Source organism: Octopus bimaculoides, chromosome 6, assembly GCF_046866305.1.
Source record: "Octopus bimaculoides isolate indiv1 chromosome 6, ASM4686630v1, whole genome shotgun sequence".
In the NCBI taxonomy this organism is placed as follows: domain Eukaryota; kingdom Metazoa; phylum Mollusca; class Cephalopoda; order Octopoda; family Octopodidae; genus Octopus; species Octopus bimaculoides.
Window position 1 is genome coordinate 46,932,193 of NC_142933.1, and position 144,179 is coordinate 47,076,371.

Sequence of the window (144,179 nt, forward strand, 5' to 3'; positions counted from 1 at the left end):
GCACAGCTCTCACTAACCATTCTTCTATCCCAAGTTTCCTCATTGACCACCAGATAAGGAATCGGGGGACCCTGTCAAAGGCTTTCTCCATGTCAACGAAAGCCAGGTACAGAGGTTTATCCTTAGCTAGGTATTTCTCCTGCAACTGTCTCACTAGAAATAAGGCATCAGTAGTGCTTTTACCTGGCACGAACCCAAACTGCATCTCATCTAAATTGATTCGCTCCCTAATTAGTTGGGCTATGACCCTCTCTGTAACTTTCATAACCTGATCTAACAGCTTGATGCTTCTGTAATTATTTGTATCTAAAGCATCACCTTTACCTTTGTAGCAGTTGACTATGATGCTGCTACACCAGTCATTGGGTATGACTCCTTCGTGTATCACCTGGTTCGTAATACGGGTGACTAGGCTATAGCCAACACTGCCAGATATTTTGAGCATCTCTGCAGTGATTCCTGAAGGGCCGGGGGCTTTCCCGGTCTTCATACTCTTAATTGCTTTATCTACCCTGGTACTATCAACTCGGATAGCTGGTCCCTCTATTGGGTCGACATACGGCAGGCTCTCTTTCTCCCATTCATTCTCTTTATTAACATATATGCATATATGTATATATATATATATATATATATATATATATATATATATATATATATATATATATATATATACATATACATATGTATATATAATATATATGCATATGTTTATATGTAATGTACATACATATATCATCATCATCATCATCATCATCATCATCATCATTTAGTGTCCGTTGTCCATGCTGGCATGGGTTGGATGGTTTGACCAGGGCTGGTAAGCTGAAGGGCTGCACCAGGCTCTTGTCTGATTTGGCATGGTTTCTACAGCTAGATGCTCTCTGGAAGAGTGCAATGGGAGTGGTTGGCCATACACACATGCACACACACACACATAGGGCCAGAAAGATCCAAAGCCACAAGCCAATATGGAAAAGGAGGATGTAGAAACTTAAGGATCCCTCAAATGGGCAGAGAGATGTCTGTAATGAAGCCTTTGATGAAGAGGAGGAAGAGATTGAAATATATGACATAAAGGATAACTAGAAGTTCCTATGGAACAATCTGCTAAGGGCAACAGACCAAATCAGTGGTTAGAGCAAAGTTTTGCCAGACCAAGAGTGACACGGTGGTAGAACAGTCCATAAAAGAGAAGTGATGGGTCTGGAAAGAGGTTAGCAAGAAAACAGACAGGACCCTACCCATTTCAGGCAGGTGGCTCTGTTTGACTTGTAGGAAAGGTGTAGGCAGGAACTCCATATGGTGTACCCAGTGTAAGCTCAGGACACACAAAAGGTGCAGTGGATTAATAGGAAGATTATCTGAGAAGGGAGTGTTCATATGTGGAAGATGCACAGGGTCCATAAAAACTATAGAGACTCAGGAAATTGATTCTCTCAAATCTCCTGGTGGCTCATTAGAGGGAGTAGATAATTTCTGCTACCTAGGAGACCAAATTAGGATGCATAGAGTATGTGATAGCTAGAATAAGAATAGGATGGAGGAAATTCAGAGAGCTGTTACCTCTGCTGACTATGAAAGGTTTCTTTCTCCGAGTGAAAGGAAGATTTTATGATGTATGTATATGGATGGCAATTCCACATAGTAGTGAGACATGGGCCTTGAATGCAGAGGACATGCGAAGGTTAGTGAGGAATGAGACTAGTATGCTCCACTGGATGTGTAATGAAAGTGTTCATGTCTGACAGAGTGCTAGTGTATTGGGAAAGAAGTTAGGAATTAGATGCTATGTTCAAGAGAGAAGACTGCATTGGTTTGGTCATGTGATGCAGATGGATGCGGATATCTCTGTAAAGAAGTGCTGTTCTCTCAAAGTAGATGGAACACATGGAAGTGAGAGAGCCAGGAAGATATGAGATGAAGTACTGAAGAATGACCTCAGGATGTTCACCTTTTGGGGAAGATGGCAAAGGATCAGGATGCCTGATGCTTTACTGTACTCAAGCAGACCTCTACTCCACAGCAGAAATGTTAAGTTTAGTCTCTCTGGTGGAGAGGACTGACCTCTAAGAGTCCTGTGCCGGTGCCATGTAAAAGTGCCTATATAGTGCCATATAAAAATAGTGGTGCAGTACCATGTAAAAACATCTGCACAGTGCCACATAAAAGCACTCAGCAGACTCTGTAACGTGGTTGGCATTAGGAAGGGCATCCAGCCATAGAAACCATGCCAAATCAGACTAGAGCCTGGTGCAGTTCTCCAGCTCTGGTCAATCCATCCAACCTATGTTAGCATGGACAACGGACATTAAATGATGATGATGATGATGATGATGATGATGATGATGATGATGATATATATATATATATATATATATATATATATATATATATATATACATATAATACACATACATATATATACATATATATACATATAATACACATACATATATATACATATAATACACATACATACATACATACAGCTGTATGTATGTATGTATATCATATATATATATATATATAATACACATATATACATATAGTTTATAGGTTAGAGGTTTTGCCTCATTTGGTTGAATAGGTATGATAGCACCAAGTTCACCAAGTTGTGAAGCATGGAGGATAAGGTAGAGGATGCCATGAGATAACAGTCTGAGGAAGTGAGTAGCAACAGTGGAGGTGCAACAATGAAGACGTGGAGGAGGATTTCTTCAGTGGAGTCACCCAACAAAAAGAGAGTGGAAGCCACAGGTCACTGAAGGACAAGGCTCAGAATCTAGTAAAGACCTGGTTGGAGACCAACTCCAAAGATCTACCGACAGATATTGCCTTCTTGAGTGAGCAAGTGTTGGTGGACTTGTTCATCAAGTTCAACACAGTCATCCCTTCCAGTGCTGCAGCTGAATGTTGCAAGGACAGCTTGAGTGCCAAGAGATTGTCCTTGTCTGATGAAAATTTTAGTATGCTAATTTTCATGAAGGGTAACTTGAATCTCATCAACAAAACGGAGGAGAAGAGGAAAAATTAAATTATGTATATATCATGTTTTTCGTTTTTTCATTTTTATTTTTTGAAGACCACTTTATCAGTAAACTTTTTTTAGTTTAAAACTAATATTGTGTTTCATTTGAGTATTTTTTATTTATTAAAAAAAAATTTTTTTTTTTACCCTTTTCTGACTCTAAAAGTCTTTAAGAACCTAAAGAGCCAAAACTATGAAGTCAGCCTTTTTTAGGCCCTTCGAAATTTAAAGCTATAAAATCAGCATTTTTTAACCCTAAGCAAAAAAACAAAAACAAAAAAAAACATAGTTTTGGGGTTCTAAAACCTTTGAAAAGGCCAAAAAAGCTGATTTTATAGTTTTGGCACTTTTTAACCCTTTAATATTTAAACCAGCCAAAACCCATTGTATCTAATTCCACTAAGAAATCTTTCAAAAAAATAAACAAATCACGTTAGTGAATTCTCATAACTTTGAGATAATACACTTTTTACTCTTTTACTTGTTTCAATCATTTGACTGTGGCCATGCTGGAGCACCACCTTTAGTCGAGCAAATCGACCCCAGGACTTATTCCTTGTAAGCTTAGTGCTTATTCTATCGGTTTCTTTTGCCGAACCACTAAGTTAAGAGGACGTAAACACACCAGCATCGGTTGTCAAACGATGTTGGGGTGACAAACACAGACGCACAAATATACATATATATATACGACAGGCTTCTTTCAGTTTCCGTCTACCAAATCTACTCACAAGGCTTTGGTCGGCCCAAGGCTATAGTAGAAGACACTTGCCCAAGGTGCCATGCAGTGAGACTGAACCCAGAACCATGTGGTTCGTAAGCAAGCTACTTACCACATAGCCACTCCTATGCCTGTGAGGGCTTTTCTTCCAGAAAGCACAGAACTGGAAGAAAAGCAAAATTAACTGAGGTGGATGTCAACAGACTTCTATAAAGTGAAAAAAATAAATGGAAGGAAAAAAGTTGGTAAATATTTCGGTGTAAACACAAATAGCTGTTTCGTGGTAGCAGGGCATGCTAGAAACAGTAGCCAAATCATTCCTTTCCTGGAAAAAGGAGCCGTTTACATGTGATTTTGATGTCACATTCGTTGAAAGCATGCAGAATAACCTGGAAAAGAAAAAAAAGACCACAAAACAAATCTACCTTTATGGAGAGAAAAATATCAATAGATGTGTGAGTGAGAAAGAAATGAGGAGGGAGGTTTGGGGATGTACTAGAAACAACAGCCAGATGTCCCTTAAATCACACATTTTCCTCTGAAATTATTAAAAATGTTTTTTTTTAACTGAAAATGTTTCTCTCATGGGTTTTAAGTGCATAGTTTATTTTTTATTCATATCTCCCTCCCTCTATCTCTCTATCTCTCTCTCTCTCTCTCTCTCTCTCTCTCTCCCTCCCTCTCTCTCTCTCTCTCTCTCTCTCTCTCTCTCTCTCTCTCTCTCCTGCTAAGTCACCATTATTTCCAAATAGTCATACTTGAAATTTCACAACATTTTTGCATGCTTTCCCTGACAAAAGCCCTCTGCTAAAACACTAGACTTTATTCCATGTTACAACAAACTAGTCAATATACAATTCTAATTGAATATTTTGCACTCAAAGTCATCTTGTTCTGAATGCTTTGAAGGGGATTTGTGAAGATATGTGAAAAGGAAGGAGTTAAAAACACAGCCTTGATTGACAACTGTTATGAAGCTGAAAGTCTGCACTAAATGTATTTGCTAATTGTGGCTTTATTTTTAACAAGTCTCAGCATACTATCATTTTATTTTGTTTCATTAATGTTCGTCTCTTGTAATTTTCTTTCTCTTCCTTCTCTTTCTTTTGTAACATGTTACTAGTGGTCTAGTGGTGTTGATATGCTTGTCACACTCAATCAAGCATGTGCACACACACACACGATTGTGTGTGTTTGTGTGTGTGTGCATGTATGTATGCAATTATGTATGTAAGTACAATTATGTATGTAAGGTATGTATGTAATACTTTGCTTGAAGGTTGAAGTTGGTTTCTAACAAAAAAACAAACATTCCATCACTGGAATTTGGATAACCAGCACTCTCAGAGATCGTATCTGAAAAGTTTATGTCAACCAGTTTCTTTCTCTTTACACATTGTTGTTTGCTTTATCTTGTATCTGAGAATTTAGGTTCTTCTTTGCTGAACGCTTCCTTTATGGGATCCACAATAATATTTTAAGGGTTCCTGAAAAAATTTTGCTTCAGATGAATGTATTGGTATGTATTGCAAGAAACAGCTAAGTTTCTTTCTCTGGCATTTTACATACACCCAGAACCATGCTAATATCTTAGAATTTCTCAGTTTTCTGTGAATCAATTTTGATAAAACTTTTCCCAGTTGGTTTGCACATTATGGCAACACCATTGTTATGTTTTCATTATTTTATGTAACGTAGACCAATTCTGGCATAGAAGAGTTGATGGTATTGACTGCATGGCAATGTTGGTGAAGGACAAGGTTGATTTTGTTGAACTTTTCTCTCCTGTCATTTGATTTGTTCCTTTTCTTTTCTGGTGGTTTCGAAGCTTTTGGTTCCGATGGTGATGAAACCACTTGTTACAATCTTGGGTTTATGTTTCAAATCATTTAGGCTCAATTCCAGTGGTTTTCGGTGTTACTTTGAGTTGGTCCTTGTATCTTCAAAGAGGACAACCCCATGGTCTTTTCCGTGAAGTGAACTCACTGAATAAGACTTGGTGTGGAATTCTTGACACTTCTATTCTCGCTATATGTCCTGACCATTGAAAATGGTGTTTCAAGATCAGTGACTCGATATTTACACATACAGTCACTCATATATTATCATCATCCTTACTTTTATCAGATCAAACTTGCTTGGATTCACATGACCTCCATCCTCTACCCATCTCTATCTTCCAGGCCATGTCACAGTTATTCTTCATAACGCTCAATGTCATTGGTTAACTGATAAACATGTCTCTTTGCAGGTCAGCCCATGCAATCATGATTGAGGTAAGGAATTCAAAGTCCTCTCTTCCCCTGTACAGCAACTTGAATAAGAGTGTCTTCAATTGTGGGCCCTGGTTGACCAAAGCTTTGTGTGCTGATTTGGAAAACAGAAACTGAAAAAAGAAGGAAGATGAGGAAGAGGAGGGGGAGGGGAGGGGGAGAAGGCTGCCACCACCACCACCACCACCATCATCATCATCATCATTTGAAGTCCACTTTTCATGCTGGCATGGGTAAGATGGTTTGATAGGATGCAATGTATCAGAAGACCACATCTACCATCAATATCTTATTCTTGGTGTTATTTTTACAGCTGGATGCCCTTCTGAACACCAACTATTTTACAGTATATTAGGTGCATTTTTATGGAACCAGCACAGAAGAGGTTGCCTTACCATCAGTAAGACTAAAGAGCCTTCTCTAACCCTGCATTGTCACTGTTTGAATCATTTACCAAACACTGTGTGTCTTCGGTGCTTTTTGTGGCAACAGCACTGTTGGGGTCACCTTGTAGCCTGCAAAATGAGAGAAGGCTCCTCATGATGAAAGGAACAGATTTATTGTGATGCAATGGTAATGGAGATAATAACAGAGGGAGTAGTGTTGAGAAGGGAGAAGAGGAGACAAAAGAGGGGGAGGAGAAGAATAATGCTATGGGTTAGCAGGAAGAAGAGGGAAGAGTTGACAATGTAGTAATAGTGCTGCGATGAGTTAAGTAGGTGACTGAGGAAGGGAAGAGAAGAGTAATGTCAGAGGCGAGTGTGAAGGAGAAGGTAGAGCAGACAATATGTAATAGTAATGACATGGGTTTAGCAGGTGGACCCAGTGATGGAATGGGTTGGTCCATCTAGCATACCAATGTAGATTGGCAATAGAAAAGAAGTGAAAAGTAGCATCAGAGGATAGGTGAAAGAGAGAGTTATATACATGTGTTTGTGTACGTACATACATACATAGGTATATACAAGCACACACGTGTACATACGTATGTACATACATACATACATTTTATACACACACACACACACACACACTCACACATACATATACATACAAAAGGAAGTGAGAGTCTTGAAGGTGACCCAAGGTCTGGACATCCTGCATCTGCCACCATCGAGCAAAATATTGATTATGTTCACCACATGGTAAGGGATAACAAGTGACTGATTATAAATCAAATAGTAAATACTATTAGCATATCCTGTAAGAGAGTTGATAATATTCTGCGCAATGAACTTGGTATGATGAACATTTCTACTTGGTGGGTACCATGTCTTCTGACACCTGATCAAAAGTGCACCAGGTTGATCATATCACAGGAAAATCTGATATAGTTTCAGGCAGATCCAGGTGGTTTCCTTGAATGTTTTCAAAGGTCAGGATGAGAGTTGTTGTCATCACTTTGAGCCAGAGACAAAGAACCAATCCATGCAGTGGAAACATCCCTCCTCACCTGTTCCAAAGAAGGCCAAGGCTTTCAGTGTTGCTTTGTGTTGGTCTTTGTATCTTCAAAGAGGACAACCCCATGGTTTTTTTTTTCTGAAGTGAACTCACTGAATAAGACTTAGTGTGGAAACCTTGACACTTCCATTCTCTTGTTCCAAAGAAGGCCAAGGTTGTTTTATCTGCAGGGAAAGTGATAGCCACAGGTTTTTGGGATGCAAAAGGCATTGTGTTAATTGACTATCTTCAAAAGGGCTGCACCATCAATGGAAAGTAATATGTCAACTTGCTATCATCATCATCATCATCATCGTTTAACGTCCGCTTTCCATGCTAGCATGGGTTGGACGATTTGACTGAGGACTGGTGAAACCGGATGGCAACACCAGGCTCCAGTCTGATTTGGCAGAGTTTCTACAGCTGGATGCCCTTCCTAACGCCAACCACTCAGAGAGTGTAGTGGGTGCTTTTACGTGTCACCCGCACGAAAACGGCCACGCTCGAAATGGTGTCTTTTATGTGCCACCCGCACAAGCCAGTCCAGGGGCACTGGCAACGATCTCGCTCGAAAATCCTACAGGAGCCAGTCAGGCGGTACTGGCAACGGCCACGCTCAAAATGGTGCATCTCATGTGCCACCCGCACAAGAACCAGTCCAGGGGCACTGGCAACGATCTTACTTGGCTTGCCGGGTCTTCTCACGCACAGCCCATTTCCAAAGGTCTCGGTCCGTAGTCATCGCCTCGGTGAGGCCCAATGTACGAAGGTCTTGCCTCACCACCTCAGCCCAGGTCTTCCTGGGCCTACCTCTTCCACGGGTTCCCTCAACTGTTAGGGTGTGGCACTTTTTCACGCAGCTATCCTCCTCCATTCTCACCACATGTCCATACCAGCGCAATCGTCTCTCTTGCACGCCACAACTGATGCTTCTAATGTTCAGCTTTTCTCTCAAGATACTTACACTCTGACGGGTATTCACATTGACATTACACATCCAACGGAGCATACTGGCTTCATTCCTTGCGAGCTTACTATGTCCTCAGCAGTTACAGCCCATGTTTCACTGCCATGTAGCATGGTTGTTCGTACGCATGCGTCATACAGTCTGCCTTTTACTCTGAGTGAGAGTCCCTTTGTCGCCAGCAGGGGTAAGAGCTCTCTAAACTTTGCCCAGGCTATTCTTATTCTAGCAGCTACACTTTCAGCGCACCCACCCCCACTACTAACTTGGTCGCCCAGATAGCGGAAGCTATCGACTACCTCTAGTTTTTCACCCTGGAATGAGATAGAAGTTGTTTCCTGTTTGTTTGCAGTCTTTATTGCACCTGAACATCTGCCACAAACAAAAACTAACTTGCTAGTATGGTAGTTACAAAAGGTTATCAAGACCAAATGCCCAAATATTCTTTAAATCTATTTCACATTTTAACAATTTAATTATTCCTCGTGTAATTAGTTCTTTTAATTTTATCTTTTACCTGTTATTTGTTTCAGTTATTAGACTGCAGCCTGGCTGGGACACTGCCTTGATAGGTTTTAGTGGAATGAATGAACTCCAATTCCATTTTTTTAAAACCTGATACTTATTTTATTGGTCTCTTTTGCTGGACCACTAAGTTACAGGGACATAAACACAGCAGCATGAATTGTCAAGCAATGGTAAGAGACAAACATAAACACAAACATACATGTGCACACACACACACACACACACACACACATGCATTATGGGCTCCTTTCTGTTTCTGCCAACCAAATCCACTCACAAAGCTTTGGAAGGCCTTAATAGAAGATGTTTGCCCAAGATGCCATGCAGTGGGACTGAACCCAGAACCATGTGGTTAGGAAGGAAACATCTTACCACACAGCCATGCCTAAAATTTAAACAAATTTAGCACACAGTGACTTTCTGCAAATGAATAAAGAGATGAGTTGTGAACAACATGGGGCTACTTTTTATATTTATAGTAGTCTCACATGTGTAACACAGTGAGTTGAAAACGTTAGATTAACTGAGATTATCCAAAGAGTTAGTTAACAAAAATTTACTCAAGGAGTATTTAAAACCTAAAACCAACAAGCAAGGGATAAAACTTCAAATGTAAGGAATAAAACAAATTTAATACAAGGTGACTTTCTGCAAATAAATAAAGAGAGTGTGTGTGTGTGGGGTGTGTGTGTGTGTGTGTGTGTGTGTGTGTGTGTGTGTGTGTGTGTGTGTGTGTGTGTGTGTGTGTGTGCCTTTGTGTTTGTTTGTCTCACACTATTGCTTGACAATTCATGCCGGTATGTTTATGTCCTTGTAACTTAGTGGTTCAGCAAAAGAGACCAAGAGAATAAGTACCAAGTTAAAAAAAAATTGTAGCATTTATTTATTCACATTGTTTTAAATTAATCCTACATTATCTCATAGCTTTAAGATTTTGATGATGTGATTGTTTATTTTTGGAATGATATTGTAGAGTAAATGTGAGAGATGCCAGCTCTGTCCAGTTTGAACATAAAACAAGTGGAGTATTTGGACTGAATATGGACAGTTTAAATGCTTAAGGGTTAATTTAAATAATGGGTATGTTTCTTGTAGACTCGTAGAAGATAGTAACATTGACATGAAGCAAAGCCTTTCTTAGACTCATGACTACTACATCACAACACACTTCGAAGGCTATGCATTTGCAATCCAAGAACAGGAGATTGCTACTAAATACCTAATCAATAAAAGAGACAGTAAAGCCCTTGAAGTTCCAAGATGCAACCGAAAATGTAAATTATATCATATTTCATGAAAGGCATAACACGTGTGATTAGCAGTTGCCCAAAAATGTCATCAAGGTAATACTTTGCTATGCAATATGACGTTGCAAAAACAATATATGATGCCATTTAGAAAAAAGACTGTGCTGGAATAAATATAGAAAAATCCCTCTGTTATTGAATATGTACACAAATACCTGCACAAGGAACACTGGTGAAACATTTCCATCAAAACATCTGTCAAGTGTAAGCATAACAGGCCAGATATTGTTTAGGACAGACAAGAAAATGTATGTACCAGCATAAAGATCAGCTGTACTACTTATGTGAACATCTCTTTGAAAATCAAAGAAAAAGAAGATAATTATGGACAGCTGCTTTGAAACCACCAGCTTCTATATCTGGATTACAAATTTACATTTATACCAATAATAATTGCAACACTTGGTTTTGTAAGTAAATGCCTAACTGTCAATCTGGATAAGCTTGGATTTTCAGAAAAAGAAATCAACCAACTGATTCGCACATTACAAATACAATCTGTAAGTGGAACAGTAAAACTATGCAAGATTTTTCTCGGGTTTAAAATGTGACATTGTTTTTGTTATCTACTTTCCAAAGATGGAGCTTTGTATCTTTGTTAGAAACCAGCTCCTTCTTCAGAGGAAGAATTTAAATGATCGAATACAGAAGACAAGACATACATGCATACATACATATACACAACAGATTTCCAAATTCCCAACATGGCATTGGTTGGCCTGGGCTAGAATAGAAGATACTTGCCCAAGGTGCCATGCAGTGGGACTGAACCTGAAACCATGTAGTTGTAAACCCTGTGCCTGTGTCTATATTTTCTAAAACTTTTGGTCAGTTAACCCTATTTGAGTTTTATCCCTTGATAGTCACTTTTAAACATCAGGAAGGAAGTTTTAATTTATGAATTGCATGTGTAATCTCAGTTTTTAAATTTCTGTATTTTATTTGCGAAACCCTACTGTACTTGTATTGAGAATGCAGAATTTTATTTAACACATATAATGTAGATGAGGAATTTTCCCTCAGCAATCTTAATAATTAGCAATACAAAACTGTTTCCCCAACACTGACTGCATTTTAAAGCCCATATCTTCACATATTGCATAACCTTTGTAAACAAAAGGCTTATTTGAACAGTGTTGCTTATTTCTGGTTCTTTGCATTACCATATCCAGGCTGTTTACTTTTAGATAGACTGGCAGATTATCATCTTATTTGGAAACATGTAGGAGCTGGCACCAAGAAGGGTGTCTGGCTGTAGAAATCTTTGCTCTAACACACTATCATCCAAACCATGTGGTTCTAGCAAAGCAGACGTTAAAACAATGATGATGTTGATGATGGTGGTGGTGATAGTGTGTGTGTGTGCACAGATGCACACAAGTGTGTGTAACCAGTTTGAATTATTTTTCCATATTAAACTTCATTCTACATCTCAGCTTTGATTCGTGTAGAAATATTTCAAACTAGAATAACTACTGGTATAAATAAAGTGAGAATCATTAAATACCTTAAAATGTCTCTCAATACACCAAATCAGAATGTGATGAATGTGTATTTATAATGTCCACTTAGTCACTGTTAATCACAGTTCTGCTCAATAAAATACCAGAGAAATGATAGACTTAATGACTGCTATTGGACAAATCGTTGGCATAACTGAATGTATAACGGAACAGTGTAAATGCCTGTCAAAGATATAACTTTCCGAATACACTATTTACATTTTTCTGAAAATTTAAGATTTTCTGTTAATTTTTAGTCTAATCAATAAAAGTTGTTATATTTCTAACTGCCTATCTCATCTAGATTGATTTTGTAGATTACCAATAACTTTTATATAGTAAATAATTACTATCAGGTTGTCAAGAAAGTTCTTGCAGTTTTTAACCTTTAAATTCAGATGCACATATCTCGGCTCAAACAGAACTTTATTAATCAAAATAAACACCATCAGAATCAACACACTTTTGCCAACGCGAAACAAGTTTATTTATGTCAGTAGCATAACAATCCTGCGTTCTGGTGGCGACAAAGTCGTTGAAGGCGTATTTTGCATCGTCCTGGTTTTTGAAGCATTTCTCACACAGGAAGATGCTTGAAAAAGTGGTAGCTGGTAGGCGAGAGGTCTGGTGAGTATGACGGACAAGGCAGAGTTTCATAGCCCAATTTGTTCAACTTCTGCAGGGTCAGTTGTGCAACGTGCAGCCGAATGTTGTCATGGAGAAGAATTGGTCCTTTTCTATTGACCAATGCTGGCTGTTGTTATCAGAGTTTCTTATGCATTTCATCGATTTACTGACAGTATTTCTCCGCCGTAATGGTTTCGTCTGGATTGGCCGCAGACCACCAAAAAGTCACTATGACCTTCTTTTGGTGCAACTTTGGCTTCGGGAAGTGCCGTGGAACTTCATTGGTATCCAACCACTGAGCTGAGCATCGCTGGTTGTCGTAAAGAATCCACTTTTCATTGCAAGTTACAATCCAGTCGAGAAACGGGTCATTCTTGTTGCGTAAAAGAAAGGAAGACAACACATCAAAGCAGTGTTTTTTTTGGTTGTTGTTCAATTTGTGCGGCACACATTTCTCAAGTATTTTTGTTTTCCCAATCTCTTTCAAGTGGTTGAAAATTGTCGTATACGTTACATCTAATTCAGAAGCAAGCTCTCAAACAGTTGTGCACGGATTGGCTTCGACTAAGGCACTTAGTTGATTGTTGTCAATATCCGATGGCTGACCACTATGCTTATTTTCTTCAAGACTCTCATCACCACTACATTTCTTATTTCTTTATTGCCCACAAGGGGCTAAACATAGAGGGGACAAACAAGGACAGACAATGGGTTTAAGTCGATTACATCAACCCCAGTGCGTAACTGGTACTTAATTTATTGACCCCGAAAGGATGAAAGGCAAAGTTGACACAGTTGATTAAATCAACCTCAACTCATTTCTGGTACACATTTTACCAATAAAAGGTTAACCCTTCCATTACTATATTTCTGTGGAAATATACTACCTTTGTTTCAATTAATTTTGAAACTTATGAAGAATTTAGTTAACCCTTTAGTATTCAAATATTTAAATTGTTTTGAATTTACCCTACATTACCTTGTAGTTTTGAAATTTTGATGATGTGACTGTTTATGTTTAAAATGACATTCTAGAGTAGGTGTGAGGCCAGATCTGACCAGTTTGAACATAAAGCAAAGTAAGTAGAATATTTTGACCAGATAAGACCCACACACAGCAGTAACTTCCGCCTACCAAATTCAATCACAAAGCTTTGGTCAGCCCGGGACTATAGCAGAAGACACTTGCCCAAGGTGCCACATGGTGGGACTGAACCCGAAACCATGTAGCTGGGAAGCAAGCCTCCTAACCGCACAGCCAAGCCCGCGCCTACTCCAAGACTAGTTTAAATAACTTTATCATTATGAAGCTGGTATTTGAAACACAAATTAACTTGAAATTTTGATGGAAATTTTTAATTAAAATCATTTTCAAAACAGGAAATTTGTATTAGAGAATTCAGAGCATTCACAGGTGGGTTGGTATCAAAAAGATTAAGTTGCCTAGGATGAAATAAATATTCAGACAGAGAAGAATCAAAGTAAATCCCATAAAGTATTAATCATGTGTTTTACAATTTCTATAGATTACTATTTCATTGTTATTCACATTAAGAATAACCTGTCTTAAATCAAGGTTACCTCATTATTTATCAACCATGAAATAGGTTTACATAAAATTCCATATCAAGATAATAGGCTACATTCTTTATCCTTCATTAAATATAAGTGGCATGGCTAAGAGGATATTACCTATTCAAAGGTTGATAAATAGTATTTCTGAACAGAATATTATATTTCCTTGGTCTGCCTTGCTGTGGTACTAGAACATCTAGGAAATCTATATTACACAAATGTATTTTTGAGTGGAAGTCTTATCACTCATTCATCAAACACCATGAAGTTGGAGTTGGACAGATTCTTTGAAAGCCCTTTGAGTGTTAAAGATCACTGAGGCTCTTTAAACATCATTTACATTATACTAACATGAGCAAAACTGGGAGTAAGAATATTACCCTTCTATCGATCATGTGCCTAAATAGGGAAGTAAAACATAAAAACATAAGGGGAATAAGAGGAAGAAGAATTACTTTTTATTCTTCTCTTTCTATTTTCTAAAGCTCTAGTTTTATGGTATTGTTTTTTTTTACCCAAGGATGTATGGTTTAAATTCTGTTAAATCCATGAGTGAATTTTTGGTTACCCATTTGAGTCAGGATACTGCAGAGTGACAAAAATCATTTTAGATATTCACTAAAAGATACAAATAGAAATTTTCCAATTTAGACCTACTACTTGATAGTCAAGCACCTCCTTTAAAACAAAACCTATACATTCTTTTGGTTCAATGTTAGCTTTCTTTGTCAAGGAGAATGGAATCACGAGCTAAACCTTTCACAAATCACAAACAATGATAGAGCTAAGACTTTATTTAAAACTCTATACAATTAATCTGATGGAAAATAAGCCAATACTGAACAGGATGCCAGACAGTCACAGAAAGGTCTATACACTAACTCTTACAAAAATACCAATTCTCCTAACTTCAGCTACAAACTCCACACAAACTTCAGTTTAAAAGTTAGTCTGCAGTTATGTACAATTCAAACCCACTTAAACATAAAAAAAAAAAAAAATGCCTTTCAGTTACTTTGGCTAAAGCTCACACTCTCTTATTCTTCCTTAAATCCTTTACTGTTACAATCACTTCCAATCCCACTTGTTAACAAACTTTCAAGAAAATATTACCAAGACTTTGCCAGTCTAACCATTGATTCAAAACTCCAAACTATTCCAAATTTTCCAAGAGCCAGAAACCTAACACTCCAAATTGGTTTACTGAGAATGGTGTTATAAGCAAGTCCCCACCACATACACAAAGTTAATTGTTGTTACTAATTTTCAATAATTTATTAGAGTTAAAGACCTGATAGTGTTATTCAATGCATATCCCCAAATTTCCCACCTTCTAATAACCATCATGGAAACATCAACAACCTCCAATATCCTTTTCTTTTCCTACCAAACCTACATCATTGTTATCAAAGTTAATATCTTTGTTATTTGTTTCACATCTTACACCATTTTCAATGTAAACATGTTCCTTTATCTTTACCTTTTTACTTGTTTTAGTCATTAGACTGCGGCAATGCTGGGGCATCACCTTGAAGAATTTCAGTTGAATGAATCAACCCCAATACTTCACACCAACACTGGTTGTCAAGTGGTGGGAGTGGGGACACAGATACAGACACACACACACATATTTTATTTATATGCATTTTGCTCCATTTATTGTTATTATTCATATCTACTCAAAATGCATCACTTTAACTTGGTATCTCTACCTATAAAATGGGTGTGATATCCTGGTTTTTTGAGTAATTTTTGCTACTCATGGTAACTATTAACATATTTACGTTGTCAAGGTTTTTTTAAACTGAGATAATATTAATATATACATAAACTTATATATATATATATATATATATATGGCAGGTTTCTATCAGTTTCTGTCTACCAATTCCAATCACAAGGCTTTGCTCAGCCCAAGACTATAATAGAAGACACCTGCCCAAGGTGCCATGAATCCAGAACTATATGGTGGGGACACAGAGCTATGCCTTTCACTATGTTTACCAGCTATCTTCACTGCTAATTTCAATAATTCCTTTTTCTCAACATAACCAAATCCAGATTTAAAATTATACCGTTGCACCAGGTGCATTAAAAATTCAGCTTAGGTATAACAGACATGCCACTATACTTACACTTGTAAGGAATTTCTCTCTTCCAAATTAATCCATTTCTTTGAGAGCCAATGTAACACTTGAAGAGCACATGCACACTAAGCTCTTTGAATATTCCAAACAATGACTAATTATGCTAAAGCTGTATCCAGATTAAATCTCTTTTTGAGAAACAGGTTTTATTTGACTTAGCTGCTTTATCATATTCAATACTCAAGTCACAACTTGAATATGAATTGCAATGTTATGTCTCAGGAGGATCGGTGTTTCCTTTATTATCCAATGAAAGCCTTAACAAATTGGGATATTGGTGGGTAAGTAAGATTGGAGTGGGTACTATAAAGCTGAAAACAATTAGGATTAGGATGATGATACAATATAAATTTAGATGGCAGTTCCACATTTTGAAATACTGACAAATCATTTCAATCCAAAACAAACCTCTAAAAAAAAAAGAGCAATAAAAGACTACAATAACATTCTCAAGATTCTAAATTATTCTGATTGATTTTATACATTATCTAAGAATGACTGAAACCAAAAATGTGTTGTTTATATTGATAAAGTTATATAAGGATCAAAATAAAAATAAATTTGTGTAAATACAGCAAACAGAAATATTTTATGAGCAAACCTTTGAAGAATTTTGCTAAAAGGTAGGGATTGGTGGAAATGGTGTTAATTAAATATTGTAAAGTATTTATTCTAGTACTACCGTTTCTCCCAAATAATATCCTGGAAATGAAAAGTAGCAAACTAATGAAATATTCGTGTGATTAGCACTCTGTCAGTGTACAAATATAAAGCTCTCTTATTAGCACCAATTTACAGTTAGATTAATGGAGCTAAATGCAAGTCTTTCCCAGGAAATAAGTACAGTATGAATGAAAAATTGTAAAATGTTAACTTTTAGGTCAGAAAACCAATACAATAATAGGGCAGTCTGTGTTAGAATATTTAAGATATGGCATATTCATCATCATCATCAATATCATTTAGCATCTGCTCTTCCATGGGTCAGACAGAATTTGTTGAGGTAAACTCTAGAGCCAGATGCCCTTCCAGTCACCAACCTGCACCTGTTACCATTTAAAGTAATACTTCCCTGTTACTTGTCATGTTTTTCACAGGTTGGAAATGCACATCACTTGTATGACAATAATGATCATTTACAACCATCATGTCATGTCATAAAAAGGATACCCACAAGTACATAACACACACACACAAATACCACAGACTTCTAGTTTCTGTCTGCCATATCCACTGATGACGCCTTGATAGCTAATTTCAGAGACAAATTTTTAAAGTTCCTTGTACTACATATGGTAGTATCCCCTGACCTATTATATTTCATGTGAAGGTGACTCTGAATAATACTTCTAAATAATACACTAACAGTTTAGTTAAATGCAGTCCTTTTCTTAGGCTTAGATTATTAAATTATGAGAGACAGAAAGAGGACAAGGCAATTAGTTTTTGTTGTTTGGATCTGTTGCTGGCTTACAATGAGTCATCTTAAATATTATAGTTATATGAAGTGAATGACAGAGTGAAAATGCTTCAACAGCACTGGAAGCAGTTTATTATCTGCATCAATATTTTAAAGAATCAAGTTTATCATAATCTAAAACAATAAAAAAAAAAAGAAATTATTGTTGGACAATTACTTGAAATGTAATTCAGTATTTGTCTCAACTTCTATTGGTTTTAGGACGGCAGAGAAAAGTGGTACCATGATGTACATAAACTGCTTGCTTATATCTTAACATGACCACAAACATCTTCAAACCAGTCTTAAAACAAGACTAGAATCATCCCTTTCAACAATCATTAGTATATTATTTCCTTTTTGTATTTGTATAAATGAAGATAACTATTACGATTTAATTTTTTCCACAAAAATGAAAATAATTTCATCATCATCAACATCATTTAACTCCCATCTTCCATGCTGGCATGAGTTGGACAGTTTGACAAGAGCTGGCAAGACAATTTGGAATGTTAAAATAATGCTTCATCTATTTTGCAATTATTCATATTTTATATAAATGTTTCAACCTCATAGCTCTCTATAGTGAAATTTTGAATTTTTAAATTATTGAATTATATTGGTGCAATTATAACCATCAGGCAAATTCAAAGTGTCCAATTCCAAAAGATCATGTTTGTTTGTAGTTACACTGCAGTTGTAGAAATATATTTTTTGCAAATAATTCACTTCTAAAACTAATGTTTTATATTTCTATAATGACACTATGACAACAAAGACATTTTGTTTGTTGAACTGAACATTTCCAAGTTATCTGGGCTGTGTAGTTAAGAAGCTTGCTTCCAAGTCATGTGGTTGGGTTCAGTCCTACTGTACAGTACCATGGGCTGATCAAAGCCTTGTGAGAATTGGCAGAAAGCAACTGAAAGAAGCCCATTGTTAGTGTGTGTGTATACATATACAAGCACAGGTGTGGTTGTGTGGTAAAAAGCTTACTTCCCAACCACATGGCTCCAGGTTCAGTCCCACAGTGCAAGTGTCTTCTACTGTAGCCTCGGGCCAACCAAAGCCTTGTGAGTGGATTTGGTAGACAGAAACTGAAAGAAGCCCATCGTGTATATATATATAAGTATATATTTGTGTGTGTGTCTGTGTTTGTCCCTCCACCATCGCTTGACAACTGATGTTGGTGTGTTTATGTCCCCGTAACTTAGCGGTTCAGCAAAAGAGACTGATAGAATAAGTAACAGGGTTACAAAGAATAAGTCCTGAGATTGATTTGCTTGACTAAAGGCGGTGCTCCAGCTTAGCGGCAGTCAAATAACGGAAACAAGTAAAAGAATAAATATATCTTCAATTAGAGGCTATGTCAACCTCATGAAAGGATGGTGTCATCCAAGGAAATACTAATATTTGGGGGGAATTGATTCCCTTAAAATAATAGGTATATATATAAATTAATAGTTATCGCCAAGCCAACATGGCAGTCCCAAAATTAGGACGAAAGCTGCCGTGAATTAGCTCCAAGAAGCCATCGCCTCTAGCTAGCTATGTGACACACGAAACCTGTGTCCTTTATAACCTTCGAACAGGGGAGGTCAGCAGTGTCACCCTGCTGGTTTGGCATCTGCAGACTAGTTTCAGGGTGTTGCCCCTTGTCAATGCAGAGCAGCCAAGCCCTAGCCAGGCGGCGCTGCTGACTATCCGTTCGAAAGTTATTTATCTAATTTCAGTGGAATCTATCCACTGGTTTTCAGAAATAGAGTTATTAATATTTCTAAGTCTCTCTAAAGGAGACTACGACAGCGCCGCCTGGCTAGGGCTTGGCTGCTCTGCATTGACAAGGGGCAACACCCTGAAACTAGTCTGCAGATGCCAAACCAGCAGGGTGACACTGCTGACCTCCCCTGTTCGAAGGAGACTACAGCAGCGCCGCCTGGCTAGGGCTTGGCTGCTCTGCATTGACAAGGGGCAACACCCTGAAACTAGTCTGCAGATGCCAAACCAGCAGGGTGACACTGCTGACCTCCCCTGTTCGAAGGTTATAAAGGACACAGGTTTCGTGTGTCACATAGCTAGCTAGAGGCGATGGCTTCTTGGAGCTAATTCACGGCAGCTTTCGTCCTAATTTTGGGACTGCCATGTTGGCTTGGCGATAACTATTAATTTCCAGTACCGCTGTCGTAGTCTCCTTTAGAGAGACTTAGAAATATTAATAACTCTATTTCTGAAAACCAGTGGATAGATTCCACTGAAATTAGATAAATAACTTTCGAACGGATAGTCAGCAGCGCCGCCTGGCTAGGGCTTGGCTGCTCTGCATTGACAAGGGGCAACACCCTGAAACTAGTCTGCAGATGCCAAACCAGCAGGGTGACACTGCTGACCTCCCCTGTTCGAAGGTTATAAAGGACACAGGTTTCGTGTGTCACATAGCTAGCTAGAAGCGATGGCTTCTTGGAGCTAATTCACGGCAGCTTTCGTCCTAATTTTGGGACTGCCATGTTGGCTTGGCGATAACTATTAATTTCCAGTACCGCTGTCGTAGTCTCCTTTAGAGAGACTTAGAAATATTAATAACTCTATATATATAAAACCATATAGTTAATATTCATATAAAAGAAGAAAAAAGAAAATGGAGATTGGGAAGTTAATAATTGCTTATTAACAACAACAAATCAATCATCCTTCCTTACAGCTGTTTCAATTAATACTCAGTGAATTAATTAAATATCAAATTCATATGCATTGAGCATATCTTCAGAAGGAAAAAAAATATACCCTTGGATGTTTTATATATGTATTTATGGATTCATTATAGCAGATTGAATAATACTGTTTATGATTTGTATTTGTATGTGTTTGGGAGAGGGGTTTGCAGGTTGGTTGGAAATAAGATAGAGTAGGTAAATAGAATTAGAGTAATAGATGAATAAATTAAATAGATGACAGAGGAAATTTCAATATAAATAAGGTAAGAATGTAATATATGTTTATAAGTTATAAATAAAGTTAAGAAAATTTGTATATATACAAGTACACATGCATATATATATAGACACACATACATTCATCTGTATGTTCATATATATACACATTTGTATGTGTGTGAATACATTAATACATAAGCACATTGACATCTACATCCATGTGGCTACATACGCTTTTGGGGGATGCTTGTGTGTATTATATGTAGATATATAATACTTAATTAATTCACTGAGTATTAATTGCAACAGCTGTAAGGAAGGATGATTGATTTGTTGTTGTTAATAATCAATTATTAACTTCCCAATCTCCATTTTCTTTTTTCTTCTATTATATATATATATATATATATATATATATAATCATGTATATGTGTACAACTGTCTAAATGTCAGGTGACAGTTGTAAACAAGCATCATCATACAAGCAAGACTCTGTTTCCAGTCTTCTGTGAAAATCAGGCCTAGCTATGGGTAAATACCTTTCTTGGAAATAAGTGAGGGTTGGCAACAAGGAAGGGCATCTGCCCTGTAGAAAATCTACCTCAGTAAGTTTTGTCTGAACCCACGCTAGCATGGAAAAGTGAGGGTTAAATGATGATGATTATGGCTCAACTATAACTCTCCTACAAGCTTAAAATTCGAAACTGCACTGATGAGAACTGTGAGGAGGGGACATGTATATCATTAGAATATTACTGAATAAATGCAAAATAATTTGAACATGAAATTAGAAATATTACATTTCCCTGCCAATATTTGTTTGCTATTCAAATTTATTTTTGAAGTTTTCTGAAAAAAATTAATTGTAAAAGTTATCACCAATCACATAAAAGAAGAGAATAATGAACCTGGATAAGCTTAATCAAGAAATAAATTAGTTGTATGTAATTTAACTGCTAGTTTGTCCTCTATAACTCATAATAGAACATCCCATGTATAAAATGATTTCTTTTGCCATTTTCCTAAAGTGTGAAGGAAAGGGTATTGCCCATGACCTTTGCAGATACTCCAAGACCAGTGAGATTGGTGCTGTTAATGTTGTTTAACTGTTGTAGGTCAACAACTGCAGGAATGACAAAAGCAGGTTAAGATTCCAGAAGCTGTGTTCTGCAGAGAAAGTACTGAGAATAGTAATTAGTGTAAGAGTGATGAGAGGTGAAAAGACAAATGGACTGGAAGCGCTCAGAGGCTAGCAATAGCAAAAACAGGGGACAAGTAAGTAGTGGACCAGACTCACTGGAGTATTAATTAGTTAAGTGGCTCTACTCTAGATGCAGTCCAGGACATGTGTGAGAAGTAGCAATACCATCCAATATATAGAAGCAGTACACCATTGTAGGCCTCACCTGTACCTTGTAGAGTGTCAGCCAGCAGCTGTTGGGGGCTAAAATATTTTATGGCCTTGATGGGCCAGTCTTAGGGATGCAGTCCTAGCTAAGCTAAGGATATACTTTTGCCAGAAGAGATTCTTGGTGACAGTGGGGTCCAACATTTGGAGTAACTGTAAAGGTTCTGTAGGGGTGTGGTGCAGTGGTGTTTTCTTGAACTTTTTTTCTTACAGTTAAAAGAAATAAGGTTGGCATTGCAACAATGAAGAAGTCTCTCAAGGTCTCCATTTATAGATTCAGTGCAGTTACAATATATGGCATCTGGTTGCTTGTGAATAATGCATAGGTGAAGAAAGTTTGAGAGGCATGAAAGCTTATGTCATCTGCATAAGAGTGAGCATTATTGGATGTGGCAGAAAACAAGTCACTGATATGCAAAAGAAAGAACTTGGGGTATAAAAGTGAAACCTAGTGATGAGAATAGTGCAGAAAGGGGTCTGTCAACACCTACTGCAATAGATAGGAAGGTTCAGATCCAAGACATGAGAGATGAGTAGCACCTATAGCTAAAAAGTTTTGATAAGAGATTTGTATGCCTAACACAGTTATAAAGGCTTTGCTGATGTTGAAAGTGACAATACTGCTTCCACAAATTTATATTTTGAAAATAGTGGAACCAGTTGTTATAAATGACCACAGTTTGTTAAAAAAAAGGTACTTACCTTTCTCTCATGTTTGTGATAGATGAGATGAATTGTTTGATCTAATATTATATAATAATAATTGGAACTGGTACCTGTTTCCCTACCATAGTTAAGTGAATTGAAGCAATGAGAGATAAAATATCCTACATAAAAACACAGCAATTTTGAATTAGTGACCCGTGAGCAGCAAGTTAAATACCTTATTCCCGAAGTTGTATTACTCTTACACTGCATGTTATCTACTGTGAAGGAATCAGAGTTAACATCAGCAGAATTTCAACTGAAAACAGAGGTAACAAAACCAGATTGCAGAAATCACTCAACATTTAGCACTGTAGTTAAAAATAGCACTATAAAACTCATCCAATGTTTTTTACACAGGAATGTTCTTAACCCTTTGCCTGTCCAAAGCATTGTCCATGCTTGTTTTCAGATTTTTAGTTAGCTCTTGTTTCAAACATCCTGAGTAATATAAAGTTTTCTTTTCATAAGTTCCAAGTTACTCTGGTGGTTGAGAAAATTGGGAATGTGTATCATATATGATGCACAGACAAAGGAAATATGACTGAATCTAGACTCTATTAATTCTTTGTAACATTCCTTGTCTACCATTACAAATAAAGTACTTCCATCTTATATCAAATAAAGAAAAGAACAAATATGTAAAAAATGTTCATTTTTATTGACAATGAGAAAAAAATAATTATGAATAATGATAAAATAAAAAAATATAAGTCCTATCTTTTCTTAAACCCATATTTTTTTCTTTCATAGAAAAGATCTGTCTTTGCACTTCCAAGATTCACAATTTTGGGGCAGCCATCTCTCTAGAAAAAGATAAATATTGAAAAAATACTGATTAAAAAAAAATCAGTAATATGATGATATGAAGAATACTTTTACACATGGAAGGCATCATTAAAAAAACATATCTAGCCTTTGTTTTCGTTGACACATTTAAAAAACAAAAGCTAGATATGTTTTTTCATCAAGACAAAAAACAATGAAAATATTTGACATCTTTAACAATGTGTCTATTTTGTCCACAAAAAGTTTCTACAGGGCAAGTTATAAGTGTGTGTGTGCATGTGAGTGTATGTGTCCATCTACGTGTGTGTTTATATCGCCTTGACCTGACATCTCGTGGTGGTTGTAAGCAAGTGTTGCCTTCAAGTGGTATCATTCATTTCCAGCTTTCTATGAAAACATGGAGAATGATGACCTCACTTGGAAACAGGTGAAGGTTAGCATCAAGAAGTGCATTAGGCTATAGAAAATCTGCCTAAACAAATTTTGTCTGATAGTCTTCCTGTCACCACCCCTTATGTGTTTTTCAAAGAAAGGATTTCTTTCTCCAAAAGTCTTCAAAAGTGCAGATTAATTGTTTGTAATGTCAATATCACCATCTACTTCTCTCAAACAGCAACAAGCAGTATGATGCTCCCTAGTTTGTTAATACTCTGTGTATAGGAATATAATATTGTGTGAGCATTACAATCATCATCATTTTAATGTCACTTTTTCATAATTGCATGGGCAAGAGTAAATTCGTTGAGTCAGATTTTCTATAGCCAGATGCCCTTTGTATCGCCAACCCACACCAGATTTCAAGTAAGGTAATATTCCCCCATTCCCAATGGTTGAATATATTTTCACAAAAGATTGGAAATGAAGGACACTGATTTATGACAGTGACACTTGTTTACAACTATTGTATAATATCATGACAAGGAGACATTGACATCACACATGTATATACACAATGGACTTTTTCAGCAACTCAAGGTTTTGGCCAGCCACACCAGAACTCTGTGCTACTTACAGAATGGGTGTACTGGGCAGTTGGCCAGGGACCTCTATGTATGCAGTGGTTTACTGTCAAAAAGTAAATATTATAGGACCTAGTGTTTTGATTTATCCAGGGTCCTATAAGGTTACTAAGATGGCCTTATCTGCACCTATAAATAAATTGATGAATTCAAAAGAAGAACAGCAAGCTATTTTTACTTGTAGAAAACCTAACACAGAACTAAAGTTTAACTTTAGTCTGAGGGTATATAGCCTAATGAGCTCATGATCATAATGTCATGGTTCAATTCCAAGACTAAGTAGCATGATGAGTTTTTGAGCAAGGCATTTCATTTCAAGGTGCTCAAGTTTACTCAGCTGAAAATGAGTATCAGCAATAACAGGAGTCTAACCTTGTGATGGAATGGCATCTTATTTAGTGAGGGGTCATGCATTCTCAGTCGCTTATAAAGCTTAAGAATTGAGATAAGCTCCAACCAAATAAGCTGGTCAGTTTGAGATAGACTTTAACTTCTTTTTATTGACATGATCTAATTAGGTGTAAGCGAACAATGCCTAGAGGTACAGAATGTTTGAATTTGTGGACTGATACTGCAGGACCTGATTAGGTAAACGGCTTACAACAAAAGGCAACAAGGTTGATGAAATACCATCAATATACTAAATAATTTATCATAGGTAATTAAATAATTGAACACGTCATTTTTAAGCAATTTAACTATCTAGCTCCATAACTCAGTAGAGTACTAGTGCTAATAGGTAAAATCTCATGAGATTTTCTTCATAAAAAAAGCAGTAATGATGCTCAAAGAGTAACCATCATCGTCAACATTTAACACCTGTTTTCCATGCTGACATACATTAGACGGCTTGGCACCAGTCTGTTTTGGCTTGGTTTCTATGGCTGGATGCCCTTCCTAATGCTAACCACTTTACAGTGTACTGGATGCTTTTTACGTGACACTAGCACCAGTGCTTTTTATGTGGCACCAGCGCCCACCCATACCAATGCTTTTTACATGACACCTTGGTTTTAGGATTTCAATTCTGTTGTGGTGGGTGGGTCTTCAGGAACAAAATGAATGTAAATATACAGAGTGAATGTGATGGACAGATTGGCTTCAAGGGAACTATAAAAAAACAAAAACAAAAAAAAAACGAGAAAATAGCAGAAACAACCAGATAATGCAAATTGGAGAATGACTATCTTACAAACTTGTTTGAATTCTTTTAGTTTATATAATAATAATATTTAAAACATTAAGTATAAAAATGTACTTACATCTTTTTCCATGATGGTACATTCTTTGCAGTAATAAGCGTCAGATACACCTGGTCCCCCACAAATGACACAACGTCCTTGATATGAACCATAATTGCATTCATCACAGATACGCACCAATGTGCATGGTCGAACATAAGAATCACATATTACACATTTACCATCACCTTAAATAAAAAAAAAAGAACTTTACATAAATTTAAGTTTTCACATTAAAGAAAGAATGTTTCTCAAAATAATAGAACAAAAGAAGCAAAAGAGAACCATGTAAATGACTTTAAGAGTTAAATCATTTTAAACTAGGACATCCAAAACGAGGAAAAAAATGAATTACATGGAAATGTCCTTTCATATGTTCTCTCATTCATAAGAAAAAGTCATTGCATAATAATAAAGCAAAAAAAAAGAGACCAGAGCGGTTCTCTCCCCTTGAGGGAAATTTCTCCCTCCCTTCTATTTCTTAGCAAACACTCTTTCTCTCCACCTCTAACTCTGAAAGTAACCATAGATGGCAGCACCAACAGTTGCCAGTCAAATTTCATTTTAAATTGTTATTTAACAATTAAAGAAAACTAATAACCATAATTCAAATATTCTAGCATCAATATTTTATGCCCACTTGAAAGGCAGCAAGCTGGCAGAATCGGTACCATGCCAGAAAACTGCTTAGTAGTGTTTCTTCCAAATTTACATTCTGAATTCAAATTCCGCTGAGGTTGACTTTGCCTTTCATCCTTTCGGGGTTGATAAAATATGTATCAGTTGAACACTGGGGTCGATGCAATCGACTTACACGTTCGCCTGAAATTGCTAGTTTTGTGCCAAAATTTGAAAACAATATTTTATGCTCACTTTTCCATGTTGGCATGGGTTGGATAGGTTGGTTGGTTTTAACACAATGTCTGTTCCACTTGTTGCAGTCTTTCATCATACCCTTTGTGAGGTTCAATCTTCTAAGATCAACCCTAATCACGTCTATTCAGATCTTTCTTCAGTTTTCCTTTTTTTTTTTTTTCGCAGGCTCCTCCAATCTGCATTATTTTACATTTTTTCACTCAACTATCATTCTTTATATACATTACCATTACACTCTTCTCTTTTGTAGACTATGGCAGAAGCCTCTGATGCTCAAATTTTCTCTCAGAAAACTTATGCTCTGTTGCTGATGCATACTGACATTACTCACCCAGCAAAGCATGCTTGCCTCATTTCTTACCAGCTTTCACGTATCTTCTATGCTCAGAGCATACCATGTCATGTACATCATACAGTCTGCCTTTGCTGAGAGAGAGAGAGAGAGAGAGAGAGAGAGAGACCCTATTTGTTGTCAACAGAGGTGAGAGCTTCCTGAACTTGTTCCATGTCATTCTTGCTCTTGCTACAATTCTTTTCAAATGCTACTGAAGCTATCAACTACTTCTAATGAGCCTGAATAACTGAAAGACATCATTTCTTGGTTGCTCTTACTGCTAGCTGTTCTTCTGTATCTTTTACATGAAATACACTATGCTGTCAGCCTGGTCATTTGAATATAAAACCAGCAGAATATTTGAGCTGGATACAGATGGTTTAAGTGTTAAAACTGTCTAACTTTAAATAACACTGTTCACGAATAACTACATATGTACATCCCTAAAAAATATTACATTATCTATAAATGTTAGGGTTTGTTCCAGCAACGTTTTCTGAAGCAATCAGATTTATGACATGAAGAGTTACCTCAGAAGTCTATTAGTTGTAATTCTTACAACCTAACTTGTTTTATTATCTGGCAGTCTGACTAATTTTTTGCTAAAAAGAAAGAAGCAATCTTTTCATGAAATTCTTAGAAAAATAGTTCACTCTTCTTTAGTGTAGAACAGTAAATGGTAGTGACTTGTCATAAGTTTACAGGCAACACACCAGCTTTGAAAAAAAAATTTTGCAATATTATATTACAAAAAACTTCTCTGTAGACTTTTATGTAAAACTAAAATACACACACACAAGTTAATGATGCGCCAATAACAGGATTATTCAAGAAGTTAAAATTCCAACACACCAGATGAAAATAACATTCATCATTGTAAGTGTAGAGACATCAACATTAAGTATGACTACATGATAAGAAATTTGTTATGCAACCACATGATTTTGGATTCAATACCATTCTATAGAACTTTGGGCAATTGTCTTCTACCATAGGTTCAGATCACTCAAAGCTTTGTGAGTGAAATTCAGTAATCTTAATCTATCATCCAATCTAACACCACCACCTAGCCCTTGGATGCCTTTAATAGAGTTCACTCTTGTTGCAAGCATTTGGGCCAGGCCCTCAGCCAGAGGATATCTTCCTCCCACTAATCTAAGACTTTGAAAAATGCCATGAGTACATTACTTTTTTTCCTTCTCACTATTGAAGAAAAAAAAAATTTTTTTTTCAAAATGTTAAACAAAGGGTTGACTAAATTTTTTAACTATGAACTATTGTTCTAGAGAATATTGATCAATTTGTGAATGTTATCAATAAATCAACAGATGGACAAGGACAGCTGTATAAAGAAGTGTTAATCTCTAACTGTAGAGGGAACCTGTGGAAAAGGTAGACCCAGAAGAGATGGGACGAGGTGGTGAAGCATAATCTTTGGATGTTGAGTCTCATGGAGGCAATGACAAGTGATCGAGACCTTTGGTGATTTACTGTGCTTGAGAAGACACATCAAGTCAAGTGAAACTGTAAATGTGGCCAGTGCTGGTGACAAATAAAAAGCACCCACTACACTCTGGGAAGGGCAGCCAGTCGTAGAAACCAAGTCAAACCAGACTGGAGCTGGGTACAGCTCTCTGGCTCACCAGTTCTAGTCAAATCATCTAACCCATGCCAGCATGGAAAGCAGACACTAAATGATGATGATGATAAAGAAAATTGGTGAATGTCAAAAGCTATAAGCTGTTCAGACAGGTTAAGATTAACTGGATTAGCCTTGAGTGAAAGGAATGATTTTAAGTATAGTACTGTTCTGGGAAATGGTTCATGCAGGATCTAGAGAATGAAACATGAAGTGGTAAGCAGAAAAATAAAGGTGGCATATAATCACTTACTTTACAGAAACAGAAACCCTTAGTCTGCTATGCCTTCCCTTTTTATTACAATCAAAATAGTCTCTATGATCCCAATTCTTCCCTACTCTTCCAGAAATTCAAATAAAAATTAGAAAGAATTTAAATTACTTACATTTTTCACAAAGTCTTCCAATAGCTGAAAACCAAATGAAAAAGGAATCAATTAGCATTTTTGTGCTGAGTTTAGTCCTTAGTCTTAAATATACAACACTTATATGGAATTTTAAGTAATTTAAGTATATGAAAAAGTTATGAGCATAATTTGATATGAGACCAAGACATAAATGCATTATAAGTATCATAATCAGTTTTTTTCAAATTATATCAGAAATTTTGAAAAGTAAATTAAAAACATCTCAACATTATTCATATTGGTGGCAGCACTAAAATAGGATAGTCAACGAATTATTTCAGTAACTTTGTCTAATCTAACTATTTGTATTTCTTATGACTGGTAAGACTGTCACTCAGTTAAACCTCACTACTTCGTCCCTGGATGCTTGTAATGCAGTCCAATAACGTATTGCAAACCTTCAGATCAAGTCACTGGTTTGAGAATTGTTTCCTACCTGTCTCAGAGGCTCTGAAAAGATCAAAGGTACTAACCTTCTCATCTGACAAAGCCATTCAAAATTCAGAGGCAGGGTATGACACAAATTCATAACTACCATTTTTCATATATTACACAATGAAAAAATGTACAAATGATGAATTGAATTCACATCCAACCCTCAACCAAATAATTTGCAGGAAGTTGTGTATTCAAGACAAGCTAAATTTATGTATTATAACATCTAAAAGATATTACTTAACCATAACCATTTAATAGTTTCATGTAAGATTTGTATGCAAGAGTATCCGAAGAGGTAGAGGTGTTTTTGAATTGAACACAAATTGCAAGCTTGCGATCATCTTTATGACCTAAGGACCACAACTAACTTTGCTTGCTGAACTCCAAGAAAGGCTACAGGGTCTTACATAGTCTTGATCATTATCCTGAAACAGCTATTTGCTTAGTTGACTCCTGCCTTCAATAAACTATAACCTTTCTCTTTCAACAAATATACATGGAAACCTAATTCCTTTTCCTATCTTCAACAAGGTATGTGCAATCCTACCAACTTCTGGTCTATCACCAACACATCCAACTCCTAAAGTGATTGAGACTCTTAACAGTGAATGCTTCTTTGTATCACTTTCTTCACTGAGTAAAAATAAGGTTCCAGTAGAGCTAGATCCATTATAAAACCTACAATATTTCAAATTAGTGTTCTCTTGCCATCGAAAGCTCTGATGAAATAAAAACGTTACTCTCCACAAAACAAAACTTTAAGTTGTGTGGGTATGAAAATCTTCAAGCAAAGCTGCCAACAGGCTCCATCAAAATCTCATTACAGAAGCTTTCCATTCAAGTAACTCTATCAGAGCAGTAGATGGAAGCTTTCTTTGACTTCTTATTTAGTGAGGATGTAAATTAACCCCCAAAATCCTATCTTCTCTACATTAATGATAATCACTGTTAACTCCAACCACACACAATCTTAAGCAGACAACAGATAGGTTCCCCTTCAACACATACTGTGTGTATGTAACCTTACTTCTCTCATCAGGTCTATTCTTATGATCTAGCTGAAACCTGCTCGAATATTTTACCTGTTTTATGTTTAAACTGGTCAAGGGCAGCCTTTCACACATACACTACAATAGCATTGTAAAAATAAACAATCAAATGATCAAAACCTTGAAGCTACGAGATAATGAATCATAAATTCAAAACAATGTGTATTAATTAGCATTATATTTGAGAGTAATGTGAATGCTAAAGTGTTAGTAACTCACTTTTTCTTCTCATTACTCCTACTAGACACTTTAACTAAAACATTTTAGTCAATCTTTTTCCCAGTGACCACACACTCCTAGAGTTTTCCTCCCTGTCTACTTATTCCCTCCAACTATTAATTTTCATACTGATCATAAACCTAACTCAGTAATTACTATTATCTAATCTATGAAGGCATAAAAAAGCTATTGGCAGTCTCCCCACCCACTGCCATAGATCCAACAAATACAAAAAAGTCAGCAATATATTGTTAAATAAAGAAAAGAAAAAGCATTCCATGTTTTCAAAATATTATTTTCTGAACAGACATTATAGAATGATGAATGTTGGATACATAATTTTGATGAATAAGCAATCCCTAGTATTAAGATGAAGACAATTATTTTCAAGTTTAAAAAAAAAAAATTTTTTTTTAGTTCCAGGACAGTCTTGACCAATGACGTTTCAGTAGTAACAACCCAGTATTTTTGTACAAATGCTTCCTTCTTTTTCTGAAGATGGTAGAATGTTATCTGGCTTATTTCTAGTAATTCAAGCAACTGTATCGAAGTGGCTTTGTTGGCAATTATGACCAAGGCGATACTTCTAACATAATCTCAGTTTCCAAAAGACAAATGTCCGAAACGTAAGTATTTCACTTCGCCAGTTTCTTCAGGAACTCTCGTATTAGACACAACCCTATTTTACAAGTATGTTTCATCACACACTTATTGAAGTATATTTTAAAGTAGTTTTGAAAGAGAATGTACGGTTCTGTACATGTAAATACAATGCTGACAGTATAATAGAATAAAGTATGAAACCATAAATAAACTATCTTGGCTGTGATGCTTTATCATCATCATCATCATCATCATCGTTTAACGTCCGCTTTCCATGCTAGCATGGGTTGGACGATTTGACTGAGGACTGGTGAAACCGGATGGCAACACCAGGCTCCAGTCTGATTTGGCAGAGTTTCTACAGCTGGATGCCCTTCCTAACGCCAACCACTCAGAGAGTGTAGTGGGTGCTTTTACGTGTCACCCGCACGAAAACGGCCACGCTCGAAATGGTGTCTTTTATGTGCCACCCGCACAAGCCAGTCCAGGGGCACTGGCAACGATCTCGCTCGAAAATCCTACAGGAGCCAGTCAGGCGGTACTGGCAACGGCCACGCTCAAAATGGTGCATCTCATGTGCCACCCACACAAGAACCAGTCCAGGGGCACTGGCAACGATCTTACTTGGCTTGCCGGGTCTTCTCACGCACAGCCCATTTCCAAAGGTCTCGGTCCGTAGTCATCGCCTCGGTGAGGCCCAATGTACGAAGGTCTTGCCTCACCACCTCAGCCCAGGTCTTCCTGGGCCTACCTCTTCCACGGGTTCCCTCAACTGTTAGGGTGTGGCACTTTTTCACGCAGCTATCCTCCTCCATTCTCACCACATGTCCATACCAGCGCAATCGTCTCTCTTGCACGCCACAACTGATGCTTCTAATGTTCAGCTTTTCTCTCAAGATACTTACACTCTGACGGGTATTCACATTGACATTACACATCCAACGGAGCATACTGGCTTCATTCCTTGCGAGCTTACGTATGTCCTCAGCAGTTACAGCCCATGTTTCACTGCCATGTAGCATGGTTGTTCGTACGCATGCGTCATACAGTCTGCCTTTTACTCTGAGTGAGAGTCCCTTTGTCGCCAGCAGGGGTAAGAGCTCTCTAAACTTTGCCCAGGCTATTCTTATTCTAGCAGCTACACTTTCAGCGCACCCACTCCCACTACTAACTTGGTCGCCCAGATAGCGGAAGCTATCGACTACCTCTAGTTTTTCACCCTGGAATGAGATAGAAGTTGTTTCCTGTTTGTTTGCAGTCTTTATTGCACCTGAACATCTGCCACAAACAAAAACTAACTTGCTAGTTAACCTGCCTTTGATGTTGCTGCACCTCTTATGTGTCCATAGCTTGCACCGGGTACATCTTATAGAGTTACTACCTACTCCTTTTCTACATACTGAGCAGGGCCATCTACCTGAAGGGGTTTGTGTTTTATCTACCTTCCTACTTATTAGGATTTTGGTTTTAGCTAGGTTGACTCTAAGGCCCTTCAATTCTAGACCTTGCTTCCACACCTGAAACTTCTCCTCTAGTTCTGATAGTGACTCCGCAATTAGGGCAAGGTCATCAGCATAGAGGAGCTCCCAGGGGCAACCTGTCTTGAACTCCTCTGTGATTGCCTGGAGGACTATGGTAAATAATAGGGGGCTGAGGACGGAACCTTGGTGGACCCCTACCTCTACCCGGAATTCATTGCTGTACTCATTTCCAACCCTCACCTTACTGGCCGCATCTCTGTACATGGCTCGCACAGCTCTCACTAGCCATTCTTCTATCCCAAGTTTCCTCATTGACCACCAGATAAGGGATCGGGGGACCCTGTCAAAGGCTTTCTCCATGTCAACGAAAGCCAGGTACAGAGGTTTATCCTTGGCTAGGTATTTCTCTTGCAACTGTCTCACTAGAAATAAGGCATCAGTAGTGCTTTTACCTGGCACGAACCCAAACTGCATCTCATCTAAATTGATTCGCTCCCTAATTAGTTGGGCTATGACCCTCTCTGTAACTTTCATAACCTGATCTAACAGCTTGATGCCTCTGTAATTATTTGTATCTAAAGCGTCCCCTTTACCTTTGTAGCAGTTGACTATGATGCTGCTACACCAGTCATAGGGTATGACTCCTTCGTGTATCACCTGGTTCGTAATACGGGTGACTAGGCTATAGCCAACACTGCCAGATATTTTGAGCATCTCTGCAGTGATTCCTGATGGGCCGGGGGCTTTCCCGGTCTTCATACTCTTAATTGCTTTATCTACCCTGGTACTATCAACTCGGATAGCTGGTCCCTCTATTGGGTCGACATAAGGCAGGCTCTCTTTCTCCCATTCATTCTCTTTATTAAGCAATCTATCGTAGTGGCATCTCCAGACCTCTTTCTTTGCATCCTCATTTAATGCAAGCGTACCATCATCCATGCGAACACATTTCTCTCCTACAACATCACTATTCTCTCTCCTACACTGTCTTGCAACCCGAAATACCTCGAGTCTTTGGTCCTCACGGCGCAGAACATTGGCAAATCTTTCCTTATCTGCTTCCCCTCTGGCTAAATAAACCTGTCGCCTAGCCTCCCTTCTGGCACATTGGTACAATTCCCTGCTACCACCGTTCTTCCAGTCCTTCCAAGCTTGTTTCTTTTGTCTAATAGCCCTGTCTACCTCCTTGTTCCACCACCACGTTACTCTGGGTTGGGAGGGGACCTTACACCACCCACAAATCTGGTCGGTGGCTTTCAACAGGTTGTCCCGCAGAAATCTCCAATTGTCTTCCACGTTGTATGATGCTATATCCCCTTCTATTTCGTTAAATGCTTCAAGTAACTTGTCTCTAAGTCTCTGTCCGTTTGCAGGGTCTTTAAGCTTCCACACCCTTCTTCTCCAAGCCTGTCTAATTCTGGGCACCCATTTTGCCTTGATCCCAAAGTCGCTAACTACTAATCTATGTTGTGGGGTACATTCTTCGCCAGGGTAGGTTTTGGCATTTATAAGCCGCCCTCTTTCCCTATTTCTGGCGAGGATGTAGTCGATTTGGCTAGAGTGTCTGCCGGAGCGGTAGGTGACTAGGTGACTGGCAGGTTTCCTGAAGTTGGTATTGCAGACCATAAGATTGGTTGCATCACAGAACTCCAGCAGTCTGGTTCCCTCCTCGTTGCGGGAACCGAAGCCATAGCCTCCATGTATGCCATGGAAGCCCCCAGCACGACGTCCGACATGACCGTTGAAGTCTCCAGCCACAAAGAGAAGGTCCCTGTCACTCGTCGACGAGGTAGTTTGCAAGAGGGTGTCATAGAATTGGTCTTTCAGACCATCTGGTAGCCCAGGTTGAGGTGCATAGGCTGAGATGACAGTAGCTAATCTATGATGAAGCACTAGTCTGATCTTAAGTACTCTGTCACTTACTCTAACGACCTCGATTACCTTATCCACCCATTTCTCCGCTAGAAGTATTCCTACGCCCCCGACCCCGTCAGTGTTCCCTGCCCAGAAAATCTTGTACCTGTGTTCTTTGCCTGTGAGGAACCTTGCAGAACCTCCTCTCCATCTTACTTCCTGGATGCAGCACATATCTACGCATCTCCGTTCAAGCATCTCAACAATTTCACCAGATCTACCTTTCAGCGTGCCGACGTTGAGAGTGCCAATCCTAACAGTATGGGTGTTGGGGGTGTGGGCCTGTAGCCTGGGAAGAGGAAAAGCAGTGTCGTGTACCTGAAAAGAAAACTTGCAATTGGAAGAATTCATAAGCAAAACATTACCTACAACCTGCAAACATTTCTCAACCTTAATGCGCTACCCAAAGGTAGGGGAGAGGATGGCCAAGGCCACTAGATGGGTTCCGGGAGACAGCCGAGGTTGACAGGATGACAAAGGGATGAACTTCCGGTGGAGGGGTGGGATGACAGAGGAATGAACTACCGGTGGAGGGGTGGGATGACAGAGGAATGAACTTCCGGTGGAGGGGGCGGGATGACAGAGAAATGAACTTCCGGTGGAGGGGTGGGATGACAGAGGAATGAACTTCCGGTGGAGGGGGTGGGATGACAGAGGAATGAACTTCCGGTGGAGGGGTGGGATGACAGAGGAATGAACTTCCTTTTGTTAAAGTAATTGACCACCAAGGTGACACTCCATCGCTATGGTTTTGTTGTCATCCACTCATTGCAAATAGGTGACAGGTGGATGAAAACTTAAAATGCCTGCCATCTTCTTTCATTAGGATAATTTAAAAAATGTTTCTTAAAGGTAACAGAGTTATTAAATAATGTAAGACACATCAGGTGTAGGTTATGTATAGTGGGGAAGAAAATATAATGAGATGACCAAACCTCTTTGTATAACTGCCAACATAGCATCAGCAATTTTTCATGTGTTTGTAGTGGATCTTGCAGGCATGAAGTGGATTCGATCCACCATAGCCAAATTTAAATTAACACTTCAACAGAACTTTTCTCACGGTGGAACAATGGTTTTTTTTCTGTGATGGCAGTTTTACATTTTCCAGATGCCTTAGCTAGGCCGAAATAATGTCTTCACCATTTGGCCTTTCTAACCTCACCTAGACCACAAAAAAGCTCGAATTAAGATAATAAAAACCACCAACTAAATTTATTGTTTTCAATGATATGTCTATCCTTCTGGATAGTTATAAAAGCAAGAACCCCAAGCAAAAATCAGTTAGTCGGCTTGTGACAATCGGTTAGTTAATGAATGACAACTTGAATCAGAGACAGTTACCATGAGTTAAGGAACAGAATGCTAGAATCATGACCACAAGCAAGGCAGCTACTAAAGACAATGGTCAAATGGAGAAATGAAATTTACTGTCAGCACCTATGAGACCCAACTTCCCACACTCTCTGACTTTCACTAACTAACTTTGTCTTCTCTGCACATTACCATATCTCTCACTATGAGTTACTACTACAATAAGAACACACAGGTCAAAATTAACTTTTTTACTTCACAGGTTCTAGGATTTTATCACCTGCCTGTCGAGGCAAGGTATATTCGATGTAAGGGTAAATAAATATTTTCTTTACAACTTCAATCACTATTCTTTCATCTTTACATAATGGAAATCAACGAAGAACCAATCCTTACAAACAGATTACGACGCCGACATCTCATTATTGTTTACTAATTAACCCAACTGTTACATGTTTATCAGAACGATACATTTTCGTTTCTTTACAATATTTTAGTATTAATAACAATTATTGTCGCCTTACGAACTTACGTTTACCTGGCGGAGGTAAAGAATACATACACCACCCGTTTTCAGTGTAACAAAAACTTTAACCCTAATCCTAACTCTAACCACCGAGTGTACGTATTCTTTACTTTCATCCGTTTACCTGGCTCCCTAGGGTACGGCATTATACACAAGGCAATTTTTGATACATTTGAAAATGGAAAAAAAAGAAGAAAAAAAGCGCCTCTTTTACACCGGCAAATGTAGTACTTAATTAGCCTGTTGTGTCCGGCAAATAATTTGAGGCCTTTAATTTTCAACTGTTTGGAAGATTAAGAGGGGTGAATTATAATACTTTTTAGGAATGACAATTTAAATGTTTTATTAACGAATCAAAACAAACTTAGCTATATATAATATTAAATTGTAATATTACCGGGAGACATTTGAATTGTAATATTGCAGTGGACAGCTGCCGGAAAAAAAGGCCCTTTGTTTAGTTGTACAAACAAATCATTCTATTGATGGCATAAAACAACGAGTTTTATGTATTTAATATAGTTTAAGCAGATAAAATAATTATCATAAAGAATTAGAGATAATTATCTATATGCCAATAAAAATAAACAATTCAGTTATTTGAACATTACATCTTTTGAATAATAGATTTGGCATTTATAATTGAACCGATAACTTCTTCCGGTAAATATGAGAAATGGAAACGCTGACAGAAATGTATGGCAACAGAATAAAAAAGAACTGCACTAAATACATTTATACCAATTCTTTAATGCTATAATAGAAGAATAAATATACATTTAATGCTACACAAGTCAAATTATATCAGTCTCATTTTATAAGAGTCATTGCCGACGAGGCAAAAAATTCAAAATACTAATTTTCACGAGTTTCTTAATTATTGTAATCATTTGTTGAGATATATACAGTACTTTATCATTAGTCTAACGTTCTATAGAATTTTACTTACCAACACCAGGTTGTTTTCGGCAAAAAATTAAATCTGGATGATGTTTCGCCATGAGGGTGAAACTATGGATGAGTAACTCCAAAATAAGGAATTGTTTACGTAGCAGTAACGAAAAGAAGAAAAACTTAGGTAACAAAATTCATTCATTTAATATTTTGCCAAAGATCACCAATTTTTTACAAATAGTTTTAGATTATAAACTTTATTTCATCAATGATTACGATTTCTCTGCCCACATAATAAAGAGTATAATTAATTTAAAACAATTAGCATACTTCCTTCTCTTTTATTCATAACTATAATTATAAAAAAGATAAAATACATTTTAAATTGTTAACTCGTATACGTTTTTGATGTTAATTATTAACTCAATAAAATTCTGTAGGGTATATTTTACCAAACCAAAATAATGCTGTAATGTTAAATATTAAATAACTTTCAGGAAGTGTATTATTTTCAGATCACAGTTTTTGTAATAACATCTATACTAAACTTCCGGAATCTGAAATCTCAGAAAATGGAAAAAGCTAAAGGTAAACCAGATCCAGGAGAAAAGGAATCAGTGCCAAAATTCGATGAAAATGAGGAAGTCACATTTAGTTCTTTGGTAAGAGACATTTACGACTACTTGATTTTTATTTACCAATACATTTCGTTTGAATTGAATGTAATATTAACATGTGTCGTAGTATCACCAATGCTTGTGTTCGAACACATGGTCTAAGCCGTATTGGAGAAAACAAACTAAAGAACACGCTTAAATATTTTCTCATAATATTTCCTTTTAATTAGAAACATTGATTCTAATTTTTTTTTATTAAATTAAATTCCTACATGATTCTTGTTTTATTTATTGTTAGACCTTTTGTCAATTAACTTGATTTGAGCGTTTTTCTTATGACATTTAATCATTGGGAAAGGCATAAATGTCACAACTTCCCTTTCATCTAATTTAAAGCCTCAAGTTATCTACGTATTAAAATTATTAGGCAGAAACGTTAGAGTGTCGGACACAATGCTTAGCTACATTCTTTATCTTTACATTCTGAGTTGAAATGCCACCGAGGTCGGCTTCGCTTTTTATCCTTTCGGGATCAATAAAATAAGCACCGGTTGAGCTCTGGGGTCGGTGTGATTGACTTAACTTCTCACCCTTAAATTGCTGGACATGGGCCAAAATTTGAAACCATTATTATTGCACTAATCACTTATATTTATTTCCAGGGTGTCGTCGATGTATTATGTGAAGCATGTGAACTTCTGAAATGGAAGCATCCAACCAAAATACAAAAAGAAGCAATACCTGTTGCATTAAAAGGTAGTAATATTCATTTCTGTAATTCCTGTGATTTTGCTTTTAATTCCAGTTAGAATCTCTGTCCACCAACATAGCAATTTTTGCTTACTTTATTTATCAAAATTGTTGATGCGACAACCAGTATAAGTTAACTTAATGAAGCCAGTTTTTACAGAATGTGACATCTCCTTCAGAGAATTTTCCTGAGCAAAGATGGAAAGCTACTTAAATTTCACTTCAAACATAGAAGGTTATAAGGTCCAGAGAGGCTGGGAATTACCTGACACACTGCAAAAAAAAAAAAGTCTGTTGTGATAATCATAATCCTCACCTTGAAAGCTTGGCTCTGGAAAATTTCATTAAAAAATAAGCATTTAACAAAATCTGTGATGGGTGGGGAGGAAAGGTCTTTCAGAAAAGCCAAAATCTTTGCTCAGTCACTAAGGCACCATGTAAAAGGCATTACTGTTGGTGCTGGTGTCACTTAAAAGGCACCGGTGATGGTGCCACATAAAAAGCACCCAGTACACTCTGTAAAGTGGTTACATTAAGGACGTCCAGCTGTAGAAACCAAGTCAAAACAGGCCATGGAACCTTGTGCAGCCCCTGGCCTTGCCAACTCCTATCAGACTGTCCAACCCATGCCAGCATGGAAATGATGATTGTTTTCAGCCCCCACACCCCAATGATCACAGTTTGCACACCTAAAATGTATCTCCTCATGGAAATTTCATTAAAAGATGCTATTTTAAGAAAACTGCAGGGTAACAAAATCATTGTGAGGAAAGGAGTGGGGCCACATTTTTGTAGTTATGCCACTGGTGTTCATCATCGTTTTAACATCCACTTTACCATGCTTGTGTGTGTTAGACAGAATTTGTTGTAGCAGTTTTCCTATGGCCAGATTCCCTTCTTGACACTAACCCTCACCTTTTTGCAAGTAAGGTAATATTTCTTATTTTCCCTTAGCTGAACATCTTGTGATGGAAGACTAGAAACAAATGATACAACTTGTATGATGGTGATATTTTCTTACAACTATCACTCATGTGTCAAGACAAGAAGACACAAACATGCACATACACACAGTTTCCATCTATCAATCCACTTACCAGGCTTTGATTGGCATGGGGCTATAGTAAAAGGCATTTGCCAAAGCATGCTGAACATTTTTGTAAACAAGTAAATATATCATTTTGTAAAAAAAATTTAGTTTTGTTTTGTATTCAAAAGTAAATATTGATTTCTTTCTTTTGCTCAGGAAAGGATGTCATTGGTTTGGCAGAAACTGGATCAGGAAAAACTGGAGCATTTGCAATACCTATTCTTCAAGCTCTCTTGGAAAACCCCCAGCGTTTATTTGGTCTAATTCTCACTCCAACTCGAGAGTTAGCTTTCCAGATATCTGAACAAATTGAGGCTTTAGGAGCTGCTATTAGTATCAAATGTGGTAAGAGATGTTCTAAATACAGTTAGTAATTATTGAAAAAGTTAAACTTTGACATTAGCAAAGGTAGTTTCTTAAAATGTATTCCCTAACAGTGATTCTTTTTTTATAACAAGAAGTCATCAATATTTTTTTTCCTCCATCTTGTTTGAAATTTAAAAAATTTGTTTAGTGCAAAAGACCTAAGATGACATATACATAAGTTGTTACTCTGTATATTATTGAATAATCACAAACCTATTTGACTTTATGGCTGGGTTATTTTCATAATTAATGTGGGTTTTACTAAAAACTTTTGGACTTCTGATTCATATTGATTTGTTTTTTTTTTCACAAAAGTTCATGACCTCAGATTTATAGGGAAAGTAAAAAATGAAGTTATAATGTTCATATCTTTCTCAAATATATTACAGTATCACAGGTTGAATGAAATAGTATTTAATGTTGTCTTTTTACAAATTAAGTTGTCACTTGGTTTAATCCCATCATTTGATCCTTGGGTACCTTTAGTGAAGTTTACTCTATTGCAACATTCATGTCTGATATCTCCTCTTACTAGTAACAGAGGCCCTGAAAAAAAACACAGGTACTACATTCCTTCTGACTAAGTGATAGAAATCTTTTGTGGAATTTAATCCCTTCGTTATATTATTTCTTCTGAAATATACTGCCTTTGTTTTAATTCATTTTGAAAATAAATAATGAGGAATTTTATAAAATTATTTAGTCGTTATGAAGCTGGTGTTTGGAATATAAATTAACAGGAAAGTTTGAAAGAAAGTTTTAGTTTCGATCACTTTCAAACAGGAAGTCTGTATCATAGAGCTAGGGGCAGCCTCAAGCAGGTTGGTATCAAAGGGTTAGTCACAGGTTGCACACTACTGTTCACTTCTTATTTTGCAGTATTTGTTGGTGCTGAATACTTTTATTTAATATTTGTAAAATTAATTGACTTTGGAATGACATCATCATCATTATTTAATGTGTTTTCCATACTGGCATGCATTGGACAGTTTGACCAGAGCTAACAAGCTGGGAAGCTGCACCAGGTTCCAGTCTGATTTGGCTTGGTCCCCATGGCTGGATGCCCTTTCTAATGCCAACCACTTTACAGTGTGCTGGGTGCTTTTAACATGCCACTGGCATGAGTGCTTTTACATGTCACCAACATGAGCTCTTTTACGTGCTACTGGCATGAGTGCTTTTTATGTGGCACTGGCACAGGACTCTTGCAGGCCAATCTTCTTCACCAGGGGATGCAGCTTTAACACTTCTGCTGTGGAGGACAGGTCTTCTTGAGTACAACATGCTACTGCAAACTAACTATCCAAACAAGTCATAAGCAAATAGTCAAGTGTCTTTAACCCAGCATGACATAATGGATCAAGAACTGTAAAACAAATAGCAAAGTTTAATCTGATAAATTGCTCTTCTTGCATCAACTCCTTTACAACTGATCATAACCTCATTTATCACTATTGCTAAAACTAGTTTACCAGCAGTCCCTTAACTAAAATAGATTAATATTTTTAGACATGAAAACATGTATTTCAACTCGTGTAAAAAAAAAAAAAAACCCAATTAATTGATAATACCTGTGCAATATCACAATGATTCGAGAAAGTTACCTGCAGATCTGCTTGTGCCATTGTGTAGTGTGAGGAAAATTTCAAATCAATAAATTTGATGTAATGAAGGGAAGAAAATGTTAGCTAAATGACTAGTATCATTTTAATCTGATTTTAGCAAGTATGATTGATAACTCCAGACTTTGTATCTTCTGTTGATTCTTCAATGTTTCCTTGTACTTCATTTGTTAGCTTGTTGAAAAGCTAAAGCTAAAATTTTTGCTGTCTTTTCAGCTGTGATTGTTGGAGGTGTTGATATGATGACTCAAGCATTAGTTCTGGCCAAAAAGCCTCATATAGTTATTGGTAAGTAGTTTTTCTGCTATTTTCAAACTGAATTACTGAAAGTTTTAAAGGCTACTGTAAGGTCTCTTTCAGAAAGATGGACTTGGAATGGTTAAAGTACACTTTTCAACCTTACAACAAGAGACTTCTTAAATACACAAAAACACTTCTATTTTGGTTACCATCCTATTAACCTGTAAGAAAGCGAAATAAACTCTTATAGAATGGTTCTTATCTTACCAGCCTTGTATGATGAAAGGCATTGTCAGTACTGGTAAAAGATTTAACATAATGAGACAGCCAAACAGAGACATTTTATCTTCACTCAACCAATTCTGTTATCCTACCACTCCCAAATAGAAATAATTGTTTCAAATATTGGCAGAAGGTCAGTGGGAGAGGGTTAGTCAATTACACTGATATCAATGCTTGTCTGGTACTTATTTTAACTGACCCTCAAAAAATGAAAATCAAAGATGGCCTTGGCAGCATTTGAATTCAGGATCTAAAAAGCTGGAAGAAAAACCACTAAGCATTTTGTCTAGCATAGTAAGGTTCCTACTAGCTTACTGCCTTGGGGCAGATGTGGGATGAAGTGGTGAGAAAGGATCTTCAGATGTTGGACTTCACAGAGGAGACAACAAAGGACTGAAACTTCTGGCAGTTTCCTGTGCTTAAGACACTTTTTATTCAAAGTTTTTTAATGGACACTGACAAATAAAAGCAAAAACTATTCTCTTATTGAATAAATAGTATATTCATATAAGTATGACTGTTATACTTACAAGCATATTTCTTCATTTAGTGAACTTAATTCTTGTCATATACAATTTCAGACTTCAATATTTGTTACTGTTTAAAATTAAGTTTAACATCTTCAGTTGGGTTACTTAATATCCAATTATTATTTTTTAATAGTGTCCGTTGTCATGTGGATATTAGGCTTGATTCAGTTTTTAAAATTTCAGTGAGTTTGCTCTACCTGAATTTGTATCATGAATCAGTGGATAGTATTCATTGATCCAGCAGAACTGTAAATGAAACTAGAGTAGCTAACAGCAGAATCCATTATGAAATGAAGAAGACCATGTGCTTCAAGGGATAGGTGGAAGTCACAGAAGAGATGTATTTACTTTGATGCTATAATTAGAAATAGAGGAGTGTCAGTGATTGTATATTGATTATGGTCGAGAGCTGGAATAAATTTTTAAAAACTTACCTCCACTAGCAACAAAGAATTTCACGATATGAAAAATTCAAACTATGATCACTGTGTTTTAAGATGGTATTGTATGTTATTGAAATATCTGTGAGGATCGGATCAGAACAAACATCTGTTAGATGTGCAAGCTGTTCAAGAAAGCTATTGAGCTTCATCAGCATTTTTTAATGCTAGCCAATAGTTGTTTTGAATTTCATCCTTTCAAAGTCAATAAAATAATGCCAGTAAGATGGTAAGTTCAATTCATCTATTATATTCCCTTCATTGATGTGTGGACTCACAAATCTTTATTGTGACATTACTGACATAGTTTGCCATTGCCTTCCTCCAAGATTCAGTGTCTCCTACAAGAGTAATTCAACTATATTCTATTCAGTGGGCTTCCACATAATTTCTGTTTACCAAACTCCACCCGAAAGGCACTGATAAGTTTAAAGTTATAGAATAGAAAATATCCTCATTCAAAATTCTGCACAACCGATTTTTTTTATTGTTGATTTGTTTTATTTTCAGCTACACCTGGGCGTTTAGTTGACCATTTTGAAAACACAAAAGGTTTCAATATGAAAGCTTTGAAACATTTGGTAAGTATAAAAGTAATTTTTATATTGCTGTATAAAACTTTGTGGTAACTTTCTCTGCTGTATATACCTCTCGTTGAAGTAGTTGTATGCTGTCAGCTTAATGTGACAGTCCCCTGAAGGGAATAATACTACTGTTGGTTAGACCTAGGAAGCTGTACCACTTCTTGTCGGCCTTGACACATTTTCTGTGTCCTTATGTTTACAAGGGGGAGACAAGCACCCCCCCCCCCCAGCTAAGCCTGCATCCAGAGACATGTTTCTGAGTCTTTGCTTGTTATTATATGTTTACAAGAGCTTGACAGGCATCTTCGACTAGCAGGTCATGCTACTCCAGACTGATGACGAGCAAGGACTTAGAAACCTGTCTCTGGATGCAGGCTTAGCTGGGTGGGGCTGCTTGTCTCTCCCTTGTAAACATAAGGACACAGGAAATGTGTCACGGCCAACAGGAAGCGGTGCAGCTTCCTAGGTCTAACCAACAGTAGTATTATTCCCTTCAGAGGACTGTCACATTAAGTTGACAGCATACAACTACTTCATCGTATCACTACTGCATAAATCTCTCTGAGAGATTTAAAAATGTATTATTTCCAAAACTGATTAGTTGTAAATTATTTTCTGTTTGCGAAGAATGAGCTTATTCCTTGGGATGCAGTTTTAACAATTAGGATAATAGTGTGAAGGGTTGCAGTGCAATAGTTATGTCAACACCAAGACAATGTATCTTTGACAAAAATGCATAACTTTTCTCACTCCAAACCAAGTAGTAGCAACAACAAATGCTCTACCCTACTCTTCACCTTATACATGATTGTATATATGTGGTTGTTTTTATGTATAAGTATGTAAATAGTGTCTGTGTATAATTTTTTTATGTATGTGAGGTTATTTATATTTCTGTAGCAAGAAAAGCTAGATACCAGCTATGCTTAACCAGAGGATAAGGCAAAAGTGAAAAGTTGTTAATGTTCTAAGACATAAATTACTGAAGCACAAGGTTTTCCAGATATCAAAGCAGAATGATTGGGAGAAGTGTATCCATAGTACTGTTGCCCTTTATTAATACTGTAAAGAAAGAAATGTGGACTTGCTATTACCAAAGAAGGAGGGCCTATCTCAAATAGATCCTACAAAGGGGCTATCCATTGAAGTTGATTGCAGTATGGTAGGCAGGGTGATGAAGAATATGAAGGTAGGAAAAGATTCAAAGATCAACTTAAGGATTAAGAAGGCTTTGGTTGCATCTGGGACACTGGAGAAATGAAGAACTTGAAACTAGCTTTGCTTCTGTGATGCTTGCATTATCACAGTCATCAGACACATGTACTCTATATCAATGATTCTTAAAGATATCTACATAAAGCATCAGTTGGAAATCTTTTACAGCTGACACATAAATGTTTGAAAAGGCAGATTGTCTCTATATAGCTCACCTCATCAAATACTATATGTGATGGGTTGGTCATGCCATCTGTTTTGATTTCAGGCTTTTAAAGTAATTAGTACGTGGAGAGAATTAGTTCCTGGTATGAAAAGATTTCATCAGATTACAAAAAACAAAAACATCTGCTTGAGTCCTTGAACATCAACATTGTTCATTGAAAAGATCTCACTCTGAACGGAAGCAAATGGCAGTCTATATCTAGGAACTGCAGTTTGAGAAAATTCGATTTACCCAGGATATTGAATTTGTTGAGTTTGTTCCTTAAACTTTGAAATGTCTTTTTATGTAAACATTGAAGTAAACTATTTACTACAGAAGTTTTATTTAGATATACCTTCTCATGTCTTTTAATATGAACATTTCATTTAGGTTATGGATGAAGCAGACAGAATTCTTAACATGGATTTTACAGATGACGTAAGTTTATTTATTTTTTATTGATACAAAGTTTGTGGTGAAAGTTGGTGTGCATCAGGGATCTGTGTTGTCATCATTGTTGTTTGCAATAGTGGTTGATGTGCAAGAGAGGGACTGCTAATGGAGATACAGTATGCAGATGACCTTGTTCTGATGAGTGAAACGATGGAGGGATTGAGGGAGAAGTTTTGGAAATGGAAGGAGGTGTTTGAAAGCAAGGGTTTGAAGGTAAACCTCGGGAAGACAAGGGTGATGGTGAGTGGGGTGGAAGAAGTGTTTGTGAGTAAGGTGGATCCATGTGGTGTATGTGGGAGGAGGGTAATGGCAAATGCAGTGTTGTGTACGATATATGAGAAAAGGATTCATGGTAGATGTATGAAAATGAAGAAGGTGGCCCCAAAACTGATAAGAGAGTCTGTTTGTGGAAGATGTGAGAAAGGAGCTGGAGGGCTGGCAAAGTCATGGAAACACTATGTAATGAGGAGGAGACTGAGAGGGTTTTGTTATTTGGGAGGTAGGGTGGATGTGAAGCAGCTATAACAGCAAGTGCGAGACTTGGCTGGGTGAAGTTCAGGGAATGTGGAGGGTTGTTATATGGGAAAAGGTTCTCATTGAAGACGAAAGGAAAGGTCTATAGGAGTTGTGTGAGAGCTGTAATGCTGAATGGGAGTGAGACATGGTGTTTGAGGAAGAGAGATGGCAATTTTGAGAAGGACTGAGAGAGCAATGGTGAGAGAAATGCGTGGCCTGAGGCTGTTTGATAAGAGGACTGAGGACTTGATGGGCATGCTAGGGTTGGAGGAATCAGTGGAACAGCTGGTAAGGGCAAATGGAGTGCAGTGGTATGGGCATGTGTTGAGGAGGGATGAGAAGCATGTTCTGAAGAGGGTGCTAGAGTTTGAGGTAAATGGACAGCGAAAGCAAGGTAGACTGAGGAAAATGTGGAGCAGATTGGGAGAGTTGACTTGAGAAGGGAGGACGGCCAAAACTGGTAAAGATGGTGTGAGAGCGGTTGCTATGGCATTGAGGTAGATCCGGCCACTCCCATTAACGGGGACAAAACCTGGATTCAAAATGATGGATGGATGTAATGCATAAAAAAAAATGAATCAATTAAGATGGTACATGTAATGAAACGAAAAAATTATTAGCATTAATGCTCATTTTTGTGGCTGAATGCAAATTCAGGAAGGTACTTCATAAAAATTGTCAATGAAATTGTAATTTTCTTAGGTTGACTATGTATTGCAATAATATCAATGATAAACTTATGAATACTTGAAATAGTCAAAAGAAGTCCACAAAGTCTTCTTTAAAATAAGCTCAACTCCTTTATTACCATTTTCTATGAGTAAGAACCAAATTAAATAAATATTTGCTACAACTAACCATGAAATACTTCTTTTATCAGATTGACAAAATATTGCAAGCTCTTCCTCGGGATCGAAAAACTTATCTTTACTCTGCAACAATGACCAAAAAGGTAAAACAAAAAGAAAAAAAGAAAAATTTTATTTGTTTGATATTATTTTCTTTAATTATATATAATTATGTTGAGTAATTTCCAGTTTGGTTAAATCTTACCACTGTTTAATTAATTAGAACATTAAAAGAATATATTTAAGTAATTAGAATTTGTTATATGCAATGGTTTTATCCTGAGATAGTATCTCTTTTAGATATACAGTGATAAATAACTTAGAAATGTATGAGTTCAGCAGCAGTGGTGGCACTGCTAGATATTCATTTCTGCTTCTTTGAACTTTGTCAATAACCAGTATCCACTGGCAGCTGCCTGCCAAAATAAAATCTGTCATTAATGATACAGTAAAACAATGACTGAAAAAAAATCATTGGGCTGAATAAAAGTTTGTTATATGCAACTGCAGTTAATTAGGTTTTCCCTTATGTATCACAGATTAATACAAATATGATAAACAAATACTATTTTAAGCAATGTGCTGCAGTTTAGTTGCTAGACTCATAGAATTAGAAAAAAAAGAAGGCCTTTTCAGTTTGCACTTAGTGCTTCATTTAGGTCAGCAATTTGCGAAACAGAAGATTATTTTTCCCAGGGTTAACATTGTTTTTAGAATTATCTCCATTCAGGAAATTAATGTATTAATGTAAATAGGTGCAGGCATGGCTGTGCAGTTAAGAAGCTCACTTTCCAGTCACATGGTTTTGGGTTGATGGAACTCATATTCATAAACAACATGAATTTTTTATCTCTCCGTAGGTTCACAAAACTTGATTTACAAGAGAAAACTCACAATATAATCAGACACCATGAATTGCATTTCGAAAAGTGATGATGTAACTCTTCAATGTTGTAAAACAAAGAATTGTCAGGATAAAACATTAGAGTTAACAACTGTCAAACTTGGTGCATAAGAAAATTGGACATTTCATTCTTCATGACCTGATATTATAGCATTGGGCTGACAAAGCCTTGTGAGTGGATTTAGTAGATGGTAACTGAAAGAAACAAGTTGAATACATATATATATATACATGTGTCTGTGTTTGTCCCCATCATCACTTGACAATTGGTGTTGGTGTCCCCTTAACTTGGCAGTTCAATAAAATAAGTATCAGCTTTAAAAAAAAAGAAGTACTGGGGTCAATAAGTTAAACTGAAATTCTTCAAGGTAGTGCACCATTATGGCCACAGTCTAATGATTGAAACAAGTAAAAGATAAATGAAATATATATTGGGTCATCCCATAAATAATGTGGTTTTTTTATACTACGTTTATTTTTCAAAATTAAGATAAACAAAGTTCTTTTTAAATCTAAAATATATTCTCCTTCATATTCTACAATGCTCTTCCATCTATCTGGTAGACTTGCAAGGCCCTTCTTCCAAAATTCACTTGACCATGATGAAAATTACTCCTCCAGTACAGTTCTGACCTCATCTACAGAATTCATATTTTTTCTATCCAAACGGTTTTGAAGACTGTGAAATATATGATAATCATATGGGGCAATGTCTGGCAAATATAGTGGGGGAGATCATTTCCCATTCAACCTGCTCTAGCTTTTGGAATATCCTTGCTGTATATGGCCGAGCATTATCCTGATGGAAGAACACCTTTGGTCGTTTTCCTTCTAGCACTGACTTGAATGACCAAATTCAAGATTCTCTGCTAGTTCTTCAACAGTTATGATGGGATTTTCTTCCACCAGGGTTTGCAGGACATTTTTGTCGAGCTCTATAGATCTTCCAAGGCGAGGCTCATCTTCTAGGCTGTAGTTGCTGGCTTGAAATTTCTGGAACCATCATGGATACTAGCTTATGCTTATTGTTCGATCTCCATATATTAATTACATTAATATTCCTCGCACTTTTCGTTGCGTTGTTGCCTTTATTGAACTCATAAAGCAAAATATGCCGAATATGCTCCTTTGTCACTTCCATTATAGCTTTGAAAAAATAACTGTTAAAATCGAACTGTACTCTTCAAAACTTGTAAGAATAAGGAAAAGGTAAAATTACTACCTGCTTTTATAGCAAGTTGATGCAGGTAGTTTACCCTGTCCCCCTCTGACTTTTAGTTCGTACAATTTATGGGATATATATGTGTGTGTGTGTGTATGTATGTATTTAAATGTGTGTGTGTGTGTGAGTAAGTTCATATTTCCCTTAGCTTTACGTGTGTTTCAAGTGTCTTTTCTTGAATTTTCACATTGACTTTTCTTTGTTTCAGGTTGCTAAACTTCAACGGGCATCTTTGAAAAATCCAGTGCGACTGGAAGTCTCAACCAAATATACAACAGTAGACAAACTCCAGCAATTCTATTTATTCATTCCAGCTAGATTTAAGGTACTTTTAAATTCACTCTCTTGATTTTACCCACCCACCCTTTCCAATCCTCTGCTCTTTTTCTCTGTTATATTCACATCTTCTACCTTGAGGGTATGCCCCCAACACTACACCACCACCATATTTTCTCTCTTTCTAGCTTGGGTAGCCATGTATCTCCTCTACTGGAAAACATCAGTTCCTTTTCCACTATCATACTTTAATCTCTTAACATCTGGCAAAAGCTATCTCCTTCAATATTACGTCCTTACTCAGAGGAGTTATTCTTGTCTTGCAAGTCAAAAGGACCTCACTAGTGCTGATGCCATAAAAAAAATCATCTAGTGCACACTGTAAAGTGTCTGGCATTAGGAAGGGCATCCACCCATAGAAATCATGCAAAAGCTAACGTTGGAACTTGCCACAGTCCTGCAGTTTGTCATCCTGTCAAACTATCCAACTCCACTCAGCATGGATGATGAATGTTAAATGATCATGATGAGGATGGTGAAGATATCATCTAAATCAAATGCGTGAATTAAAAAATCAGAAATACCGAGTGAGGTACTGATTTTTGGAAAGTCAACTTGTTTTGCTGAAATTAGACAGAATAATAATGGCTTGCTGTTTATAACGCCAATATTATTGTTTAGTTGACAAAATATCTGATTATTTACTAAGCTATATTTGAAATTTATTGAAATTAAGCTTAGCCATATCAATGTTCTATTGATTAACAATAGTGGAGTTACAGCAGGGAGAGAAATCTAAGAATGATTAAATCAATGCTCTTATAGTCAATATTTGTACGCTGTTCTTGTATTAAAAAAAAAAAGTAAAAATGTTGGTTTCCTTTATAATCATACATGATAACCAGATAGATTTAATAACTGTTTACATAAACCAAAGAGGATTCTACATGGTCATTCAACCTGCTAGAAATATCAGCCATTTCCTCATACATACTGTAAGGTTTTAAAAAAGGAGACATGCATCTAGGATAATGTAATGCCTCTTCTTGATTAGTACTGACCTAGGGCTAGACAACAACATCCTACATAATAATATATTTGTTATTTTAATGATTATCTCATTTCTTCAAATTTATATTAGTTTTGTTAAAAAAAAGAGCTTTCTTGCCTGCTGTTGATTATTCTTCAAAATATATATTTATTGCAGTGGAGACGCAATGGCCCAGTGGTTAGGGCAGCGGACTTGCGGTCATAGGATCGCGGTTTCGATTCCCAGACCGGGCATTGTGAGTGTTTATTGAGCGAAAACACCTAAAGCTCCACGAGGCTCCGGCAGGGTATGGTGGCGAACCCTGCTGTACTCTTTTACCACAACTTTCTCTCACTCTTACTTCCTGTTTCAGTTGTGCCTGTAATTCAAAGGGTTAGCCTTGTCACACTGTGTCATGCTGAATATCCCCGAGAACTACGTTAAGGGTATACATGTCTGTGGAGTGCTCAGCCACTTGCACGTTAATTTCACGAGCAGGCTGTTCCATTGATCGGATCAACTGGAACCCTCGACGTCGTAAGCGACGGAGTGCCAACAACAACAATATTTATTGCAAGCTGAATCTAATAATGCTGTGGACTAAGTCTTTAATAGTTTGTTCAACTAGATTTTAAAGACTTATGCTTAAAGCTTCTCCTGACTTCTTAACCAAATGAATTATCACACAAGCTAATTTCATTTTAAAAGAATTCAAAATTTTGTTTAAATTTTTCTCTAATGTTTCTTCATTCATTTAAAAATCTTTTCCAGGATGTTTACCTCACTTTTGTATTGAATGAACAATCAGGGAAGTCTTGTATCATTTTCTGTAATACCTGTTCTAGTACTCAACGTATTGCTCTGATGTTACGTAACCTTGGCATAAGTGCAATTCCTTTACATGGTCAACTTTCACAGGTGGGTTAAATTTTAACAATTATAATACCTTTATAACAGTGGCTAAGAAAAACTTAAATTATCCAACTTAAATGTTCTTTCATGCTAGTAAAGTTTTAGTTATTTTGATTTCAGTTTTTGGTCTTATTTGTAAGACTTCCTACTACAAATGAAATAATTTTCATTTAGAGTATCCTTTTAAGACTACAGGTTAGGCATAGCTGTGTTAAGAAGTTAATTTTGCAACTAGAAGGTTTTGAGTTCAATCCCACAGTGTGGTTCCTTCGTCAAATGTTTTCTTCCATAACTCTGGATTGACTTTGGTACTGACTGAAATTTCAGTAGACAGGAATTATGTGAGCCTGTTGGTTGGTTTGTTTCTGTTTTTAGGTGTTACACTTAAACTGTCATTTGGTTTAAAAACACTAGTTAGCCCTTAAATGCCTTTAGTGGAGTCCCACTGTTGCAAGTATTCATGATAAATTTCCAGTCAGGAATAATTTCCTCTTACAAGTCTCAGAGTCCCTGAAAAGTGTCATGAGCACTGTTCTTCCTCTTTTCACCAACCCATTAAAAAAAATTTATACAATATTATTCTGATTATAAACTTTCATGTGGAAAAGGTTGGAAAAAGCATCCAATTAGTAGACTGAGTTTATTAATATTCAAAATTGTTGTCTTTTATATACTTTCTATTAACATTTTAAGGTTTTAACTTTAATCTTTTTTAATTATTGATAATTTTTATATGCATTTTGCTTTTTTAAAAATATATTTTGATTTTCTTAACCAAAGGAAAAGAGACTTGGATCACTCAACAAATTTCGCAGCAAGTCTAATTCTGTTCTGCTTGCAACTGATGTTGCTAGTAGGTATGTTGCAATCAACTTTTCTTTCTACAGTATAAATATTTTTTCATATACATTTTTCCATGCATGCATTGATTGATTGATAAAGGTGAAATAACCAAATGAATATTTTGAATGATGCCTCTAATTATAAATTTATATTTTATTGAAAGTGTTTCATCCTAGAGTTAATTACTTACACCTAGACCTTTAGTTTTCTTCTAGCTGGTGAATCAATCTTAGGCTTTCTATAATTGTCTAGTATCTTATACAGGAGGAAGTTTACCTTCAGCTTTTTTAATGTTACAATAAGTAGAGTTAATCACTGGCTCTATGAACCTCCAGAGCTCATGGAACAATGAGCTTTTCTTTCATTTTGATATGATTTAGATTCTACAACAAATTCAATCATTTTTATTAAATTGTTTGTTAGGACAAATGTTTTCTAGAGTAGTTTCAGTGTGCCCTCCTCAAATGAACCTGAGATGAAGGTAACTGAACAAATGTTTAAAAGGCTCAACACCCCATATATGCCAAGCTTTTCTCTTCTTATCCATGTTCTTTTATGCTGTGTACAGTTGTGTAGCACTCCACACATATTCCACCAAGTTTGATTCATTTTGTTTGGGTTTCTCCAGAGATTTTGATGATCATTTTACTTGAAAGGAGCAAGTTGAGCTTATTTGATGCTTACTTTGCTGAAGTCAGTTCAGCAATTTGATACATTTTTGTTTTAAGCTAACCCTTCAGATAACAAATGTGTAGGCTATTTGATTTTCTGTTGGATTGACTGAAACAACCAACACTGAAATTGTTTTCTTTAATTTGCAACCTTTGAGTAAAATCAAGTTTTGCAGTTTAAATTCTCAGCTTTTGCTTATTTTATAAAATCTGTATTCTTTTTATAATTAATTTTTACCTGTTGGCATTTAGTGAAATTTAAATTCTGTAAAGGTTAAAATTATTAATATTTTTTAACCCTTTAGCATAGCCTCTCACACCTACTCTTAATGTCATTCTAAAAATAAGCAACCTCATTATCGGTTCCTATTAATTTACTCTCTTAAAAACGTATGAGCTACTGTATTTTTAGTGAAAATATATTGTAATTAACTTTTCTCTTTCCTTCTCTTTGTTAGAATTGAATTGGTAGCAGGATAAAAAATAAAATATCTAACTTTTATAATGTAAACTAAATATGTATGTAATCTTTGGCAAATATACTTTTTTAATGAACATTACTATAATCATGCAATAGATGAGTGTTATTTTTCTTTTCTGATGCGTCAGCTCCTTAGGTTAAATAAAACTTCTGTTTTCCTTTAGTTGGGAAATATGAGTTTCACCAAGATGACTCTTTAGTATAATGATGATGGTAGATAAAGCACCAGTTTTTCTAAGTCACGTCAGATTTTTATGTAGCTTCGACTGACAAATTCCCTACACTTTCTGTTTTTGTTTATTTCTTCATCTTCAACACATTTATATAATTAATATCCTGAAGTCTACATAAACAGTTCTGCTAAACCCCTATAACCCAATCCAAATTAGAAATATGAGAACCAATAATGCTAAATGTAAGTAATCCATTCTTTCCTACATTGATAATAGAAATAAGCATGTATTCTTTTGTATTTGCCAGAGGTCTTGACATTCCCCATGTGGACATAGTAATTAATTTTGATATCCCAATGCGTTCTAAAGATTATATTCACCGTGTTGGACGAACTGCTCGAGCTGGACGATCAGGCAAATCCATAACTTTTGTAACACAGTGAGTATTTCTAATGTATGATTCAATGAATATGAAAATATACTGTAAGAAAGATAATAAAATTTGTATAACTCAAGTGTAATAATAACAATAATAATAATATTAAAATTAGATCGTCTAATTTATATTACTTCTTTTGTTAGACTAGAAGTTCTTTACCTATAATAAAACAATGATTACTGTCATAAAATATTGACAGTCATGGTCACAACTGTCAGTCAAATAGATTTGAATATTTTGTAAAATGTAGCTCCCCCCACAACAAAAACTTGCTCTGCCCCATCCTCTTCTCTCAATCCTTAGCCCTCACCTGTTAGCATGAAGCCTCTCTCCTCAAGTTTTGTAGGCTTGCAAGCTGCATAATCATCTCACTAGTGTTGGTGGCTCAAGAAAGCACCCAATACTCACTGTAAAGTGGGTGGTATTAGAAAGGGTATCCATAGGAAGCATGCCAAAGCAGACATTGGAGCATGATGCAATCCTTGGACCCATCAGATCCTGCAAAAACCACCCAACCATGACTTCTGAGGACATGGACTTTAAATCATGAAGATGGTGATGATGTTTTAGAGATAAAATCGATCAAAGATATGGTTTGACAGAAGCTGGTAGGTGGAGAACTGGAGCCTGATGCAGCTCTCTAGCTTGCCAGCATGGAAAACAAATGTTAAATGATGATGAATCTAGACATAAAGTTATAGTGATTATTTCTAGTGCCATGTAAAAAAAAGTAAGTGTATTTCAAGTTTAAAAATCATGAAATAATGAATAAGCTTATTTTTTAATATTTGGTATGCTCAAAGAATTTTATGCTTTGTAACAAGTATTGTAGAAATATCTTCAAAGTTGTTATTTCCTCAGTTAAAGCAACCCTAAAATTTATGGCAAGTAGCTCCTGGCCTGGTATTCTTATTGAATTTAGTCTGAACCGTAGGAGATTAGAAATCATAATCTGGATTTTGTCATAGTTGTCAACCACTGTAAAATTTCATTGATTCAACAGAAGTACAATTACTTTGTCATTTTAGATATGATGTGGAACTATACCAGAGAATTGAACATTTGATTGGAAAGAAACTTCCATTATTTAAAGTTGAAGAAGAGGAAGTAATGTTATTGACTGAGCGGGTTTCAGAAGCACAACGTTTAGCAAAGCTAGTGAGTATACTTACAATCATTAACACTACTTGGTTCTATAGAACATCATTTGTAATACTTATAAGTGTAACTAAGAGATTGGATTGAACAAATATACTTTGTTGCATTATACTACAATTGTTTCCTCTTCACTTTACCAGCAGATACTTTTTTTGCATTTATATGTGTTTATAAAGCAAACTACAAGGTTTATACCCAATTGAAAATATATACACACACACATATTTTTTTATACCAACCTAGGATGTATATTCTGTATAATTCAGCAAGATGCAGTTGCAGAAGCTAATCATCTCACCAGTTAGATTTTTTTTTGAACAGATTGAAATTAGTGGTAAACATAAGTATATAGTCTGAGATGTGAAAGAACCGTTTTATTTATATAAAAATAAACAAAAACTATTAAATTCAACTTTCATCTGTTTCTTGAATATCAAAATTTTCATCACCTCACTGCAAATTGGTGACTGACACAATTCTTTTAACACAAATAAATAAATAAATAAAAAAATTTTCACCTTTTTTTAATGGCTAAAATAGGTCTTCTATGATGTAATTTGATAATTATGTAGGGTTTTATTTTATATGGTCATATATTATAGAGACAAAAATAATTTTTTCCCAAATTATTCCAGGAACTGTCAGAAAGTTTTAATAAGAAACGAAAACATAAAGATGATGAAGAAGTAGAAGCATATTCTGGACCAAAAAAGAAGTTTAAGAAGAAGAAAAAACATTAACTGTAGTATGTTGAAAATAAAAACTTCATGTTTTGTATCATCTTTCTTGATTTTTCATTTCTTTCCATTTTAAGTACAAGCATTTATGACAAAAATTCAATGTAAGTAAGCTAACTCTTGGGGCACTCAATGTTGTCAAAGGAAATAAGTAATCTGTAGCAACCTGATCAAAAGATACATTGTACTATGCATGGTTAATAAATATGTGGTTACACTAACACTGCCATACCTCACATTCATTGACCAGTTGAAGGCTTTCCTTTGACACCCTAGTTTGATGCAGATGAAGTATGTTAGTTATTCCAGCAGTGTAGAGAGAAAATATAACAAACATAAACATTGAATTTAGACAAGAATGTAGCATGGCTGTAATTGTATATCACTAAGGTAAGTATTAGCAGTGAGTTCAGACAAGTTAGTATGCTTGTAAATGTGTATCAGGGCTTCATTCTCATCTTGTCCAGTTCATTATAGTTCAATGTACCATAACAGGGGTTTGAGATCAGCTGTCCATGAGGATATCATCGTCATTTAATGTCTAGTCCCCATTCTGGTGTGAGTTGAACAGTTTAAGATGGAGCTGTCCAAACTACAACTGTCTGTTGTGGCATGGTTTCTACAGCTGGATGCCCTTCTTAATACCAACCACTTAACAGTGTGTGCTGGGTGCTTTTTACAGTCACTGTTACAGGTGCTCTTATGTAGCACTGGCATGAGTGCTTTTTAAGTGGCACCAGCCAATGACCTAGTTCTCATCTGTTGAAAACTTGGAGAGGAAATTCCAAATGTGGAAGCAAAGTCTCAAATCTAGAGGCTATGAAGTAAATCTAGCAATAATGAAAGTTTTAGTTTGCACAAAAGATGGGATTCTTCTGCCAATTGGGAGGTGGCCACCTCAGATGAATAGAAAAAGAGTATGCGGAAACTTTCGTATTATATGTAAAGTATAGGTGCATAAATTGTAGTGATATCACAAGCAAACTGACAGAGAGAGACTTTCTTTTATCTAGGTAGTCTACTTAGTAGTGGAAGTAGGTGTTCTGAAAGTATAATAGCCAGTATAAGAACAGAGGAAAAAGTTCAGAGTGCTATTACAACTGGCAACAAAAAAATTCTGTCATCAAGTTTAGGGTGGATTGCATGACACTTATGTACTAAATGTGATATTGCATGATAGCAAAACATAGGTATTGATTATAGAGGATATGAAAAGAATGGAGATCAAAATGCTCTGCTGGGTGCATAATGTTAGTGTGCATGAATGAGTTGTATACAATCGGCCTTTCACTTTGAGAGAAAGGCCTCTTGTTACCAATAGAGGTAATAACTCTCTGAACTTTTTCCAGCTGCTTCTTATTCAAGAGACTGCTTTCAGAGCATCCTTCGCCACTGCCAATTAGGTTACATAGGAAATAGGAGCTATCTGCTACCTGTTGTGATCCTTCTGGGCATTTGAGAAAATCTATTTCCCATGTGTCCACAAGGTCTCATTTCTCTGATACGCTTCATGCCTCTGGTCCTCAATCAGTAGAACGTTGGTAACCCTCTTACTTTTTACTTCTCTTCCTAACCTGTTGTGTCTCTTCTAATTACTTGATATAATTCTCTGTTGCCGCCATTCTTCTAATCTTTTGCAAGCCTTTCTCTTTGTTTTTATGGCTGTCAACCTCACTGTTCCACCACTACATCATCCTTGGTCTTCAATAAACTTCACACCATCCACAGACATGATCTGTAGCCCTCAGTAGATTGTTTCATAGAAACATCCAGTCGTCTTCTATGTTATACAGGATTTGTCCATCTGCAGAAAGCCTTTGATAAACTTATTTGCATTGCGATCGTGTGGTTACAAAGGAAATTAATGGTTTGTGAGGGTTGTACAAGCTATTCATGAAGGAGCAGTCAGCAAAGGTGAGAATCAGCAGTGAGTTCAGTGATAAATTTAGTGTGATGGTAGGGGTACATCAAGTCTCAGTTTCCAGCTCCCTCCTATTTATGATAGTTCTTGAAGTACTAACAGAAGAATTTAAGACTTGCTACCCTTGGGAACTCATGTATGCTGACAACTTAGCTCTTGTAGCTGAATTAGTAGAATTGAAGTTGATACTTCAGAAACGGAAGCACAATTTGGAATTCGAAGGCTTTATGGTAAACTTTGCAAAAACAAAAGTTTTAGTAAGTTGATAGGACAGATATTAGAAAAATAGGTGCAGATGTGGTTGTGTGGTAAGAAACTTGCTTTCTAACCACACGGTTCTGGATTCAGTTCCACTGGGTGGCACCTTGGGCAAGTGTCTTTTACTATAATCTTGGGTTAACCAAAGCCTTTTGAGTGGATTTGGTAGACGGAAACTGGAAGAAGCCTGTTGTATATATATATATGTGTATGTGTCTGTCCCCCATCACTGCTTGACAACTGATGCTGGTGTGTTTATGTCCCTGTAACTTAGTGGTTCAGCAAAAGAGACTAATAGATTAAGTACTAGGCTTCGCAAAAAAATTAAGTACTGGGATCAATTCATTTGACTAAAAATTCTTCAAGGTGTTGCCACAGCATGGCCACAGTCTGATGACTGAAACATAGAAGGTAGATGTGTAACTACAATGCATTACGGAAAATATTTTTCACATAATAAACAACAAAATTAAATTAGAGTTTACAAATTATTTCACAATTTTAATGAGACAATTTATTGACACATATCAAAGCGATTATTAGAAAAATAAATAACATTGACATTTTACATAGATAGGTGAGGAGTATTTTACTGAATCACAATAGTTTCAAATAGCAATTCTGACATCTGTGAATATAAGAACAATGCCTGATTTAAGTAGACAAAAATATCAAAACAAAGGTAGCACCAACTCGCACTGTGATTCTTTCCAGTATATATTAATAACAAATTTACATTGAAAATAAAAATAAATAAAGTTTTAATGAAATAACAATAATGATGGGGAGTTACTTTTAGAAAATGAAATTAAAAACCATGATACATGCATCTAAAATACTCAAAGGTGTTTAAATAACTAAATGAAACTCAGATAATCTATAAATAAATCTGAGCCATTCTCAGGATGATCCAAGCTTATATTGATCTGTTACAAGTTTTATTTCTAATAGTTATCAGAACAAGCTACTAGGGAGAAAGTTAAGTGTAAATTTTAACACAAAGCATTCTAATTTAAATATTTAACATTTTCTCACTTGACAACTGCTTTACCTATAGCATTTAGTTGCTTACAAAGAAATTTAGTGCTATAGAAGAAATTACTCTTATCTCCAAAATAAAAATGAGGTTCTATTGAAACAACTGAAAAGAACATTTCCATACCAAAACTCAATCATAATTTAACAATATCTGAAGTTACTAATTCAGGTAATTGTCTTAATTCATCTGAACTTTCTGCATCCTATTTATAAATCATATTTATCATAATTACTTTGAAACCTTTAGGTTTCATTGCTCACACTTTTCTGTACCTCTTGCATTATATAAAATGTGCTTGCTGCCTGAACTAGAGATCCTTGGTATGGGAAACAACTGAAACTTTAAATATTTATTCACTTTCTTCATTGATCAGGTTAAAATATTTTTAGATATAGCTTAATGATTCTATAAAGATTAAAGGTAAAGTTAACTCAAAGAACAAAAAGTCACAAAACTAAATACTCTGTTATAGCAAGATCCACTGCACTTCATAAGAAATAATTTCTAATGATATGATAATGAGAGTTTTCTATCATAGGCACAAGGACTGAAATTTTGAGAGGAAGGTTTAATCAAATGCACAGAACCCAATACTTGACTGATACAGGACTCTATCAAAACACTTTTTGTTCGCTGTTCTATTGATTTTGTCAATCCAATGCCCTAAGAATGATAATAATAATAATTTGAAAAGAAATTCATTTATTTAGAAGTGATACATCTATTTTGAATACATAATTCAGTGCTAAGAGTATAGTCTAAAATATATCAGAAACACATACATATGAAGACTGCATGAAATACAGAAATTTCATCTAGTTCACATTTAAATCATTGTATACTCTAAAGGAATTCTGACATTGGAGAAGTTTGTGCATGGGTCTGCCTGATTCACTACATAAAATAAAAAAAGACTCCTGTATATGTGTGCACATACACACCATCATCCTTATTTTTTATGGCCATTCTTCACTGGTGAAATGTGCTTTGAACACACAATCAATTAAATATGTTATTTAAAAAGTATGCAGGTACCTTTGTTACATTGTGATTTTTCCCCACTACTGAAGAATGTTTAGAATGGTTGGCAATGTTCTTTAGATTGTGTTAGCCATCACAGGTAAAACAATGCTGGAATATTACCTTCATGTGAGTTAATCTTCAGCATTTCAATACCAGAATGCAAGGTCTAAATACTGTATTTGCTTAGGTGTGTTAAGATAATCAAAAAATGCATAATCTGGCAGATCAGAAAAACAATTCCATTTAATTATAATTACCAGAAGTTGAGGGGACTATCAGTGATGAAGTACACGACAGCTAGAGAAAACAAAGTAAACATGAAAAAAGAGGTATACTAAGTATGTGGTGGTATGTGGCTTAGTGGTTGGGGTGTTGCACTCATGATCATAAGATTGTGGTTTCAATTCCTGCACTGTGTTCATAAGCAAAACACTTCATTTCACATAGCTCCAGTCCACTCAGCTGGCAAAATTGAGTAACCTTGTGACAGACTGGTGTCCAGTAGGGAAATATATATGCCACAGAAACTAACTTAATGAACCTATGGTTTGAGACGGACCACTGATCCTTCTCTTTCTTTTTTTTATATAAAGTGACTATGAGGAGAGCAAGGGTTAAGTTTGAGTGGTTAGAAAATGAACCAGTATATAAGCAGCAAAAGTAAGAAAGTATTCTATTTGTGGCCACCTTCAAACTCATTTTAAATTTGTATTCATTTCATTATTTGACTTAAGTTTACAATGCTACGTTTACTTACGGATGATAATAGTGAGTCTCAAAGCAACAATAGCTTGTCTCCAGCTACAAGCACTGTTATTTCAAAAGGTCTGAAACAAGCAACTGAAGGACACACAAGAAATTTTCACTTGAAACTTATATACATGTACTGTCTGCTACTGAATGAGATATGAAATCTATTACTGCTACACACATGGTGTTAAGAAAACAACAGCATATAATTGGCTTTGCAGAGATTGTGCATCACGTTTGTCCATGACAAAGAATACAGAACATGAATATAGTGAGTCACTAGTTAAATGGTTAAACAAATGGTCACAATGTTGAAGAATCTTTGTGAAGTTTTACATTCACCATAAGGATTGATAAAAGAAATTATTTTACTGATGTAAATGCATTTCACAGTCAGAGTGACTGTTTTGTATTTCCAAAACAGTTGGTTCCCATACACTTATGAAAGATGTTTTGATACTCAGCCAAAAGTGCTGCCAGAGAAAATTAAATTCTAATCTACAACTCATTAAATTAATGTATCAGAAGTATTGTTTAATGGCATAACTTAATCAGAAAAAAAACTAACTTGCTTCAAGGTTAGTTTAATTTGTTTTGCGATTATTTTAATTTGATTCAAAATTATTCTAATTTGTACTTGAAAAGGCATAAAGTTTGTTTCACTCTTCAGCAATACTGCACTCACAGAAATATAGACAACTATCACAAGCCAAAAAGCAGCATACAAATATTGGTAAACCGCACAGAATATTACTCTTGGCATGAGAAAGTAAAAATTAATTTTTTTTTTTCTTCAGAGTTTAGAAATTTGCATGAGAAAAGTATTTAGTCAATCATTTATGCAAATGTTTAAATTTATAAAACCTAAATTTTGCTAGCATAGAAAAAATGCATGTAAAAAATATTTGATTTTGAAAAAACGCTGACATAACACAAAAAAAAAAAATTCAATATTTTGTTACTGTTAATACAGTTTACATAGTAACTTATGGCGAGTAAAATATTATGATTTTAAATCTTATATACAAAGTAATTAAATATGAAAAAACTGTTTTGTGGTTATTATGTAATTTATTCATAAGCAGTTATTACATAAGAAATGAAAGTTTTTCACATTTATCATAACTTTCTATTCAGTTTTTAAATTAACAGAAAGTATTTTTTATTTATTATTTATTCACATTTACAGAAATATTTTAAATACTTCTGCTTGCTTTCTTTATTCCTAATTCAAGAAGAAAAAAATGCTTCATTTTTTAAACAGAAAATATAGATTAACACAGAAAAGTAAATTTAATATCTAAATTTGCAATTTTCCATCAAGTTCTATTTTCTTTTACTTCTATTATTATGAGTGGGGACATACTATACTAAAAGTAACAAAAAGATATGAAAACAAACCTATTATTTAAAATAGTAGGTTATATTTTATGAAATTATGAAATATCTCAAGAAAAATGGTGCAATATTTTGAAATTATTAGAAAAACATCAGTAATAAAATTCCAGTTATATAAAATGTTCACAATGGAGAAATATAATACATTTTTAGTTGCTATCTTCATTATTCTTGTTAACAAGAATAATGAAGATAGTAAAACACCTTTTTTGTTATCAAAATCTTTAAAAGCAATATCAATGGCTGGCATAGATTTGCATTCAATTTTGCCAAATAATGGTGTATTCTGCAAACATATCACATATGTTTTATCAAGTAGCTTCCAATAATTCAAAACATTAAATAGTACACAGGAAAAGAAAAAGTTCTTTCAGAAAATAAGAACCGTACCAGAGCAAGTTACTAAGCATTTTTATAACAATTCAAAAACTTAATGACTTTTAAACATAAAATGTTATTTCCAATGCAAGATTCAGTATGATTTAAATGATATTGATGATGTTAAACAATTTTGTATCTGTTGGAATTGTATTTGAAGGAACCCAGAATTACCCTAAGGAGAGAGAGATTTCATTTCCTTTTTTTACATGCACATAGACAAACATATTAGTCACAAATAGTTAAGATAAAAAAAGATTGCTTAAAAGCACATTAATAGTTAGAAAACTATTAAAATTCATCACACAGTTGATAAAAAGAGAAACAATATATTTAAAATATCTGGCCATTGGTCTGCACACATAAATGCTGAGATAAATGGTTTGAACAGGAAAATGTTTTTCCACAGTGCTGGCAACCTGCTTTCTCTTCTGCATGTACCCGAGAATGTTCCCTAAGTCCACGAGAACGAGTGAAGCACTTGCCACAGCATTCACATTTGTATGGTTTCTCAGCTGTGTGTATTCTAATATGTTCTTTGAGGCTGCTAGATCTGAGAAATGCTTTCTGGCAATGCTGACACTTGAAAAGTTTTTCGTCTGTATGAATGCGAGTATGTCGTGTTAAATCCCAAGAGTTCAAAAAAGCTTTATTGCAATGCATACATGAATAAGGTTTGATTCCAGCATGCATACGCAAGTGAGATGCAAGCCGACTGGGTCGTGTGAAAGATTTAACACAATAGACACATTTGAATGTTTTTACTGTTGTGTGAATTTTTAAATGTTCTTTTAAACTACTTGGTCGTGTAAAAGCTTTAGTACAAAAAGTACAGATATGTTTTTTTTCACCGGTGTGTATTTTTACATGCCGTGAAAGTTCCCAGGAATTAAAAAATGCTTTCACACAGTGATCACATTTAAAAGTTTTAATGCCAGAGTGTATTTTCAGATGTGCATTTAAATGGCTTGTGCGTGAGAAAGCTTTTGTGCAAAGTTCACAGGAATATGGTTTTTCTTTTGTGTGCACAGCCATATGTTCTGTAAGACTGGTAGACCGTAAAAAAGATTTATCACAAAGTTCACAACGAAATTTTTTCTCTCCTGTGTGTATTTTCATGTGTCGGGTAAGATCCCAAGAGTTGTAGAATGCTTTCTCACACATAGTACATTTGTGAGATTTTTCTCCAGAGTGAGTTTTGACATGCCGTAGTAAATGGGCTGAACAAGAATAAGACTTCTCACAGAAGTTGCACTTGAATGGCTTTTCTATTTGATGCATATTTGAATTTTTCATATGATCAACCCTACCAATGTATTTATTCATAATAAATAAATTATGTAAACTTCTTTAAAATTTCACTAATAGAAAATAATCATCTAGTTTCATTTGAGTTTAACTACATAAGCCTTAAGATTTTCCAAATGTGAATAAAAATAAACAAGAATAATTCCCCTGATATGATATTCAGTTGGTCATTTCCAAGTCAGATAAAGACAATATAGCAATAAATTTTCAAATCTGAAAAACCAAAAATAGAAAAAGAAAATCAAATCAGAAATCAAATATAAATAACAAAAGCAAATAAGTTATAAGCTTCAAAACCTTTCTTTATAAATAATATATAGAAATAGTGTTACACTTGAGGATGGTCATATTTTGTCAATTAAACACACACACTATATATTTGGTCCAGACTGGAGCCTGGTGTTGCCATCCGGTTTCACCAGTCCTCAGTCAAATCGTCCAACCCATGCTAGCATGGAAAGCGGACGTTAAACGATGATGATGATGATGATGATTTCAGTTTTATTATTATTATTTTAGTTTCTTTGTCAAAGCTCTTTCATCACACATCTTGTGGCCTCTTCAGTGGCTCTCTATTCCACATGTCTCTTCTTGTTCTGCTTATGCTATTCCTACAATCCATTTCCTAAATGGAATAAGCAGAACAAGAGGAGTCACATAGGATAGAGAGTCACAGAAGAGGTCGCGGGATGTGTGACAAAAATAACAACAATATATAAAGCGCACGTGTTTAATCGGTAAAATATGACCATCCCTAAATATAATAATATCTGTTTCAACACACGATTTCAGATCAAGAATCTTGCAAAACAAATACATAAACATACAAATGTATATAAAGATTTCTTGAAAAAAATTACTCTAGTTTCAGTTCTTACTCAACTGGAGAGTTTGTAAGGTCTTGAAAATTAAATTACTAAAACCATTCATACAGAATATACAAAACAGCAAAATGATTTCTATGGAAGTAAGGTGTTAATGCTACAGATATCTCTACCTTAATGCGGTGAGCTGGCAGAAACGTTAGCACGCTGGGCGAAATGCTTAGCAGTATTTTATCTGTCGTTACGTTCTGAGTTCAAATTCCGCTGAGGTTGTCTTTGCCTTTCATCCTTTCGGGGTCGATAAATAAAGTACCAGTTACACTCTGGGGTCGATGTAATTGACTTAATCCCTTTGTCTGTCCTTGTTTGTCCCCTCTGTGTTTAGCCCCTTGTGGGCAATAAAGAAATAAAATATCTCTACCTTTTCCCCCAGAGCTACATCCTATGACTGCCATATCTTATTCTTAACATGGCTTCATATCACCATTGATTCTCCTCTCCTATCTTTGTTTGCTGCTCACTATCTCCATCCCTACATACCTCTGACCTCCATCTCTACGTCTTCCCACCCAACACTCCTCCTTTAGCTATCTACCCATTCCCTACACACACACATCATCTCCCTTTTTCTGAACTATCTACAGCAGTGGTTCTCAACCAGGGTCCATATGATCCCTGGAGGTCTGTGCAAGCAAAATAGTAAACTGGGCGTCCACAGCAGGACTTCAGAAGTCCATGAAAAACTTTTGCTTTAGACTTATTTATTGCAAGAAACAACTAGATTCCTTTCACTAACACTTAACAAAGTTCAACATAATAGTATGTAAAACTAGCAGAGTAGCATCAACCACAAGGCTTACACTGAAGCACTAAAGTAGTATCATCCTCATCGTTAACGTCTGCTTTCCATGCTAGCATGGGTTGGACGATTTGACTGAGGACTAGTGGACCAGGTGGCTACACCAGGCTCCAATCTGATCTTTTTTCAAATAAATATGTCCTTGTATATTGACCACATAGGCACAAGTGTGGCTGTGTGGTAAGAAGTTTGCTTCCCAACCACATGGTTCCAGGTTCAGTATCACTGCATGGCACTATGGGCAAATGTTTTCAACTATAACCTCAGGCTGACCAAAGCATTCTCAATAGATTTGGTAAACAAAAACTGAAAGAAGTTTGTTATATATATATATATATATATATATATATATATATATATATATATGTGTGTGTGTGTGTGTGTCTTGGTGTCATTGTGTGTCCTCCATCACCACTTGACAACTGGTGTTGGTGTGTTTATGTCCTTGTAACTTAGTGGTTTGGCAAAACAGACTGATGGAATAAATACTAGGCTTAAAAACATAAGCCTTGGAGTTGATTAGTTTGACTAAAAAAACACTTCAAGGCAGTGCTCCAGCATTGCTGCAGTCAAATGACTGAAACAAGTATAAAGCAAAAGAATTCATTTTTCCATAGAATTTAGTCAATTGTTAAAAGTTATGTGCAATAAATTGTTTGTTCTCCTAAAAACACAAAATATTTGGATCTTAACGAAACACTTTCAAATTTGGGAGACTGGTAGAATGTGTCATATAAAACATCTTTTACTCTTAGTGTTATTGAGAAAATTTTATCTTTTTAAAGTTATTTCGTGTTAAAATTGTCGTATTTCGGTAATTTCAACTAATCACTGACGTCTATTGAGGTGAAAACAATTACTGCTGTGGAATGTAAACAACGTGTTCTAGCGATGTAATGGGATCTTTTCCCTTGAATAAAATTAGTGCCGTTGTTTGTCAACAACAACTATCGCCGGTACTGTTATTTATGGCATTGTTCGTGCGTTTGTACTGGTTTTAGCTTTAGGGTTTTAGGGTTACGGTTCGGGTTTTAGAGTTAGGGTTATGAGTATTTTTGCCAAATTTGGTTAAAAAGTTTGTGGCGGTGTATTGAACAGATTTTCACCAAATGTGGTTAAAATACTCATAACCCTAACCCAAATGCACAAACAATGTCATAAATAACAGTACCACCGATAGTTGTTGTTGACAAACAACGGCACTAATTTTATTCAAGGGAAAAGATCCCATTACACCGCACAATGTTTTGTTGACAATACATAGCAGTAATTGTTTTCACCTCAATAGACGTCAGTGATTGGTTGAAATTAGCGAAATGCGACAATTTTTTTACATGAAATAACTTCAAATACAAAATTTTTTATCTGTTCTATAACACAAAATATACAAGTATACGAAGTTTGAAAGTGTTTCGGTAGAAAACACACTAAATAAAACATAAATAAAAAGTGGCGCCTGCCAAATCAGAAAGATCCAAATATTTTAATAAATTCCTAATAATATTTAATTATAAAGAAAAAAACAAAAAAGAATTTTTTAAATGTTGAATAGTTCTGAGGCAAGGCTTCACCAGGGTAAAATAATAATCAAAGGGGTCCAAAGGTAAAAATGGTTGAGAACCACCGATGTAGTTTCATTAATTCAGTTACTCTCCAACCTTTTTAATCTGCCACTTATTGTCTCCTCTTTCCTGAGCTACTTCTGTTTCTTTTCACCTCCCTCCATATTCACATTTACTGCCAACCATGTATGTTTCCACTCTTGGCCACCATTTCACTACATGCACCTCCATCAATCCCCCCATCTCTAATCATCTATCCCTCACCTCTTGCAAACTTGCCAGCCTGCCCTGGATATAATGCAGTGTAACCATTTGTCTCCACTACAACAGGATGCCTGTTTCTGCATCTCCCATTCAGTTGAGGGAGTTACTTTTAGACTTGCAAGTTATTTGGTGAACTAACTAAGTGCTGGTCCATGAAAAAAGCACCCAGTACATTATGTAAAATGGTTGGCATCAGAAAGAGCATCCAGTCATAGGAACTATGCTAAAACAGACACTGGAGCTTAGTGAAGTTCTCCAATTCATCAGATCCTGTTAAACCATATAACTAATGGCCGCATGGAAGACAGACATTAAATGATGATGATGATATTTGATTGCTTATATAGAAGCAGAAATATACAAAATAAATTACTATTAACAAGAGCACTCAAGAGAGTACAAACCTCCACCAAGGCAACACCAACGTCCTCTCAACAATTAGCCAGAGATGATTTTTAAAATGAAAATATCTGAAATAAACTTGATTGCTCTCACAAACGAGAATACTAAAAATGAACCTGACCACTCTCAAAAATTAAAAAAAAAAAACAGGAAAAATAATCTAGAATTTTCATTTGGTACTGGATCAATCCCAAAATCTAATCAGTTCATGCCAGTCACGAAGCCAAACAACCTTGAAAGTTTCATCTGAAGCCATCCAGCGGTTCTTGAGATATCTTGTCCATGGACAAATATACCTTGATGTATGTACATTTCGAGCATGTAGGAATTTTGAAGGAAATAACTGCAAGTTATTTTTGAGAAGTGTTTCCCACTTGGTGGTGTTTCGGAGCAAGTTGTCCATATTTGTTTCATTTTTCTCTATTAAGTGCGTATGTGCATCCGTAGATTTCTAATGAAGTAATAGGCAGTGAAGAGAAGCTGTCATAAGAAAACTTTTAACTACCTCTATTCCTTTCTCCCCCTCTCTCTACCATTTGGTACTGGATCAATCCCAAAATCTAATCAGTTCATGCCAGTCACGAAGCCAAACAACCTTGAAAGTTTCATCTGAAGCCATCCAGCGGTTCTTGAGATATCTTGTCCATGGACAAATATACCTTGATGTATGTACATTTCGAGCATGTAGGAATTTTGAAGGAAATAACTGCAAGTTATTTTTGAGAAGTGTTTCCCACTTGGTGGTGTTTCGGAGCAAGTTGTCCATATTTGTTTCATTTTTCTCTATTAAGTGCGTATGTGCATCCGTAGATTTCTAATGAAGTAATAGGCAGTGAAGAGAAGCTGTCATAAGAAAACTTTTAACTACCTCTATTCCTTTCTCCCCCTCTCTCTACCTCTTCCTCTCTCGCTCTCTCAAATGCATCCACGTGCAAGTACACAATCATTCAGTAAAATATAACTCATGTTCGTCAATGTTTTGTAAATATACCACGATTTTCACTAGAGTGTTAGGGTTAGGGCTTTAGGATCAGAGTTAGGGTTTAGGTTAGGGTTACGGTTTCAGGGTTTAGGGTTAGTGTTAGGATTAGGTTTAGGTTTAGGATTACGGTTGGGTAATTGTGCAGGTGTTAATCTGAAAAATTACAGATATGTGAAAAGTACCGACCCTGCCATCTATTATAACTTTTGTTGTTCTGTTTAAAATATACATAGATTTTGCCTCCAAAAAAGAGAGTTTGCTAGGGAAAGAAAGCAACCGGTTTAAAATGACAGCAACAGACTGCAGCAATTCACCACATTCCAGAAGCTGCTTTGAACATAATGCAAAATGGTGCATCAACATCTGCCCAATCTGATAGAATTCTGGCAAAACTGTGTAGCAACAGATCACCAGCAATTACTTCATCACAAATTGCCGTCCTAGCTCCTGCAAAAAGGGATTACCCTGCTATGTATAATCAGGGCAGCGCAAAAAGTTGTTTTGCACAAGCATTTCTATAGCCAATTAGACGGATGAAATTTACGTACGCTTAATGATGTTATGCAAAACAGCCTTCAGACTTTCCCTATTAATTTCATTGTCTTTTGAATTATGTACATATTTACATAAGGGTTTTTTTGTTGTAAGGCTTTCTTTTTTAGTTGATTTTCACCTAGCAAGACTTATCGTAGATGGCGTAATAAGTCACACCCGGACATGGTCGGGTTATACTGCTAGTATATATATATATATATATATATATATCATCATCATCATCATCATCATCGTTTAACGTCCGCTTTCCATGCTAGCATGGGTTGGACGATTTGACTGAGGACTGGTGAAACCGGATGGCAACACCAGGCTCCAGTCTGATTTGGCAGAGTTTCTACAGCTGGATGCCCTTCCTAACGCCAACCACTCAGAGAGTGTAGTGGGTGCTTTTACGTGTCACCCGCACGAAAACGGCCACGCTCGAAATGGTGTCTTTTATGTGCCACCCGCACAAGCCAGTCCAGGGGCACTGGCAACGATCTCGCTCGAAAATCCTACAGGAGCCAGTCAGGCGGTACTGGCAACGGCCACGCTCAAAATGGTGCATCTCATGTGCCACCCGCACAAGAACCAGTCCAGGGGCACTGGCAACGATCTTACTTGGCTTGCCGGGTCTTCTCACGCACAGCCCATTTCCAAAGGTCTCGGTCCGTAGTCATCGCCTCGGTGAGGCCCAATGTACGAAGGTCTTGCCTCACCACCTCAGCCCAGGTCTTCCTGGGCCTACCTCTTCCACGGGTTCCCTCAACTGTTAGGGTGTGGCACTTTTTCACGCAGCTATCCTCCTCCATTCTCACCACATGTCCATACCAGCGCAATCGTCTCTCTTGCACGCCACAACTGATGCTTCTAATGTTCAGCTTTTCTCTCAAGATACTTACACTCTGACGGGTATTCACATTGACATTACACATCCAACGGAGCATACTGGCTTCATTCCTTGCGAGCTTACGTATGTCCTCAGCAGTTACAGCCCATGTTTCACTGCCATGTAGCATGGTTGTTCGTACGCATGCGTCATACAGTCTGCCTTTTACTCTGAGTGAGAGTCCCTTTGTCGCCAGCAGGGGTAAGAGCTCTCTAAACTTTGCCCAGGCTATTCTTATTCTAGCAGCTACACTTTCAGCGCACCCACCCCCACTACTAACTTGGTCGCCCAGATAGCGGAAGCTATCGACTACCTCTAGTTTTTCACCCTGGAATGAGATAGAAGTTGTTTCCTGTTTGTTTGCAGTCTTTATTGCACCTGAACATCTGCCACAAACAAAAACTAACTTGCTAGTTAACCTGCCTTTGATGTTGCTGCACCTCTTATGTGTCCATAGCTTGCACCGGGTACATCTTATAGAGTTACTACCTACTCCTTTTCTACATACTGAGCAGGGCCATCTATACATACAATGAGCTTCTTTCAATTTCTGTCAACCAAATCCACTCACGTTGCTTTTATTGGCCTGAGGCTACAGTAGAAGACACTTGCCCAAGGTGCCATGCAAGTTTCTTACCACACAACCATGCTTGCACCTATTACTACTAATATTTTATTAATTACAATATTACAATGAAACACAAAGGGAAGAATTTAAACAGTAAGACTGTTGTTGTTGTTTAGCTCCATGTCAACATGATTGAGCAGATCTATGATCAAAAGCTTTCAAGTCATGATCACTCTCTCTATATTGCCCAAGGTTTCATTCCTTTTCTATAAGAGTAAGGAGAGAAAGGGAATTTTGCAAGCAAGAGAAGTATAAATGGTGATGATGATGATACTTTGGCAAGGAACTAAAAGGATTGGTTACATTTGGGCAGCTGTATTGTCAATAATGAATTTGTAGTTGTAGTGTTTGATAAAAGCTATCAACTAGCAGGGGTGAGTGATTTTCCCCATAAATTATAGGCTATCCTTTGCATGTATACCGGAATGCTGTTTCCAAGTATAGTTAACCCTTTAGCATTATTCTGTCAAATGTATTGCTTATTTATTCACGAGGGTCATAGCCCAACTAATTAGGGAGCGAATCAATTTAGATGAGATGCAGTTTGGGTTCGTGCCAGGTAAAAGCACTACTGATGCCTTATTTCTAGTGAGACAGTTGCAGGAGAAATACCTAGCTAAGGATAAACCTCTGTACCTGGCTTTCGTTGACATGGAGAAAGCCTTTGACAGGGTCCCCCGATCCCTTATCTGGTGGTCAATGAGGAAACTTGGGATAGAAGAATGGTTAGTGAGAGCTGTGCGAGCCATGTACAGAGATGCTGCCAGTAAGGTGAGGGTTGGAAATGAGTACAGCAATGAATTCCGGGTAGAGGTAGGGGTCCACCAAGGTTCCGTCCTCAGCCCCCTCTTATTTACCATAGTCCTCCAGGCAATCACAGAGGAGTTCAAGACAGGTTGCCCCTGGGAGCTCCTCTATGCTGATGACCTTGCCCTAATTGCGGAGTCACTATCAGAACTAGAGGAGAAGTTCCAGGTGTGGAAGCAAAGTCTAGAATTGAAGGGCCTTAGAGTCAACCTAGCTAAAACCAAAATCCTAATAAGTAGGAAGGTAGATAAAACACAAACCCCTTCAGGTAGATGGCCCTGCTCAGTATGTAGAAAAGGAGTAGGTAGTAACTCTATAAGATGTACCCGGTGCAAGCTATGGACACATAAGAGGTGCAGCAACATCAAAGGCAGGTTAACTAGCAAGTTAGTTTTTGTTTGTGGCAGATGTTCAGGTGCAATAAAGACTGCAAACAAACAGGAAACAACTTCTATCTCATTCCAGGGTGAAAAACTAGAGGTAGTCGATAGCTTCCGCTATCTGGGCGACCAAGTTAGTAGTGGGGGTGGGTGCGCTGAAAGTGTAGCTGCTAGAATAAGAATAGCCTGGGCAAAGTTTAGAGAGCTCTTACCCCTGCTGGCGACAAAGGGACTCTCACTCAGAGTAAAAGGCAGACTGTATGACGCATGCGTACGAACAACCATGCTACATGGCAGTGAAACATGGGCTGTAACTGCTGAGGACATACGTAAGCTTGCAAGGAATGAAGCCAGTATGCTCCGTTGGATGTGTAATGTCAATGTGAATACCCGTCAGAGTGTAAGTATCTTGAGAGAAAAGCTGAACATTAGAAGCATCAGTTGTGGCGTGCAAGAGAGACGATTGCGCTGGTATGGACATGTGGTGAGAATGGAGGAGGATAGCTGCGTGAAAAAGTGCCACACCCTAACAGTTGAGGGAACCCGTGGAAGAGGTAGGCCCAGGAAGACCTGGGCTGAGGTGGTGAGGCAAGACCTTCGTACATTGGGCCTCACAGAGGCGATGACTACTGACCGAGACCTTTGGAAATGTGCTGTGCGTGAGAAGACCCGGCAAGCCAAGTAAGATCGTTGCCAGTGCCCCTGGACTGGTTCTTGTGCGGGTGGCACATGAGATGCACCATTTTGAGCGTGGCCGTTGCCAGTACCGCCTGACTGGCTCCTGTAGGATTTTCGAGCGAGATCGTTGCCAGTGCCCCTGGACTGGCTTGTGCGGGTGGCACATAAAAGACACCATTTCGAGCGTGGCCATTTTCGTGCGGGTGACACGTAAAAGCACCCACTACACTCTCTGAGTGGTTGGAGTTAGGAAGGGCATCCAGCTGTAGAAACTCTGCCAAATCAGACTGGAGCCTGGTGTTGCCATCCGGTTTCACCAGTCCTCAGTCAAATCATCCAACCCATGCTAGCATGGAAAGCAGACGTTAAACGATGATGATGATTCTCGGAGTGGTTGGCATGAGGAAGGGCATCCAGCTGTAGAAACTTTGCCAGATCAGATTGAACCTGGTGCAGTCTCTGGTTCACTAGTCCTCAGTCAAACCGTCTAACCCATGCCAGCATGGTAAGTGGATGTTAATCGATGATGATGATGATTGTTTTGAATTATTCATGCATTATCTTGTAACTTCAAGATTTTGATGTTGAATGTTTATTTTTAGAAAGACATTTTAGGGTAGGTATGAAAGGCTGCATCTGGCTGGATTGAATATAAAACATGTAAGATATTTAGGCTGGATCTGGCCAATTTGACTACTAAAGAGTTAAATTACTTATTGTTAGATAGTGCTACTAACTGCAGCTTGAATGGAATTATGGCATATGATAGCTGTTTCTAGCAGTGGACATATTCTCCTTAGTTTTATTTTTATGTAGGCATGTCCCATGATGCAGAATTTAATGATGTTATTCCTATTTAAAGTTAAATATTATGGTAAAGGTACACAAAGTATTTGCATGAAAGCTGCACAGCCATCTCATACTGTTAGTGCAGTGCAAATGAAAACTGAGGTAAATTTATGTTAAAGAGAGTTCTTAAAGAAGCTAACAAGACAGCTTGTTAAACTGGTTTTGTCAAATGAAGGGCTCTAATAATTTAAGTTCAAAACTATATAGAGTTTAAATCCATTCAGCATATTTTTACAATTGTTATACATCATACACAAATATTAAACCTTTGGCTCCAGATAATCTTTCAAAATCTAAATGCTCTGAATGATGTGAAGGTGTGTGGCTTAATGATTAGGATATTTGGCTTATGATCATAAGGTTGTGAGTTTGATACCCGTCAACATGTTTTGTCCATGAGCAAGACACTTTATTTCATGTTTTTCCAGTCTACTCAGTTGGCAAAAATGAGTAGTACCTGTATTTCAAAGGGCCAGCTATATCATGTTCTGCGTCATGCTAAATCTCCCTGAGAACTACATTAAGGGTACATGTATCTGTGGAGTGCTCGGCCACTTGCACATTAATTTCATGAGCAAGCTGTTCTGTTGATTGGATCTACTGGAACACTCATAGACATAATTGGGGTGTCAGTTAAATGCTCTGAATATTAATTCTTTGTTAGAGTTACCAGTAAATAGCCAACTGAATTTTATTCTCTAATAAAGAATGAAAAGCTGTCCATTGTTTTAGAGCTGGACACCTAATATTCAACCCTCTATCCAAAAACTAGGCTTGATCACCAACCAAGCCCATCTTTCCTGATTCTGTTACAAGCACAATTAGATCTGTGCCCAAGGCTACCTTGCTCACAATTGCTGTAGCCATACTACATTGCACAATATACAAGTGAACAAACAAGCATCAACCTGTTAAAAAGAGTAGCCTAATCTCCCACAAATAACATTCTACCATTTTGAAAAATGAAAGAAATATTGGCCTGTGAACTCATACCTATAATACAAAGACAGGATAGTTCTGGTTGGAACAGAATTGATTATGGGTTTGCTTGATCAGGGCTGACTTTAGACTAAACAATGATTGTAAGTGGGTGGGAGCATCTTAATGTTGTCAAATAGGTTGTAACAGTCTATGTCTAGAGTAATGATCAATGGATCAGACACCAACTACAAGTCCATCTGTCTGCTGCAGTAAAAATGAAAGAAGCTACAGAATAGAAATTAAGCTTAGTACCAGCAAAGCACACAACAGTCAGAGTAATGTACCTTGTCAACAGCACACTTAATAATTACTAAAAGAAAACAAATGATTCATGTAACGCTTTTAATATTACATTTTTTCATAACATCTTCGAGAATATTTATGTAAATATGCACACCAGCGTGTGTGTGCAGGCATGGATGTGTTGTTGCGAAGTTTACAACACAACCACACGGGTCTGGGTCCAGTTCCACTGCACGGCACCTTAGGCAAGTGTTTACTATAACCTCAGGTCAGCCAAAGTCTTGTAGGTAGATTTGGTAGATGGAAACAAAGAATCCCGTAGTGCACATACACACATATATATATATATATATACATACACACACACACACACACCAGCCCTCACCGTTTGTTTTTACTATCTTGTTTTTGTTACCACTTTCACCCTCTGCAAAAAACCTCAAATTTTATTTAATTTGTTTGTTCGCTTGTATATTGTGCAATGTAGTATGGCTACAGCAATTGTGAGCAAGGTAGCTCTTCCAACGAAGTCGCGTATTGTCCTTATCTTCGAAATGCGGAGCAGATGAAACAGGGACAACTGATGAAGGGGAATATTCTTTATGTTGCATGTCTCGTTTCTCTGTTTTTTTCGTTGTTCGAAAAAAAGTTCGCTTTCTGTTTTCGTTTCTCATTGTGGTTAACGTTTTTTTGATATCCTGTACCCATATATGCATGTATATATATATATATATATATGAGTGTGTGAGCGCGCGCATACATGAGGGTGTGGATTTCTTTCCTAGTCTTGAAACTGCATGCTAAATGTAAACAAACTTTACGGTACAACTAAAGCAGCGCGGACCCGAACGCGCTAGCTAGTCTTGAGTGGTCGATCCTAACCCTAACCCTAACACGCGTGTGCAAATGAATACGTGTTTAGGGTTAGGGTTAGGATCGACCACTCACGACTAGCTAGCGCGTTCGGGTCCGCGCTGCTTTAGTAGTACCAACTTTACTGACGTATAGGTGGTATCTATTTGTATTCTTCTGTGAAAACAGCCATAGTGCTGTTCGTGTTTCAAGCACTAAAGGAAATATTGTTTTGCTAAGAAACAGGCGACAGTTGGCGACAGGAAAACCAAGATACGAAAAGTGGACATTAAAAATTATGTATAATTCCATCGAGAACAATAAGACAATCTACCCATTTGCAGGGATTATTGTTTAACCCCAACTTTCCCCTGATCGAGCAGATCTCTAACCAATGGCACTCCAATCATGACAAACCTGTCTTTGTATTTAGTCTGACGGTTGAGCAGAACCTAATTCTAAGAGGATGGAGCTCTCGATACTGGAAATTATAAAAGAAGTTCCTAAATGACACATTTCATGAAAAAAGGGTTGGCTACTCTGGTCCAGGCCTGCAAGAAACTCAAATCCACCTACTCTGGATTTTTTGGAGAAGCGCAATTAAAGGATATGTTTACAAGCGACAGCATCAAAACACCAATGAGGTGGACAAAATTGCCAAAATTTTTCAAACCACTCTTTTAATTTTATTTTTGATAATAGGGTTCATTGACTTTCTCTGTACAAAAAAGCTGGAAGAAGGCATTTCTGACATAAATGTCTAATATAACATTAACATTGTTAATCAATGCCGAGACCTTTATTTGATGTCAGTCCCATTATATTGACAATAGTGACATTAAACGCTTGCATATGGGCATGTAGTATATTATACACATATGGAATTAACAGAAATAAATTATAATCATCTTTAATATATGATTTTGAATTCTTTCTAAATATGGCATCTACTTTCATTCATGAAAATCGTTTGTAATGTTTGTAACTAAAATATATTAATCAACTTACAAGAAATATTGAAAAATTTGCATCAAAATAAATTGTTATATATACTCAATCCTCTGTGTTATCCGAAAATTATCCTAAGGATCAAAACATTCTAATTTGGTTTGATTTTAATAATTGTGTTTAAAATAGCACATTGTTCGAAAACATCAATTAATACAATTAAAAAGAAAGTGATAAGAAACACCTAAATCAAAAGTATTTCTAGTTAATGGCCCTCACCTACTTCACGTTAAAAACCAGCTCTCTAACGTCAAATGAATTAGGGCCTTTAAATTACAAAACTGGATATTACTAGTTGAAAGATATGTTGAGGACATATGTGCGTTTTTCTAGCAAAAAGTAGTCATATTTAAATTAAGCTTAACCAAGTAATTAAAACAAAAATTACAACTATAGTAGGGTGTCACATATGTAATAGAGTGAATTGAAAAAAGTTCGATTAACTGAGATTATCCATAGCATTACAGTTTGATCATTTATAGTAAACAAGCATTTGATACTGAAAAGTAAAATAATTCTGATGGAGATATCTTGTATAAATAAACAGAAATAAATGAAACGTTATTATTACTAACCTTAGTCATTTATATGTTATGACAATTACAGAAGTTATTTCCCTTGATTATAACCGGAAGTTGGTTTGTTGCAATACTCTTCAACACATCTTTTCTCTTCCTTTCTTTCCTCTCCTCTCTCCCTCTCTTTTTACACATGCGCACTCACACACATACATATACAAACACACACACACACACTCTTTTTCTTCACATACGCTCGCTCACTCACACTCTTTCTTTCTGTGTCATTTTTCTCAACAGGCATAAACGCACTCTTCTTTTCTCTCTGCATATCTCCGTTTCTCTCTCTTCCCCCTTCTCTCTCTCTTAAATATTTGTTTTCTTTTGGTTGCATATTTCCTTACAACTCCTTTGCTCCGCGAAGAAGAGAGGGCAACCCGCTCAGACAGAAATTAGAAGTTATATTTCAGGACTAGTTTTTATTGGGTAGAGTTTAGGTTTGAATTTTCGTTAGAAAACAGACACTCATTATGAACTATCAATTCTTATGAAGAAACTGAGATTTTACTTGCTTTGTTTACATTACTAAAAATATGAGTTCATGAATCTGACTTAACGCACTCCTGGGTAACTTATTCTCAATCTCTTCATTTTTAAAAATATGCCCGAATAATTATATTGAGAATATCTATACAGTGTTAATAGGTTAATAAAATGTTTGTACATTTTGAATAAAATTAATAAAGAAATAAACTTGTTGCTGGTGTTTACAAGGGCCTCCGAGACTGATGGAAGGGAGAGAAGGAGGTATTCTTAAACTGGAAACCTGGTCTGGTTACTGAAAAGAGAGTGGCTCCTCTAAAAGCACTAAGGAACCAAGTTGTTAAACTGGGAGACAGATTAAATCTACTCTCCAAGCAGACCATCGTGGGATTTAGACTCGGAACACAAAGACCTGCAACAAATAGAATACGGCATCCCGTCTGACGCTCTAATATATCTGCCGACCCACTGCCTTAGATCATTACTTTATATATGGATCCCAGAAGGGTGAAGGGCAAAGTGGAGCTCACTGAGATTTTCATTCGGGATGCAGAAATATATAACTCAAAGGATTTCATCGGCCGATTTGGCACATACACACACACAGTTTCTGTCTAACAAATCCATTCACAAGGCTTTGGTCGACTCTAGACTTTAGTTAAAGACACTTGTCCAAGGTGCCATGCTGTGGGACTGAACCTGGAACCATGTAGTTAAGACGCAAACTTCTTTCTACTCAGCTTCGTTTGTGCATTGAATTTTCTAACTTTATCTATTATATTTTTCAATGTTTAGAATATTTTAGCATATATATTTCACTGTTACAGGAATGTCTACATAGTTTAAAACAAGTTCTAGAACCCACTGATGACTAAATCTAGTGACCTTGTATGTATTTTTCTTCTGCTTTGAACAATTGTAAAAACACTTCAAAAAACATTTATTCTAATTTTACATTTATATGAAATGACTTTCAATAAGAGAAAAGAAAGAAATCTTGATTGCCACAACCAGGTATTAGAAAGGATTGTTCTGAGAACCAGTTACTCTTTTGTTGATAAACATGTTTTACTGCTGCACATTAAAGAATTTCACAATACACTCAGTGTGGAAAAGTTAACTCTTGTGTTTATGTTTCCTATAATGCAGCTAGCTTATGTCCAGAAAACTGTTGGTGTTCTTATTAATACAGTACTTGAATATCAATCTACAACATTTCCTGTCTCACACTCAATGACCAGATATCTTCCCACAAATATCTTTTTATCAGGCCAGTAATTAGGAGACAGAAGTGTACTTCAGAAATTTATTTTAGCATATAATATTAGAATCAATCCTACTACATGGCATCTTGCACAAATGTCTTCTACAAAAGCCTTGTGAGTTAAACATGGTAGACAGAAACTGTGAAAGCTCACTAAAATGATTGTTCCTATTCTTGAATGGTAGATGAAGTCCAATACCCAGTTTAATGTCACAACCAGTCAACTTAAGCTGACTTTGTGTGTAAGCATTTGGGCTATTTATACTTATAACTGTCTTTCACTTGTCTCAGAGACCATGTAAAAAATTAACTCCTGCTGTCCTTTTTCTGATTTAAGCATAAAAAAACAAATACATCATAGAATCTAAATTAATGGGCAAAGAAAAAACTTCATGAGGATTTCATAGTATCTGTGGGTGTACTGATTTTGGTGATTGTTCTTTTCTTTTGTTGATCTTGTCACCTCTTGAGTAGACCTCTAAGCAGAGGTTGTTGGTTAAATGGAGCTAAATCACCATGGTCTTTTTCAGGACCTCCTAGAATGGTGGGAGGAAAGAAAGAAGTTTTCTTGGTATTACAAACTTGGCTCATGTTCTTGCAACTGAGTATATTCTGCTAAACACACAAAAAGCTCATATATGCATTACTAATCTATTCTTGAAAATATTAGAAATATTAGTTTCACAAGGAAATAAAAGAGAACTAAATACATTTGCAGGAAACAGAAAAATAAAAATAAATTTCATATACATTTTAGAGTCAATGTGACATTGGCTTAAAAGTAGATTTTTCAAGTCAAAATGTAAATGAATCAATAAAATTAATATTTCAAGAACACCAAAGAATCTTACCCATTTACTGTACTATGCTGCCTGTATTGTAATGCCATTATACCCCTCTGATTATCTCATCTCTAACATTTGCTCCCTTCTCCCTGTGCCATACTCTTGTGTAATGAGGGATGGCACTAGACCTGCTTGCATTCACTCTCCTTCATACCACTATCCTGTCCTCGATATACTTGGCAATCAATCTTTCTGTACAAAGTATCAACATCACTTCTCTTCTTTTCCACCCCCATCCAATCATTTTGTTTTTACTATCATACTCTTGTTCCTTTTACCCAATCATCCTGGTTTTCTTTTATCTCTCTATTTAAAGAGAAATACAATTTATACACTCTTTAATCTGTGCACATTACAGATATATGTATAAATACATGCATATATTTTTTATTCAGACATAAACATGTTATTTTATTGGTTTCAGTCATTGGAATGTAGCCATACTATGATTTTAATTGATTATATTATTTTGAGCCTCTTCTTGTGGCATTTAACTATCCAGTGTAATCAAAGTCAATAATGTTTAGATCACCATTTATATTCCCTTTTCAGACAATGAAGGTGTGTTGTGGAGTCCTAGAAAGATCATGTCAGTTGCTCAGAGGACTGTCAGACTCTGTTTCTGCTTCAGTTTCAATGAAGAATAATGATATAGCCCAAGCTACTTGTGTGCAAGTTTGAAAGTACTGTGGTTAATGCATTCTCATCTGCTACTTTGCCATATCCCATAACCACATGACTTAAGATGAAGCAGATTTGTGTTGTTAGGCCTTAGGCATAAACTGGGTTTAAGTGAGCAGATCTGAGTGAAAATTACAATTTTAGATCTGTTACTAAAAACAATTTCTTGTTGCTTATGCATGTATGAAATTTTCTTTGTTTCAAATAGCTTGATAATTAATCATTTTGTTACATTTCTAGACATGCTAAAACAGGTAATTTGAAATTTTCTTGTACCTGAGAATTCTACAAGTTGAAGAAATTTAATATTTTCAGTAGTGGCTTATGAAGTACAGTTGAAATATCAGGGAGATTATACAGTAATCTGAAACTGACATAGAATTAAAATATTTGCTGAAAACTGCTTGAAAAGTGAGAATATCTGAATTTTGGTAAAATTCATCTGAGCATTTGTGTTAGGACAGTCTTAGCTTTCTCAATAGCTTTAGTGTTAGGATCTGCTTTTGGTTGTTTCAGGTCTACATAATGACGTTTAAAGGTGAAAATTTCTCAACATTTTTATGCAATTGCCTAGTATCTTCATTTAAAACCATGGAACACACCTAGAAATATATGAAATTATGCACATTTGAAATTTTTGTTTAAAATGTTTTTCAGGGCTGTCTGTTTAATGCATAATGCCAACATCAGTTAATATTAACTTAACATACTGAGTTCAAATTCTGCTGAGGTTGAATTTACTCTTCGTCCTTTTGGGGATCAATAAAATAAGTACTAGTTGAGCACTAAGGTTGATGTAATTGACTTACTCCTTCCCCCCAAATTGCTGGTCTTGTGCCAAAATTTGAAACCAATGTTAACCTAACATGATAAATTTGGGCTGGGGATTAGTATCTCTTTAGAATTAGCTTTATCAAGGGAATTTTGAAGTCAACATTAGGTTAAGTTTTATGGTTAGTGACAGGTTTAGTATGTGACCAAATATTAGATTAGAGGTTGATTCCATTTCAGAGTAGTTTTGTGTTTTGTTATGGGTGACAACTGATGTTTAGAAATTAGTGTTGTCTATGACATCTTCATTTGAAACATTAACAGGAGTTTTTGCTTAAAAAAAAGGGAGGATATCTAAAAGTCCCAATGCATTAGGTTAAAGATAGGTTTTCATTTTGAGATAAGTTTTGCATGATGTTTAGTTTCAGCTTCATTGGGGTAAGTTTTAAATTACACTTATGTAGAATTAGGTTTAGGTTCAAGCTTACGATTAGAATTAAAGTAAGTGAAAGTTTATGATTTTTGTTGATCTTAAGGATATGGTAATGTTTACGAGTTAGAGTAGGGTTAGGTTTAGTCTTGTCTTCAAGTGTACTTTTAGGCTGAGTATTAGGTTTCAAGTAATTCAGATGGATAGTTTATGTTTATTTTATGAAAAAGTTAAAAATAATCTTCTTCAAATGACAATTTTCTAAAATAATTTCTTTTAGAAATTGGAAATGTCAACTAAAACATATCTGAAAGAAAATTAAAATTTTAGATCTCGTTGAAACAATTGTGAATTGTTAAAGTGGGAATTTTCATAGTTTCAAAGCAGGTATGAAAATTTCTCTTATTTCAGATATCTTGAGAATTATTCCATTTCACTTGAAATGTGTTCACATCTACAGGATATAGAAAAATCATCTTGTTTCAAATCTACAAAGGAAATTTGTTAGATTCTACTTTAGAAAATATAGAATGATACAAATGATAACTTTGTAATCAACAAGCGGAAGCTTTTGTTCAACTGCAGAAAATATAGAAAGTATACAAATTATTATTTTGGAATTTTGTCTTCACTCAGAGTACATTAAAATTTTCCTACCCTTTTAGATTACACTAACTTTAAAACTGAGCATCATCTTCAACATAACAGTAAGTGAAGAGGAACTCTAATCCAATACTTAAAGCTAAATTTAAATCCATAAATGAAAACCAAATTCCATTTCAAACACAACTTAACTTTATCACTCAAAACAACTCTTGCAACCTAGGAAGGTTAGCATTTGATTTCTGTGTAGTTTTATTTTGTGTTAGGGGTGCAAAATTTCGTTTTTACATTTGATGGTTGCATGCATTTGTAGGCCATTGGAAATGTTATGAATCTTTTCATTGTTATCACTGATTCGAAATTAAATAACATGCAATAATTTCCAACTTATTTTTATAGTCTCTTAGAATGTTTTTGTGTTCATTACATTATGGAAGCCTTAAAGATAAGGTACAGACTATTGTTAGGTTCAATATATTTTAGCATTAACATCTAGGACTAAGTATTAGGTTTGGTATTGTCTTTAAGATTTAAGGTAAGCCTTAGGAATATCATAAGTTTTGAGGGTAAGCATTATATCAAGTCATCCCATAAGTTCTGTCCGATTTTACCTTTTTTAAAATTGAATGAAATTTAATAGTACTTTAGAATGCCTAATGGAATTAAAAATTATTTTTATGCATTTGTGTACATTTAAACTAATTAAATATTATTTTACAGAATAATAGAATTAAAATTTCTTTGATTAAAACCCTTTCTAACATGGAAGTATGCAAAGAGCATTTGAGGCACATAATGCTTTATGAGTACAAAAAAGGAAACTCTGCAGCCAAAGCAACTCAAAACATACACTCAGTTTATGGGAAAGAATGCTTGAATGAAAGAACTTGCAGAAGATGGTTTGCAAAATTCAGAAGTGGAGATTTCAGCCTTGAAGATGAAGATCAAACAGGACGTCCAGTTGAGTTTGATGATAAGCTCCTTGAGGCATTACTTGAAGAAAATCCTGCATTATCAGTTGAAGAATTAGCAATAAAGCTTAGTTCAAACCATGCAACTGTTCATCGTCATCTTCAACAACTTGGAAAGGTTCCTAAACTTGGAAAATGGGTGCCTCATGAATTGTCTGAAAGCAACTGCAAATCCCAAGTTGACATCTGCTCTTCTCTCCATTCTCGCAAACTCATTTCACCCTTTTTGAATAGACTTGTGACTGGTGAGGAAAAATGGAACTTCTATTTGAAATGCTAAATGTCATAAACAGTGGCTTGGTAAAAGGGAAAAAGCTCAACCACAACCAAGAAGGGAACTTCATGGGAAAAAGGTTCTTCTCTCTATCTGGTGGGATTGCAAATGATTCAATTATAACTTTGATTCGGTCGTCATCAATTTCAGTAGGGCCACCAGAACATTGGTAATTTTTGAAGAAAAAATCTCCAGAACGGAATTTTTAAAACCATTTCTGACATGTGCGTTCTGTTAAGCAATCAACACCATAAACTTCACACATCTCTTTTGTGAGCCTCAGCAGCTTTCTTGCCTTTACGGAATTAAAAAAGCAAAATATGGTGAAAATGTTTGTTTTTGCACTCCATTTTAAAATTGATACTGAACTAACAGCTGTAAACAAAATCACGCGCAATTTGCTTCTAAAGTAAGCTAAAAGTAACGGCTATCAAATGTCAAAAGGAAAAAAATCACAACATTGGCAAAAGACATTTAAAAAAATCGTAACTCTATTTGCTAAAAATGAAATTACTTTCTTGCCGACCTAATACATCCTCAAAAACGTAGCTCAGCAAAATTTCATAAAAAATTAAGCAATTTTTATAAAGTTATGAGGATGCAAAGTCAAAAGGAGCACAAAACTTTAGCATATAACCTTTTGTTTTCAACTCAGTGTATTCGTGTTTAGAATGAAGGACGTTTCCATGAAGTATTTTCCTCTCGATGTATTGTAGATGTTCATAACCAGCGTCTTCTATTCCTGAATATTCCTATTCTGGCTAAGTGAACAGGATATACTTCAATGAGGCCTAAGACAAAAATATGTCTGTTCACTCAGATTTCTATTGCCTACGTCAATGATTCCTAACCATTTTGCACCACAGACCGGGAAACCACGCACTTGTTATAGTTAGCTTCTGGGTTTAATTTATTGGTGCATGAACAAAACTATGGCTTAGACAATCTCGGGAAAGAAGTACAGACGGAAGTGGTAATTTTTCACAACAAAATACTATGCAGACTGCGATAGTTAATAAAATAAAAATAAAATCTTAAAATTTACTCTTCGGGCACTAAAAAGGGTAATTTTTCAGATTAACACCCGCACGATCTTCACTAGGGTGTTAGGGTTAGTGTTTAGGGTTACGGTTAGGGACGGAATTCCCTAACTCTAACTCTAAAACTAACCCTAACCCTAACACTCTAGTGAAGATCGTGCGGGTGTTAATCTGAAAAATTACCATAAAATGTTCACGACCTGGTCTATATTATCGAAAAATTTCGAGTTATCTCCCCTATTTTATTTATTTGTTTATTTTCAAACGTAATAAACTGCTGTAGAGGAAGTGGTTCACGCTAGTATTATCTCGGTTGATAGAACTCACTACAATGGACATGTGAGACCTTACTTATTTCTATTTAGTATGTAGAAAACTTCCTTGGGTGTCATTTTTCTGCAGCAATATTGTTGATTTATAAGCCATTGGGGACAATGGCTATAACTACAGTGCAAGAAAGCAGTAAACACGGGTAAACGTTGAAAGGAATTAAATATTTGGGTAAATATAAGTTGAGTCCCCTTAATTCTCATGGCTGGACATTGGATTGTTTTCATTCCGATATTTTCGGTTTTCATTGATGCTTGTCATGGACTCTCTTTTACCGACAAAGAAAAATGTATGAATGAATCTTGTGGAGCATATAAACCATACAGTCCATTAATTCTTTGTTCGTATCTGTGAGTATAAACACTTCCTTGAAGGAAAACGTGGATTTTTTCCCTCTTAATTTCGTTTTAATTTAAATCTTTTTATTTAATCAGTTTCTGTACTCCAATAATTCCGTTCCGATTTAATAAAGCATAATAAATATTAAAATTTCAAAATTTATAATGCTCGGTTAAAGGGACATTACAAGCTACTGTGGTTTCTTACATGTATTTATGTATATCAGTCGTAACCCCAACTCACGTAAGCTGTCGATCTGAGAAAAATTATATTTAATAATGATTAGATAATTAAAAAACTGTATATATTCGGATATGTGGTAATATAAACAATGCTAGCTGGTGACGATTTTTTTAAAAGATCAGTGTGATGAATTCATACAAAACCAATATATTAAAACCAGTGTCAATTAAACGAAACAACAAACAACCATTATCGTACATTTTATTTACAAAATAACTTGATTAATCTGAATGAATCGAATAAGTGTTTACCAACTAGTTATAGTTATTTCGCGGGCCACCTACTCTTTAATAAAAATATCATCTAAAAAATAAATTCGTTTATAAAGCACGTCTAGAGCTAGCTAAAGGAAAATGACAACGTAAACATGACAGCAGGCCGAAATTGAAAATTGTCGACCATGTGAAGAGTGGACTTGGAATACTTTTGATCATTTCCTATGAAGGTTGTCGCATCTACCATAAGTCAGCAAGTGTTGATTGGTCTAGCCATATTCACAAATGCTTTTTGATACCTTTTTTGGCGACACTTTTCCTTTTATGGAGATACATTAGGTTGTGATTTTGAACAAGGAAAAATCTAAGAGCTATGGTTCAAAACCCAGCAGGGACCTCGCTACAATAGTCCTCTTGCAGTGATTTTGTTATGCCACAAACGAAATGAAAATAGACAGTAAAAAACTTTTTTTAGCAATTAAAATGAGCAATTACATTACAGAAAGCTTAAGTGCAAAAAGTTGACAATATCCACAAAATTCTACAAAGTAGTCTAATATACTTATAGAATGTTGTACCACAAAAACAGAATTATACATAGTAGTAATGTCTTTCTTTAGGAACAATATCTTTGTGTGCTGAGAATGTCTCTATGTATAAGTGAATTTGATGTGTGTGGAAATACTGTTGGCTGTATTTGCATTAGTGGAAGCTTTTTAAATTCAGTCAATAGGGTGAGACAAATTGTGAAGAGCAGGAAAAGGCTGAGTGTCTGTTAAGCAGGCACAAAAGGGTCATTGATGAATAGTAGAAATATGTCATCAAATATGGTTTGTGGAAGCAAGCATAGGAACAAGATGGAATTCTAAAGTACTGACACAGATTTCCATGGTTGTGATAGTTCTTCATCCAAATCTTGATCTATAGGAGTATTTATCAGATCCATAAAATCACCAGAGTGCAATGAATTCACATGCACTCAAGATAAGGCATGTTGAGCAATAATTTGAACCCTTAATATAATGAATGTACACAGTAGACTATCATACAAAATCAAGGCACCTAATTTCCTTTGGAGCATGTTTATCTTATGAAGAACTTAAGTTAATGTCTAATGCAATACTAGTCAGTTTCAAATGCTTCAAGGACAAAAAAAAAAAAATAAAATAAAAAAACTCTAAAGGTTGCCAGGAATGCTGAGTAAATTGTTGTAAAAATCCCACCAATTTCTTTGTCAGAAGCATCCCCCAATGGAAAAAAGGGGATGCATCTGGTATCAGTGAGTTAAGAAAGTAGCCTTGAATAATTTTGCTTGATGACTGTAAATCTTCCTAAACAATGTCTTCTGTTTTTTTTTTTGTGATTACATAATTTGGATTTAGAGTAACTCATCTCAGTACAGTGCAGAATAAAATTTTGGTAGAAATTCATTAAGTCATGAAATTTATGTAATTTTCATCAAGAAGTGGAAGCTGGAAACTGCACAATTGTTGATAAATCATTAATATTAGCAAACATGAAATTGAAACAGTGAGTCACTTCATGAATAAATCCTTGCAAGGAATTTACAGAAGTTCAGGGCCCAAAAGGCCTTCTGACAGATTCATATAATCCATGAGCTGTGAGAATAGCTGTCCTGTAAATGTCAAATGCTTTTGCTGAGAACTGACATGTATTTAGCTATCTCTAGTTTAATTAAAATAGGTATAGCTGTTTGCAAAGTTGGAGCAAGGATTTCAGTAGATGGAGAAGACACAGGGCTAATAATGTTTTCATACACATCATCAAATTCATCTATACATACAGACATTCACAGCACACAGAGATAGTGTTCCTAAAGAAAGACATTACTAGCTGTTGATGAACAGTATTCAACTATATAATAAATATAAAGAATGTTCTGTAATGGTATTTGAATATAAACTCAGCAACTTGAAGCTGGTGTGTGGTGCAGAAACAAATGTTGTGATCTAGTATTGAAGCCTGTTATCATCCATCCTAATGTTGTATTATCCTTGTGTGTGTGTGTATACACATACACTGTGGAGGCACAATGGCCCAGTGTTTAGGGCAGCGGACTTGTGGTTGTAGGAGCGCGATTTTGATTCCCAGACTGGGCGTTGTGAGTGTTTATTGAGCGAAAACACCTAAAGCTCCATGAGGCTCCGGCAGGGGGTAGTGGCGAACCCTGCTGTACTCTCTCACCACAACTTTGTCTCACTCTTTCTTCCTGTTTCTGTTGTATGTGTATTTCAAAGGGCCAGTCTTGTCACACTCTGTGTCACACTGAATCTCGCCAAGGACTACGTTAAGGGTACACATGTCTGTGGAGTGCTCAGCCACTTGCACATTAATTTCACGAGCAGACTGCTCCATTGATCAGATCGACTGGAACATTCGTTGTCGTAACCAACGAAGTGCCACATATACACTAAAATAGAGATAAATACCATTCCTCCATGTGATTGGCTTGAAAAATTAAGATATTAAAATATTTTTCTTAACATGAAACCAATGGTAGCTTTAATACACAAATAAAGAAATTCTATCCACCAATGCAGTGTTGAGCACTCGTTTTCATTGTTTAAATGTATATATATATATATATATATATATATATATATATATATATATATATATATATATATATATATATATATGTATATAGGCACAGGAGTGGCCGTGTGGTAAGAAACTTGCTTCTCAACCACATGGTTCCAGGTTCAGTCCTACTGTGTGACACCTTGGGCAAGTGTCTTCTACTATTGTCTCGGGCCGACCAAAGCCTTGTGAGTGGATTTGGTAGACAAAAGCTGAAAGATGCATGTTGTGTGTGTATATATATATATATATATATATATATATATATATATATACATATATATATATATATATATATATATGTGCATGTGTTTATCTCCCTGCCATCGATTTGTGTGTTTACATCCCTGTAACTTAGTGGTTCGGCAAAAGAATTCAATAGAATAAGTACTAGGTTTACAGAGAATAAGTCCGGGGGTCGATTTGTTCGACTACAGGCAGTGCTCCAGCATGGTTGCAATCAAATGACCAATACAAGTAAAAGAAAGTAAAAGAATATATAGATATATATATTTTTTCATTGTGTTAATAATGAAGCAACTAAATGAAACATGTAGCTAAGATGTTAACCATACAACTATGTAACAAAACAATATTTATCCCCATACAAGAAAAATGCTGAAAATCTCATTTTCTAGAAGTTACAGTCAAAACAGTTATTTACTGTGGCTAAGTGTTTGGCTGTATGGGAAGTTATCAGGCACAACATTATATTATTGTTGATATTGGCTTGTAGAAAATGTCCAGTAGTCACCAGTTGTTTAGTTGCCAATTTTGTGGTGATGTTGCATCATTCATTTAGTAGTAGCATGCAGGTAACAATTCTAATTTTTGGATCAAATTTTTATTGTAGTATTATCATTCCCAAGTGTATTTTTTTCCTTCTTGATTTGCTTCTTTTTCTTCATCAGGTCTCCAGTTTTAGTTATAGTAAATTTAGAAATCGCAGCAGTTTGCACGTTGAATCAGCAAATTAATTAGACATGTTGGGTTAGTAATTAACATGTGTAGTCAGATTCACTGTAAATACCAGGTCAGTACTGAAGTCAAGATGCTGGGTCTTTTCTTCAACAGCTCTTTTCTCTTTTCTTTGATGGGTTGTTTCTATCAGGGTCACCAATTTTTTGTATGGTTGTTATGTCATATGTTCTTTGTTAGCTATTCACAATATTAGATAGGTTGCATGTGAAGTCAATGACCAAAGCAAAATTTAACTGAGTTTTCAAATATATCATTAACCCACTTCATTTAGATTTACATGGATATATCCAATAAGTTAATGGAACAGTGTTCAATGAATATAATTCTTACGAATCTTGAAATACAACATACTAGATGATATTATGAAAGTAGAGTATAGTCCTGACTTTCATTAATTTGGAAAAGTACTTAACAGGGTAACATACTAAGTAATTTGGTGCCCATTGAGGAAACTTGGTGTAGATGAATAACTTGTGAGGATTGTACAAGCCATGTACAGAGATACAGGAAGTAAAGAGATAGTTGGCAACAATTTTAGTGTGAAGGTGTGACCTCATCAAAGTTCAGTCCTCAGCTCTCTCCTATTCATCATTGTTCTACAGACCATCACAGAAAAGTTTAACACTGGCTGTCCATGGGAAGTCCTATATGTTGGTGACTTAGTTCTTATTGCTGCATCTATAGGTGAATTGTATTGGACATTCCAAGCATAGAAGCTAAACTTGGATTCAAGAGGCTCCAGGGTAAACTTAACAAAGATTAATGTTTTTGTAAGTAGGAAGAAGACAAAATCCTGGTATGTTCAGGGAAATGACTTGTTCAAGATACAGAAAAGGAGTGAGTATAAACTCCATATGCTGTACCCAATGTAAGCTATGGGCACATGAAGGTTGTAGTGGAATCACTGGCAGGCTATCAGAGAATGTAAGATTCATAGGTGACAGATGCTTTGCAGTAGAAATACTGGAAGCATGCCAGAAATAGTTTCTCTTAAATGTATAGATGGCTCATTAGAAGTAATCAATAGCTTTTGTTACCTAGGAGATGTAATTAGCTCGGGAGGTGGTTGTTCTGAAAATATAGTAGCCAGAATAAGAACAGGCTGGAGAAAGTTCAAGGAGCTACTACTATTGCTAGCAACAAAACTTTTTTTTTCCTTAGAGTGAAGGGCATGTTGTATGATGTCTATGTTAGAACTGAAGTGTGGCATGATAGTAAAACATTTGCTTTGAATGCAGAGAAGACTGGAAAGAAATGAAGTGAGCATGCTCCATTGGTTGTGCAATGTAAGTGCATGAAAGGCATAGTATAAATGTTTTGAGAAAAAAAACAGCATAATAGGAATCAGGTGTTGTGTGCAAGAAAGAAGACGGCACTGTTTGGACATATGATGCCAGTTGTATAAAGAAGTGCTGATTACTTAATGTGGATGGAGCTTGCAGAAGAGAGACCCAAGAAAATATGAGATGAAGTGGTAAAGGCTGACCTCAGAACCTTGAACCTCATTACTGGTGATATGCAGTTCTTGAGAAGATTTACTCACCTCGGTGAAACAATTTTAGGTAGCACTGTGTGTATATATCATCATCATCATCATCATCCTTATCATCATCATTATTTAATGTCCATTTTCCATGCTGGCAAGGTTGGATGGTTTGACAGGAGCTGACCATCTGAAGGGCTACTCAGGCTCCCTGTCTGTGTTGGTGTGGTTTCTATGGATGAATGCCCTTTACAGAGTGTACTTGGTGCATTTATGCAGCACCAGCAAGTGGTTTTTACATGGCACCAGCACTTACGAGCCCAAGAGATTAGGGATGTTCAGCAGGAGAGGGTTGCAGGGGAAAAGCCCGTATACAAGGACAACCACACTTTTACTTAGCTTGACGTGTCTGCACAACTAGGCCCTTTGCCCGATTTCCTTCCTTTTCAAGACACTCCCACCATCCACACCTTTCCAAACTGCAGCTCTTCCTTGATACACATTATTTTCAATCTATTGCTTTCACTGTAGCTTATGATAACAGTCAGGTTTCTGTATATTTTCTTAGCTGGCACACTTGCTTTCTTGTCATTCGAAATATGTAGTTTTATTCCAGGGCCCTAGCCATTGTTCGTGGACATGTTTTCATTTCTCATGAGTTTATTGTTACAAGTAGTTAGTGTAAAAATACAAACATTCATAATTATCTCTTTTTTTAAATATTATAGTGTTGTTTATCATAATTTACTCTAACATGGATTTCTAATTGTTTTAATTTTTATAATTGTCATTTCGAAATATTTGTTTCATTTGCTTGTAGGCCAATGGAATTTCTGAATTGTAGTCCACCTCAAGATCTTGAAGAAAATGAAACTGCTCGTGAAATGTTGGGTTATGGTTGTACCAAAGTAAGAAACTGATCACTTGCCTTGATATTCTTTTTAATAAAATTTACTAAATTTGATGTAGAAAAAATAATACAATTTAACATTTTCCCTTTTGTACATTAATGAATTTTCATTGTTAATTGATTGCATGCACAGTCTTATATAAGTGGTTCTTGCCATCTACTCTTTAACATTTGCATCTGAGCATTTTTCACATGTAACATAGACTTTTATGTGGTATCTGGACAAAACCTCAATAACATCCTGTAATTTAAACATGACAACCTTGTCTCATTCAATGGCACTAAGACATATACACTACATGTACCAAGAAAACAACTAGAACATAATACTGTTGCTTTTCATTAAGAGCACTCATGATCTTTAATGACATCATGAATTAAAAAATAAGATCAAAATCACACTTTAGTCTTTATTTAGAACTGATGAATGAATTGAGAAGAATGTTATGAAATATTTTGTGAAATAATTGATTTTATAGGGAATGTACTAAATATTGGAGAGGAGAATAAGGCTTAAAATTAGGACCTAACTGTATTTCAGATGCAGGCTTGGCTGTGTGGTAAGTTTCCTTCCCAACCATATGGTTCTGGGTTCAGTCCCACTGTGTGGCACCTTGAGCAAGTGCCTTCTACGATAGCTCCTGGCCAATCAAAGCCTCTTAACATATGGCTGTCATACTCCACCCCCTACTCCTGCTCATGATCAGAGATGCACATAGTCAGCCACTGAGGGACAGCAAATAAGTGGTATTGAGCAGAATATTTGCTGTAGCCCATCTTTTACATCAAGACAAAACATGTATATGATAACACTTCCAATCAGTTAACATCAGGATATTCTGCACAATGAACTTGACATGATGAGAATTTCTGCTTGGTGGGTACCACATCTTCTGACATCTGATCAAAAGCACACCAAGCTGATCACACCACAGGAAAATATGACATTGTTTGAGGCAGATCCAGTTAGTTTCCTTGAATGCTTTCTAAGCCAGAATGAGTGTTGTGTCCCTCATTTTGAGCCAGAGACAAAGAGGCAATCCATACAGTGGAAACACCACTCCTCACCTGTTCCTGAGAAGACCAAGGTTGTTTCATCTGCAGAGAATGTGACAGCCTTAGTTTTTCGGGATGAAAAAGGCATTGTCTTCGTTGACTATCTTCAAAAGGGCCACACCATCAATGGAGAGTACTAACTTGCTGAGGCAGTTACAAAAGGCTATCAAGACCAAGTGCTCTGGAAAACTGACAAAGGTGGTCTTGTTTCATCAGGTCAGTGCTCCAGTATACAAGTCCTTAGTTTCAGTGGCTGCTGTGCATGACTGCGGTTTTGAACTAGTTGATCATCCTCCTTGTTCTCCTGATTTGGCCCTGTCTGACGGTCATCTGTTTCTCAGCATGAAAAAACACTTGACTGGGAATCAACATTGCAATGATGATGATGTTATATCTGCTGGTGATAGCTTTTTTGACCGAGATGAAAGCTTCTTTACCAAACAGATTCAAGCACTGCAACACTGATGGAAGAAGTGTGTGGATTGCAAGGGGGGACTATGTTGCAAACTAAACCTTATTTGGTCACATTCCATGAGAGTATCTTTGTCAGCCAATGAACTTTTCAGCTGACCCTTGTATGATTAGAATATATTATTTTCCCATCTATTAATGTAGGAGTTTAAAAGCATTTTTATTTTTGATTTATATTTAGTGGGGCGGACGTCGTTATGAAGATGTTCAAAAGACTTCAGTATGGTGTACTGCCTTAGAAGGTATTGAGTGTTTTGGTAACAGAAAATTCCTGAAGGGTGGTTTCCCGTGTATCAAGTAAGTGATTATTGTGCTTTTTTTTTATTATAAAAAAATACTAATGTCTTTTGTTTGGTAAGTTATCTGATCTGAGTTAGTTTGTTGAAATTAAAACTTTTGCATAAGGGTAGTTACATTAATGGCACGAACAGTATCAATAAAATACAGTGTTTTAAAACAGTGCAATTGTAACATGTTTTAATAGAATATATACATGGTAAATCTTTTGATTAAAAAATAGATTGGCTATCTATTGAGAAGAATGTAAGCATTTTCTATTTTGAAGTTCAGCATTTTTTTTTTAATCATATGGTCTGTTTATGTTGCATTGAGAAAGTACATAGAATATAGGAACTTGTAATTTGCATAAAGTATTGTCATATAAGGATAATTGTATCAGAAAGTAATGAAAGTCTCTTAACTGTAAAATGTGGAGAAAAACAACTTTATTTTCAGCATGGCTGTGTAGTAAGAAGTTTGCTTCCCAACTACATGGTTTTAGGTTCAGTCCCACTGTCTGGCACCTTGGGCAAGTGTCTTTTACTATGGACTTGGGCCAACCACAGTTTAGAATAATAAATGTGCTTCAGCATGCTTTGATAAAAATGTATGTCTAGAAATGAAAGTTTTTGGCTTCTTGTGTTGGGGAGCGGGGTGCACTACAAATAATTTTGTTATTTATAACACTAGCTTAAATAAATAAGTTTGATTGACATAAGTTAGTTTCTGTGAGTGGGAAGTGGGGCTTTATTGAGCAGTAGATCAAACACACTGTTTTGTTTAATGCTATTACCTTGACTCAATGTGGAAGCATCTATCTGGTTGCTTGACCTACATGAAGAAGTAAACAAATCTCCTTCAAAATCACATCCTGTCTTTTCAAAAGGACATATTTGATATTGTGGTCCAAGATATATTATGTCTTAATAAATGACAGGATGGTGTTAACTGGAATACATTTGGTTATTGTTATGCTTGATCATAGTTAACTTAATTATAATCCACAACCTGTATCTGTCTCTCTATAACCTTTTCATCATACAACACAAGATCACCTCCTCCAATGCCTCCTCCCCTCTTGAATTTTTTTTGTCTTGCAAGTACTTGGTGACCCCGTCAGTGCAGGTGCAACTTAAAAGCACCCAGTCCACACTGTAAAGTGGTTGGTGTTTGGAAGGGAATCTAGCTGTAAAAACCTTGCCAAAACTGGCCTTGTCTGTGCTTGTGCCACATGAAAAACACTACTCACCTCGCCTGTGCTTTTGCCACGTAAAAAGCACTAAGTCCATTCTGCTGAGTGGTTGGTGTCAGGAAGAGCATCCAAATGTAAAAATCCTGCCAAAACAGTCACAGACGTTTGGTGCAGGCTTCTTCCTGGCTGGCTCTTGTGAAGCTGTCCCACCCATGCTAGCATGGAAGGCAGACATTAAATGATGATGATGATGAACAACAATGCTGGCCTTTGAGTGCTTTTAGTAGAGCTCATTTTGTTGTAAACATTTGGAGCAGACCTTACCCATGTCTTTCATACAAATGTTCAGTCTGAGCATGGATTGCATCAATTTCATTTGTGTTGGTAGGTTTACGGTGATCATAGGTATTGTGTTGCTTCTTTTGAGTAACTTCTGAAAAAGTCTGAGAAGTACAAAAAAGCTGTAAGTTAAATTACCTTTGAAATCAATTAAGCATAATATGAATTTAAAGGAAAGAGTTAAAAAAATATACTTAGATGTAAGCTAGGAAGCTTTTTACATTTTCATTTTGTTATTTTATTTTTTGACATTCTCAAACTTGTGATGCAGTTGAGGCTCAGTTTCAGTTTCTGTAAGTTGACATAGAAAAAAATGTGGTCAGTGTGGAAATTCCAGAGGATTACACATAGGAAAAGAAAGGTTTGGGTAAAATGTTTAATAGGATGAAAGTATGCATAAATTTTCTGTCTCCCACTTATATTCTGTCAGTAAGAAGGAAAAGTACTTCAGAAAAAAAAAAAAAAAAAATATGGCTTCAACATCTGCAGCAAAAACAGGCCATCTAGGATCTTGGTCGCACTGAAATGAAAATCATTAACCAAGAGTAGGCTCTACAGTACAGTCTTTTTTTAATTTTATTTCTTTTTTTTTTGTAATAGATATACCATGCCACCAAGTTGGACACTAACTACTATTAGGAGTCTTGTGTGAACTTTATCCCGTTTCCTGCATTTAGACAAAGCCTCAATTTTGAGGATGCTTTAGATTACACCTTCCATTATGTGGTGCTACTGATTGTTAGAGGGGATCAGCAGTAGCCCATTGCCAGATATTCTTGGGGCGTACACTTGTGCACACTGCCTTGAGAGGCCATCCTCTCAAGACAGTACCCACAGGTTTAGGCCCCTACAATACCTGGTAAATGGCAACTCTATACTTCTATATCCTCTTCTCTCCTAGTTCATCAATGATTCAGTCATAATTACTCTTCTATTTTCAGTGAATTCTCATGATTTAATACTAAATTCTTTTATTCTTTTACTTGTTTCAGTCATTTGACTGGAGCCATGCTAGAGCACCACCTTGAAGGATGTTTTTAGTCAAACAAATTGACCCCAGGACTTACTTTTTAAGCCTAGTACTAATTCTATCGGGCTCTTTTGCTGAACCACTAAGTTACAGGGATGTAAACACACCAACACCAGTTGTGAAGTAGTGAATGGGGTGGGTGTGTGACAGCAAACACAGACACAAACACGCACACACAAACATATATACACACATACACACACATACACACACACATATATATATATATATATATATATATATATATATATATATATATATATATATATATATTTATATGTATATATATATATATATATATATATATATATATGGTCATTGTCTATTCCTTAAACAGAGTTTAACCACCTCCTGCACCTACACCTTAGCCTTTTCATGGGGTCTGATGTGGCTTTTTAAACTAGACAGTGTTTTGAAAAAACACCCACACAGATTGCACCTCTGATTTGCACTACCAATACCTGCAAGTAAGTTCTGCTCATTGTGGATCCTAACATGTCTTTTAAGACCCCCATTGGATTTGCAAACCCTCTGGCACACACCACATTCAAACATGTGCACAGATATATAATCAGAATAGCTGGATGAGGTTTGTTTTCCATGGGTTCGCAGGTGAGATTTGAGGCCAGCCAATGACAGACATGGTCTGTCACAGACTGTGCACACAAAAAGGTCCTTGTCATTCACCTTCTCAGTCTTTACATTTTTCCTTAAATATCTCTTGAGCCCTGCTTGCATCATCCTGGCCTCTTCAAATGCCTTCACTCCACTCCACAGCCTTGTTCGCCATCCTACTCGATCTGAAGCGAGGGCTTCTATATCTTTTGGAGCCATTTCAATTGACTTCATAGCAGTCCTTATGCCATCCTTAAACCTTTTTTTAGGTTTATGCCGATAACGTTTCCCCTCTGCAAGCTCACCATAAAACAGCTGTTTTGGCATGCGTTCATCTGCCATTCGAACAATATGGCCACACCATCTCAATTGGTTCCTCAAAATCATGGCTTTAATGAATTTATATATATATATATATATATATATATGTATATATATATATATATATATATATATATATAGGTGCCTGCGTGGTTGTGTGGTAAGATACTTGCTTCCCCATCACATGGTTCTGGGTTCAGTCCCACTGTATGGCACCTTTGGCAAATGTCTTCTGCTATAGCCTCGGACTGACCAAACCATGAGTGGATTTGGTAGATGGAAACTAAAAGAAACATGTCATACATACATACATACACACACACACACACACACACACACATATATATATATATGTATATGTTTATGTGTCTATGTTTGCCCCTCCACCCCACATCGCTTGACAACTGATGTTGGTGTGTTTACCTCCCTGTAACTTAGCAGTTCAGCAAAAGAGACAATAGAATAAGTACTAGGCTTACAAAGAATAAGTCCTGGGGTTGATTTGTTTGACTAAAGCCGGTGCTCCAGCATGGTTGCAGTTAAATGACTGAAACTAGCAAAATATATATATATATATATATATATATATATATATATATAATGGGATTCTTTCAGTTTCCATCTACCAAATTTACTCACAAGGCTTTAGTTGGCATGAGGCTATAGTAAAAGACACTTGCCCAAGGTGCCATGCAGAGGAACTGAACCCAGAACAATGTGGTTGGGAAGCAAGCTTCTTTGTCTTTTAAGAAGAAATTTGTCTTAAATGAAATATTGAAATTCAAAAAATGCTAGCGAGTTTTGAAAAGCAATTTTTGCATGAAAGTTTCTTCACAGTTTTCTCTTCTTCTTTACAGGTACAATGGTCATTACTTCCTTACAACCTTAATATATTCTGTATTGTTGGGTTTTCTTGGAATGGATCGATTTTGTTTAGGACATACAGGTTTGTGTCAAGGATTTCTTTTTAATAATTTAAAAAAATTTTATTGAATTTCTTTTACATTTATATGACAATTCTATTTCTTTATCATCATCATCATCATCATCATATGTCCACTTACCAGATAGTTTGACCAGAACTGGTAAGCCGGAGGGCTGCACCAGGCTCCAGTCTGATTTGGCATGGTTTCTGCAGCTAGATGCCCTTCTTAATGTCAACCACTCCAAGAGTATAATGATACCTGCAATGGCCACAACTATGATTCCACAGGTGCCATTTACATGACACTGGTAACAGCCACAACTATGATTTTATTTAGTTTGACGAGTGTTCTCAAGCACAACATATTGCAAAAGGTCTCAGACACTTGTCATCGCCTCTGTGAGGCCTGACATTCGAAGATCATGCCACTGACAATGGCAACAATTACGATTGACTTTCTGAAAAATATTTATCATGCATTCATATGGATTTCATCTATCTCAGTGTGACATCTACAAGTTCCAGAGCTTTAACATGCAAAACATGATACTGAGAAACAAGGCTATACCTTTTTAATTACAAGTACAGTCCTTAAAAGGGCTTCTGTACTGTCTCCTCAGTTTCACAGAGAAAGAGTAGGTCAGTCTCAGGTTAGAGAGAATAACCAAGATGCCATACAGTGGTTATGAAGTGGACTTCTTAACTGTTCTGCTATATTGTGTTTATATATGTGTGTACGTATGTATGTATGTATGTATGTATGTATGCATCTATGTATGCATGCATGCGTGTGTGTGCATGCCTGCCTGCCTGTCTGTCTGTCTGTCTGTCTATCTGTCTGTCTGTCTGTCTGTTTGTCTGTCTGTCTGCCTGCCTGCCTGTCTGCCTGCTTGCCTGCCTGCCTGCCTGGCTGTCTGTCTGTCTGTCTGTCTGTGAGTCAGTCAGTTAGTCAGTTTATTTCAAGATTTCTTGCCAATAGAGAAAGAACTGGTTTCTAACCTAGATCCAAGGTTCATTCATTGGAATTTCAACATCAACAACAGTGTATTTTTGTTTGTTTGTATGTATGTATGTATGTATGTATGCATGCATGTATGTATATGCAGATTTGTATGTTTTATGTATATAGTTATATATCTAGACATGCTCATGTATATTTAAATGATAAACTTTTGGAAAGTTTTACAGATTTTTACAGTTCCAGTGATGGATTGGATCTGTAATCTTCGAATTAGCTTTCTCCTTTCTGGTTTTGAGAAGCCTAATTTCTCAAGATTGGTATTTAGGCAGTATGCTACGTATCTCAGGGCCCCACTAATTACAGGCTACCTCGTCTGAGGTAGCCTGTAGAAGGGTATCATAAAAATGGTCTTCCAATCATTTGGTAGGCTCGCTTGTGGAGTGTAGGCAGAGATAATTGTAGCTGTGCTGTTCTGCAGGACTAGCCTGAGCTTAAGCACTCTATTGCATACCCTCTATGACTTTATCTACCCATTTCTCTGCAAGGAATATGTCTACACCCCTTACTCCATCCATGTTACTTTGCCAGAAGATTTTATACCTATGTGCCTTGCCTGTGAGGACCCTAGCTGAAGCTCCTCTCCATCTTACCTCTTGTATGCAGCATACATCAACACGTCTCCTTTCAAGCATCTCCACAGTCTCATTAGACCTACCTTTCAGTGTGCCTACATTGACAGTGCCAACTTTGAAAACTGGGAAAGGAATGTAAGGTGGGGCTTGGGAAGGAGAGATGTTATTCAGTGCCTGAAAAGAAGCGGGAGATTGTCGTGTTCGTTTTTAGGCCTGCTTCATCTGACTTACTTCTGACCCGACATCATTCAAACATTCAAGCGTGTTAAGATTAAAATTGTTGCCCCTACTGGAGGTAGGAGTAAGTGTTAGCGGCATTGTGAGTATAAGCAGTATGGTCATCGTAAAAGGTGGGGGGGGGGGAGTGATTTCAGACAGAGAGAGAGGAAGCAAGCTCATCCATACATACACACAAGCATGCACGCACACATACACAGGGGAACAAGCACACAAGTACAGCCCATTAGCTGTCTCCACTTGATATGCGCATGGAAAATTACTGGGTAGTTGTTGGAATATTTCTAGACAGGACGAAACGAAAGATAGTTGGTTAAGTAGGCAGGCAGCTAACCTGGTTGCGTTTTTCCGAGGAGGGAGTTGGGGTGCAAGTAGTATAGAGAACAACACGAGTGACGAGGGGCGGATTGAGAGAAGAGACATCTGGTAATGGTGGTGACAAATTTCTAGACAGAATGAAACAGAACGAAAGATAGCCAGTAAGTAGGTGGGCAACTGAGCTAGTTGCATTTGTCCCAGGAAAGAGAGACAGGAAGAGTGCTGGTAATTTACAGAGAACAGCCCAGTGAAGGGAGCAGTGGGGAGAAGAGACATCAGGTAGTGGTGGTGGGAGGAGAGAGAGAGAGAGATATCCGGTGTAGATGGTGAGAAGATAGAGATAAAGATCGAGATATCCGGTATTGGTGGTGGGGCAAAACAGGGTGGGCGCAGCACAAACAAGCAAGTTTAAATCGGTGAGATGGTACGAGGAACGAAAGTAGCAGGAATAATTAGAATAGTATACATTCATGATGTTCATGGGAGATGAGAAATTAAACTAGAGAAACGAGAAATTAGAAATTAAACAGGCCTAAAAACGAGTAATTATCCTAATTTAATTAGTTAGCTTCTGAGAAAATTAGCTGTTAGTAAACAATACATTTAAAGTGTTAATGGCAAATGAATGTATGAAAGATCTAAAAAAATAAGAGTCTTAGCTTAGCAATGCATAATCATCATTTGGTAACTGGGCAAGAATACGTGAGAGAATTGAATGGTAGGGAGTACATGGGACAAGGATTTTTAAATAGGTAGATGCAACTGGAAGCAAGTTTAATTTGCGGAAATGGTATGAGGAACAAAAGTAGCAGAAGTAATTAGAATAGTATACATCCATAGGGTTCATGGCGGATGAGAAATTAATAGATGCTGCCTTGAATCTGGCTATATAACCTGGATCATCATCATTTACAGTTATGTGCTTTGTCAAAGACAATAACAGTGGCAATATACAGCTACACGATACATATTTTCACCCCCAAGCAGGACCGTAGCCTGACAAAATAAGTCTAAAACGTTAATGTATTTTGAAATCTCTTCCCAATCAGAATCGAACAGTTTTGGACCTTTGTATTGCTTCTCTTCACCTGACATGCAGATTGTTATTACTTCTCTGGCCTGCAGCAGACACTGCAGCATTAGAAAAGTACTGTTCCATCTTGTTGGAACATCTTGCTGTAGCGTACGCAATGGTGAATCTCTACAATTCTGCAATTCAGTTGTGTGGGTAGGGTTATGTTTAAAATGCCCTATGATTTTTCGACATATAACAAACAATGTTTCTGTATCGGCGGCTTTAAATCCATGCAATATGCTCAACTGCAGGCTATTAACCAAACACAGAATATGAGCAAAACCAGTTTGATTTACAGCTGAAACCAAATTTCATGCATTGTCTGTCTCTAGAATCTGAATCTTCTTTGTTATATCCCGGTTTTTTACAAATTGTTTATATTACTCAGCAACATTGTTAGAATAGTGACATTCAACAACATGCACACATTTAAGAATAACACTTATTAAATTCCAGTCATCAGCAATCCAGTGGCAGGTATTCTACTATAACTTTCATTACTTAGGGATGTCCAAAAATCAAATTGCATAATTGCCTTTGAATTTTTCACTGGTTCTTTAACACTTTCTCTTTTGCCGTTATAAATATCAGTCAACATTCTATCAATAGTGCACCGGCAAGGTAGTTTATATTTTGTATTTTGAAGCACTGTACGAAATACTTGCTGACGACCATCATCTTCTACTATCGATATTGGTCTACCACTTTTAGCTATCCAGTTTGCAAGTGATATTTTAATGTCACGATGTATGGTAGCACTCACCAGATGATCAGACCGATGATAAAACTGACTCAAAGTAGTCTGCTTTGACTGTAGACTGACTAAATAAAGCTGACTTTGCAAGCTGAGGTTTTGAATACTGTAGCAAGTGTTTGTTTTGAAGGTGGTAAGTAAACGATGTGTTAGATCCATGGTATGTGAATGATTTGTTGCAATGGATGCAATAAACGTTATCAAAAGTTTTGATATTACCATCAGCCGACAATTTAGATCCAAAATGTTCATGTAATCAACCTGATATAGGTTTATATTCCATAACTTGATTCTTCTCTGCCACCATTTTACTGTTGTTACTATTGCTTCCTGGCTTCCGGCACATTTATTAATGATGGGTAGGAAATTAAATTTGAAACCGATTCATAAAAATTGAATCATTAAAACAAAAATTTAATTGTTCAAATAAATTAATGATTAATCAATTATTTAGTCTTTAAATTCTGCAACACTAATATATATATATATATATATATATATATATATACTAATAAAAGTCCAGTTCAATCTTGCTTGTTTGCTTGCAATGTTACACAGTCAAACTGGCACATAATGGGAAAGTACTATGAATTAAGTTGTCCCTGAAATGTTAATATGAATGGAATGAAACAAGTTTCGTGTAAACCGGAGGAGTAGTTATTGAGATATTTGGGGTTAGGTGGTATAAATATCCAGAATGGTGCATAACGGGAAAATGTTCTGAATATAACATCATCCTGAAAGGGAAGAAACTCTAACATTTTAATTAGACACAGTGACTTGACAATGAAAAAATACGATTTGTTTCACTTTTGTAGAACACAATATATATATATATATATATATATATATATATATATATATATAGATATATATATATAGATACACATACATAATGTAGATAGGGTTAAAATCCATGCCATGTCCTCTTGTAATGGTGAACAGATACTACCAAAAATCTTTCCAATCTCCTGTTTTAATATATACATAAACACACACACACACATGGGATTAATAGAACGGAAATTATGAGTATATATATATTTTTATATTTACTTGACAGAAAGTTACAAAAGTGATTCAAGGATCAAGAGTTTCATGTACACCACTGATCAAACTGTGGCAAGGTTTCTACCAGTGATAGCAATGCAAAATTCTATATAGGTCTCACAGAGGACTCATTCAAATCCAGATATACTCAACAGCCACACACATTTAGGTATGAAGCAACAAAAGATTCAAAATGCATCTGGAGTTTAAAAGACAAAGACATCTCCAATTACAAAATTAAATGAAATGTTATTGAATCTACTGTTGCCATCAATCAATGGCAGTTAGTACTAATTCTCCTTATTTGAAAAATACAATATACTTACATAACCTGTCAATCTATTAAATTCTAAATTGCAGTTGATTTCTTCATGACCCCACCAAAGGAAGTTCATTCTACTATTTTTCAAGCTTCCCAGTTGATGATATTGTATGTCTTTACTATCTCTGGTGCTTGTCACACATCTACCTTTCATCGTCCCCTCATACACATTATCTCTTTACCTGCACTTATCTATTCTTGCACAACCTAGTATCCTACACACATGGCCATTATAAGCTTCACTTTTATATATGTATGATATATACTATGCAATCCACTCCCTCATTCCATGTTACTTTTTATGGGAATTACTTACCTCGTATCACATTCATTTATATGTTCAGACACACTTATATGTATATGTATATATGGTTATCACATATAATGAACTGATCAAGTGCATTCACCTGTTGGACAAGCAATGGGATGTACTTTACTGTTCAGCTTTAAAACCATGTGGATATAATTTTTAAAAATTTATTAATAATTTTCTTTTTTCATTATTTTAATTCATTTGATTTGCACACACTTTACTACTACTACTGCTACTACTACTACTGCTACTACTACTGCTGCTGCTGCTACCGCTGCTGCATACTTTATTAACTAGGATATTATCTGAGGATTCGTGCAGAATACCAGATTGCACTTTTCTTTGGGTCAACAATGTAGATCTCAATTTCAGTATCCTTCAGCTTCATTGGTTGCAGTTTGGGTGTTGTGCCAAGTATACCAATTACCACAGGAATAATTGTCATCTGAGTCTTTCTCAATTACTTCATCCCATTGGTTAGGTCCTGATAGTTCTCAATTTGTTTTCCAATTCCTTTGGTATCTACTCTATTATCACATAGCATTGCAGAGTTTATGATCTTACATTTGTTTCTTTTGTATTCTTTGATATTTGGTGTTCATACTTTAATAGTATTGTCAGTCTTTATGGGAAAATTTCATAAAATCTTGTAATACTTATTCTGTATCGCAGCCTTTGGCTCATATTCATAACATTTTCCTGTTACTTTGAATCCATATTCTCAGCTAACATTTTAATGCACTCTTCTACCTACAGTCATGCCTGTGCTTATACTGTTTCTGTGTTAGCTTACTGAATTCACTTAACAGATGGTTAATACTTTTGTCTCCATTCCCTACAGACTCTGCGTTTGCTCTCTGACTGAGTTTTACCTATAATGAAACAATGCCTGAGTAAGGAATATTTTTTGTGAATTTAACATTTTCATATGTGGAACTCCTGACACCCTCATAATGCAACAGATTGACTTTGATTAGCAAAAATCTTTATGTTTATATGCAAAGGAATCCTAAATTTTACAACTGATCATTTGTGAACTATGTAGTAAGGAGACAAATGCTAGATTTTGGTTAGCTTTGCCCATAACTGTTTCTGTTTATTGACAGTGAGTTTTGGTCTGAAAGGGAATTGATACTGTCTTATTGTGAAGTCATAATCTGTATCAGATAGTTGCAGGTTTATACAGGGAATCACTAAAATATGACCTGCATCAAAATCAGTAAGTTTACTTTATTTTATGAAAGTTATGGTAGCAGTTTCATTGAAAGTGGCTGTGAGAAATTAACCATTTTAAGAAGGAAAGGAACTGAGGTAGATAATGTCTGCAAATCTGGGTTATTTGTATGTTGAGGAAGAAGAAAGAAGGGAAAAGGAAGAAAGGAAAGGAGGAATGAGAGATAGATGGAGAGAGAGAGAGAGAGAAAGAGAAGGAAACAGAAAAAGAAAAAAGTTAAAGAAATGGAGAGAAATAAGCAGTGAAGGAGTCAATAAAAGAAAGAAAGGAAGAGAGAAGGAAGGAGGCAAGAAAGAGAAAGATAGTGAAAGAAAGAAAGAAAGAAGGTGTGTGTGTGTGTGTGTGTGAGAGAGAGAGAGAGAGAGAGAGAGAGAAGGATGGAAGGAAGTAAAAAAGAGTGGAAGTAAAAAAAATAGAAGAAGTATGGGAAAAAGGGTAAGAAATAAAAGGAGAAAGACAGGGAAAGAGAAAGGGAGAGAGAAAAGGAAAGAAAGAGAAAGCAAGATAGAGAGAAAGTGATAGAGAATGGAAGAAAGAGGAAGAAAAAAGAGGGAGGAGATGAAAGAAAAAAAAGAAAATAGATAAACAAGTAGACATAGATAGATAGTTAATAGATTGCTAGATAGATGACATGTATTTGTAAAAAACGTAACAAGGAAAATGTATTTGTTTTGCAGGATTCTTGATGTGAAATTGTGTTTTGAAACAAATGTTGTTATTCCTGGGGATGGTCATCTGTTGCTAATAAACACATGCACTATTTATTTGACCTTCACTTTAGCTTTATTGAGAAATTAAAACCATATGGTGAGAAAGAAAGAGAGAGTGAAAGTGCCATTGTTATATGTCTGTATGCATATATGTATATATGTACATGTATGTAGTTACACAAAGAGAGGGCGCGAGAGAGAGAGAGATGGAAGTTGTAAACTGAACAGAAAGTTGTGTGACAGATGACAGCTTTCACAATTATTATTCTATGGATTATTATTAATAATTATTCCTCGCCAGCACCTTAGTTATCATTACTGTTTCTGTCTATAACCAACATAATCATTACCAATATTAGCTTCAAATTTTGACTCAAGGCCAGCAATTTTAAGGAAGGGGATAAGTCGATTGCATCCACCCCAGTACTCAGCTGGCACTTATTGTATCAACCCCGAAATAATGAAAGGTAAAGTCAACCTTGGTGGCATATGAACTCAGACTGTAAAGACAGACAAAATGCTGCTAAGCATTTTGCCTGGCATGCTAACAATTCTGCCAGTTTGCTGCCTTAGTAGTAGTAGTAGTAGTAGTAGTAGTAGTAATAATAATAATAATAATAATAATAATAATAATAATATTTTCTACTAAAGGCACAAGGCCTGGAATTTGAGGGGAGGGGGACAGTCAATTACATCAACCCCAGTACTCAACTGGTACTTATTTTATCAACCCTGAAAGGATGAAAGGCAAAGTTGACCCTAGCAGAATTTGAACTCAGAACATGAAGACAGGCGAAATGCTTGGGGGAGGGGGTGTTAATTGCATTGATCTCAGTGTTCAACTGGTTTGTATTTTATCAACCCCGAAAGGATGAAAGGCAAAGTCAACTTTGGCAGCATTTGAACTCAGAACATAAGACGGACAAAATGTCACTAACCATTTTGCCTAGTGTGCTAACAATTCTGCCAGTACTACTGTTAGTAAATAAGGCTGTGAGCTGATAAAATTGTTAGCATACTGGGTGAAATGCTTAGAGGCATTTAGCCCATCTTCACATTCTGAATTCGAATTCTGTTGAGGTTGATTTTGCTTTTCACCCATTTGGGGTCAATAGAATAGGTATCATTTGAGATCTGGAGTTGATGTAACCGACTTACCCCTTGCCCCAAAATTGCTGGCCTTATTCCAAAATTTGAAATCAATATTATTGTTGGTAATTACTAATAGTTCTATTGATAAACGTCTGTACACATCTAGACAGAATGGAGTTATTTCCCTTGACCTGTATTTTATAAAGTTCAGTAGAAATGTCTTCTAAGGCCAGGCCTTAAATAATGCATATTTTTATTGAAGTACACTGTTAGAACATAGCACATCACTTATACCTTATGATTTTCTGCAGCGATAAACGTGAATGTGCCCTTAAATAATACTTTGCATTTGATAGTGCCTTTATCTGTCTGAACAATCTTTGTTGCTTAATTTAAATAAAAGAATCACACACACACACACACACACACACACACACACACGCATCATTATTCAAGAGTAAGTTCCTTTAACATTTTGGTACTGCTTAATACAACCATGAGCAAATGTATTTAGTAAAAAGTATATTTTTTGGAATAAACAGTTAATATTATTTCATTTTGTATAAGATTTAAAATGTTCACTGCCATATTCAATCCACAATCAATGTCCTATTTTCAACTGCTAAAATCAAATGTGTCCAAAGCTTTGTGGTACAGTGCTTCATCTCTTCTTTGATACTTTTATTGGGAACGCTCAGTGTCTATGATTGCTGTTTTGTAGACCTGATCACAAAGATAGCCCCAAAATAAGAAATTGGAGGGATTCAGATCAGGGCTTCATCATCATCACTGTCATCATCATCATCATTGATATCGTTGTTGTCATCAGCGTCGCCATCATCATTGTTGACATCGTTGTCATCATCGTCATCATCGTTGTCATCATCATCATTGCCGTCATCATTATCATCATCATCATCATCATTACCACCATTGTTGTCATCATCATCATTACCGTCATTGTCGTCAGCATCATCATCATCATCATCATCATCATCATCATGCCCACTTTTCCATGTTTCCATGGGTCAGACAGAGTTCATCGAGGCAGATTTTCTACAGCCACATTGGCCTTTCTGCTACCAACTTTCATCTATTTCCAAGTAAGGTAATATTTCTCCATGACCAGACATGTTTTTGCAAAAGTGAATGATGCTGCTTGTATGGCAATGACACTTCATTTACAACCATCATTTGATGTCAAGGCAAGAAAACACAAGCCATACACACACACACACACACACACTTCTTTAAGTTTCTGCCTACCAAAATCCACTCACAAGGCTTTGGTTGACACAGGGCTATAGCAGAAGACACTTACCCAAGCTGCCACAAGACCATGTGGTTGGGTAGCAAACTTCTTAACCATGCAGCTACTCCTGTTTCTTAGTGATAACATGATTGATCCATTTCTAGGCCACAAACATCTTAGAAATTATATATTAGTGACAGAGGCAGTATTATTACTGAAATGTAATTAATATTGTCTCTGTCACTAATATATATTTTTTAACATGTTCATTGGCTAATCATGATATCAGTGCCTGTTCTGACTCTATTTTTCTATATAAAATTGCTGGGGTCGCTGCTGTCTGTAGTGGTCGAGTGTCCAGAACAAAGAAGGTTGAAATCATGTGATTTGGTGGTCTCGGCACTGGAGATGATGGGGATTTATCTCCTTGCTAGCGATATAAACAAAAGTGCATTTTGCACCAAAAGCCAATATGAATGTTTCTCCATGGTATCTGCTGTAATATTGTTTGTTCTAACAGAACATCCACTTTTAAGTGGGGATAATTCTTAGAAGTTGGGTTTTACGGTATTACTGTACATTTTGGTCCTAGTGTACTGGTGTATTTTCTTGCTGTAGAATATTCTCAAGAATGTTCTTTTCATTTTCATACCTAGTACCAAAACTTCTTTATGATACTAAATGTTTTTACACCTTTCAGTAGCTCTTTTAGAGAAAGAGAGAGAGAGAGAGATAGTGAGCACCTTTGACATCTGCTGCATTGGACTATGTGGAGCTGTTTTGAATAGTAATAACAACACTTATGGCTTTGTTTCCCTAATAATTGTTTGGCCTTTCAGATATGAGTAGGGCTTTAACTGAGCCTGCAGCTTTAAATTGCTGAAAAGTTTTACAAATGGTAATCCCTGATTTATTTCTTGTTTGCATATTGTTATATTGTGCCATTTCTAGAACAAAAATTCTTATTTGATAATGACATTTTTCTATTACACACACACAAATATGTTCTTTCAACGGCCACAGTCAAATGACTGAAACAAGTAAAAGAATAAAAGAAAGAATTGCAAAAATAATATTAACAAATATATATAAACCAGATTGTAGAATAAGAAATAAAAACTTTTGTCATTTAGATAATAGTAAAGTGACTTCTGAATCATTACATGTGCACATGCACACACACATACACCCACACACAATTATATATGTGCACCCATAAATAGAAGTCTCATATTGAAGCACCTAGTCATATTTGCTACTATATGTGTATGTACACACACACACACACACACACACACACACACACACACATGCACACACATATACATATGCATACATTCATATATATGTATTCATGTATATATGCATATATATTGATGCATACATCATCATTTAACATCTGTTTTCTATGGCTTGGACAGTTTGACAGGATCTAACAAGTCAAAAGATTGTGTCTAGCTCCAGTCTCTACTTTTGGTATGACCTCTGTGATTAGATGCTCTTTCTAACACCTATCACTTTACAAAGTGTATTGAGTGCTTTTTTATTCATGGTCCCAGCTCTACTGAGGACACCATGTAATTCACTAGACCAAAAGTCCCCTTGACTGAATGTAATAGTAGAGAAGGAGACAGCTCTATACTAAGTGTTGAGAGGTGAAAATAGGATAAGCGGACAGAAACAGGTTTCTTGCAGTAGAAGAAGATGCAAGGCTACTCTGCATTATGTAAAGGGAAGTAACTGGGGGTCAAAGCTGGAAAAAAATATAAAGATGGTGGCAATGAGGTGTCAGAGCTTACCCTTAAAGTACAAGAAGGTGAATAGAAGAGCATAATTGGCGAGTGGGTAAATATTGCAAAAGTGTAGGAAGAGAGTAAGAAATGGTTAGAGATGGGATTAGGGGTAAATGTAGTGATAGGTGAACAAGAGTGGAGGGAGGGTCACTGGCAAATATGAGTTGAGGGGGAAGATGGTAAGAATGAGAAATGGATGTCAGGAGAAGTGATATCTCTATATTTAAAATCTTTCATGCTTCTTTCTTTTCAGAATAACTAAGTGTGTGCTGTTATCTATCTGTACACACTTTCTCACTTATAGCATCATGATTCTCTCTATACATTGTCTTGTAATCTAGAACAGGGGTTTTCAAACTTTTTGACTTGCAGACCCCTTTATATTTCAGGCTTTACCTTATAAACGCTTATGAAATTTATACATAAATATTTACCTAAAATAACATATTTTTACATTTATTTATTTAACAGTATTTAAACAAATACGTTTATTGTCAATTAAAAGATTTCGATTAAAAAAACATATATAAAATCAAATTGCCCATAAAAAGTATTTGCTGTCCACGGACCCCCTGTCTTGTCCTTGTGGACCCCCTGTGGTCTGCGGACCACAGTTTGAAAACCCCTGATCTAGAACATGTCATGCCTCTGACTCTTACTCAGCAGAACTTGAGCAAAACTTTTTACTTTTTGCTTCTCCCTTTGCTGAGTAACTTGTCACCTAGCTTCCTTTCTAGCTATCTGATGTGATTCTCTGCTGTCCCCATTTTTCCAATCTTTATAAGCCCTTCTCTCTGCTTTTATGGATCAGTCTACTTCACTGTGTAACCATGATATTGCCCTCAGTCTGCCTGGAACTTTGCCCTAACCATAGATTTTGCATGTGTCCTTGAGTATGTTGTCTCATAGGAAAATCCAGTTGTCCTCTATGTTTTACCTCTTTATCTCCTCCCTTTTCTCAGCAAATGCTTCAGCTAGTACTTCTCTAAATCTCTGACTGTTCACTGGATTGTTTTGCTTTCATATCTTCCTTTTCCAGATTAGTCTGTGTCTCTGAGCCTTTCTAAGTCTGAAGCTACCAACCACTATCATATGTTGGAATGTGCATTCTTCCTTTGGGATGGGCTTTGCATTTATAACCATCTGTTTATCCTGTTCTCTGATGAGAATGTAGTGAATTTGGCTTGTGAGCCTGTGTCACCTGATAGGTGATCAGGGGACTGGCTGATTTTCTGAAATTAGTGTTGTAGATCAAGTTCTCTATTCATAGAACTCCAAGAGCCTTGTTCCCTCCTCGTTTCAAGAGCCTAAGCTGTAACCTCCATGCACTCCAAGGAATCCATCAACATGTTCCCCAACATATGTGTTCAAGTCACTAGTCACAAAAAGAAAACCATTGCCATTTGTCATTGAAGTGAAAAGATCCTGTAGAACCATTCTTTCTGTTCATCTGCCAGTCCAGATTATACTATCACACATTCTGACCACTTTAATCACTTTATCTATTTCTCTGCCAGAAGAATGCTTATGCCAGCCATCCTATAGCTATTGCCTGTTCAAAAGAGTTTATACCTTTGTTCTTTGCCCATGAGGAGTTTGGCTGAGTCTCCTCCACCATCTTTCCTCTTGCGCATAATACACATTTTCATATCTCCAATCTAGCATTTCAATAATTTCATTGGATCTACCTTTTATTGTGCCAATATTGATTGTAGTGGCTTTGATGATGTAGATTTCATAGGAAGAGTGATTGGTAGCCGGGGGAATGTTTTCTTCACCTGAAAATAAGTTTTGTATGAATATTTATCAGTAGGTAGTAGGCTCTTGTACATGTCCAATTAGACAAATATTTACCACTCAATATATTACTATTTCCTGCAATTGCTGAACCATTGGGGACGATCACCTTACCAGGAGGAAAGGAAGGAAAAAGAAGTAGAAGTGGACGATAAAAAGAGTGGGAGGTTCCCAGCTAGGCCTTAGCAACAGAAAGGAAGGGAAAGGGTACAAATAGCAATGGTGCATGTTTGTGTACATACACCACTGTGTATTTCATATCCATATTAGTAAATATTACACACACACACACACACACACACACACACACACACACACATATGCACATGCACATACATAAATAAAAATGTGAGATGGCAGAAGGGGACACACCCATCCATCACACTTATAAAAAGGAAAAAGGTGTGGTTGAAAGTTGCCGGCAGGGTGGGTGGGAGTGGGGGAGCAAATCATGTATGTCTCTAATAGAGGTAATAATGGTGGGGTGGGGGCAGCAGAAGCAGGTAAAAAGGTTCAGATGATGCAGACACAAATGCTACTTTCTGTCCATGATATCTGTAACAAGGTAAAATTATTATTACTCTCACTTTATAGTAATTTTAGTCATTTTATATATGAATAGTGAGCCAATCCAATATCGCAGAATATTGGAAGTCCAATATTGCAAATCCAATATTACATAATATTGTTTGTTAGTGATTGCGTTTGTGTGTGTGTGTATGCAAGCAAACCAGGTAAATTCTGAGCTTCTCTTCTTTAATATCTAATATATAATCACACTGTATGATAATTTTGCATTTCCTTCTTTCTTCCCAATCATTTATCAGTAAACACTATGCTTATTAGTAAAAGTATACAATACAATGTAATAATAATTCTAGCACATACTTCGTGTTATATCATCCAATATATATTTCTTGTTAATATTAAATCTTTGGAAAATTTCCATTTTTCATTTAAATGTATATATACGTAAATTATGTGATTTTAAGTAATAATCTTATTAGGGGAAAGAGCATAATCTGTCTGTATCTTTCCAGCTCCTCTCTCTCCACATCTCTCTTAGAGATGTATAGGATATATTCTTCTGGAAACTAACATTACCAACACTACCTGTTTATATTTTGAAGTATGATGTATGTGTAGATTGTCTTCTGTTGTCTTGTACTTGTGTATGAGACTATCTCGTATTTGTGTATGTGTGTGCCATAGTTCCATTGTTTAAGGATCAGAGGTGTGACATGTTCTGGATTGCAAGGCAGTGCATCAGAGAGAATCAAAATGTAGATGAGAAGTGTGTACAAATGGATAACAGTACATTTGTGCTTAGTGAAGTATGGAAGTGATACTATGAAAGGATATTAAATGTAGAGAATGCATGGAAAAAAGAGTCTTTCAATTATGGACCAAACAAAGGGAAGAGCAATTCTAGTTGATAGCAGAATAACAGATAAAGTAATCAAACTCTTGGTCAATCAGGAATTATGACTGACATGCTGAAAATATTGAACAGAGCAGGACACAGCCAAGTTACCTGCATTGTTAATTAAGTTGTACAAGAAAGTGTCATATCCAATGAGTGGTGTAGCAGTTTTGTAGTCAACTGTCACAAGAGTAAAGGTGATGCCTTAGCAAAGGGTAATTACAGAGGCATTAAATTGCTGGAGCATGCCAGGAAGGTTACAGAAAGAGTTATAGATCAATTAAAGAGGAAGAGAATTAGCCAAGATGAAATGCAGTTTGGTTTTTGAAGTAGAAAGAAGCACTATGGATACCCTCTCCAATTATCAGTATTAAGACTTGGCAATGAGTACTGTGATGTGTTTAGTGTTGGTAGGGATCTACTAATGCTTTGTTCTCAGTCACCACTATTCATTTTAGTTCTCCAAGCCATAACAGAAGACCTTTAAGACCAGTTGCCACCGGGAACTGTGCTGATGACCTCATTGTTATCACTGAGTTTGTAGTAGAATTAGAAAAGAAATTCCAGGTATGGATGCAAAACCTGTAATCAAAGGGTCTCAAAGTCAACTTAGCAAAGACCAAAGTTTTAGCATGTCATAAAACAGACAGGACTCTACTCTCTTCAGGTAAATGGCCCTGCTTGATATATAGTGAAAGAGTCAGTAGAAATTCCTTATGATATAGTGACTCTATTATCCACGAGTGAGGAACAAAGTCAAATGCCTTCTTACAGTCTAGTCATACAGTCAGTAGGTTTCAGCTTTGCTGTTTTACTTCCTTAAGGTTCCATGTATCCTAGGCTCTCAGCACTTCAAGCTGTCCTCATCCATATGCATCACATACCCAAGCCATTACAGTATTCTATCTTGCACTCCTTGTCCATCAATTACATACATTGAGATTAAGCACCCAACAGAATATACTTGCTTAATTTCTTTCTAGTATTCACATGTTCTCTATATTCAAGGCCCATGTCTCACTAATGTTCATATAGTTCATACATAAGCGTCATACAATCTGCATTTCACTTTTAGAGAAAAACCTTTTATTGCTAAGAGAGGTAATAACTCACTGAGCTCTCCACACCTTGTTTTAACTCTGACTGATATACTTTGAAAATAACCACCACTACTGCTAATTAGGTTATCTAGATAACAGAAGCTATTTACTACTTCTAGGCATCCTTTTGAATATTTGAGAAAATCTATTTTTTGTTTGTACTTGGAGTTTATTGCCTCTGCACATCTTCCACATACAAAGTCTGTTTTCTCTGTTGCCTATGAGTCCTCAGCATATTTTGCGTGTTCATAGTTTTCATTGGGTACACCATTTTGAATTTCTCTCCACTCCTTCTCTTGCATACTGAGCAATGCAAATTTCCCTGATGGTGAAGGGTCTTGTCTGTTTTTCTACATACTAATATTTTAGTTTTTGTTAAGTTAACTTTGAGGCCCTTTGATTTCAGGTTTTGCTTCCAGGCCTGGAATGTCTTTACAAATATTATTGCAGATACAGCTTTAAGAATGAAGTTTTGCATATAGGAATTCCTATGGACATTCAATCTTAAACTCCTCTGTTATGGTCTGGAAGTCTATGATAAATAGTGGGTTGAGCACTGAGCCTTGGTGAACCTACTTGCACATTAAATTCATCTCTGTACTCATTATTAACTCTCACCTTGCTGACAGTCTACCTGTACATGACTTAGATGGCTCTCGCAAACTGTTCATCTATTAACTTCCTCAAGAATTACCAGATCACTGAGTGAGGGACTCCATCAAAAGTTTTCTCTAGGGTGAAGAATACTATGTACAGCAGTATACTCTTAGCCATGTATGTGTGTACCTTTTCTGTAATTGTCTCACTGAGAAGATGGCTTGAATAGTACTTCTTCCTGGTACAAAACCAAACTCATCTCATTGAGGCTAACTCGTTCTCTAATCAATTGTGCTACACATGTTTGCATGATTTCTGTGACCTGATACTCCTTTAAATTACTGCTCTCCAAGGCATTTGCTTTTTGTCCTTGTAACAGTTGATTATGGTGTTGCTACACCAGTCATTAGCTATAATACTTTCCTATACAATATGATTGACTAAATAGATAACAAGTTCATATTACCATGCCAGATACTTGAAGCATCTGAGTAGTGATTCTTGATGGATCAGGTGCTTTCTCTGTCTTCATAACCTTAAATGCTTTATCTACCCTACTGTTGTCTTCTATACTGACTGTTTCCTCCGTTGGATTAACACTGGGAAGACCCTCTTTCTCTCATGCATTCTCTACATTTAATAACCCTTCATAGTAGCCCTTCTGTACCTCTTTCTTTTCATCATTTCCAAGTGCAAGCATGCCATTATCCACCTATGTGAAGGCATGTGGCTTAGTGGTTAGGGTGTTGCACTCATGATTATAAGATTGTGGTTTTGATTCCTGGACCAGGTGATGCGTTGTGTTCTTGAGCAAAACACTTCACTTCACTTTGCTCCAGTCCACTCAGCTGGCAAAAATGAGTAACCCTGTGATAGACTGGCGTCCTGTTCAGGTGGGGAATATATATGCCATGGAAACCGGGAAACCAGCCCTTATGAGTTGGTATGATTCAAAAAGGAAACTTTATCTTTACCTTACCTATTATCCATTTGTGCACATTTCTCACCCTCAACATCTTGATTCACTTTGGTATGCTGCCTTGCATCAAGGAATACCTAACAACTCTGATCCTCATATCATAGAACACTGGTAAACTTTTCATGTTCAGCTTCTCCCATTGCTTGATGCAACTGCCATCTAGCCTCTTTTCTGTCTGGTATAGTTCTCAATACTCCCTTTCTTTCAGTCTTTCCAATTCTGTCTCTTCACTTTTATGTCTCTGTCTACTTCACTGTTCTACCACCGTCTCATTTTTAGTTTGGTTGCACCAGTCATAAATTTAATCTGTAGCTCTCAGCAGGTTGTTCTGTGACAATTTCCTTTTATTTTCTGTGCTATAAGTATCTTTTTTTTTTTTTTTTTTTTTGTCAGATGCTTCAACTAGTACTTCTCGAAATTTCTGATTGTATTAGTGATCTTTATCTCCCTTTCCTAGATTGATTTCTGCCTCTGAGTCTAACTCTAAATCTAAAGTCACTAACCACTTACCAATGTTGGGTTGTATAGTCCTCACCAGGAAAAGACTTCACTTTCACAAATATTTCTTTATCTTATGAATGCATGCCCACACTCACGCGCACACACACATGTGCATCTGTGTTTGTGTGGATCATATACACATAAATACACACACACTTATAAATATGTACACGTATAAGAATAAATTGTGGAGTTATCTGTCAGAAAGCATGGCAAGTCCACTGATATATTCTTGAACAATCAAAATGCCTTTTGTTGCACTCACTGGTTTAATGAAACATACACATACATAAATACATGCATGCATAATCTAGGATAAGGAAGAACTCAATGTAGCAAACAGAATAAGGATACTTGCTGTTTATTATTATGACTCTTGCCTCCTCAAAGAACAGTAGTAAATGTGTAGATAAATAGTCTGTATATACACAGTAAATGCAGTGAGTTACAGGCAAATGAGTAATGCAGTGATAATAATAATATAAATAATAATAATAATAATAATAATAATAATAATAAATGCCCAGATACAATACCAGGCAGTGGCTCTCATGGCTTCTGATCTTAATTGATTGGATGTATATGTGAGAAAAATCAAGAGTTGTTCTTGATATTCGTTGACATTACTAAGGCCTTTGACACTGTTAACCGGCAAGCACTAGGGAAAATTCTGAAAAAGCTTGGTATACCTGACAAGTTGTTGAATATTCTTATCTCTTGTCATGAGGGAATGAAGGTTGCTGTCATGTCCGGTGGGGAATCTCTGGCTTCCTTCAAAATTACAAACAGCACAAGGCAAGGTTGTGTTATGGCCCTATTTTGTTTCCACTCTTTTTTTCAGTGATGCTGAGGTATGTCTTTGGTGACATACAAAGTGGTGTCAAATTCCAGTTTCAAACAAGTGGTGGACTATTCAATCATCAATGTTTCAAAACCAGAACACTTCTATGCATCAGTATCATTCGTGATCTACTTTTTGCAGATGCTGCTTCACTAGTAGCAGCCTCCTTAGAGGAAGCACAAGAACTTCTAGACGGGTTTTCTGCACCAGGTTTGACCATCAGCAAAAAGAAGACGAAGTAATCCACCAACTTTGCTCTACTCCCAAACAAATTTGAGGTGTCAGCAGAGGCCACCAGTTCACAATTTTCCTGACACGCCTATGCAGTTTGATGGGAAAAGCCTAAATTATGTGAAGTCATTTACATATCTTGGTAGTAAAGTGAATTTGAGCACTTCCCTTGATGATGAAATTGTCAACCATCTTGCAAAGGCAACCAACACATTTGGCAAACTCCATCATCACCTATGGAGTGAAACGGGCATTAAACTTGACACCAAAGTACAGATTAATAAAGCAGCCATTCTTACTACTCTCTTGTATGGCTCAGAATCGTGGATACCCTATAGACGATACATTAACCAACTAGACATCTTTCACAAAGACTGTCTGAAAACAATCTGCAGTTATTCACTAAAAGACAAAGTTTCAAATGCCGACCTGTTTAGCAAGTGTAAGACTGGTGGAAGTGAGAGCTTCCTTATACAACCACAATTGCACTGGGCTGGCCATGTCATCAGAATGAGTCATGAAAGAATACCCCAAGTCATCATGTACAGCCAGCTTGAGATTGGGCTCAGGAATGTTGGTCAACCATGGCTCAGATATAAGGACAAGCTGAAGAGTAACCTCTTAGAGATGAAGATAGCTCATGACACCTTTGAGCAAACAGCCTTGGTTCGAACAAAATGGAGATCATTGTGTCAAAATGATATTAAAAACTTGGTTGCAACCAGCATTAACAGGCTTCAGGGTGCAAGGCAAAGGAGAAAAGTGGCTGCAGATATACCACCTGAACTGACCTGTAATCCTCATACTTGCAACATCTGTGGCCTTCTTTGCAAATCGTTGGTGTGACTGACAAAGAAAGAGTATGTTGTCAGAGCCTCATACGCCGAAACCAACAGGTGAGCCAATCATATATGTATGTATGTATGTATGTACATATATACATACATACATATATATATGTGTGTGTGTGTGTGTGTGTGTGTGTGTGTGTATGCATGTGTGTATTTATATATATATATATATATATATATATATATATGTATGTATGTAGTCATTTCATAAAAACACAGAGAAAAAGAAAAAAACAAACAAACGTTTGGATATGGCACAAGCAATGTATTAATAAGACGCTCAGAGAAAGAAAAGAGTAGAAGCTTTACGTTTTGAGTATAGCTCTTCTTTGGAAACAGGAAGAAACAGGAAAGTCCAAGATGAAGGAGGGAAAAAATTGCCAACAATCGCGTGCAGTTGTGTGTGTGTGTGTGTGTACGTACGTGCATACACACACACATATGTACACATACAAATATGCACACACACACACATGTACACACACACACATATATATATATATATATGTACACTTAGATATGTACACACATGTTTGCAATTATGTATATTAATATTAGTTTTATATATTCTTTTATTTGTTTTAGTCATTTGATTGCAGCCATGCTGGAGCATCACCTTAAAGGGTTTTAGTCAAAGAAATTGACCCCAGGACTTATTCTTTGTAAGCCTGGTACTTATTCTATCAGTCTCTTTTGCTGAACCAATAGGTTACAGGGACATAAACACACCAACATCAGTTGTCAAATGCTGGTAGGGGGACAAACACAGACACACACACATATATATGATGGGCTTCTTTCAGTTTCCATCTACCAAATCTGCCCACAAAGCTTTGGTAGGCCCGAGGCTATAGTAGAATACACTTGCCCAAGGTGCCACGCAGTGGGACTGAACCCAGAACCATGTGGTTGGGAAGCAAGCTTCTTACCACACAACCATGCCTGGTATTTATTACCTTCTTACAAGATGTCCCGGTGGAGGCGCAATGGCTCAGTGGTTAGGGCAGCGGACTCGCGGTCATAGGATCGCGGTTTTGATTCCCAGATCGGGCGTTGTGAGTGTTTATTGAGCGAAAACACTTAAAGCTCCACGAGGCTCTGGCAGGGGATGGTGGCGAACCCTGCTGTACTCTTTCACCACAACTTTCTCTCACTCTTACTTCCTGTTTCTGTTATGCCTGTAATTCAAAGGGTCAGCCTTGTCACACCGTGTCACGCTGAATATCCCCGAGAACTATGTTAAGGGTACACGTGTCTGTGGAGTGCTCAGCCACTTGCACGTTAATTTCACGAGCAGGCTGTTCTGTTGATAGGATCAACTGGAACCCTCGACGTCGTAAGCGACGGAGTGCCAACAACAACAAACAAGATGTCCAGAAGTTACAACTTGCATCTCCTCAGAGAAGTGTAATAAATGTGAGAATATGAATATACTGTCATGGTTGGAATAGGGGGGGGTAGAAGGAATAGTATAATGGAAGCGACAACCTATGCAGCAGCACATCAACTCTCTTTCACACACACACACCCTTCGTTTACTGTATCATCTTCCCTATGCTGCTGTCCTGCACCAAAAATCCCCTAATCCTCCCACTCACTCATGGTACCCCTACCCCACTCATTCCAATTTGGCTTGTATCTTGAAGGTTTGCTCTGACATGTCATCACCAATTTCCAGCTCCACCTACTTCAAACCCTGTCTTCTATAGTGTGCGTAGTCATATAGCTCTTCAGCAAGAAACCTGCTCTTCTCAGGCCCTTTTCTCTTATACTTTAATCCTTCTCTCTTCCTTATTCTTCAAGCATAAAGCTCCACTTCCCCATTTGAGGTTCGTAGTCTTGCAAGCTGCATGGCAACTTTACTAGTACTGGTGACGCAATAAAAGCACCCACTACACACTGTAAAATGGTTAGTGTTAGGAAGGGCATTCAGCTGTAGACACAAAGTCAAACAAACACTGGAGCACAATGCAGTCCTTAGGGCCATTGGATCCTATCAAACCATTCAACCAATGCCAACATGGAACATGGACATTAAATGATGATGATGATGATGATAATAAATGTACAAGGAAGAATTAAAAATACTATTAGAAAATAGTAAAGCTGATATTAAAAAAACAATAAAAGATTTAAGAAACAGTAAAAACAATAATTAAGAGATGAGGGGGGTGGTAAAGGTGAATGGTAAAAGTTAAAAGTTGAAAGGATTTTAAAAGATGATAAATTGAAGACAGTTGCAGCAAATTCAGATAGCATATAAGATGCTACAAAGAAGTAGGAAACCATGTGCTGTTTATAGTCTAGGCAATGTAAGGTGATATAAAGAAATAGGGAATCGACTGGCTGGGGTATGAGTGGAGAGTAATGCTGTTTATAGTCAAGGTCAAGTAAACGAGGAAATGTGTGGTTTGGTAATAGTGTTGTTTACAGTTTAAAGGAATGGGGAAGCAGCAGTGGAGGAAAAAAACAGAAAAATATACAAAATAAGAAGAGAAAAAATAAAACCATCAAGATAAGGAAAAGATAACAAAAATGAAACTAAAATGGGGGTGGAGAGTTTCTGTCATAGAGAGGTTTGGAAGACAGTTGAGACAAGGAGATATATGAGGAAAAATAAGGAATTAACCCTTTAGTGTTCAGATTAATTTGTCAAATATAATGCTTATTTGTTCACGTTATTTTGAATTATTCAGGTTCAAGAGGGGTGTCCACAATATTTGCTTGTAACTTTGTTAATTTTTTACATACTGATTTGAAATTTTGTCAGGAGGTGCTTATATACCAGTGATTTATAGTTATATAATTTTGGCTGATCTTGCTGGGTAAATTTGGCTTTTATGGGCAGGTAAATTCAATTAACAGGTGTAAAAGGAATAACATTATGGATAAACACTAAAATTGAAATTCTTAATGCATCTTACCTGTTCGATTTGTTACTAAAATTATTCCAAATTATCCCAAATTAACTGCCAACAATTTTGTCACTTTTCAAGATGAGGCACATTAATTTGAATTAATCAAAATGCAGGTATAAATGGTACAAGATTTTATTCTTTCATTCAAACATTTTCATTGAGTACAAAACTCTTTTACTAATCAATATACCTTTGGCTATCTACTTTTATACAATTTAATGAATACATTTACATAACAGGATGCATCTAATAAAAAAAGCTCATTAACAGGTGAGGCAAAGGTGAATACAGGTGTGTAACATACTGAAAATTAATATGTATTTCTCACTTTCACATATTGTTTGTAATAAAACAAAAGGAATATATGATATTACTATCAAACAACAAAATGCCATATTTCTATCATGAAACTGTCCAAAGCACCCTTTACACAAGGGCACTTTGCAAAATGGACACATATATGAGGTCTTGACTTGATATCCTTTCAGAGCTTTTCTTTTTTGCAGCAAACAGTCTGCAAACTTTTTTCCTTGCATTTATCTTTTCCACTTTATGGAAGTCAATATTTTCTCTGTTGACATCTACCTCAGTTAATTTTCCTTTTCTCCCAGTTCTGTGCTTTCTGTCAACCCAAAATTTCAAATAGTCATAGTTTTTTGGTGGCGGAGGTACCTTGTGGCTTTTTACAAAACAATATATGAATTAACTATAGATAAATTCACTAAAAACCACAAAATGTACCTCCACCATTTCTTCCCAGGTCGTCCAAATGGGTAATATGCCCAATACTGGTTGGATTTGTCAACCCCACCCACATATTTATTATAGTAAATATTCATTCACCAGGGGTTTCCTTTAGCACCAATGCCAGTAGGCAGAAATAAAATCTGTATTTTGTCTTTGTATAAAGTTGCTAACAAATTTTGTTTTTGCATTTGTAAAACATCCCCTCATTTTTATAATTTTGTTTACATTTCATGGGGTAAACCTTTGTGGCTGCTTATAATAGTACTGCACATGTAAGTACATTATCTCAAAGCTATGAAATTTTAATAATGTGATTTGTTTTTCTTTTAAAAGATTTCATAGCGGAATCAGATACAGCCGGATTTGGCTGGTTCAAACAAATAAAGGGGAATAATTTTTGGCTGGTTATGACCGGTTTAAACACTAAAGAGTTAAAAAGAGAAAAGTTTTAAAAAAGTTAAAATAAGAAAGCAAGGATTAATTGCAGGAATAAACTACAAGCATTTAAATGTAGGAAGACAAGTTGGAGATAGTAAAAGAAATAAATTCAAATAAAAAAAGAAGAGGGCTGGAAATCACAAAGGTGTAAGAAGTAATTAAAGGTATCAGGTGCAGAAATTATGAGATTATAAAAAATAACAATGAACAAATGTAAAAAATGAGAAAATAATATGCTATGACAAGGAATAATTGTGCAAAAAAGTATGAATGTTATACTAACACCAACATCTATAATAGCAATTGTTGTTGTAAGAAATAAGGATGAAAGTTGTACAGTGTTGCATGGGAATGTAGGAAATGTGAGAGGAGTTACTGAAGATGATATATGGAAAAATTCAGGTAACATGTGTTAGGAAAGCATGGGAATGGATTTCAAGAGCTTGTACATTTTAAAACTTTTATGGTTGCATAAAAACGCTTTGGAATGTCTGTTAAGTAGAAGGTGCTAGGTTCATAGGATCTCTGTATGCATAGTCCACATGTCTTCCAATCACCAGTGTAGGGTTTGGCTTTAGTAAGTATTTTCAGTTTTAGATTATAAAACATATTCTCGGTGCCAATATGGGTAGAAAGAGAGTATTTCATCTAGAGGTATCTGAAAGAAAATGTGTGCTGGTTATATCTAATTTTGAAGGAATTGGCAGTGAGGTCAATGTAATTCTTGATAGAGAATATTTTTAGCCAACAACTTTGAAGCATGGGCAGGACAGAATATGCTACGGTTGCAGCTGTTATTAGATATGAGTGACTAGATTGTTGAACTGAAAACTACTGGAAGTAGCTATAGATTATTCAAGGAAGGCATTCATTGAATATGAAAGTTTTTTAGCATTCCTATCAAAACTTTTATACTTTTTACATCAGGGAGAATATTTTTGCTTTAGGTGTGCTTAATTCTAAGTTAAATGGCGAATTATATCAGTAAATATTAAGTTCTCTATTTTTGTTGATGAGTATTCTGAAGTTAAGTGTATGTGATATTTTTTTTTTCCTGGAAGCCAATGTTAATGATTTGTTATAGTAAATAGAACATTCTTTAACAATTCTGTTAAATGAAAAGTTAGACAGTCTAAGGGACACATTTTAACGAGATTATTTCGAATATTGCTGAGGCAGTGAGCTAGCAGAATCATTAGAAGGTTAGTATAAATGCTTTGTGGTATATGTTCAAGCACTTTACATTCTAAGTTCAAATCTTACTAGGGTCAACTTTAGCTTTCATATCCCTCAGAGGTCACCAACTAATCTCCTCCCCATAAAATTGCTAGCCTTGTACCTAAATAAGAAACAATTATTTAGGATGTTCTTGTAAATGACACTACTGCCTGACTACACAATTCCACACTGATCTTTGATGCATTTCATAACACTAACTATAAATACAGCTGCTCAGGTGCACAGTTCACTTACTTCTTTCTTAGATGATGTATCACTTCTTCCAAACACCTTACATTATGGTTCAGTCACACGTAATTCCTCCTTTATTATAACCCATACATGACCTAGACTATCCTTCCTCAACATAACTAAGACATTCCTTAAACTATTAACATCAACTTTTACCCTCTATCATTCACCCTCACATTACAACCACCATTCCTGCACAGTATCCTTTCACTGTACACTTCAACATTATACAATCATATTTATTTTTATGGTTACCTTACTTTTTATATATTCATATCCACAATTGCAACCTACATTTGATCTCTTTTGATAGTTCAATCTTAATGTTTCTTTCTTCAACACACACACACACACACACACACACATATATATACACATACATACACACAGAATATACATATATATATATACATATATATATATATATATATATATATATATATATATATACATACATATATATATATATATACATATATATACATACATAAATATATATATATATATATATAAATAATACAAAATGGGACAAGAACGCAAAACATCCAGACAGTTAGGTGATACAAGAAAGGGACAACAAAACATCCAGACAGACGGTACAAAGAAAACAAGGACAGGTCATTCGGAGTTTTCTTTCCTCAGTTGAGATCCAGATTATCTTTGCAATTTCAGCTGGTTATTCTCGATATTGCTCCAATCTGGCCAGCCCCAAGGAAAAAACTAAGCTAAGCGCATTAGATTCCTTGGAAAATAGCAGTGAATGTATACAAAAAACAAGGACGGAAAAAAACAAATAATGTTACACAAATACAATAAAAATAAAAATAATAGCAGGACATAGCAACACATGTCTTTTGACTAAGGATGAATTAAATTAAGCTGGCGTGTGTGGAAATAAAGCCTTACGGCAGGGATACAAGATTTCACAGGCACAGGGAGGAATATCGATGTTGCACGTACAACGTTTGGCCAAGAAAGAAAGATCAGGCTTGGCTGAATGCAGATAGAACTTACTTGAGAATGGATGCGTGTCGTTCGATCATATAATAATATAAATAATATATAAATATATACATATATACATACATATATGTACATACCTACATATATTTGCATATATACATGCATATATGGGTACAGGACATAAAAAAAAAAACGTCAACAAAATGAGGCAACTGTTTTTGTTACTACTTTAACCCTCCGCAAAGAATCCCTTAGGAGATAGACAAAGAACATGTTGCTTATACTACAACATAGAAGTTAACTTCTATGTAAAATTATACTAATGTGTCCATCTGTTCTAATTTAAATAAATTCTATGTCTTTGTGCAGCTGAGGATTGCTCTGTATTTAAATTGATGTAATGATTACATTGTTCAATTAAATGGAGTTGCATGAAACAATCATACTGCATTACATCTGGATATCCTTGTTGCTTATTTTGGTTTTAATCACCTTACTTTGAAATTGTATGGATAATAGCGTACTAAATTCTGGTGTCTCAACTTAAGTACCATATTCACCTGAATCTAAATATATATATATATAATAATTGCAGCGTAGAAGGTGTTTATAAGCCATTTACGAAACATGCAAAAACCGTTAGATTCACTTCAACATTTAAATTTAAATTGTCAAAATATTTTCAACGCTTTGAGACCGCGACCTGTTCACTGACAAAATTGCGTGCTGAGATACTTTATAATCTGGACAAAATCTCAAAACACTGTGGAAGAATTCAACACCATCCTGAACAACCTACACCCGTCCATCCAATTCACAAAGGGGATGAGCAGTATCAAATTATCATTTCTAGATATAATGGTAGTTAAAAAGAACACCACCATTACCACAGATATATATTATAAACACACAGATACACACCAATACCTGAATTTTAAATCGTGCCATCCACCCCATACAAAACGTAACATCCCATACTGCTTAGCCAGAAGAATCTGTACCATTGTAGAGGATCTAAAGACCAGAAATCAGCACCTGATGGAACTGAAAGAATTTCTGCTTAAACAAAAATACCCGTCACTACTTATAGAAAATGGTATTCAGTGGGATTCGAAAATACCCATACAACAACTGAGGACACCGCAAAGAAGAGAAAAACAAGAACAAATCATACCATTTATAGTGACACACAATCCATGCCACCAGAACATCTTCAATATCGCTAAAGCAAACCTACCAATCATTGCACAAAGTAAGGAATTGAGAAATATCATTACAGATCAAACTATAACTCTCAGTAAGAGACAACCTAAAGTATAAACACACGGAGTTTTGATATTCAATATTCAATTAGTATTGTTTGGGTGTGCGGATTATACCAACCTAGGAAGGTGCCTCAATTTAGGTACCTAATTCAACTGAATCTTAATTATATTTACACACACACACACACACATACATAAACACAGACACACATACACACTATGTGTCTATACATATACATATACATGCATACATACATATATAATACATATATACATACGTATATATATATATAAAACTTACTTGGAAAAGGATGCATGGCATTCGATCATATAATAATATAAATAATATATAAATATATGCATATATACATACATATATATGTATACCTACATATATATGTATATATACATGCATATATGGGTACATATATGCATGGGTACATATATGGGTACAAGACATCAAAAAAACGTTAAACACAATGTGAAACGAAAACATAGAAAACAAACTTTTTTTTCGAATAACGAAAAAACAGACAGAGAATGAAGACATGCAACATAAAGAATATACCCCTTCTTCAGTTGTCCCTGTTTTGTCTACTCCACGTTTTGAAGGTAAGGACAATACGCGACTTCGTTGAAACAGTGCTTCCCGCAAAGCAAATTAAATAAAATTTGGGATTTTTTGCGGAGGGTGAAAGTGTTAACAAGAACAGGACAGTGAGAACATGTCAGTAAAAACAAACGGTGAGGGCTGTTGAACCAAAGTGATGGAGAAATTATGAATGCAAGGAGGACAAGCAAGAAATATAGATAATATTAAAAATAATATTACTATCCAGCAAGAATAAAACACCATAAAAGGTAGAATTATAGATATACAAAGCTGATGTACACGAAGTTCGATCATTGCTATGTAGAGTTTTCAGCTGAGTAAACAGGCAGAGATGTAGTGAATATCTTAAAATTTGGTCATCAATGGTAGATTCAACTGAAGATAACCAATCAGATTTGCACTCACGCACGTGATCTGAAAAGTTTGAAACTGTGGTACTGAATTATCCTTCATTCCTCTAACAGTCTCCATAGAGGTAAGACAGAATTTTCCTATATTCACTGACTGCAAACATGTCTGCCTGTAAACATTCAGTGAAGCTCTACATAGTGCCGATAGATTACCGGCTTTTATTTCTAGCAATGATCATACTTCATGTACATCCACTTTGTATATTTATATATATCTACACATGTACATATACACACACACACACACACACACACACACACATATGCATACACATACACACATATACATACACACACACGCATATATATATCATGATATATATGTTTGCATTAAGTGTTTATATATCTACATTTATATGTGTGTGTGTGCGTAAACATGTGTGCTCACTCAAAAACAAACATGCATACGCACACACATTTTATGTGTACATGTATGTATATTAACATATTAGCTTATATATACTTTTATGTGCATGTATATCATCATAATTATTTTATGAGATCAGCCTTCACCAGATCTTTTTCATCTACAGCCTCTTTCCACTTAACTAGCTAGACTCTTTTTCTCTCAACAACCATTCTTCATATCCACTTATGAAGAATATCTGCAACAGCACAGACTTTTCTCATGCACAGTACAGTCGATTACTCTGTTGCACATGTTTTTCTCTCCTTTCATCTGTACACTGTTCATGTATGCTGAAATTATACATCCAGGGGAGCATGCTTGCTTCAGTTATTTTTTTCCAGCTTTCATACAGACTCTTCAGTTAGTACTTTTGTCTCACTATTATGCAGTATCACACTTTATACACAAACATCATACAATCTGCTTTTCCCCAAATGGAAAAAAACTTACTGTTATTATTAGAATAGTTTCCTTCATATTTTTCACTGTACCTTTACTCTAGCAACTATCATTTCACAACACCCACTTCCACTTATGATTAAATCACTTATGTAAGTGAAGCTGTTGACTGCTTCTAGCAAGACATCTTGGTAGTTGAAAGATTTTACTTCATATTCTTACTCCTATTTACTCTTCTTTGTCTGTTGCATATGTTGTTCTTCTCTGTCAACTTACCTGTGATCTCACTTCACCTTTTGTACATTTATTGTTTATATTCAACTCACAGAATAGAATTTTTACTTTCTCTTTTCTTTCATATGAAACATTACTTCTTCGGGTGGCAGTAGAATTCTGTGTTTTTATCTGATAAAACTTTTCTCCTTTCTGGGTTTACTTTTAGGCCTTTTGAATCTGGAACCTGCAAATGTTGAAACTTTTTCCCTAAATACTTCATCTTATTTGGCTGTAAGAACTAGATCTCCAGCATACAGGACATTATGGATAGCCAATCTTGAACTCCTCTTTTATGAGCTAAACTGGTGAGAGCTGAGGACTGAGCTTTGACAAATACCTACATGCTAAATACATCACTGTCTTATTGCTAACTTCCACTTTGCTGACAACATCTTGCTGTAAATAACCTGGATGGCTTCACAAGTCATTCATTTACACCCAATGTTTTCCATGACCATCAGACTATAGAGTCTTTTCTAGCAAATGCTAATTATAATGGTTTATATAACTTATGGAGGTGCGTGGTTTAGTGGTTAGGGTGTTTGACTCATGATCGTAAGATTGTGGTTTTGATTTCTGGACCAGGTGATGCGTTTTGTTCTTGAGCAAAACACTTCACATCACATTGCTCCAGTCCACTCAGCTATAGAAATGAGTACCATTAGTGGATGTGCGTCAATTAGTGGTTAGGGTATTGGATTTATGACCATAAGATTGTGGTTTTGATCCCTGGACCGAGCATTCCATTGTGTTCTTAAGCAAAACACTTCATTTCACATTGCTCCAGTCCACTGAGCTGTAGAAATGAGTTTAGCCTGGAGCTTGATGGGTTCTGCCAGGCTTTCTTGCTTTAGATACACTGCATGGTTGCAATGCCCCAATGACTCCCAAGGGGTGAAGAGACTTGTCAATTGTCAAGCGAAAAACTTCTGTAGTTGTCTCACTAAGAAGAGTTATTAGTGGTTACTTGTCCTGATAGAAACTGTATCCGTCTCATTGAAGATATGTGCTTGAGATTTGTATTCATGACAATAAGTAGGTGTAAATGTAATGGACAAAATGTGCTAATGTTTCACTTCTGCATTTTGTCTATTAATTTCTTGTCAGCATTTATGTTTTTAATACTATTGACACCACCTGATTGAATGGTACTATCCAAGTGTCAAAACTATAATGATATCTGTATAGCAGCTGAAGATGAATGTATACACTCTTGTTGTGTTAAACTTGTATGTGTTCTTGGTTTGTGGTGGTTTTGTTATATTATACCATACATTAACAATATGTGATTGTCCTTCTATATGATTCTAATTATGGTAAGGGTTATGCTTGTTTTGGTGTTACTAGTTTAAGGAGGTTGATTTTGCATACGCGCGCGCGTGTGCACACACACACACACAGGTATGAATTTTCATTCATTTGTTCATTCTTTTTCCTTGCTATATTAAGTTAAATGAATACATGTCGAACTTTGTTTTACAGTTAGATGCCTTTCCTGTTATCAATCGTCACCTATTTTTCAAGTTAGGGATTTTTCACTTGCCTTGGAAAGCACACAGCTAGTGGGCAGCTTGTTGATAGGGAATGTCAACAAACTAAACTATAGCTCAACATTTTCATGTGAATTGCAGAATGTAAATGTAAATGTTTGCAAAGATATGCACATATGCAAACACATTCATTTACATGTAGGCATGTATGCATGTAGTCATGTATGCGTGCGCATGCATGTGCATACACACACACATTATATGATAGATTTCCAGACTGTTTATTTTTACCAAATTAATCTCATAATATGTATATATATATATATATATATATATATATATATATACTAGCTGAATTACCCAGTAATACCCATAAAAGTAGGGGTTATTTCCAGTTCCCATTCCCATTACACTGTTTCATGTCCTATCCTGTTCCCTGTTCAGTTCCTGTTTTAGTTCCACGCCCATTCCTATCCCCAATCATATGTCAATATGTACACACAGGTAATCACGAGTTTAAAATGGTGTATAGTAGACATATGTATGTATATATATATATATATATATATATATATATATATATATATATGTATGTATGTATGTGTGTGTGTCTGTGAGTGAGTGTTTCTTTGCGATGGACATCAGAAAAGCCACCTATCCCCACTCTCGGTAAAGCTACGTATTCCTCACACCCACTATTCTGTGTGTGTGCATGTGTGTATTGTATCTATGTATTTATGAAAGTATGTATGCAGTGTCATGTGTATATGACAGCTTTATTAATGTTATCATCCCAATTTCACTACTGTTCTTGCCTTCACTGATATAACCCACCCTCTCTCTGTTACTACCTCAGACTTATAATTTTGCAACCTTCTCATATTATCATATAATTCATCTAACACCCCAGAGGGGGTGGGCACATTATAGATTTTTATTGAAATCCAAATAGCCTATTATTGAACTGGATGTTAGTGTCACATGTATGCAAAGTTTCGTGAATATTATTTTGGTGGTTTAGGCACTAAGTTGGTAACAGACAGATAAAAATTGCCATTTATATATATATATATATATATATATATATATATATATATATATATATACCAAATGATAAGAAGACAAAAAAAATTCTTTAACACATCTTTAATAATTTGTTACAATTGTTTCTGTACCAACTCTATTTGCAGTGCCAGTTAACACAAAAATTTATGTAATGTTTGCAGTTTTAGATATTAGAGAGGCACTTCATCAGACTTGCATCGAAGGTGCAGAAGCAATTGTAATGAATCATTAAAAATGTGTTAAGGAATTTTCTTTGTGTTCTTATCATTTGAATTATTTACTCTTCTCCTAACTCACTTTACAGTGGAGTCATTTTGAAACTTGGATTTTCTACACTTGATGAATTTTGGCTTTGGCCTGGAACCCGATAATGTTGATAGCCCAGTTTTTGGGTTGAGTGCTTCCCTGGAAATACCCTAACTCTACACCCTGTGTACCTAACTCTACACCCTGAAACTTTGAAGTCACTGTCAATACTATTGTTAAAGAATAAATTTGTACTCTACCAAATGTATTGAGTAATCCTTCAATTAAATCTAAAATTGTTTTTATTGTAACATAAAAACAAACATTTATATATAGAAAACTGCACTGGTTTCGACATGTGATGCATGCGATCGAGTACAGCTGTGTAAAGAAGTGTTGATCTTTAACTGTGAAGACAATCTGTGGAAGAGGTAGACTCAGGAAGACAAGGTGGAGAAATACGATGTTTGGATGTTGAGTTTCATGGAGGCGATGACAAACGACTGAGACTTTTCACAATTTGCTGTGCTTGAGAAGACACACCAAGCTAAGTGAAATCATAGTCATGGCTAGTGTTGGTGACATGTGAAAGGAACCCATGTTGGTGACACAAAAAGTACCCATACTGGTGACACATAAAAGGCACCCAGGTCAGTGATATATAAAAAATGCCGAGTATACTCTGAGGAGTGGTTAGCATTAGGAAGAGCATCTAGCTGTAGAAACCATGCCAAAACAGACCAAACCATGTCATAGTATCTTACCCATACCAGCATGGAAAATGGATGCTAAATGATAATGTTATACATACGTACGTATATACATACGTGCGTGCGTGCATGTGTGTGTGCATGCGTGCATGTGTGTGTGCATGCGTGCATGCATGTATGTATAAATATATAATCAGACACAAATTAAAAAACTTTTTATTATTTTCACATTTAATATTAAATTTTATATTTATTTGCAGGAACTGCTGTTGGTAAATTACTGACGCTTGGTGGAATAGGCATCTGGTGGATTGTTGACATTATTCTTTTGATTACTGGATCTTTAAAGCCTGAAGATGGCAGCAGTTGGGTTCCCTATTACTGAAGAGATTTTTTTATTAACATATTTGTAGTGTTCAATTTGAAATGAAAAATATATTTGCTGTTTAAAAGTCTCAAAACATAAGAGAGAATACAATGACTTGCAGAAATGCATAATTTGAAGACAATGCTAATTAAAACCTGCATTCATTTATTAATGGTAAATTTGTATCAAATATGCCTTTTATATGATGTACTGCTTTTAATTTAAAATTGTGCTTTATTGTTAATAATTACTTGAATAAAATTTCAACTAAAAATATCTAGACAGTTTCATATTTGGATGCTTATATTTTTGAAATTATATTTTATTCAACCAAATTTATTCTAACATGCCTGTATGAATAAATGGTTATGTAACATGTGAATAATACTTTCTTCTCTTTAAAAATTACTTGTCTTTTGTCTTTTATTCTTTATTTGTTTCAGTTATTGGACTGCAGCCATGCTAGGGCACTGCCTTGAAGGGTTTCATTGAGTGAATTGACCTTAGTATTTATTTTTTAAAAAGTCTTGTACTTATTCTTTTGGGCTCTTTGATTGAACTGCTAAGTTACAGGGATGCAAGCAAACCAACAGCAGTTGTCAAGTGGTGGAAGGACAAACAAAGACATACACATATATGCATACACACACACACACACACACACACGTATATATGCATAAGACCAGTCTCCTGGATTCTGTGGTATATATATTCTTCGCTGGATGGCACACTGGTCTGTTGCAGGATTGTAATCTTGCAACTTTTGCCAACTAAGTGGACTGGAGCAACAGGAAATAAGGTGCTTTTGCTCAATAACACCAATGCATTGACTTATCAGGGAACTGAAACCAAAATCTTACAATCATTGAGCCCTATATATATATATATATATATATATATTCACACACACGCATATATATAAGTGAAGGTGCACGGCTTCCTGGTTAGGGTATTTGGCTCATGATTGCAAGGTCATAAGTTCAATTCCTGGTGACATGTGTCCTTGAGCAAGACACTTTATTTCACATTGCTCCAGTCCACTCAGCTGGCAAAAATGAGTTGTACCTGTATTTCAAAGGGCCAGCCTTGTCATACTCTGTGTCACGGCGAATCTCTCTGAGAACTATGTTGAGGGTACACATGTTTGTGGAATGCTCAGCCACTTGCATGTTAATTTCATGAGCAGACTGTTCTGTTGATCGGATCAACTGGAACCCTCATTACTAGAAACTTGTGGACCCTCTCGCAATGGAACAAGACTATGTAAATTGTATATGGCAGAAAAATATATAATCCTCATGAACTCACATGAGCCAGGAGGCTACCTGAACTCCAGGACAGAAGCTGTGGGGAGTTGTCCACATTTTTGGAAATTTTTACTTCAAAATTGGAAAACCTAGCTATCAAGCAAAGGAAGACAACTTGCCCAGCCATAATTTTTTCAGAGGAATATTTCTTCAACTATCACCAGCGTTCTTATGTTTTTAAAAAAACATTCTTTGCAGAGAGCAGTTATCATGTAGAGAAACTGAAAATATGTCTAGTCCACGCTAGATATGAAACCAATGGGTTTTTTTTTATAAAACTGTTACTTTACACATACACACATACAGAAATAAATAACTGCTATATATTTTATAGGGTATGCTCTTTTTCTGATTTATAATTTTATAGCAAAGATATATATATATATATATATATATATATATATATATATACATAGTGGACTTCCACACAGTTTCCATCTACCAAGTTCACTCACAGAGCATTGTCAGCTTGAGGCTATAGTAAAAGGCATTTGCTCAAGTGCCACACAGTAGGGCTGAACCTGAAACCACATGACTGCAAAGTGAGCTTCTTAACCACACAGCAATGCTTGCACTTATTCAAGTTCTTATACTTATTACATGCGAATTTTCAGTGTAGTTGATATTACCTTGTTTCCTTAATCTATGTGTTGTTTTGTTTTTGCTATGTGATTATGAAGTGAATATATGCATGTATATATATATATATATATATATATATATATATATATATATATATATATATATATGTATGTATATGAGTGTACACACACATACACACACATGTGCATATTTGTGTATGATGTGTTTATGCATATAAAAATATAGGAGCTTGTTTCTCATATAGAATAAATTAAAAATCTTTCTGGAAGATTAAATTAAAAATTTTATTGGAGGGTGTAAAATGCATATTCTTTTTAAATAGCCTGCTTGTTAAACGGAAAGAAGACTTGAGAGTAGAGGAAATATTGTAAAAGAATGCATACACATACAACATGTATATTACTACACACACATGCATGTATGTCTCCATACATATGCATATGCGCATACATGCATATATCTGTCTATATATATATATATATATATATATATATATATAATTATACATACACACATACATACAACTACATACATAAATACAGCATGGCATTCAGATTTACATATGCATTAATTTGTATATACGTACCTATACATGTGTTAATTTATAAATGTACATAAGCATTATGTGAATTGAAAAGCAAGCTTATTTTCCTGGTGCTCGAGCTCAAACGACTGAAACAAATCAAGGAATGTGAACATCCATATAAACAACTCACTGCCCAGGGCGTTTATAATTCTGAACCTCTTTCACTGCTTTTCCTTTTCCTTTCCATTTCCCTTCCATTACCCATTTTCATCTACACTTTCCACAGCACTTTACAAACACATACCTATAATGTAGGTTAGTCGGGTGGCACTACATCTCAAACTCAGGGTTGGCACTCCGTCGCTTACGACGTTGAAGGTTCGAGTTGATCCAATCAACGGAACAGCCTGCTCGTGAAATTAACGTGCAAATGACTGAGCACTCCACAGACACGTGTACCCTTAACGTAGTTCTCGGTGGGATATTCAGTGTGACACAGCATGACAAAGTTGGCCCCTTTGAAATACAGGTACAACAGAAACAGGAAGAAAGAATGAAAGTTGTGGTGAAAGAGTACAGCAGGGTTCGCCACCATCCCCTGCCGGAACCTTGTGGAGCTTTAGGTGTTTTCGCTCAATAAACACTCACAACGCCCAGTCTGGGAATTGAAACCACGATCTTATGACCGCGAGTCCGCTGCCCTAACCACTGGGCCATTGCACCTCCACTTCTCATACTCAATATTTTATCTGTGTAACTCTTTCTCATTAACTCCTTTCCTGCGCATGCTTGAAAATTTTAGCACCGGTAGGCCGCATCATTTTCTGGCTGTTACGCTTAGAGTACATACGTGTAGTGTGCGCTCGTTGGATTTTCGTTTTCACGCAAGAAGACCGAACGCATCGAGCAGAAGTAATAAACTTATGTCTCATCACCAGTAATGATGGTCTTCGTGAAGCCTGGGTTGTGGTTTACAGTCCTGCATGTCCTGAGGGATTTCCATGCAGAGTTGCTTCTGCTGCTCTGCCTGCACCTTGGGGACGAATTTCGCCGACACTCTCCACATACACAAATCCTCCTCAAAATGGAATGCACTCACCTTATGCTTATTCCCACTTCGTGAGCAATTTTCTGAATTGTTGCACGACTATTCGCCGAACTAACGCAATCGTTTCCTCGTTTTAGCCTGTGGACGGCCCGCCTGATCGTGCCTCGCTCTCCACTGCAGTACGTCATTGTTTGAATTGGTTGTACCGCTCCTAGATTTGAGTTTTACCCATGGCATCATCGCCCAAAGCCCTGCTGAATCTTCTGGATGGTTTGAGCTTGAGCATCATCAAGCTTTTGGCAAAACTTGATGCAATATCCCTGCTCAATGCGTTGGGTGAAGACGAAAGTCTGACATGCGCGCTCTACACGTAACAGTCTGAAACTGATGCAGCCTACCGACGCGAAAATTTTTACACAATGCAGGAAGAGTTAGCGTCACCTCCCACCCGTAGGATTTTGTCCACGCGTCATTAGTTTTGGCGAAAGAAAATAAAGTCGGATACTTTTTGAACACACCTTGTACATACAAGGTGCATTTTTTGTGGAACCAGCGCTATACACGTTATCTTGCCATCAACAAAACTAAAGATCTCTCTCAAACCCTCTGTTGTCACTGCTTAGACTGCTTACAAACACTTTTAATGTACTGGGTGCTTTTATGTGTGTGTGTGTGTGTGAGTGCGCACGCGTTTTTCTATGTATGTATTTGCATTTATATACATGTATGTATATGCATGTTTATATATATATATGTATGTGTGTATGTATTTATGTATATATGTATTCATGTTACCAGTATTCTTGCTGAATGTCGGGCCTTGTAACGCCCCACCAACGTAAAATCCCATACACGCACACACATATACACTCGCCTGTCGACTAAGGACAAAGAAATAAAAAACCCATAAAAGTACATATATTTATACACACAATTTAACACACACTTGCGTGTAAATTTAATTACATAAACATACAAATATAATAACATACACATATCAGTATGTATACCCACATATATAAATGCACTTATACATGGTTGCATACATATATTCATGTTCAGACGCATGCACACGCACATACAAACACATATGTATATCGTTATCTTTATGACATACAAATACTGCACATGTGGAACGTATATATATATATATATATATATATAAATATATATATAAACAATATATGAGTATATGCATATATATGTACATATATGTATATACGTTCATCCACATGTACATATAGATACATAACTGGGTACATGACGTGGCAAAAGAACAAGGACAAAAATGGTAAACAAGGTGCAACAAACAAGCAGGCCACATAGAAACATCCCCTTCATCAGCTGCCACCATTAAAACTCCGGCGTTTAGGCTTCAACAAAGTAGAATAGCACTCGACCAGTTAAAAGAGTAAAAATGTTATAATAAAAACAAGTCTTGCGAAATACAGCTGCCCAGAGTTTCTCTGGGTAGCTGTATTTCATAAAACTTGTGTTTTTTTATTATAACATTACACACACAGACACACACACACACACACACACACACACAAATACATACATACACACACACACACACGCACAAGAAGTTCATATACGCGGATATATACGCTACCAGGTGCATTCGAGAACATTTGAAATCTTTGCAGGAAAGACATCTATTAATTTATAAGAAGTACAAAACTAATCTCCTTCAAAGTAAGAGCCACTAACTCCAGTGCACTTGTAGCGCTCCAGCCACTTCGTGAAGGCACCATAGAAGTTCTGAAAGGGACGGTTTCCAGGACCATAGTCACAACCTCCTTCATCTTCTCAGTATCTTTAAAACGACTGCCCCTGAGGTTCTCCTTCAGCTTGGAAAGGAAGCAAAGTTTGGACTGTTTTGATGTTCATCTCTGTCAAGTAGTTGGTTATGAAGATGGAATTTTGGACTATGCATTATATTTTCTTTTTAATCACTCTCCCTCTCACCACCTACTCTCTATATGATCTACATTATATCTCCACTCCCAACATCCATTTTACGCATTACAGGCCCTATCCTGTATATAGACGTAGTAAATTTGATGTCGTTTGTTTTTTTCTTTTCTCTGTCGTCTCTTATTCCTTTTCCTTCACTTTGATAAAGAATATTACCTAAAGTGTTATAGACTCTTCTGTTTCTTCCACAGTACATTTCTTTCACTGCTATCGGTTCGTTCCACTTTTCTACGGTTTTCCAATAACCTGTTTCGCTTCTCTGACTTTATGAAAATTTTTCGTTTGTCCTTTCTCTGCCTCATAATCTTACTCGTTTAATTTTGTGTGCTTTTATCTTTGTAAGCATGTATGTATGTATGTATGTATGTATGTATGTATGTATGTATGTATGTATGTATGTATGTATGCATGTATGTATTATGTATATATATCTATATATATGTTTATATATATAATTACACACACACACATGCGTGTGTGTATGTGCGTGCATACATGTACATATTGCCAGCATGTTCAAAGAAAGACTTCACTGGTATAATTATTTATTCAAATATTCCATTAAAACGTCGGAAAATCTTTATATCAGAGTTTTAAAAATCTCTATTATTGCTTTTAAGACCAATTGGGAAATCTTACCTTTTGCTAAATCTTACAATTCTAATTGTTATTCTTGAAATTTCTTTAAAATAACAACACCAATTATTAACATACTCTCTTTTCCTCTCTCTCTCTCTCTCTCTCTCACACGTGCATGTGTGTGTGTGCGCATGCGCAGATGTACATACACTCACATACAATAATTCAGCATGTCCCCCAAAATTTTTACCAGTGTAATTATTCATTTAGATATTTCAGTAAAATGTCGAAAGCATAATTATCTTTTTATATTTGATTTTTACGATAACAAACAATACAAATGATTTAGACAAACAAAACACTGGATAGAGTTTTATTTGCGTATATATTATCAAGAATCACGACAATAAGAGGGGATTCAAAAAATGTTTCGGTATAATCGATAGACAAACAAATTCGGGAACAGTGTCTGCATAGTGTCAAAAGACGGTAACAAATATAGTATGAAAAATTACTGAGTCTTTCTAAAATGTCTCATGAAATTTTAAAAACTTGTATACTGAGTACCTTATTTTTCCTAATATATAATACCTGTACATCACCTCCAAACCTTTTAATATATATATATATATATATATATATATATATATATATATATATATATATATATATATATATATATATATATATATATGTGTGTGTGTGTGTGTGTGTGTGTGTTTGTGTACATTTTCAGGTGGAATGCTTCTTGGTATTGTATACTGGAGTCACCGGGTGTTTCGGTTCTTACAACATAGATATTCATCCAGGTTACCCTACCTAGGTTGTGTCCAAGTGACATTCTACTGATCCTGCCAATCAGCTCCTTTCAGTTAGAGCCATGTAGACACTTACACATTGTTCAGCTCTTAAATTGTTCTTGATGACTCTTCTGTAAGCTTCAGGTATGCTCAGAGATCCATTGGCCTTACTCAGAATACAACCTGCTAACCTTCCACTGCCAGCCTCCACCTGCAAAAATTTTGCTCTCCGAGAGCACAAAGAATGACTACCTAATTTGTTACTATGGAAACCAAACTGAGATCTAGTCTTAGTAAGGTCCTAGTGATGCACACTGGAAACTAGCTGTTTCTTCAGATCAATTTCCACCATCCAGTCTCGTGCTGTGGAAAGTAATCCCTTAGAACTGTTCTAGGGTTTTTTGTTGACTTCTCTCCCCACTTCACAAAGGCTGTACTTGCGTCATTTTTACCGTTACTAATCCCTATTACTGATTGGTTTAGTGATGATCTTGAAGATCTGATCATGTCTACAGCGATAGCATCGTTCGCCCAGAAGAGCTGCTCAAGATGTGCTTAAGATTACCTTTCTCAGAATATATAGGACATGTTCCTTGGAGGAGCTGCAAAAGATGTGCTCAAAATTACCTTTCTTAGAATATTGATGACTTACAAGTGTGTCCACTGAACCCTATATAACTAGATTAGATGGGCTGGAGAAGACATCATAGCTTGATTTTCTGTGGGTCCCGCTTCCAGATGCTTTTTCACGTGATATCTCGTTCCATCACCTGTTTCGGTTTCCTCCAGGCACCCCCTTTCCATATTCACACTACTCTACTTGTTCGCTCTTCCTCTACTAATTCTTGCACCTCCTTTTGCATGAACTACAATCGCTTCTTGCAAGCTGTGTCATAATGTGTTGCGGAGCTTCAGAATCTAGTCCTACTCTTGACACACTCCCAAGGAGGCCTTTCTACTTCAGCTGCTCCACTACATGCTGGTCTGCCTTTTCTGCCTTCTTATTCTCTGTCCTCAATGAAAAATCATTGCATCAGGCATTTTGGTGTCCCTGGAACTGGTGTACTGCGGGTGTTCTCGTATTCGCGACGCCATTAATTCTTCCCTGACAGAAGCGAATAGAAACCTGAGCTAGTTGCTGCTTCAATAAAGTGCAATACTGCTCGAAATCGAGGCAAACCCAACGTCTGCGCAGATGGCTACTCGCTATGCGCTATGCGCTTGAAACCCTCTATTATAGTAATGGGAACTTTACAGACTTGCGAAAGTCAAAGTATTTTGGGGAGTAGCCAATGCTGATAAACCCAAGCCCTGAATTTTCCTATACTCCAGACTTGTCCACGACTCTCAACCAGGTTTCTAGGACTGCTCTGGTCACATTGATGAAGTCATTTCCTTCAGACTGAAGTTGAAGATTTTACCGAGATTTCTCACTGGTTTTTCTGCAACAGACGGGCTCTGATCTTCCTCTATATTGAAGCAGAACTTGTTGGTGACATTCTCTGCCATATCTCCACGATGAGCTGTGTCACTACATCAGTGAATTCAACGCTGGTAGAGTGTCTTGGTATACTTTCCTTCTGTACTGACGTGTCGATTGCTCAGTAGAAGGTCGATCTGTTGGACATAATGCTGAAGATGACGCAAAATTGGTCGATATTCTTAGATCTCCCCTCTTTGGGTATATATATCCCTTCATCATATCTCCATGACTGGGTAACATTCACTCACCTTCAGGGTCTTCCAAAGCTGATGGAGTAACTTTGAACAGTTCTTCTAGACCTTGTATGGGATTCCACTTGGACTTGGAGCCGAGTCAAGGAAAGCTCCTTCAAGTTGAATTACATCTTTGTCTAAGTACCTTGTATGAGACCAGTGGTTAGTCTCTTATTGTTGCTGTAAATACTCGTAAGGTGCTCGTTTATGGCATCCTTGGAACAGGTCAATCGACCAGCCCTCTCCTAATCGAAGAGCTGCTTTATCAATCGGTAGCGGTTAACCAGGAATGCAGTTCTCTTCCTTATTCTCTTCATTTGTCTCCTATGGGTGTCTGTTTTCGTCAACATTAGAAACTCCTTCCTGAGGATTAACCGAAGATTAGCCGTGCCAACTTTTTCAACCACTTCTAATTCCATGTGCTGCTTTCTGAGAGACTTAAGTTCTTTCCTGAGATGCTGGATTTTTTTTAACCTGTGGTTTGGCACATAGACTGTTGGTATGGACATGCCCTCCCCTCTCCCAACACACCCAGCTGCAAAGTTCACTATGATGCTAGCCAGAGTTTCCAGCCAGTGCTACAAATCTCCTCAAGCAGTTCTTTCCAATATTCACTCAACATCTTCGTCGAATTGTTACCATTCAAATTTCTTTGATGAACGGAACCACTTGGTCCTTGATTGGGCCGGTTGATCGCAATTAACCTATGGATCAGCCAGTAGATCACTGGCAACCACAGTGGGTGACAGAGGGAGTCTCTGGGATCTGTTGTTTGTCTCTAGGCCTGGCTCCTCCGTCAACTCACCGGGTATTTTTGTGCGCTGTCACCACTTCCACTATCAAACATCCTGTTTTAAAGTGAATCTTTAAGACCTTTATGTTCATGCAAGTCTCACTGAAAATGCACTGAATTTTCCATAGTTCATTCTTTCCTGCTAATCTTCTGTTCTGTTTCGTTATCTTTGCGCTCGTCTAACTGAGGTGTTCTTAGTCCCTCATTCTCGGGCACCCCTGTGTGTATATTTTCCATATGATTGCATGCATGTATGTCATTATTCAGTTTTATTTCAAGATTTCTGGCCAATAGAGAAGGAGCCTGTTTCTAACCTAGATGTAAGGCTCGATTCATTGGAATTTCAACGACATCAACAAGGTATTTTTGCATGTATGTATGTGTATATGTGCAGCATTTGAAGTCAGTGCATGTGCTGATTTGTATGTTTTGTTTTATGCATGTATTCTCATGCATATAGTTGCATGTGTAGACATGCGCATATGTATGCATATATATACGTGTGTGTATGTATGTGTGTGTGTGTATGTATATGTAATTATACATATACATACAAGTATGCATATGTGTGTTTATGTATATACATACATTCACAAACACGCGCGCACACACACACACACACACATACACACACACACACACACACACACACACACATGCACATACACATGCATACACGCACACAGAGAAACAATGAATACTCCGACAAGATATGAAAGGAAAATCGAAAAATGTAGCAATATGGTTTCAAATTTTGGCACAATTTCGGGGGAGGAGATAAGTCGATTAAATCGACCCCATTATTCAACTGATACTTATTTTATCGACGTCGAAAGGATGAAAGGCAAAGTCGACCTTGGCAGAATTTGAACTAAGACCGTAAAGACAGACGAAATGCTGCTAAGCATTTTGTCCGGCATGCTAACGATTCTGCCATCTCACCCGCCTTAGCGATAATAATAATAATAATAATAATAATAATAATAATAATAATAATAATAATAATAATAATAATAATAATAATTATAATAATAATAATAAAAAGAACATTTTAGGATATAACAAATATAGCTAAGAAATTTTATAATTTGATAAATTATTATTTTTTCCCCGAGACATAAGTATAGTAAGATATTAAATAAAAACAGTGTTAAGGTTAGTTATTCAGCTTTGAAAATTTTGGTTGTTAAGCAGAGGTTATAATACTACAAAGCTGAATGAAACTGATAGGCGAATATCTAATCCACATCAATCATATAATTGTAGTATTCGTAAAAATACCTACCAGATGGTAAATGTGTAGCAAAGTTAGTTATATACAACGCAATAGACAACAATAGTAAGTATGAATCAAGTAGAAACTGGGGCAAAAGAATTGACATTAAAAAATTGATACTATAAACATAATTCATTTATCAACCCTATATAATTGCGCTTTGACTTCGTCTAATTTTAGATGGTTTTTACGAGAAACAAGTCTTCACTAAATAAAAAATTACATAGTCGCTTATGCATACAACACAAGCCTTTATGAATAGTAACCTTAAATCAAAAAATGTGTGAACTTTGAGCGAGAAAACTGGGAATTTCCTTCCAGGGCATTAATGATATGATCAAAAGAACAGAACTGTAAGCACCTTGTGTTCATGAAAGCTAAACATCTTTGTGTTTGTACCAGCTTTTATGATTTTCGGCCTGGTTCCGGAAAGAAGTTTATTTTGAATTAGCAATATTTTTCAGACGTGTGTTTCAAAAATGTTTTAAACAGCAAGAGAAATTCCATAAAAGAATAATTTTATAGCTGTATGCAACTTTAATTAAAAAGCTTGAAGACGTTTAGAAAATTTTTGTATTACAATAACCAGGAAGGAGACGGAGAAAGTGATCATGATAGAGTCGTTCTTATAAACATCATTCAGATGACATTTAAAAAAAAATTGCGATAAGCTTTCCCCGATAGTTTTCATATGATATTTTAAAATGTATGTAAATATTCGATGATTTAAGATGTCAACTGAAAGAGTGGAGAAACCTGAAGTGCTGGCATTTAAAGCAATTCAGTTAAAATTTCTTAAAGAATACTCTACATTTACGCACTGAATTTGTAATTTATTGCTTTTTGGAGAATCAACAGAAATTAAATTACACAAGTAGACATATAGTATGTACATATATCATACATGCATACATACAAATACGTACATATACATACATACATACATACATACATACATATATACATACATATATACATACATACACACATTCATTCATTGTGTGTGTGTATGTGTGGTGTGCATGTGCACGAAAGAATAGAACTCAAAAGTGTTTAATGTTATTTTAAAATTTTATTTGTTTTTCTCTACATCTGTTTCCATAATATCAATTTATGAAATGGCAAAAATCAAAACACTGTTACAGCCATAGCATGGAAAGAATTTAAGGCAATGATGTTATTTATACCATCAGGTTTTGATTTTAGTATCCTTTTAACCTTTCGAAAATATCCTCTCTTGATTTTATCTTCCATTTGCTGTATACTTTATACCATCAACTTCCAAGATTTCCAGATATTCATATCCATCATCTGTATCAATCTCCCGTATCTTCTTGTTCAGTAAGTTTATTCCCTTACTTTCATAGTAACTCCCATTTTTTTCATTACAAAGGTTCCAGCCTTGAAAATACCAAAACTATTCTCATGCCATTGCCAAATAATCTTACAATCTTGATATGAATATCCAATTCCCCCTCTGTCTTGGCATATAACTTTAGGTCATCCATTAATAGCAAACGGTTAGCTATCTTCTGGTCTTTTCCAAGGCTGTATACAGCTTTTTACTTTATTCATTTATAGGGATAGTGGAATAAGAGCAATGACGCACAGTTAGGACGATAAGCAATGACAAAAAGTTCGGACCTCAATC

At 36.1% G+C, this 144,179-nt stretch overlaps 5 protein-coding genes and 1 long non-coding RNA gene across 9 annotated transcripts; 3 read left to right on the forward strand and 3 right to left on the reverse strand.

The window, feature by feature from the left end:
- Nucleotides 1-23,259: 23,259 nt before the first annotated feature.
- LOC106873513 (PHD finger-like domain-containing protein 5A) lies at nt 23,260-37,523 on the reverse strand. Of its 3 annotated transcripts, XM_052968863.2 has the most exons (5): nt 37,416-37,503; nt 35,562-35,791; nt 28,902-28,925; nt 25,688-25,854; nt 23,260-23,423 (listed from the first exon to the last, which is right to left on the reverse strand). In XM_052968863.2, exons 2-5 carry the CDS (start codon nt 35,581-35,583, stop codon nt 23,334-23,336), a joined length of 303 nt encoding a protein of 100 aa, XP_052824823.1. In that variant the 5' UTR covers nt 35,584-35,791; nt 37,416-37,503; the 3' UTR covers nt 23,260-23,333. The 3 variants fall into 3 exon arrangements, with proteins under 3 accessions (XP_052824823.1, XP_014776387.1, XP_014776405.1); XM_014920901.3 differs by lacking the exon at nt 35,562-35,791 and having other exon boundaries at nt 37,416-37,523; XM_014920919.3 differs by lacking the exons at nt 35,562-35,791; nt 37,416-37,503 and adding an exon at nt 36,864-37,004.
- LOC106873502 (putative ATP-dependent RNA helicase DDX47) lies at nt 37,408-56,009 on the forward strand. Of its 2 annotated transcripts, none has more exons than XM_014920891.3 (14): nt 37,408-37,544; nt 37,876-38,022; nt 38,640-38,733; nt 39,974-40,162; nt 42,022-42,093; nt 43,808-43,878; nt 45,692-45,739; nt 47,151-47,222; nt 49,453-49,569; nt 51,322-51,468; nt 52,243-52,319; nt 53,938-54,069; nt 55,098-55,227; nt 55,863-56,009. In XM_014920891.3, the coding sequence occupies exons 2-14, from the start codon at nt 37,933-37,935 to the stop codon at nt 55,965-55,967; spliced, it is 1,344 nt and encodes a 447-aa protein (XP_014776377.1). In that variant the 5' UTR covers nt 37,408-37,544; nt 37,876-37,932; the 3' UTR covers nt 55,968-56,009. The 2 variants fall into 2 exon arrangements, with proteins under 2 accessions (XP_014776377.1, XP_089209957.1); XM_089353831.1 differs by having other exon boundaries at nt 37,466-37,661; nt 37,883-38,022.
- A 2,608-nt stretch (nt 56,010-58,617) lies between these two features.
- LOC106873481 (uncharacterized) lies at nt 58,618-77,392 on the reverse strand. Its single transcript, XM_014920881.3, has 2 exons — nt 77,357-77,392; nt 58,618-64,252 (listed from the first exon to the last, which is right to left on the reverse strand). The coding sequence occupies exon 2, from the start codon at nt 64,055-64,057 to the stop codon at nt 63,065-63,067; it is 993 nt and encodes a 330-aa protein (XP_014776367.1). The 5' UTR covers nt 64,058-64,252; nt 77,357-77,392; the 3' UTR covers nt 58,618-63,064.
- A 2,922-nt stretch (nt 77,393-80,314) lies between these two features.
- On the reverse strand, nt 80,315-84,458 carry LOC149135046 (uncharacterized). The gene is made up of 2 exons (XR_016242250.1): nt 84,319-84,458; nt 80,315-81,234 (listed from the first exon to the last, which is right to left on the reverse strand). It is a non-coding gene; the product is annotated as an uncharacterized LOC149135046 (long non-coding RNA).
- On the forward strand, nt 83,197-132,308 carry LOC106873405 (TM2 domain-containing protein amaretto). The gene is made up of 5 exons (XM_014920762.3): nt 83,197-85,401; nt 91,734-91,821; nt 93,532-93,647; nt 97,984-98,072; nt 131,794-132,308. The coding sequence occupies exons 1-5, from the start codon at nt 85,253-85,255 to the stop codon at nt 131,916-131,918; spliced, it is 567 nt and encodes a 188-aa protein (XP_014776248.1). The 5' UTR covers nt 83,197-85,252; the 3' UTR covers nt 131,919-132,308.
- Nucleotides 125,353-126,113, forward strand: LOC149135047 (uncharacterized). Its single transcript, XM_089353832.1, has one exon. It carries the CDS (start codon nt 125,476-125,478, stop codon nt 125,968-125,970), a length of 495 nt encoding a protein of 164 aa, XP_089209958.1. The 5' UTR covers nt 125,353-125,475; the 3' UTR covers nt 125,971-126,113.
- Nucleotides 132,309-144,179: the final 11,871 nt, after the last annotated feature.

Coding starts and splice junctions, on each gene's coding strand:
- LOC106873502 (XM_089353831.1), top strand. CDS start 37,466: ATGAGGGTGAAACTATGGATGAGTAACTCCAAAATAAGGAATTGTTTA. Junction 37,662..37,882: donor CTCTGCCCACATAATAAAGA/GTATAATTAATT, acceptor TTCAGATCACAG/TTTTTGTAATAACATCTATA. Junction 54,070..55,097: donor TCCATAACTTTTGTAACACA/GTGAGTATTTCT, acceptor TTGTCATTTTAG/ATATGATGTGGAACTATACC.
- LOC106873513 (XM_014920901.3), bottom strand. CDS start 37,467: ATGGCGAAACATCATCCAGATTTAATTTTTTGCCGAAAACAACCTGGT. Junction 25,855..28,901: donor TGGAAGACTTTGTGAAAAAT/GTAAGTAATTTA, acceptor TTTTTATTTAAG/GTGATGGTAAATGTGTAATA. Junction 23,424..25,687: donor GTACCATCATGGAAAAAGAT/GTAAGTACATTT, acceptor ATCTTTTTCTAG/AGAGATGGCTGCCCCAAAAT.
- LOC106873481 (XM_014920881.3), bottom strand. CDS start 64,057: ATGAATAAATACATTGGTAGGGTTGATCATATGAAAAATTCAAATATG.
- LOC106873405 (XM_014920762.3), top strand. CDS start 85,253: ATGGCTGGACATTGGATTGTTTTCATTCCGATATTTTCGGTTTTCATT. Junction 93,648..97,983: donor GGTGGTTTCCCGTGTATCAA/GTAAGTGATTAT, acceptor TCTTCTTTACAG/GTACAATGGTCATTACTTCC. Junction 98,073..131,793: donor ATTTTGTTTAGGACATACAG/GTTTGTGTCAAG, acceptor ATTTATTTGCAG/GAACTGCTGTTGGTAAATTA.
- LOC149135047 (XM_089353832.1), top strand. CDS start 125,476: ATGAGCAGTATCAAATTATCATTTCTAGATATAATGGTAGTTAAAAAG.